This window comes from Microcaecilia unicolor, chromosome 2 (assembly GCF_901765095.1).
Source record: "Microcaecilia unicolor chromosome 2, aMicUni1.1, whole genome shotgun sequence".
Lineage (NCBI taxonomy): Eukaryota > Metazoa > Chordata > Amphibia > Gymnophiona > Siphonopidae > Microcaecilia > Microcaecilia unicolor.
The window spans coordinates 386,938,764-387,082,942 of NC_044032.1; the positions used below are offsets into that span (position 1 = coordinate 386,938,764).

At 44.0% G+C, this 144,179-nt stretch overlaps 2 protein-coding genes across 2 annotated transcripts in view; both read left to right on the forward strand.

The window, feature by feature from the left end:
- The first annotated feature begins 4,363 nt into the window (after positions 1–4,363).
- On the forward strand, positions 4,364–75,549 carry HPSE (heparanase). The gene is made up of 12 exons (XM_030192483.1): positions 4,364–4,637; positions 10,513–10,658; positions 18,903–19,028; positions 19,670–19,843; positions 27,109–27,280; positions 33,796–33,843; positions 41,341–41,434; positions 44,051–44,157; positions 60,975–61,089; positions 63,489–63,616; positions 70,420–70,566; positions 74,892–75,549. Exons 1-12 carry the CDS (start codon positions 4,432–4,434, stop codon positions 75,049–75,051), a joined length of 1,623 nt encoding a protein of 540 aa, XP_030048343.1. The 5' UTR covers positions 4,364–4,431; the 3' UTR covers positions 75,052–75,549.
- A 19,654-nt stretch (positions 75,550–95,203) lies between these two features.
- COQ2 (coenzyme Q2, polyprenyltransferase) overlaps positions 95,204–144,179 on the forward strand; it is a 50,044-nt gene continuing 1,068 nt past the window's right edge. The window contains 8 exon segments of the mRNA XM_030192484.1: positions 95,204–95,349; positions 99,607–99,948; positions 107,238–107,404; positions 108,112–108,169; positions 108,172–108,232; positions 112,964–113,049; positions 124,684–124,817; positions 133,524–133,712. Coding sequence (XP_030048344.1) covers positions 99,618–99,948; positions 107,238–107,404; positions 108,112–108,169; positions 108,172–108,232; positions 112,964–113,049; positions 124,684–124,817; positions 133,524–133,712 — 1,026 coding nt within the window. The 5' untranslated portion in view covers positions 95,204–95,349; positions 99,607–99,617.

Consider the following 144,179-nt stretch of genomic DNA (forward strand, 5'->3'; position numbering starts at 1 on the left):
GAAGGATAACTTAATTCTTTCTTTCATATGTGTGGAATTGGGTTATGTTATATAAAAACTATGAAAATAATTTAAGTTGTCGCACTCTCTAGAAATCTCGTAAGTTGTTAAAATGGAAAACTTTAGATAATTATTTATCTAGCAAATAACTTTCAGAGGTCAGCACTATGTTAACCGAGACTATTTACACTTTTATCCTAGATATTCATTCACCAAATTCATGCTTTCCCTGTAGTACTTTGTTGTACTGTTCTTGTTACTATTATACATATTGTATTTTGTATTTACTATAATACTCAATAAAATATTTTTTTAAGTATTGTAGCTGGTAGAAACAGCCATTAAAAACTCTATATTTTGTGCTCATTTTTCTACACTATTTTATATAATACTGATGCCCCAGCCTACTTGAAAACCCTGCTCATCTCTTTCGCTCCTCTTGGGTTTCTCTCCCTCTACTTTACATCTCATCATCTCTCATGAAACCACCTCTAGTTACCTTGGCCCCAAGCTTTGGAACGTGCTTTTCTCTTCCCTCGGATCTGCTCTTTCCCTTCCATTATTCAAAGCCCCTCTCAAAATTCACCTGTTCTCATTGGAGCCGACTCTGTGGGTGCTGTGGGTGCTTGAGCACCCCCAATATTGAGAAAATTCATTGAATCTAGCCAGGGAAGGGTTATTTCCTTTGGGCTTAGCAGCCCCGTTAATTTCAAAAAGTTGGCTCCTATGCCTGTTCTCCTTAGCTTTTGACCTCCACCCCTCCTAGGCTCCCTTCCACTCCATCCCACTATCCACTCTATCCCCCATTATACTGCCTTTTTCTTTCTCTACCCTTGCTTTTGGACTCTCCCCTCAGCTCTACCCTTTCCCTCCTTCCTAACTCTCCTGAGTTCTCACCTTTTTCTTTCTCTTTTGCCTCCGACCTGTCTTCCTTTCAGGTTTTCCTCCTTTCCGCTCTATTAACTCTCTTTCTCAGTCATTAGTGTTATTTTATCTGTTTTTGTAAACCACTTAGTTGCCTCTTTGGATCTATTTGTGGTATATCAAGTTTGAGAATAAATTAAAAAATAATTAAAAATAAATTCACCTGGGAGGAAATAATGTGGATGACTGGACTGGAAAGAGACTCACTGACACTATTAAGGACGATTTTAGGTTCATATTCTCTTGATACTCCTCTTCCAGGGTGATTTGGTCTGATATAATTCCCAGGCTTGCTCGCCTGTCAGGGAAGAAGTGGACTCGTGGTCTGGCAAAAATCAGCAGGTAGGTTGGAGTCTGCCTGTTGGCCTGGGGGGGGGGGGGGGGAGGGGGAGTGGCAGCCAGCTCAGATATGATTGGATTAGCACATGGTGTACAAAATAAATCCACGTGTGCAGAGAACTTCAGAGAATCCCACGGAGTTACTCGAGAAGAGAAGAAGAGTGGGAAATAAGACCACGGTTTCCAGAGACTGGAAAGCACCCAATCTTGAGTAAAAACAGTGTTTATTAAAAATCAAAACGACTCAACACTACTGTGTAAGGCAATTAGTCTTATCACTTAACAGCGTTTACATACAACGGTCCTTATAAAGACCATCTTAGCCAATCCTTGTGACTCAAGATTTTATTCTTTGACATTTGGACACAGACTCCTGATGCAGGCCTTCCGGCCGAAACACAACGTTGTGTTGAGTCATTTTGATTTTCAACAAACACTGTTTTTACTCAAGATTGAATGCGTTCCAGTCTCTGGAAACCGTGGTCTTATTTTCCACTTTTCTTCTCTTCCCTTAGCACATGGTGTGCCAGACTGTTGGGAAGGGATAAAATTAATTTATCTGATTTAGGAGTGGATCTTTTTCTCAATGATGTGCAGGAATTTATTGAGTGCTATTGCCTCAGTGAGGAGCTGTAGGCAGCAGTTTTGTGACCTTTTGAGGGTTGGACAGTCTTTGATTCATGTCAAAGGCCCCTATGGTGGACAGCCGAGCTACAGAGGTTGTAGCTTATGGGTGATGAGTCATAACAGTAAGCAAGTGACAAGACAAATTTATCAGGGTGGGTCGCAAGACCTGGTTAATGGTTATGAACATGCCTGCATCAGGGCTGTTGCTGTCAAGACTGAGCTGTGAGAACTGAGATCAGCGGCGATGGATCGGTGATGGACTTGCTACATAGCTCAAAGACGAGTAGCCATGGGGTGGGATAGTTCATGACATTTTAACCGTAGCTCGGGGTATTACTGTTCAGATTTAAGGTTGCTAATTTAAGCGTTGCGAAAAAACAAAGCCGTGGCCTACTGTTTACTTCCAATTTGTATGTTGTTGAATTATTTTAACCAGGGTTGGGGCTGTTGGCATGTATGTGTTGAAAGGGATAAAAACATGTTAAATAAGGAATTAAAATGATAAAGAGATAGGAGGGGGTGCTGATATGGACGTCACTGGTAAGGCAGTCCCAGCTCCAATGGTTAGAGACAAGCCCAAAAGCCTGTTTTGAAGGGTCCAATTAACCTTGGGCCAGGTCACTTACCAAGACTGCAGGTGTGGGTCACCTGGAGTGGTTCCGGGTGGGTTGTGCTTGCATAGGAGGTGGGTGCACTTCCATGGTGGGTCAGGGGATTGATCTCTTTAAATCCAAACTGTTTTTTTCCTGCTGGACCCTCAGGACCCTGTTGGGCAAATGCTCTTAAGGGGTGGATTGCTGGCTGAGTATTTACGGTAGCCCCTTTGAGGATCAGGGTTTTTCCTGCTTCTTGGAAGTGGCTTACCCTCCCACCTTCCCTATTTTTGTTAGGTTATGGGCCAGGATCCTGAGAGGCTGGAAGGCTATGTGGTAGTGAGTGGCTAGGGCTGTCGCAGAGACGGACACTCAAGCTACAGGGGGTTGTGGCTCAAGGGGATGAGTCATAACAATAAGCAACTGACAAGATTGAATTATCAGGGTGGGTTGCAAGACCCTGTTAATGGGCATGGAGGCCCATGCCCACATCAGGGCTCTTGCTGTCAATGCAGAGCTGAGAGAACTGAGCCACCTATCCCCCCTTCAGTCCATCCAGAACTCTGCCGCACGTCTTATCTTCTGCCCTGACCGATATACTCATATCACCCCTCTCCTCAAGTCACTTCACTGGCTTCCGATCAATTACCGCATACAGTTCAAGCTTCTCCTACTAACCTACAAATGCACTCGATCTGCAGCCCCTCCTTACCTCCTCATCTCCCCTTACGTCCCTACCCATAACCTCTGCTCTCAAGACAAATCCCTCCTTTCAGTACCCTTCTCCACCACCGCCAACTTCAGGCCGCCCGTTCTGCCTCGCCTCACCCCATGCCTGGAATAAACTCCCTGAGCCCATACGCCAGGCCCCCTCCCTACCCATCTTCAAATCATTGCTGAAAGCCCACCTCTTCAATGTCGCTTTCGGCACCTAACCACAACACCTGTACTCAGGAAATCTAGACTACCCCAACTTGACATTTCGTCCTTTAGATTGTAAGCTCTTCTGAGCAGGGACCGTCCTTAGTTATTAATTTGTACAGCGCTGCGTAACCCTAGTAGCGCTCTAGAAATGTTAAGTAGTAGTAGTAGTAGAACTGAGATCGGTGGTGATGAATCACGATGGACTTGTTACTTAGTTGACAAGGCGAGTAGCCATGTGATGGGGTGTTTCATAACATTTTAAGGGCCCTGTTTACTAAGACACACTAGCATTTTTAGCGTGCGCTAAATGCTAGAGATACTATGGGTGTCTTTAGCGTTTAGCATGTGCTAAAAATGCTAGCGCACCCTTAATGCTGCTTAGTAAACATGGCCCTATGTGTAGTTCAGGATATTACTACTCCGATTTAAGGTTGCCAATTTATGCGTTGTGAATAAACAAAGCTGCAGCCTCCTGTTTACTCCCAATTTGTGTGTTATTGAATTATTTTAAGTAGGGTTGGGGCTGTTGGCCTGCATATTTTGGAAGGGGTAAAATTGCGTTAAATAAGGAATGAAAATGGTAAAGAGATGGGGGGTGGGGGTGATAAGTATGTTGCTGGTAAGGTAGTCCCAACTTCAAAACCAAGCCTGATGCAAAGGTCTCTTTTCCTAGGACATCTTGGTAGCTCTGTAATTTATTATTGTATTCACAGTCACTAATTTCAGCTAGTAGCCACATATAGTGCAGGTCTCCTCCCTCTACCTGTGGCCACCCACGGGTCACATGATTGCAAGACAGAATTCCTTGCTAGAGAACAGTAAACACAAAACATGCACAGCTGCAATCTGACCGAAAGAGGGTTTTTTTTTTTTTACATAGGCATTCCAGGAAGTAATGTAAACTAAATTAAGCTCTAATTCATGTGGGACAGCGAGAAAGCGATCGCGTGAAACAGGTAGCTTATTCCTTGGGTTGAAGAGTGAGTCCTCGTCTAGGCGGCGAGGAAAAGGGAAAGGGGCTGTGATGATTGTTGCCTGGCAGAGCCGGGGGATGGGTGAGATTGCCCTGTTCTTATTACTTCTCAATGGCCGGATGTTGATGACAGGTGGCTCCTCTGCAGAACTGAAGGTCGAACTCCAGCAGGCAGGAGCCCAGCTCAACCCGCAGTTCCTCTCTGTAACCATCGATGCCAGTCTGGCTTCAGATCCCAAATACATGACCTTCCTAGGGTGAGTGCCTACCTTTCCCTCGGATTAGTCACAGTCATACAGTGCTATCACGTTACCTTAACACGGGGTCAAAAGAGAGGCTATTTCACTCTGCATGATAGTTTTTGAGTTACAACAGGGTTTTTTTCTTGCCCACGTCTAGCTCAAAAGCTTGAAATTTTAAACCTAAACTGCACCACCAGTGTATTTAACCCAAAGCAAATATACTTGGTAGTTTAAAGGTTCTATTTGTGCAGTTTTTACCTTATGAGGTTAGCTAACAAAACCTTTTGACCCACAGGAGAGGTGGAGGCATATTTTCAAAGCACTTAAAACTTACACAATATAGTTAAGTAGTGACTTACAATAAAAGTTTTCTTTGGTGCAGAAGCTTCCTAGTTTATTGCAAAGACTGCTAGTGGTGACTTCAGAGTTCTTAGAAAACCTTGGTTAAGAGAATCATTTTGGGACCACTTAGAATCTAAAGTTTGATAAACTATAATCAAGAAAGGGGGAAATTATCAACTTAGGCTATTGTGGGGGGTTATTTTTCACACAGAATCTGGTTGCATAAAATGGGTCACTGTGCTAAAATAGCTAAATAACTAAAAGAGCAGGTTGGGGAGGCGGGGCTAGTGGTTGAGAGGTGGGGCTAGTACTGGGCAGACTTCTGTGGTCTGTGCCTTGAAAATGGCAGATACAAATCAAGGTCAGGTATACACAAAAAGTAGCACATATGAGTTTATCTTGTTGGGCAGACCTGATGGACCGTGCAGGTCTTTTTCTGCTGTCATCTACTATGTAACCTGACTTAACAGTAACCCATGTTGATAACTCCCCCCTCCCTAAAGACATTTATACCTTATCCATTAAGCTGAAATGAAAATTGTATTTGAATCTTTTTAATATCTTTGCAGGGCTGGTGCAAGAACCTCAGGTGCCCTAGGTGAACCTTCATTCTTGTGCCATCTCTTCCTACCCACGCCCTTACCTCCACCACTGCCGCAGCATGTGCCAAGGAGTCATGGCAGCATCGATGGCCATGAAAGAGAACAGAAGCTGGCAGTGAGCTTCTGAACTCCTGTGCACTATGCTCTGAATGGCCAGCTACATAAGAACAGAACATAAGAGTAGCCATACTGGGTCAGACCAATGGTCCATCTAGCCCAGTATCCTGTTTTCCAAACAGTGGTCAAGCCAGGTCACAAGTACCTGGCAGAAACCCAAATCGTGGCAACACTCCATACTACAACTCCCAGGGTAAGCAGTTGCTTCCCATGTAGGTTTCAATAGCAGACTATGGATTTTCCTCCAGGAATTTGTCCAAACCTTTTTTAAACCCAGATATGCTAACTGCTGTTACCACATCCTCCGGCAAAGAGTTCCAGAGCTTAACTATTCGTTAAGTGAATAAATATTTCCTCCTATTTGTTTTAAAAGTATTTCCATGTAACTTCCTCGAGTGTCCCCTAGTCTTTGTACTTTTGGAAAGAGTAAAAAATCGATTTACTTCTACTCATTCTACACCACTCAGGATTTTGTAGACCTCAATCATATCTCCCCCTCATCCGTCTCTTTTCCAAGCTGAAGAGCCCTAACCTCTTTAGCCTTTCCTCATATGAGAGGAGTTCCATCCCCTCTATCATTTTGGTCGCTCTTCTTTGAACCTTTTCTAATTCCGCTATATCTTTTTTGAGATACGGCGACCAGAACTGAATGCAATACTCATGTTGCAGACACACCATGGAGCAATACAAAGGCATTATAGTGTTTTCGGTCTTATTCACCATCCCTTTCCTAATAATTCCTAGCATCCTATTTGCTTTTTTGGCCGCTGCCGCATACTGAGCAGAAGATTTCAGTGTATTATCTATTATTTATTACATTTGTACCCCATGCTTTCGCACACGTAGCAGGCTCAATGCGGCTTACATAGTAACAGAGTTACAAAGTCTTTAAGAAGATTATACAAATTGTAGTAAACGTAATAATAAAGGGGTAAACTGATGAGTAAATTGAGCATAGGAGGGATTGAGTATAGAAGGAAATGAACGTTAGGAGGTAGGCGTAGGGAGGATGGAAAAGATAGGGGGTGGCATATGGGCATGGGAGACGTTGATTAATATATATGCCCCGAATGTAGGGCAGGGGGAAGTTTTTGATTCTGTGAGGGAGGATCTTTCTCATTTTGTTGCTGGAGAGGTAGTTCTTGGTGGAGACTTCAATTTAACACCAGCTGCCTTAGACCATTTCAAAGGGGATGGGGGACTGCTCTAGCTCATAGAGAGAGCGAAAGATACATACCTGTAGTCAGTGGTGTGCTGGAGCCGGCTTGCACCGGCTCGCAAGAGCCGGTTGTCAACTTTGCTCAGCTCTTGCGAGCCGGTTGTTGAATTGCGTGAGCCGGCTCTCTTCCTCCCTCCCAATCCGGTCCCTTACGTCAGCGACTTCACGAATTCTTCGGGGTCGCTGCAAGCGCTGACTCTCCCACGCTGGCGCTGCAGGTTCGCATTTTAAAAATGGCCGCCGAGACTTCTGCTGAAGTCTTGGAGGCCGCCCTTGTAAGTCTCGGCGGCCATTTTGAATCAGGTAGTGGGTTTTCGGGGGGATTTGGGGGGCTCAGCACACAAGGTAAGGGAGCTATGTACCTGGGAGCTTGGATTTGGTAATTTCTGAGATGGGCATCCTTGGTTTCCATTATCACCGAAAATCAGAAATGACCAAGTCTAGGGACGACCATCTCTAAGGATGACTTAAATTTCAAGATTTGGGTGTCCCCGACCGTATTATCGAAACGAAAGATGGACGCCCATCTTATTTCGATAATATGGGTTTCCCCGCCCCTTCGCCAGGACGTTTTGCAAAACCTGGGCATCCCTTTCGATTATGAACTTCTATGATTCGGATTATTCTTTCCAATGTGCATCACCTTGCATTTGTCCACATTAAATTTCATCTGCCATTTGGACGCCCAGTCTTCCAATTTCCTAAGGTCTTCCTGCAATATTACAGAGTCTGCATGTTTTTTAACAACCTTGAATAGTTTTGTGTCGTCTGCAAATTTGATCACCTCACTCGTCGTTCCGATTTCCATAACATTTATAAATATGTTAAATAGTACCGGTCCCAGTAAAGATCCTTGTGACACTCCACTGTTCACCCCCCTCCATTGAGAGAAATGACCACTTAACCCTACCTCTTCTGCCCTGCCAATTCAGGCATCCTGTTTGCATGGAGGCAGCACCTGGCTGGACATTGTCTGAGGGTGACTGGGCATGTTCAGTGGCACATATTTAGATACTGCTGCTGAAAATGCCTGGCTAACGCCTAAGCCGAAATTGGCTAGATTGTGGGCATTCTGGTGGGGGGGGGGGGAGCGGAGTCAGTACTTAGCTGGTTAAGATAACCACATAAATAGGACCACATAAAACGCAGTCCTATCTTTATGTTTCAACAATTTTTATTGATGATTCAGCTAAACAAACAATTACCACCTTCAATATACAATGCAAGGCTACTTTGTAAACTAAGTCATCTAAGTGTAAACAAATCAGTGCTTACATCATCAAGTATATTTAAACCATGACCCCCCTCACCCCCACACCCAATCCCTTCCCTCCCTCTCTTGTTGTGTTTTAACTATGTTTTAATTAATGTTACTCTTAGAATGTACCTCTTATCCCGTACAGCTAAAAAAAAAGGGGGGGGGGGGAGACAACGGAGGAAGGGGCGAGGAGGGGGGCCCACATGGCCAGCATTTTTACGAATGTGTTTTCTTGTTCTGATTTCCTCTTCCGCTTGCAACGAAGCATCCCCACCCTGCCCCTCCAGTCCTTAAATAGAGTTCAGAAGCAGACTCCCGGCCCTGTGCGGAAGGGACTCAACATAAACGCCCCTCACAGCTTGAAATAACTTTAATCGTTTAGGTATATGCTTAGCATATTGACACTCCAAAAGCATCAAGGCATGCAATCTATTTCTCCATGTCCAAAACGATGGTGCTTCATCTCCCACCCAAACCCCTAAAATCACTTTCTTCCCCAAAATTCCTGCTTTCCTAACAAGTAAAGTATACGATCTATTGCGTATATGGAATTCTTCATATTTATCTAACAGCACTGCCACCGGGGAGAATGGTATTTCACAGCCTAACAATCTCCCTAGATAACCAAACACCGCCTTCCAAAAAACCTGGGTCGTTTGGCATTCTCACAATGAGTGAAAAAAGGAATTCGATCCCTGTTTACATTTCTGACACACCGGTGCCTCTACCGCCCCTATCTTAAATAAGCGATCCTGAACATAGTCCTATCTTTAAGCATTTCTTCTTAGCCAGTTAAGTGCCGAATATTGCACTCAACCAGCTAAGTTTTATCTGGCCACATATGTCCAGATATTCAATGCCGGCACTCAGACATGGTACGACATTGAATATCTGGGTATAAAACCATTGGCAGTCAACAAAATATTGACCACTACTGCCTGAATATCAACCCCTCAGAATGCAATACACAGGGGTTCAGAGCAGAGGCGTAGCTAGGTGGGTCATCAGGGGAGCAACTGCTCCCCCAAATGGACTCCCACCAGCGTCTATTTTTCACACGACCTGTCGCATGAAAAATAAGAGCCAGCACAATTGGCAGGCTGCTGTTCGCTCCCCCCAATTCCTCAACCTGGTTACGCTTTTGTTTTAAAGGCCCACTGTCCAGCTGCAGCTGATCAAGACTTGTGAGAGGGGGGCAGGGGGCAAGATTCCTTGGGCCTGGCCTCCAAGGGGGGGCCCAGTGCCAGCAAGGCTTTCAGAGGCAGGCAGAAAGTTCTGTTCCCTCGGTCTGTCTCTCTCCTGCTCTTGTGTTGGGACCCAGGTGATTATGTTAACGCAATAACCTGGGTTCCGGCTCACAGGAGCAGGAGAATGACAGACCGAGGGAGGAGTAGATGCTAGGTAAGGGGGGCAGCAAGGGTGGTCCGAATGGGTGGGCATCATTAGCAGCCCGGGTAGGGGGGCAGTGGCCCGAGTGGGAGGGGCAGACAACGGTGACCCGAGTGTGGGGGGGGGGGGGGGAGATCTGGTGGCAGCAGCCTGAGTGGGGGGGGGGGCAGCGGCAGTACTTTCTGCCACCCAGCCCCCACCCCCACAAGTTTAGCATTGTAGGCAACTGGCTAGTTTATCCAATGGTAGTATCAACCCCAAGTAATAGTTGAAAGTCAAAATGCAAACACATCTCCTTCCTTGTACAAACCCCCTTTCAAACAATTACTGCAAAATTTGGGGGACCCCGAAAGGGCACACACATATTTATGCATGTATACCCATGTACAATTCTATAGTACTCAGATCCCATGTGCAAACCATACTTTACATGCAGAAAATGTTTTATAAAATTACTCTCTAAGTGGTAAAGAGGAAAAGAATTTGGATTTAGCTCATGCCCTTCTCAGAATTTCAAGGGAGTTAGGTACAGTAGACAGTTTCCTGAGTCTGGAAGGATAATCTACAAATAGGAGAAAGAACAGTAAAATAATTGAAGTGACAGATTCCTTCCAGAAAGGACAGTAACAGGATGGAAGAGGTAGCAAGGAGCACAGGAAGTTATTGGGGCTGATAATCTGCCTCCTTATCTATGAGTTTGAGGGTTTGCTGCTGCTGTGGTAGCCTGATAAAGACCACAGCTACAGTTTACAATTGTTGACTTGTGAGGAATGTCAGAATCCTTTAAGTGCTTTGCAATCTAATGGAAAAGGGATTCAAGAATGTGGGGAGGTTTTGTTTATTTGTTTGTTTTTCACTTGAAATCAACCATCTGTAGTTCTGAATCTTGAAATAAGTCCTCACAGTTAAAAGCATAGTCATAGCTAACCAATTTGTCCTATTTCATGGTGCTCTCATTCCCAGCTCTCCAAAACTGCGGACTTTAGCTAAAGGTTTGTCTCCTGCCTATCTGAGATTTGGCGGCACCAAAACGGACTTCTTGCTTTTCGATCCAAACACAGAGCCCTCCTTAGAAGAGAAACTGTATTGGGAATCGCAGACCAGTCCAGGTGATAATATATTTGCATGTTATATGTGAAATGTGGACTGTTTAAACATAATCTAGGTTTTTGTGTGGTGGGATAAATAAATTAAGATGCCAGGAATCCTGCTTTATTAATATCATGGTACTTGATATACTGCATTCCATTAAACTTATCAATTCAGTTTACAATATAAAATAAATCAGAACACACAGGCATTATTTATTTATTTATTAGGATTTCTTAACCGCCTGTGTGATGAGATTCACCCAAGGCGGTGTATAGCAGGTACAGTTTAGCATAAAACTAACAGTTTTGTTAACAGCATAGCAATAGTAAAATAACCAAGAAAATCATAAATACAATAAATGAGGTAAACTTGAAAACAGTAAATTGAAACCTAATAATAGAACTACTGTGAAACAGTATCAAAAATATACACATTTAACAGCACTGGAATTCAAATACCAGAGATATAATACAATGTTAGCATAATACTAATGATACACCAGGTGAAAGCTTGGTTCTTCAACCAGGCCTTTAATAGAAGAAGTAACTAAAGTGTTAGTCTCACTCACACACACACACACAGAGTGACTCAGGCTGCACATACTGCAGCAGGACATGTTTATCCACTCCTACCCTAGCTGTGCAACTTTCTCTAAATCAGTCACCTACTTTTTAACTCTTCCTACTGTCTTACCTATCTATGTGTTACATCTTTGCTTTATCCTTCACTATCAATTATAATGTTCTATTACATATTGTGTTGACATTGTAAGTAGTATACTCTGCTATACTTCGTATTGTTATTTGAATATTTTTACTGCTGTAAATGCCTATTGCTCATGTTAGATCTATTCTTACTGTACACCACCTTGAGTGAATTCCTTCAAAAAGGCGGTAAATAAATCCTAATAAAAATATATATTATAAAGGCACATGAATGTCTATATGTCTTTATAAAATAGTAGGGGTAAACCGGCAAAAGTCACAGCTATTAAAGCAGCCCCACACGCAGTGTCCATAAAGAGAAGATTCATGGGTGTAATAATTTCATTTACTTTAAATCAATTACAAGTCTCCTGTGTTGTATACTCTGCATTTCATGTACCTCTTCTCACACTGTCACGTTTGGCAAGTCAGCTGACCACATTGTTGTAAAAGGAAACGTAGTGGTGGTGTTTTCCTGCACTACAGAGAGGGGTTGCCTTCCATGCATTGGCTGTGTTTTACGCAATACATTTAACACAGCAGGAAACACAGAGCTGGTGAAATAAAGCCACAGGACCTCACTTGCAACTTTTATTTTTAGGACGGGAAGTCATGTGAATCTCTTCCTCATTACACTGCATGTGGGGCTGCCTTGCTAGCCCTTGCTGAAAAGCAGCACGTCCTGCTTGATTTCCAATGTCACCAGAGAGCAGCTGGGCTGTGAGATGCAGCTTCATCATACATTTGCACACTTAAATCACTGTAAACGTAGTCAGTCATCTTACAGACTGCTGGTATATCTTCTGCTATTAAATGTTTGATAACAAAAACTAAATGGATCTAGAAAAGTACCTTTTAAATGGAATTATATCAGAACTTTAACACATTCATTTTGCAAAAGGAGTTATGTATTTACCGGCAGCCAGTAAGGAAATAATTTTATGAACCATAGGCTTGCATAAAACACTCTTACAAAATTAGGTCCCACCTAAAAGAGCATGTAGTGCAAGCTAGTGCATATTTCTCCAGTGGGCATCTTAGAAGTGGACAATTCAAGCTCCTCTTGTTGACCTATAAGTGCTTTCACTCTGCAGCCCCTCACTACCTCTCCACCCTCATCTCTCCCTACACTCCTTCCCTAGAACTCCGTTCACTAGGCAAATCTCTCCTAATTGCACCCTTCTCCTCCATTGCTAACTCCAGACTCTGTTCCTTCTATCTCGCCGCACCTTATGCCTGGAATAGGCTTCCTGAGCCATTACGTCTAGCTCCATCCCTGGCTGCCTTCAAATCCGAGCTAAAGGCCTACCTGTTTGATGCTGCTTTCGACTCCTGACTTGTAACTTTTATCTTATCCTTATGTAGGGTTAACATTTTTTGTCCTCATAAAAAGAGGACACTTGCCCCGCCCCTTTCGCATATTCACCTCCTCCCCCAATCACCTTGTCTCTCCCCTGTCATCTCCACTCCCCCCCGTCACCTCCCCTCCCCTTACTCTACTATCCTGGTGGTCTAGAGGTACCTCTTCGGGGCAGGAAAGAGCCCCCTCTTTCCTGCCCGGAGCACTGCTGCCAGCTGCCCTGCATCCTGTGGTGAGTCCAGCTCTCGGCGTTTCAAAATGGCCACCGAGAGTTGCAGTCTCACGAGGCTGCGTCAACTCTCGGCGGCCATTTTGAAACGCCGAGAGCCGGACTCACAGACAGTATGCAGGGCAGCTAGCAGCAGCGCTCCAGGCAGGAAAGAGGGGGCTCTTTCCTGCCCCGAAGACGAAGCGGTACCTGTAGACCACCAGGGATAGTAGAGTAAGAGGAGGGGAGTCCCGCGCCCACCCCCGCCAGCCAGCCCGTTTGTCCAGAAATCCGGACAAACGGGCAGGCTGGCCAAATCCGTCCGGATGCCCGGACAGGTCCTCAAAAAGAGGACATGTCCGGGTAAATCCGGACGTGTGGTAACCCTATCCTTATGTGTCCTTCTGTCTGTCCTTCCCTTATCCTTTTTGGTCCTGTCAATTTGTCCTGATTTAGATTGTAAGCTCTTTTGAGCAGGGACTGTCTTCTTCATGTTCAATTGTAAAGCGCTGCGTACAACTGGTAGCGCTATAGAAGTGATTTATAGTAGTAGTAGTAGTTTGGGCAGAGTGTGGGCGTAGAGCACATGTTCTGCCCCCATTTGCTTGGAGGTAGGTAAAAGGGTTATATAATAGGACTATAAGTCCCTGTAGTCTTTTAGTTCCCTGTAATAGGCTCTCTCAGAGCACATGTCCAGCTTCCTGTGTCTTATGGGGCTCTTTTTATTGGCTTGTCTTGATCTCTAAGCAGTGCTTTTTTTGTAGAAAAAAAGGTGCCGGTACTCATTGTGGGCGGGGTCACCACACATGGCACCGCCCCTATTACAGCCACACCCACATTAGCCACACCCCTTATACCAGCCATAGCGCATATAAACAGACATCATTGAAAATATTATACTAGTATAGGAGAAAAAATAATGTGATTTTTTTTCATTATAAATAATTTCTGTAAGCTGTTACAGCTCCAGTATACCCAGTGCAAAATAAGACAAATTCCAAATACTAAAATGAAAATAAAATGATTTTTTTCTACCTTTGTTGTCTGGTGACTTTGTTTTTCTATCCATATTGGTCCCAGTCTCTGATTCTGCTGCTCTCTATCTGTTCTCTTAACTCCGTTTCCAGGGCTTCCTTTCCATTTATTTCTTTACTTTCCTCCTTTCTTCTTCTTTTGTTGCCCTGCATCCATAAGTAAAAGGTGGGTCCTCCTCCATGGAATTGACTAGAGGAGGTATAACATGGATCCAGCTTTTGCCTATTTTCTCAATCCATGTGCAGTTTTTCTCCTCTCTTCCCTTTCCCTCATCTCCATCCATGCGCATCTTCTTTTTTCTTTCCTCCCCTCTATTCATGTCCAGCACTTCTCCTCTCTCTTTCCCTCCATCCATGTCCAGCATTTCTCATCTCTCTTCCCTCCTCTGTATCCATATAAAGCAATAATTCTCTCTCCCCTCTCCTCCATCCAAGTCAGCATTTCTCCTCTCTCCTAGCCAACTCCTCCATCCAACCATGTCCAGCAATTCTCCTCTATCTCCTGCTCTCCTCTCCATCCATTTCTAGCATTTCTCCTCTCTCCCCTCCATGTCCAGCAATTCTCTCTTCCCTGTCCTCCCCTCCCCGTCCAGCGATTCTCCTCTCTCCCCTCCATGTCCAGAAATTCTCTCTTCCCTGTCCTCCCCTCCCCATCCAGCGATTCTCCTCTCTCCCCTCCATGTCCAGAAATTCTATCTTCCCTGCCCTCCCCTCCATGTCCAGCAATTATCTCATCCCTGCCCTCCCATCAATGTCCAGCAATTCTCTCTCCCCTGCCCTTCCCTCCCATCCCATGTCCAGCAATTCTCTCTTCCCTGCCCTTCCCATGTCCAGCAATTCTCTCTCCCTTGCCCTTCCCTCCCATCCCATTTCCAGCAATTCTCTCTCCCCTGCCCTTCCCTCCCATCCCATTGATTTCCAGCAATTCTCTCTCCCTGCCCTTCCCATGTCCAGCAATTCTCTCTCCCCTGCCCTTCCCTCCCATCCCATGTCCAGCAATTCTCTTTTCCCTGCCCTTCCCATGTCCAGCAATTCTCTCTCCCTTGCCCTTCCCTCCCATCCCATGTCCAGCAATTCTCTCTCCCCTGCCCTTCCCTCCCATCCCATTGATTTCCAGCAATTCTCTCTCCCCTGCCCTTCCCTCCCATCCCATGTCCAGCAATTCTCTCTCCCCTGCCCTTCCCATGTCCAGCAATTCTCTCTCCCCTACCCTTCCCATGTCCAGCAATTCTCTCTCCCCTGCCCTTCCCTCCCATCCCATTGATTTCCAGCAATTCTCTCTCCCCTGCCCTCCCCTCCCATTACTTCCAGCGATTCTCCGCCTCTTTCCTGCCCTCCCATCGACGTGCAGCGATTTTTCCGTCCCTCCCCTGCCCTCACCTCTCCCATATCCAGCGATTCTTCGTCCCTCAGCGTCCTCCTTCACTGCCTGCCAGCCAGCGTCGGACTCAGAAGCGAACGGTGCAGGCAGCGATTGGCTGGCAGCGTCGTAGCTTCCCTCTGCATGTCCCGCCTACAACTTCCTGTTTACGCATAGGCGGGACTTGCAGAGGGAAGCAACGACGCTGCCAGCCAATCGCTGCCTGCACCGTTCGCTTCTGAGTCCGACTGGCTGGCAGGCAGTGAAGGAGGACGCTGAGGGACGAAGAATCGCTGGATATGAGAGAGGTGAGGGCAGGGGAGGGACGGAAAAATCGCTGCACATCGATGGGAGGGCATGAGAGAGGCGGAGAATCGCTGGAAGTAATGGGAGGGGAGGGGAGGAGGAGAAAAAGGTGCCGGTACGCCGTACCATTGCGTACCGGCACAAAAAAAGCACTGTCTCTAAGCATACTGGGCAAGTCGCTCCCCCTCCCTCTTCTCTCTCTGTTGGATCTGTGAAAATTAGTCTGCAGCATGTTTCTTCTGTGAACTGAAACTCCCTATGCTGTGTTCTTGCTACATGATCCCTTCAACCCATAGAATAGGCTCCATGTGGTAATGTGATGGCAGGTGTGGTTTTAATCAGGTACAAACTTAATCGTACATACAGGGTTACAAGCAAAAAGGAAAAGAGTTGATTCATAATGTGTCCCCTGTTACTTCACAGGCTTTAGGCCCAGATGCATCAGCCTTTCGTAAAAAAATGTAAAACGTAAAAGTCCTTCACAAATTTTAAAAAACGAAGAATGCACCAAAAAAACAAGTCTTTAATGTTTGGTACGGTATTGTAAAGTACCATGCATTAAAGATACATTAAATTGGTGTAATCCCCGTCGGTAATCGGCCCCTAAAGCATGCGCAGATAAGCCAAGCGTTATGCTGGCTGCTCTGCGCATGCCACAAACGTCAAAACAAACAAACAAACAAAAAAAAAAACAACACAAACACGTGGCTCCCCGCTTTCCCCTACATACAATATAAAATCTTAACAAACATCAAAAAAGGATTGGGAGGGGGCAAAGGTGCTCATCAGGAGCATCCTGTATGGACGGCCTTGCCCCCCCCCCCCCCCCCCCCGTCCGAGGTTGCCGCTGCTCCCCGCTTTTCCCTGTATGAAAAAAAACCTCAAAATACAAATCAAACCTTTTGCAGCGCCGGGCCCCCCTCCCTTCCTGTCTCTCTCTTCTCCTCCTCCCACCACTGCTCTGCCTCCCGCCATCCTCCGCCCCCATGCCCCGCCCCCCTGAGGTAATCGCCACCGCTCCCCCCTCCTCCTTAGCGGGCCCGCGCAGCGCCTCTCACCTCTGTGTGAAGGCGCTGCACGAGCAGAAAGAACAACTGATGCCTCCAGTCTTCGCGTCTCTCCTTTCCTCTTGGACCCGCCCTTGTCTGACGTAAGTAACCTACGTCAGACGGGGGCGGGCCCAGGAGGAAAGGAGAGACGCGAAGACTGGAGGCATCAGCTGTTCTTTCTGCCCGTGCAGCGCCTTCACACAGAGGTGAGAGGCGCTGCGCGGGCCGATGAGGAGGAAGGACCAGTGGAGGGGGGAGAGGCACGGGGGCGGAGGATGGCGGGAGGCGGAGCAGTGGTGGGAGAAGGAGAAGAGAGAGACAGGAAGGGAGGGGGGCCCGGCGCTGCAAAAGGTTTGATTTGTATTTTGAGGGTTTTTTTCATACAGGGAGAAGCGGGGAGCAGCGGCGATCGCGGGCGGGGGGGGGGGGGGCAAGGTCATCCATACAGGACGCTCCTGATGAGCGCCTTTGCCCCCTCCTGATCCTTTTTTTTTTTTTTTCAGTTTTAGATTGAAGCAGGAGATTGAAGCAATTCGCTCATCTGCATTCTGTTTTCGTTTTCTGCTACTGTCATCGGAAAATGGCCTTTAATGCATGCCACGGTTCAAAAATTCTTTGTTAAAGGGTCGTTAAAGTTTAGTGCATCTGGGCCTTAGTCCAGCTCAAATACAGTCTCTTTATTTCTCTCTGGTTCTTCACATATTACTGTCATCACTCTCTCTTTAGGGTTGGCTCCCAGCCTAGCCCAATATAGTGCCAATTAACACCTTCCTGGGTTCCCTCTGGATATACATCGAATGCAAGTACTTTCTGCATACAATTCCAGGTTATCTCCTACTTTAGTAATCTTCACACACCCACTCTGAAGAGTTAAGCTTGAGCCACAGTGCGTCCTTGATCCTCTCCTCAGGTACTACAGCTGAGCTTAGAAAGGAGTTCTCTGCACTCAGGGCCTCACTATCCTGATCTGCCAGAGAGCTTTTGACCTCAGCCTGGTCTGAGCCCCGCCCCTCTGACTCAGCCTCAGCAGACTAGCGCCACCTGTTGTAAGGTGACTAAGCTGCACCAGTGAAGGAGAGTTTCTAAGAAAATCCTGCATTGTACCACCCACTCCCTCGCATTCCAGCTAGGTCGTTCTTAGCGCCTAAAAATAGACTCTGCTTTATAGAATTGTCTTCCAGATATATAACTCCTGTAGACAAAAGTCCCTCTACAGCTCCAGCATTATATATTAGGGCAGAGTGAGGGTGGGAACAAAGTGGCTGAAGGGCAATGGTGTGTTGGAGTTGTCTTGCACCAACTCGCAAGAGCCGTTTGTAACTTTTTTTCAGAATTTTGGGAGCCGGTTGTTAAAGTAGCATGGGGGAGGGGGAGAGAAAGGAATGCATTGCCCCCTTAGTCTACCCCTCCTGCCCCCCCCCCCAATTGCAGGTCTGGCTATGCCCGGAGAGAGATTCTGTTGTTAAAAATTTTCCAACACACCACTGGTGAAGGGCTACCGGTAGCAGGTGAATATCACTACTGTATGTACAGTGGCTGGAAGTCAACGTATTACATGCATATTCAATGCTGCTGAATACACATTTATTTTTAAATGCCACAGTTGATGATTAAAACAAGGTGCTGCTTGTCACCACTGAATATGACTGATTATTAGGGTGAGAACATAAAAATAGCCATACTGGGTCAGGCCAATGGTCCATCTAGCCCAGTATTTTGCTTCCAACAGTGGCCAATACAGATCACAAGTACCTGATGGAAACCGAAATGGTAGCAACATTCCATGTTACCAATCCCAGGACAAGCAGTGGCTTCCCCAGGTCTATCTCAATTCTACGTCACTTTATGGAGCAGTGCCAAAACTGATCCCAGGCAATGAAGAACTGTGGATAAAGTGACCTGCATATTATATCTTCTTATCTTAATATTCCATTTAATCTGCATTTTAAAGTATGAGCATGCTGCTTGAAACCATTGTGCTAAGGGCCCTGTTTACTAAGCCGTGCTGTAGGCAAGCTAACTTTTTAGCGTGCGCTAACAGTAAAGACACCCATTATATTCCTATGGGTGCCTCTAGCATTAGCGAGCGCAAAAAAAGCGATCGCAGCTTAGTAAACAGGGCCCTTAGAGTCTTAGGGTTGTCAACAAAATAGTCAATTGACTTGTCTTCAGATTACTTTGGATGATGTTGAACTGCTGATCTCTGTTTTTTTTTCCCCCTTGGCTTATTTATCCTGTAGGTCTGTGTGAAAAGAGATATCTTCCCCTTGCTGTGGAGAAGAACTTGAAGACTCAGTGGCCCTTTCAGGAGCAGCAAATACTCAAGGATCAATTGCAGAAAAAATTTAAGAATACTACTATTTCAAGTAAGATATCCATACAAATCAAACTGGAATTGTTTTTATGTTCCTAACTAAAATTGCTGGATGTTGTAATCATTCTAGCACCCCAGGTTTTTTTTATTTGGATTTTGCTCACACCTTTTTCAGTAGTGGCTCAAGGTGAGTTACATTCAGGTACACTGGGTATTTCTCTGTCCCTGGAGGGATCACAATCTAATTTTGTACCTGAGATAATAGATGGCTAAGTGATTTGTCCAAGATCACAAGGAGCAGCAGTAGGACTCGAACCAACCACCTCGGGTTATCAAGAGTGCTCTAAACACTAGACTACTTCTCCACTCCAGGTTGATTAGTAGCTTCCAGATCTCTGGTTCCATATTTTACATATACAAAGTGTTAATTTTGTGGTTATACTGCTTTGTGTATAGGTACGCATATGCACACACGGCTTTGAATTTGACTCTGAAGTACTTCAGAATATTACGCCTCGCCTCAACTCAAATCAGGTCACATGACGTTCTGCAAGGAAACACCATGATTGGTTGCATTAATGGCATATTGCCCTATTCCATAACATTTCTGCCTTACTGATGTTTCAGTACCAGGAAAATTCCCTTTCTCCCGTCAAGCATGTAACCAGCATTCTATTCTGATTCATTTTCCAGGAAGCACAGTGGACTTGCTGTACAGTTTTGCAAATTGTTCTGGTCTGTCTCTGATTTTTGGCCTGAATGCTTTACTCCGGAAGGGGAACTCCCAGTGGGACAGTTCAAATGCTAAATTACTGTTAAATTATTGTGCTTCAAAGCAATACAACTTATCTTGGGAGCTAGGCAACGGTGAGTACACTAAAAAAGGTTCCAGTGAATGTAATGCTTGCGAAGGAGTCAAAGCATACTGTTTATCTATAGCTGTAGCCAGTGGTAAATTTTTAACACTGGGCTCTCTCTCTGGGTGTAGCTAGCCCTGCAATTTTGGGGAGGGGCAGTGGTAGACTGGGAGGGGGGTCAACACATACCCCCCCCCCCCCATGCAGGTGCGATAGGCATACCTTTGCTGGTAGGAATGCTGAGCCTCACCAGCCAAATAAAGGAAATGCCAACACTCCCAAAGCCCCCTTTGACCTCTCCCAAATAGTTCCACCATTCCAGCATCTTCCTCCCTTCTCCCTTCTAGCCCAGCACCTGCTCCCTCTTTCTCCCCTCCCCACTCTTGTAACTTGACATCTCCCTGTCCCATCCACTCCCCCCCCCCCCCAGCATCTTCCTGTCCCTTCTCTCTTCCCTCCTGCCCCATCCCCTGTGGTCCATCATTTCTCCCTATCTTCTCTCCCGCCAGTTGTCCAGCATCTTTCCCTCACTCCCTTCTGTCCCTGGATCCAACATCTTCCTCTTTCTCCCTGCTCTCTCCTGTGTATATCTCTTCCTCCCTCTCCTGCACCCCCATGTCCAATCTCTCTTCCCTCCTTTTTCGAAAATGACTACATTTGCTATTTGGATTTGGGATGTTTAGCGCAAAACATCCAAATCTGACTTAAGACTTCATATCGAAAATACCCTTCTTTATTGCTGTTGCCTTTTTGTGATTCTGATGCACAGTACATTGAACACTTTATGCATCATTTAAGTATACACTGGTCCTTTTTGTAGGAAGCATTTGAATTTGCAATACAGCACCATTAGTTAAGGTTATATCACATTTTCCTTGGGTAGATCATGTCCTATATGTTTGTATTTCAAGTGTGACTTTTTTGTCTACTGTTCTACACTCACTGACTTTTACATTTTTTATAGTTATCACCGTGCATTCGCACAACTTTGTCACACACGAAGCACAACTCAAAATACTATTGTTTACATAATTGTGATCCATTTTGGTGGGATATAATGATGGCATATTTCCTTTTTTCTCTAAGGTAGCCAGACACACACTGTAATTGTCGAATAGTATTGTTTATCTTCACTTAGTCTTCTATTATTGTTTCACTCATTTTAGCTTTTAGTTCTGTATTATCTTTCCTCCTTCATGGCTTATTCTGCTCACATACAACTTACTATGTTTATTTTCCTTTACACCTCTGTTACACGTCACAGCAGTTCAGTTTGGGTGCCACATCGGGCATTTAAACTTCACTTGCATGTGCAGCCATTCTAATTTGCATACGAAATGTTGCCGGATTTCTCCCGCAGCAGGAACATGGTTGATTGTCTCACTTTCTGCTTTTTTTGTCAAGTGCCAGGTAACCTTTACTTTTCATGTTTTGGAATTTAGTGGTCACAATATTTAAAGGTTCTGTTTTCTCTGACTTTAGTTGCTTTTATCACTATTCACCTTCACGGTTCTGTTTGGTTAGTTTCTCTTCACTATACATTTTCTCGCCTCGATTCATTTATATTTTAATTAGAGAGGTGTGGTAGCCGTGTTAGTCCACTCTTAAAGGTGCTTTGATGTCCCCATTCATACCCCCACCCTCCCACTCTGTCAGACAGTCAAAGTAATGCTGATATTTCTGGTGTGGAGAGGTAGATCTGGGAGTCATCAGCGTAAAGATGATATTGAAAACCATGGGATGAGATCAGAGTACCAAGGAAAGAAGTATAGATGGAGAAAAGAAGAGGTCCCAAGACAGATCTCTGAGGTACACCAACTGACAGTGGGATAGAAGTAGAGGAGGATCCACTAGAGTATACACTAAAGGTATGCTGGGAGAGATAAGAAGAAAACCAGGAAAGAACAGAGCCCTGAAATCCAATTGAGGACAGCGTATCAAGGAGTAGGCTGTGAGTGTCAAAAGCAGCAGATAGATCGAGAAGGATGAGGATAGAATAGAGACCTTTGGATTTGGCTAGGAACAGATCATTGGAGACTTTAGCAAGCACTGTTTCAGTTGAATGAAGGGGGCGAAAGCCAGATTGAAGTGGATTAAGAATAGCTTGAGAGGAAAGAAAGTCAAGGCAACGGCGGTGAACAGCACGTTCAAGTATCTTGGATAGGAAAGGGAGGAGGGAGATGGGAGATTTGACTCATGGTTATGTCGAGTCTGTTAGACGATCGGTTTTGCTTACAAGAGTTAAGGTTCCATTTTTTTATCTTTTGGAATCCTCACTTTCTTTGTTTGTTACTAAAATAGTTTACCTCACACACATTTTCTCTTTCCTAAGCCCATCTCCCCCCACACATTCTCTGTCCCTGTTCCCCACCTCCTACCCCAGCACTTTCTCCTCCACTTCCAATCCAGCTACTTCTAATCCCCATCCCCACCAGTCAGCCTTCACTGTCCTGTCTCCACTTCCAACTTCTGCAACCTGGCTCTAGTTGTTTAATCCTCCTATATTTGTTCCATAGATTTCTTGGCAGTTCCACCTCTGGGACCACTATTCTGTTTTCTTCTGGAACAACATGGTTCTCAGCAAGTCTGAGCTACCAAATCTCCTACACCGCTCTCTGTCTTACGAGAACAGTGAAGGAGTTTGGGCAACATGTGGTTCAAACTTAGAGAGAGATGAATTTTGGAGGCAGCAACAGAATAACTGATATGGATGCGGTGTCGTTAAAGGGTAAAGGGTCATGGATTTGACTCATGGGGAGAAAGAAAGAGTCAGAGGGCCACACTTGGGATAGAAGGCCTTGCAATGAATAACTGCTGTAGGAGCTGATGAGACAATGTTTACAGGAGGTACATGTCCAGCTCCTGGTGAAGATGTAGCTTTTAGGGGGGGCTACAAGTTCCAGCAGTAGAGGGATCCTAGCCCAGAATCCAGAATTGAAACTGATTAGAATCCTGTGCCTAATGTAACCTGGACACACAAGAGATCCAGTGAGGATAAACTCTGGAAGGAGAGGGTCTTGTGAGACTGTAAATCTCACAGAGGCTGGGAGAAGGAAAACACTGGAAAAGCCTTCAGTTGTGCTATGAGATTATGATTTGGAATGGAATTGAACTTTACATGCTGAATCTGATCCCAAAAGCTCAGCATAGCTTTTTGTGAATTGTGCTCCTTGAATTGTCCCTGTGGAGCAACTTGGAAATATTTTTTTTTCCTGTGTATTAGTCATACTAGTTGGAACCACACTTGTGGAGGGGTTGCAGTTGTTTCAGGGTCCTGACTACACTAAAATCACATATCAGAGAGCAGGACCAGTGTTGGGGGGAGGGGGGAATTCTGGGTCAGCATGTCTTTTTTCCACCTCATCCCACATCTCCCTCACCTTCCTGATCTATCTTTAAAATGCATTTTTCTTCGCAGGGGGTTGTTGGCGCAACAGTGTTTCTGATATGTTGCCTGTGGCCTCCTCAACACTTTCCCTTGGCCAAGGTCCACCCAGGTGGACACAGGAAATTCCTTCGGGGGGGGGGGGGGCAGATCATGACAGAAGAAAAGTGCTGAGGATGCCGCAGGCAGCATATCGGAATTGCTGCTGAGCTGGCAACACCCCTGCGAAGGAAAATGCATTTTAAATTTAGACCGGGAAGATGAGGGAGACCTGGGGCAGTGGTGGAGAGAAGAGGAAGACATGCCAGTCTATAGGGGCCCTTTGGAGCAGCTGTTTTTGATGTAGATTGTGGGTAGGGGATTCAAAGAGGGGAAAATGCTGGACCAGGGGTAGGGGGGAGGTGAAGGGGAAGAACTGATGAGCCTGGAAACAGAGGAGAGGGAGAGAGATGGTGGACAATGGGATGGAGGGAAGGAAGAGAAAGGGATAGAAGTTGGGGAGAGGGTATGGAGGGAGGAGAGAGAGAGATACTGGATGGGACGGCAGTTGGGAAGAAAAAGGGAGATATTGTGGACCTGGGAGTGTAGGGGAGGGAGGGCGAGAGAGATGCTGGATAGAAGGGCAGTTGGGAAGAGCAAAGGAGAGTTGCTGGACCTGGGGGTGGCGAGGAAGGGAGAGATGCTGGAGGGCAATCTAGAAGAAAGAGAGAAAAACTGGACCTGCAGATGGGCATGAGGGAGGGAGGGAGGGAGGGAAGAGAGAGGAAGAAATGTTGGGTCTGGAGTGGAAGGGAGGGAGAGATGCTGAACAATGGGATGGAGGGAGGAAACAGATACTACATCAAGGAAGAGGGAAGAAGAACAGAAAAGAGAGGGAGTAATGTTGGACCATGGGGGTGGGGCGAGATGGACCTATGGGAGGGGGCAGCAGTAGGGAAGAGAGGTAGTGGAGGGAAAGGGACAGGGAGATGTCAGGCAGTGAGAGTGGGGTGGGCTACAAGAGTAGACAGAGGGAGAGGAGATTCTGGAAATGGTGGAACCATGTGGGAGAGGTCAAAATGGGGGTGGTAAAAAGATGAGTGAGAGGAAAATAGTGAGTACAGAGGTAGAGGTAGAAATGTGGTAATGGAGAGTAGATGGAAGGAAATAGGAGGCTGGGAAAGGAAGGAAATGGGAGAACTATGGACCGAGAAAAGAACGGAAAATTGATAAGCAGCTGAAAATTTAAAAAGGAGAAAGGTGAGGAGAGAGGGTAAAATTTGAGTAGAGGCAGAAAAGAAAAAAAAAGGGAGGAAATAACTGAAAGGGAAACATCAATATGTTAGAGACAGGTGTAGTGAAGGAATGGAGCAAGAGAGAAGAGAGGGGAAAACAAAAATGGACAGCAGACACTGGAAAGAGAATTAGCAGAAGACAAAAAAGAAATCAGAAAAGAGAACCTGGGACCAAGAAGATGGAAAAACAAAATGTCTAGAAAACAAAGGTAAAAAAAAAAAAGTTGTATTTGAATTTATTAATTGAAATATGTTAGCTTTGGGATATGTGCATCATAGATGTTTTTGTATTCTATTCAGTGGTGTAGCCAGATGACTGATTTAGGGGAGGGGGCTTGAGCCCAAAATGGTTGGGCACCAAATTTTCTTCCCTCCCAAATGCAAAATATGAATAGCTGAGCTGTTGGGGATCCCCAAGCCCCACCAACTGAAGACCTCCTTCAGCGGTGTGCTGGTAAATTGTTAACAGGGGGCTCTCTCTCGCCAGCAAAGTAAAAGAGAATTCAGTAGGGGCCCAAGCCCACATTTTGGGATCCATTTGTTAAAGTAGCCATGGAGAACCGGCTCCCAAAATTCTTAAAAACTTAACAAACGGCTCTCGAGAGCCTGCTCCAGCACACCACTGGACCTCCTCCTCTGATCCAGCAGCCAGAAATCTTCAAGTTCTGCAGCTAGTGGCAGTATCCCTGAGCTGCCACTGGCACCCCCCCCCCCACCCCCACCACCAAGCATGTTCAATTTTCATGCATGTGTGAAAGCTGAGCAGGGGTGGGGGTCAGCAACAGCTCTGAAATATTGCTGATTGCTGGACCTGAGGAGGGGGAGGAGGTGGTTGTCAGCTGGTGAGGCTTAGGGATCCCCACCAGCCACAGCAAGGGAGATGTTAATTTTGAGGGCCTAAACCCACAGTGGGGGGTCCAGCTCTCCTCCTGTCATGGTTATGTCACTGATTGTGTTCAGTACAAAATAAAGTGCATTTCTGTTTTTATTTTTCCAGTGTTGCAGTACTTGCCGAGTTTAAGTTCTTGGGTTGCCGGTTCAGTTTTGGTGGTCTTATTTCTGTTTCTAATTTGAGATCCCTTGCTCTGTATTTGGTGAAGGGCTGTCTGTGTTTTGTGTGTGAAGAAGTCATTTAAAGTTGTTTTATGTGTGTTAGTAATGGCGGGTGGGGAGATCAAGAGAGGGAGCAGGTAGGAGAGGGGATGGAGTGGGGGGCTCCCTTCTCAATTTCTGCCCTGGGTCCCTGTTTGTCTAACACCAGTCCTGTCAGAGAGAATATGGTCACCTGGCCATTGAGTGCTTTCAGCCATAGTGTACTGTACCATCTGACCAACCACTCTGAAAATCGCTGCTTTAGATGATCAGAAACTGTCTCCCTCAACAATTGCTTACATAGCATATATTACAGTGTTGCCTCTGTGGCATCTGATTATTTTACTGCAGCTGCTCAGAACTGACTGCATTGCAAAAGACTCACTACAGATGCCCTTACCAGGGCCATCATACTACCTGTGGCACTGCCCTACCAACTAAGAGACCACCCTACTTGTGCTAGACTGTTGGCTTGACCTGACTTGATAGTGTTGCCTGGCTGTGCCTCCAACTGTAACATAGCCAGATCAGGAAGCAACGATATATATCATAGAAAAATTTCTTTACTTTTTCAAAGTGAATGATGATTCTTTAAACAAAGTAGGTGTATATAAAATGAGTACTTAAAGTTCTCACCACAGGTTTAATGTATTTTGGGTTCCAAAGGCATCTCTATCTGTCAGCAGCCTTAGACACACTGAAACCCAGGGCAAAGACAGGACTGGGCCCATCCAATGCTGAGTGTTCTGAAGCTCTGCCTCAGTGACATCACTCAGTTTCACCCAGGGGGGGCCCTTTGGTGCTGGGATCCTGTGTACCTGCTCTGCTCAGTGATCCACATTAGCACTGGCTGGTGTCTCAAAGAGCCATGCTATACTCTTGTAATCGTAATGTTTACAAAGTAATTCCCTTTAGACACCCACATTGCTTGAACCTACCATGCTATGGGTCTTAAGGTTGGTAGCAAACTATTACTTAACTGTTTTCTTACAATTACTTGGGAAGAAATTGAACCACAGATCAGGTCATCCGGTCTGTTTCCTAATCCATCCTTCCCTTCTGTATAGGAATGTTCAGTTTTATCATTTCTCATTTATTTCATTCGTGCTAGACTGCTTCATTTGCGATACAAGTCAAAGCAGTTCACAAAATGAATATAAGCGGAAAAAACTCCATAATGGTAACAGAGAAGCAGATAAAACACAAGTTATGTATTCATACTCTGAGACAGAGATCTCTGTCTCTCTGTCTCCAATGGTGGGCCTTTCAAAAAGAACCAAGACTTTTTCATACTTTATTTCAGAAAACCAAGAACTAATGCAAAACTAGAGTTTCTCATCTTTAGCCTCTCTTCTTCCTTCCCTTCCAGGATCCCAGAATAGATGTATTCTTTGGTCAGGATTCTGGTAATTACTCACTGTTAACAGTACTTTGTGGCTTACAATCAGTTTCCACATTTCACATTGTAAATCAGTGCAAGTGCTTTCACTGCAGACTTTTTATAGTTCTTGCTGTTCATTTTAGAGCCCAACAGTTTCAGGAAGAAAGCAGGCATCTACATTGATGGTAGCCAGCTTGGCCAAGACTTTGTTCAACTTCATAAGCTTCTGAGCAGCTACAGTATCTTTAGATCTTCTGGCCTCTATGGTCCCGATGTTGGGCAACCTCGAAAGAAAACTCAAAAGCTTCTACAGAGGTAAAACAATTTTTCCATTTCCAAAATAGTTCTGGATGTACTCCATCACATTGGCCAGTTCAGTGTCCAAGGTCCACAGTAGATGTCTAGTTTTCTGGCGTCAGCTCGTGTTTTACACACGTGCTGAGGCCTCCTTTTACCACAGCTGGTAAAAGGGAAGTCTCGCTTTCCTACAGGAAATGGCCAGGTGGCAAGCAAAGCAATTGCCGTGCGGCCATTTCGGTGAGGGAGAGACACCTTACCTCCACCCATTGAGGTGGCAGTAAGGGCTCTCACGTTAACCCGTTGGTAACCGAGCTGCACTGGAAATGACGGCGTGCTAGGGCTGGGAAGTACCACCGGGCTGCTGCGGTAGCCCGGCGGTACTTAATCCCGCATTGGGCTTACTACCGCTTAGTAAAAGGAGTCCTGAGACTTTTAGGGTAAAAATCATTTGTATCTGGCCATTCGTAGATGGGAGATAAAAATTGGTGATCTTTTCTAAATTACTGGAAAATGAAGTTATTTATATAGTTATGTATTTATGTGGCTTTAGCGTACACCCTTTTCAGTAGTAGTTCAAGGTGAGTTACATTGTGTTACAGTAGTTATTTGCCTGTCTCCGAAGAGCTTATAATATAAGGGGCAGTTCTTTAGCAGGGCCCTTCCCATTAGGTGTCCTGAGCACCATTACTATAATGGCTTTGAGCACCAAGATGCTATGCTAGAATGCCAGCACGTCAGCATTGGCGCGCTTAAGATAGATGGGAACTTTTATGCCAGATCAATGGCAGGCACAAATGGGTGTACTTAAGAGTTCCACGCTATCCCCTGGTTTCTATATAGCACATTTTAAGCTCCGCTTGCAAATCCGGTCGTATTCTGGATTTGCACGCACAACTTAATTAGTTAACAAGCCAGTCAGTGCTGATAATTGCCAATTAACAAGCAACTATTGACACTAATTGGCATTAATTAGAATTTACATGCACAACTGTGTAAAAGGTCTGTTTACGAAGCAGCGCTAGTGGCTGTCCATGCGCTAGGGCCGACACGGTCCATTCGCTTTGAATAGGCCGTGTCGGCACTAGCGCATGGACAGCCGCTAGAGCTGCTTAGTAAACCGGAGTGTAAGTGTATTCTGTAACATGATGCCCATAAATTCTAAGTTTCATAGTTGAAAAAGGGGCGTGGCCATGGGTGTGGAATGGACAGGTCATGGGCACTTCACAAATCTATGCGTGTTGTTATAGAGTACACCCGGACCACTCCTAATTTAGGCATCAGCATTTACACCAAGTTTGGCATAACTGCCCACAACTAAATTTAGTCGCGAGGACGGACGCTCGGCATATTCTGTAATCCGTGCAGAAATTTAGGCCTACTCTACAAAGTATAGAATATGCCTAGGCGTATTTTTTTTTTCCATGCAGATTTTTCAGGTGTCATATATAGAATGTAGGCCTATGCACATAACTAATAGTTATGCATGTAAATTGGAGACATGCTTCACCCATGTGTATGTTACATGCTAAACCACTTACACGCTACCTGATAGAATAGTGTGTAGCGCACTTATGCATGAAAGTACCACTGTTTTGTGCCCTTACATGTGAAAGATGTGTATGACTACACACACCTAGTTATAGAATTGTCCTTTAAGTCTTTGCCTAACGAAATGGAGGGTTAGGTGACTTAACCAAGATCACAAGGAGCAGCAGCGGGATTTGAACCAGGCTTCCTTGGATCACAGCCCAGTGCTCTAACCACCAGGCAACTGAGTAAAAGAGAAAAAGGTGAACGTGGGGTTTATTTTGTAAATGTTCCTACAGGTTACATTACAACTTGAAATCAAGGAGTCTTATATTCAGAACAGGCTCTTGCCCAATTAAATCACAATGAGTGGGCCGTCGCTAGATTTTCAGCAACACTTAAGCGCATAGTGCTACTGAAAATCTAGTGTGACCCCCGTGGCACTTGCCAGAAGTTGGGGAGGAGCCAAGAGTTATGTGGACACCAGTGATATTCACTGCCGATGCCTGCATAATTAAACGGGCATGTAGGACCAAGTCAAAGGCAGTTTCAAACTTTGCCTGGGTAGCTATGCAAGTACAGTACTGAACACTGGCTGATGGTGGACACTCTTTTATGTTAGTATTATTTGATTGGCAGTCAGCCCAGATATTCAATGCCAGGCCATTTCCGGTGATCGGTATTGAATAGCCGGGGTTTTTTCACCAGCTTAAACTGACCCGGCTAAGTTAATATTCAGTGCTGGTCGGTTACGTTTATAGCAGCCAAGGATAGGACTGCTATTCATGCGGTCTGGTTTGGCCGCTAAACTTAGCCAGTGAAGTGCTGAATATTCACAGCTAGTCAGTTATATTGCTCGATATATCTGGTTAGCCATTAAGTGCTAATATTCAACAGAGATAACCAGCTATTAACCATCCAATAGCCATTCCTGCTGGTTAAATAGTGCTGAATATCAGTGGATTCATTTCTTTTAGGGTTGTACATTTAATGCATTAATAACGCAATTAACGCATTAAATGTTTAACTTGCATTAACATTTTTCACATGAGTTAACTCGGCACTTGGCCAAGTCTCTCTCCCTTTTTTTTCCTTCTGGAACCTTACCTCTCCGATGCTCCAGCAGCTGCCTCCTCTGTGCACTCCAAGCCTCTCTCTGTAACAGAAAGTTCTGTCAGAAGGGGTAGAACTTCTGCTACAGAGGCTTCAGGCGAGTGAGGCAGGGAGAAGGAGCTGCTTGTCCTTGTGCCGCGCCTTGAGAAGCCGCTGCGGGGTGAGACCCTGAGACAGAAAGAGAGAGAAAGATGCAGATGGTTGGGTGGGGGGGAGAGGAAAAGAGAAAGTGAGAGTGTGATGTGGGGTGGGGTGGGGGAGGGGGACCATGGTGGGAAAAAGATGGAAAAGAGAAAGTGATAGAGAGAGAGAGAGAGAGAGAGAGAGTGATGTGTGGGGAGGGGGATCGCGGCAGGAAAAAGAGAACATGAGAGAGAGAGTGATGCTAGGGAGGAGAGGGACTGCGGTGGGAAATAAGTACATAAGTATTGCCATACTGGGACAAACCAAAGGTCCATCAAGCCCAGCATCCTGTTTCCAATGGTGGCCAATCCAGGTCACGAATACCTGGCAAGATCCCAAAAAAGTACAAAACATTTTATGCTGCTTATCCCAGAAATAAGCAGTGGAGTTTCCCCAAGTCCATTTTTATAATCGTCTATGGACTTTTTCCTTTAGGAAGCCGTCCAAACCTTTCTTAAACCCCGCTAAGCTAACCACTTTTACCACATTCTCTGGCAACAAATTACAGAGTTTAATTACACGTTGAGTGAAGAAAATATTTCTCCAATTCATTTTAAATTTACTATTTTGTAGCTTCATCAAATGCCCTCTAGTCCCAGTATTTTTGGAAAGAGTAAACAGACGCTTCACGTCTACCCTTTCCACTCCACTCATTATTTCATAAACCTCTATCATATCTCCCCTCAGCTCTCTATTCTCCAAGCTGGAGCCCTAGCCACATAAGTACATAAGCACTGCCACGCTGGGAAAAGACCAAAGGTCCATCAAGCCCAGCAATCTGTCTCCGACAGCGGCCAATCCAGGCCCCAAGAACCTGGCAAAAACCCAAAATTTCATAACGATCAATGGACTTTTCCTTCAGGAATCTGTCCAGACCCCCTTTAAACTCAGCAAGGCCAGCTGCCGTCACTACCTTCTCCGGCAATGAGTTCCAGAGTCTAACCACACGCTGAGTAAAGAAAAACTTTCTCCAATTTGTTTTAAACCTACCACATTCTAATTTCATCTTGTGTCCCCTAGTTCTATTATTGTTAGAAAGCGTAAACAAACGCTTCACATCTGTCCGCTCTACCCCACTCATTATTTTGTAGACCTCTATCATATCACCCCTCAGCCACCTTTTCTCCAGGCTAAAGAGTCCTAGCCGTCTTAACCTCTCCTCATAAGGTAGTCGTCCCATCCCTTTTATCATTTTCGTCGCCCTTCTCTGCACCTTCTCCAATTCCTTTATATCTTTTTTGAGATGAGGCGACCAGAGCTGAACACAATACTCCAGGTGCGGTCGCACCATGGAGCGATATAATGGTATTATAACATCTTCATGCTTGTTTTCCATCCCTTTTCTAATAATACTCAACATTCTGTTCGCCTTCTTAGCCGCCGTCCCATCCCCTTTATCATTTTTGTCATCCTTCTCTGCACCTTTTCTAATTCCACTATATCTTTTGTTGAGATGCGGTGACCAGAATTGAACACAATATTCGAGGTGTGGTCGCACCATGGAGCGATACAGAGGCATTATAACATCCTCATTTTTGTTTTCCATTCCTTTCCTAATAATACCTAACATTCTATTTGCTTTCTTAGCCACCGCAGCACACTGAGAAGAAGGTTTCAACGTATCATCAACAACGACACCTAGATCCCTTTCTTGGTCAGTGACTCCGAATGTGGAACCTTGCATTACGTAGCTATAATTCGGGTTCCTCTTTCCCACATGCATCACTTTGCAGTTGCTCACATTAAACGTCATCTGCCATTTAGATGCCCAGTCTTGTAAGGTCGTCTTGTAATTTTTCACAATCCTCTCGTGAGAGAGAGTGAGACCCTGGGGCAAAAAGAGAGAAAAAGATGTGGACCATGTGGGGAAGGGTGGACCATGGCGGGGAAAAGAGAAACTGAGAGATAGATTATGATGTGGGGGGGAGGGGAAGAAGGGGACTGCAGCGGTACAAAGAGGAGAAGAGAGAGAGAGAGAGAGAGATGCAAGGGGGGATGTTAGAGGGACAGATGCTGGAAATAATAGATGGAAGAATTAAAGAAGGAAGATGGTAGCCATAGAAGGGAAGGGAGGAAAAGTGAAAAAATGGTTTTCATGGATGGAGGGAAGGGGGGAGATGTAGCCCATGGAGGAGTGGGAGATGGGAGGAGATGGAGCCATAGGAGGGGAAGGGAAGAGATGATGCCCATGGAGGGGAGGGAGATGGGAGGAGATGATGCCAGGGGAAGGGAAGGGAGGAGATGGTGCTTATGGAGTGGAGGGAGATGATAAGAGATGGTGCCTGCCTCCTCTGACAGAACTTCCTGTTACAAAGAGAGGCATAGTACCAGGTGAGAAGCAGAGTTTGTTCACTGCAGCAGTCAAGGTTGAGGGCTGTGAGGAGCAGGGAGAAGAAATGCACAGAGCAGAGGGGGCTGCTGGAGTGCTGGGGGGAAAAAGAAAGAGAGAAAGAAAAATGCAGACCGAGGGGGGGGGGGGGGGGAGCTTGGGCATTAGTGGGACAGATGCTAGAAATAGGGGATGGAAGAATCAAAAAACAGAGATGGTGGCCATAGAAGGGAGGGGAGGAAAAAGAGAAGCGAAAAAAATATGATCATGGAGGGCAGGAGAGGGGAGGGGAAGATGATTATAAAAATAAAAATCACCAGACAACAAAGGTTAAAAAAAATATTGTATTTTTTAGTAGGGCTGCACAATTAACGCATATGTAGCTGTGTTGTTGGAAGGAGTGTGACTAAGATCAGGTTGTATGGGGGCATCTCCCATCATCACTCGGAGCTGTCGACCCCAGTCAAAGCTGGATTGTGTGATTAATCACGCAATTAAAATTTTAATCAATGCACAGCCCTAGTTTCTTTTCATTTTCATCAGCCCTTTATTCTACTATCATACTGTGGCAGGTCTAATGTTCAGTTTTAGCAGGGTTTTATCTCAGGATATGATTTGTTCACCTATCTAGGAATGACAGATTGAGAGAGTTAAATTAAACTGACAGGCCTGGATCAGTCCCCCTATTCAACCCTGTGATTTTTAATTCCAAATACAACACTGCTGCATTTTCTGTCTAACTGTATGTATATTGGCAGTGCTGTATAAATGATCCTAAAGGAATAGTTGGAGGACGTATTCTTGAACTCATGAATTGTAAGCGCTGCAGTTGCAGCTTTCATAATCTGATTATTAGATGAGTGTACAGTGTGAAATAAATCACTGTGAGAGTGCGCCCAAAAGTGGCCTGTGCTGGTGTAGGTGCATGTTTTGAACACGCGCAGGTCCATTTCCTAAGCAGGCCTGGAAAAAAGGGGGTTTTCTAATGTGCCGGAAAATGGACGTGCGGCAAAATGAAAACCAGCGCGCATCCATATTCGGCCTGAGACCTTAACACTGCCCATTGACTTAGTGCTAAGGTCTCACACGCTAACTGGGCGGTAAGCGTGCAGCGTGCGCCGACTGCCAATTACCGCTGGGCAGGGGCCCCACAGTAGAAAATAGAGAATATTTTCTACCGCGTATTTTAGGCGCACGCCAAAAATGAAATTACCACCCGGAGCACGTGGTAGCACCAATTTGACGTGCGTTGAACGCACATAAGCGCCTACACACCTTTGTAAAAGGGCCCCTGTGTGCGTCCCCACCCAGCATTCAGTGATTCTAGAACATGAGGCAATACAATGAAACAACCACACTAACTCTCTCTTCCTTGCAGTTTCCTTAAAGCAGGAGGAAACGCCATCAGTTCTGTTACTTGGCACCAGTAAGTATCTGGCTCTTATATAGATTATGAGCCCAGGATTTAAAAAGTACATGAGCTCTGTTTTTAGCCAAACTTAGCTTAGATTTTCAGCTGAAAATTCATCTTAATTTAGGAGCTTAAAAGTTATTCTTAAAAATGTAATCCTGCCGTTCATCTACTTAGATTTATGAGCCTAATTTATGAGGCTGGTCCTGAAAATCAGTGCTAAATTCCTAATTTCTTTTCCCTGCCCTAAATCCACCCCTATTGACATCCACGTTTTATGCTTCTAAATTTAGGAGTTTAGTGAAATTTTGAGTATGAGTTTTAGGCACTCTGTCCTAGACATTTTTCAAACAGCCAATTCAGGAGCATAACTCTCAAAGTTAGAAGCATAAATCCTTTGAATATTAGGCTCTACCCCCCCCCCCTTAATTCTATAAAAGTAGCCATAAATTGTGTATGCAAATTTGGGTGTGCAGTGCACCCAATTTGCATGCACAAGTTAACTGAATAATGAGCTAATTAGTGTCAATAATTGACTTTTTAACAATTATTGGCACTAATTGAAATCGATTAACATGTAAACACATAAGTTTAGGTGTGTGATCTGCACCTACATTTTACTTGTATCCTGGAAAAGGGGGCACAGAAATAGGAGGATCATGGTTATTTTGGGGCAAATGGGTGTGGCTTTGAGTTACACATGGAATTATAGAATAAGGGCATTTTGCGCGTAAATTTAGGCAGGGCATTTGCACCATGTTTTCATTGGTACAAATGGACGCGCCTAAATTTATACACGACCCCTGCACTTAAGCGCTATTTTATAAACTGCCCCTAACTTTAAGCACAGCTTATAGAATAGCTCTTAAGCAGGTTTTTTGGCACCGATTGTTTTAAGCATGATTTATAGAATTCTCCCCTATATATGCATTAGCCATATTTATAAATATTTCTGTTTAGATGGGAAAAATCTTTTCAGAGTTAGCCCTTATGTGCCTTATTATTACAATTAATCTTTTGACATGACTGGACTCTGGGCAAGTCACTTAAACCTCTATTGCCCCAGGTACAAATAAGTACCTGTATATACAATGTAAACCGCTTTGAATGTAGTTGCAAAAACCACAGAAAGGCAGTATATCAAGTCCCATTTCCCTTCCCTTTCCTCTTGAGAATGCATTTCACTGTTTTCTTGTATGCAGCAGTCACTAACTACACACAGGGCTATGATCTAGAAAATGGGATCTGTTCTTTTTTAATGTGGTGCTGTGCTTGTGGAATCTTGAGTTCTGAAGTTAGTGCATGCATGAAATCCATGGGGCTACATCACTGGTGCTTCTCAGAGTCATATTCCTGGAATGACATTTAGAAGTTCCCATAGTGCAGTTACGTTGGAATCCATGGCAAGTACCGTATGCAAAAAAATATTGTAAGCAGAACGGAGGTTTTAAGGGAAGCACTGTCTCCAAAATTGTCTCTTTATTGAATTTTATGTTGAGAAATCATTTATATTGATGACCAGTATAATACAAACCACAAGTAACAAAGCAGTTGACTGTCATCAGGAAAAATATTTGAATAGAACTTTCCCCCACCCCAACCCAAATACCACCTATTCAAAACTTTAATCCAGTATCAGGAGGCCTGTGTTCTTATGACCTTCTGAAAATTGCAGAATAAAAACAAAACAAAACAGAGATTCAGTGTCCACATTAGGATCCCAAAGGCCTCTCAAAGAGAGTTTAATACTCTGCTACGTGCTCTAGGCGATAAGGATTGTATATATTTATCCCACATCAATAAGGATTACACTTTTACACTTAAAGGATGCCCTAGCCACATTTCTTTCCAAAATCATCAAGGTATGGAACTTATTACACCACACCCAATATGAGGGTGTATGTGAAACTGTCCAAACCCCCAAGATAATCTTTTTACCAACAATCCCTGCTTTCCTAATGAGTTAACAGTCTCCTCTGTCCTGCAGCGCAAAAGTCTTAGTGATCCAAACGAAATCCCACTGTACAAGCCGGTATAGGGATTGTAATATCTTCTCCAAGTACACTATTATTGCATTCCAGAAGGATTTTACTCAGGGGCATGTACAGCACGCATGAAACAGGAAGTTTATGTCCAAATTACATTTTTGGCAAAAGAGATGAGTCTGCTCTCCCCATTTTAAACAGTTGTTCCTGAGTAAGAATGATGCAATAAACCAAACTGGCATTCTCTTCTGCGTTTATAGTGAAACTCGGGATTCTTGCAATTAAAACTAGAAAAATCAATCGAAGAACATAACTTAAGAACACAGGAATAGCTATACTGGGTCAGACCATTGGTCCAGTATCCTGTTTCCAACAGTGGCCAATCCAGGTTACAAGCACCCAGCGCGTTTTTTCTAGAGAAAAAGGTGCCGGTACTCAAATGCCAGGGCACCCTTCAGGGGTGGGATGATCATTGAGGGACCCACCCCACAATAGCCAGGCCCCCTGCAAACAGTCACAGCATCTTTGACAAGGCAGAATTTGTATGTAGAGCCTGAGCTCTTTCATTAAAATATGAGGACCATGGGTCAATTGTAGCAGGCAAAGTACCCCCAAGTACCCCCTCAAAAAAAGCCCTGCAAGTACCTGACAAGATCCCAGAACAGTAAACTTGACTGGTAAAGTAAATTTGAGCACTTTGAAGAAGGCAGCTTTAGCAATTTAATTACAGAACCTTCCCTGATGCAGAGTCGAAACATGGCCCATGTCGGTCGGTCTGTCCTTTACCAGTCAAGTTCAAGATCAGTTGATTTTCTGAAATGATAAAGTTTTCACCAATACTAATTTTGACTTTAAGTATAGTTGCAATCTTAGCACTTAGTTTGGAGTCAGTGAAGAGTAAGGCCAGTCACAAGCAGTAGCTCATGTGAAAGGGCTCCTATGGTTCGATTGAATTTGAGCTTTGGAATATAAATTGGATGCCAGCATTGGGATGTTTTATATTCGTGCTTCAATGTTAAGCACAGAAATACCTGGTAGTATTGTCCAAAGGAAAGTAAATACTTGGATTCCTTTACAGAATGGACTCCTATCAGATAGCCTGTTATAGGATGACCCTGTATGTGACGGAAAAAGTATGTTTCTGATTTCATTTGCTTTATTTCCTCCATTGCGTCCTCTGAAGCTGAGTTGTGGCACATGTTTAAATTGAACAATGTATTGGCTGAAGAGAGAATGAATGTTTTGGGGGTCTTGTCCCTTTGTTCCAGCTGACAGCATAGTGGAAGCATAGTGGAAGCCTATGTATTTTACTTCCTGCAGCCAGTTCCAGACATTACTGATGTCCATAAAGGGCTAAAGGAGGGCTGTGTACACTGTAATGAAGCTGACACTCCTCTGACTGAGGACTGGACTTGCTCAAGGGGGAGGGGGGTTTATTCAGTTACCTGAGATGCATTTGTTAAACAAGGAGTCCAGTTATACTTATTTGCCAGACTCAGTGAATTCATTTTTGACTGAAGATGTTGCTACATTCAGGGTTTTTTTTTTTTACTAAGGCTCGCTTAGGTTTTTAGCGCACACTAAAAATAGGCGCATGTTAAGCATTAGAGACACCAATGTATTCCTTTGGGCGTCTCTAACGTTTAGCGTGCGTCTATTTTTATGTTTAATTCTGTTTATTAGTGGTAACACAACTTATACAATGTTCCAACACGAACATAAAGCGAAACTGTATCATAACATCATCTCTAACTGCGTCACCAAACATTTTATTTTCTCCCCCCCCCCCCCCAAATTAACTCCCCGTCCCCTCCCTTCCTCCCTCCTTCCCAGAAGAACAGGCAAGCATTCAAACATTTAAAAGTCTGCTCCTAACTCCAGGTGACAACGATTTCCAGAAGGGGTTCCAACAGTCCTGGAATTCTACACCTCTTTCCGAGTTCCAGTCCTGTATATCCAGCCTTTCAAGTCTCATCAGTACAATCAACTTGACACGCCATTGTTGAATTCCCGGACACTGCCCGGTTGTCCACCCTGCCAGGAGCGATTGCAGTACTCCCCGCTCCCCCCGTTTTCTATTTCTGTTGATGGCTCTCTCATTCTCCCTGTCTCCTCAGCTCGAAACCTTGGGGTCATCTTTGACTCTTCTCTCTCCTTCTCTGCTCATATCCAGCAGACCGCCAAGACCTGTCGTTTCTTTCTTTACAACATCCGTAAAATCCGCCCCTTTCTTTCCGAGCACTCTACCAAAACCCTCATCCACACCCTTGTCACCTCTCGTTTAGACTACTGCAATCTGCTTCTTGCTGGCCTCCCACTTAGTCACCTCTCCCTCTCCAGTCGGTTCAAAACTCTGCTGCCCGTCTCATCTTCCGCCAGGGTCGCTTTACTCATACTACCCCTCTCCTCAAGACCCTTCACTGGCTCCCTATCCGTTTTCGCATCCTGTTCAAACTTCTTCTACTAACCTATAAATGTATTCACTCTGCTGCTCCCCAGTATCTCTCCACACTCGTCCTTCCCTACACCCCTTCCCGTGCACTCCGCTCCATGGATAAATCCTTCTTATCTGTTCCCTTCTCCACTACTGCCAACTCCAGACTTCGCGCCTTCTGTCTCGCTGCACCCTACGCCTGGAATAAACTTCCTGAGCCCCTACGTCTTGCCCCATCCTTGGCCACCTTTAAATCTAGACTGCTTTTGACTCGTAACCACTTGTAACCACTCGCCTCCACCTACCCTCCTCTCTTCCTTCCCGTTCACATTAATTGATTTGATTTGCTTACTTTATTTATTTTTTGTCTATTAGATTGTAAGCTCTTTGAGCAGGGACTGTCTTTCTTCTATGTTTGTGCAGCGCTGCGTATGCCTTGTAGCGCTATAGAAATGCTAAATAGTAGTAGTAGTAGTAGTAGTACTGTTAAAGTCACCTTATTGGCAAATGATTTATAGCCTCTAGGCGCTGGTAGCCCTAGGCGGGGTCTGCCAAACAGTAATAATACATCATAGTACCACCTTGATCCCCACCAAGTAGAGACCTGCAACAGTACCTCCCTCCACAACTTCTCCACTCTCCTACATCCCCAGAACATGTGTCCAATCAGTACGCCCTCCGCACCACATCTTGGGCACTCTCCCCAGTAGGAGGTCCCCATGTGGAATGCTCTACGCGGTGAAATGTACATTCGGAGCGCAAATTTATACCATGTCTCCCAGTGTTCAGTGAACCTGGACCTCTTACGAATGCCCAGAATAAAGGATTTAAGGTGTTCTACTACAATAGGAGTTCCAAGGTTTATGGTCCAGGCCTCCGCCAATTTTTTATAATCCAATTCTGAGGCTGAGTCTTTCATATGTCTGTGGTAGAAGGTCAGTGGCACTCGTTGTTGTGCCTCAAAGGAGAATGCCGTCGATAGTTCCTCTCTGACATCTTCAGTCAGGTCCGTCCAAGGAAGACCCCGAATATAATGTGCCAGTTGATAATAATGCCAATAGTCTTTGTTGGGAATATTGTACTCCCTTTGTAGCTCCGTAAAGGGTTTAATTTTTCCTTCATCGGTCACTGCCTGTAGTAAATATTTGAGTCCCTGTCTCTCCCAGCGTTCAAATGTTGGGTACAAATTACCCGCTGGAAACCTCGGATTGCCACATATAGGTAAGAATGGTGTTACCCTTGGCGAGAAATGATGTAGGCGGCACACCCAGCGCCATGTGGCCCGCGCTGCTGGCATTATGCCTGACTGGTGTAGTTCCACAGGGGTCTCCCTATCCGGCAAGTGTAGGAGGCATCCCAAGTCCGCAACCGGGGACATCCGCCTCTCCAGGGGGGTGTTTGAAAAATCTGAGGTTCGTCTATGCCAGTCATTGATGTGCCGCATTCCGCAGGCGACAGTCACGTGTCGTAAGCTAATGAGGCCCACCCCCCCATATTCCACTGGGGTGCACATCATCATTAATGGGAGCCGTGGCTTCCTCCCTCTCCACAGAAATTTATTTAAAAGTCTGTTCTGTTGTCGTTCATCCGTTTTGGAAAGGTAAAGAGGCACTGTTTGAAAGACATATAGCCATTTTGGGATAATAAACATATTATACAGTGCCACTCGCCCAAATAGGGATATTGGGAGGTTCTCCCACGCCTCCAGCTTCGACTTAGTATCTGACATTAAAACAGTCACATTAAGTTCATGCAGCTTCTTCAAGTCTGCTGGTATTTGTATCCCCAAATATTTGAGGGAATCTTCTGCCCACCTGAGAGGGAAAGGTCCACGCCAGGCGCTCCTTACCGAAGGCATCAGTGGGAGTGCCCAGGATTTGTCATAGTTCAAGCGTGCGTCTATTTTTAGTGCACGCTAAAAACGTAAGCACGCCTTAGTAAAAAAAAATCCTTAGATTTTAAGGGGTCTTTTACTAAGGCATGTTGGCGTTTTTAGTGCATGCTAAAAAATAGCGCTCAACGCTAGAGATGCCAATGTATTCCTATGGGTGTCTTTAGCGTTTAGTGCATGTCTGTGTTTAGTGTGCACTAAAAATGCCAGCACACCTTTGTAAAAGACCCCCTAAGTGAACTGAGCTCTAAAACATTTATTAATTTAGATTTTGCTCACACCTTTTTCAGTGGTAGCTCAAGGTGAGTTACATTCAGATACTCTGGATATTTCTCTGTCCCAGGAGGGCTCACAATCTAAGTTTGTACCTGAGGCAATGGAGGGTTAAGTGACTTGCCCAAGATCACAAGGAGCAGCAGTGGGATTTGAACTGGCCACCTCTGGATTGCAGGACTGGTGCTCTAACCACTAGGCCACTCCCCCAGTCTGCTAATGTGCATTGCTGTTTTAGACATCACTTATCAGACAGAAGAAATAAAAAGAAAGGGTGAACAAGTAAACCTGGCATTCCTACCAAGCTAAGGGGGCCTTTAATCAAAGTGTGGTAAAAAGTGGCCTTAGCTCCCTTATTCAGGTCATTCCCACATGCTAAGGCCATTTTTACTACAGGGGTAAAATGGCCAATTTGTCTGTTTACCCTATTAATGGCCATGTGCTAATTTTCCCATTACTGTGTGGCCATTAGCGCATGAGTCCCTACTGCCATCCGTTATGTAAGCAGTAAGGGCTCACGCAGTAAAGTATGCTGTAGTTGGTTAGCGAGTGGCAATGTAGCTGCGCTGATTAGTGCAGAACACGCCCACTCATTGCCCCCAGCGCTAAAAAAAACAAATTTCTATCACATATTAATAAACACATTTTTTATTTTTTAGTGCATGGGCAGCGCTTGCACATCTAAAAGTTACTGTGGGACGCCTCGCAGTAAGCCATCTGTTGCTGCAGCAAGCATGCGTTAGTACTTAACCACAGCTTAGAAAAGGACTCTTAAAACTTTTAACTTATCAAGTTCTTGATAAAATCTGAGCTTAATATACTGGACACCCTCTGCTAGATTAGAGAGCAAGACATAATTACTCTTTTTTTGAACGGTGTCTGTGGGTTTTGTTTTGTTTTTTAAATTTTTTGTTGTTGTTGTTTTCCAGTTATTACGTGAATGGAAGAACTGCTTCTGAAAAGGATTTCCTGAATCCCATTGTGTTGGATGGTTTGATACTGATGATAAAAAACGTTTTTCAGGTGCTGTATCTTCTGAAAAACCAGGGGGCCGATGCTCAAAAATGTAACGCTGGCGTTAGATGCAATTTGCGCCGGACTAGCCTGCATGTTAATGTGTGCAGAATGATCAGAGGGCTCTAGCATGGTCGCAAATTGTAATTAAATGTATTCAAAGGGATGTTGACGAGGTCATTTGGTATTCCTTACCGATGCTTGGAGAACCATGGGCGTAGACTGGGGGGGGGCAATGCCCCCCCAAACGACGACGAGGCGCCACCGCGCCAGTAGTTAAAAAAAAACAAGCAGGCACGCGCTCCTCTCCGTCCGCTTGGCTTCCCTGCCCTCTCTGTCTGCGTCCCGCCTTCCTCTGACGTCATTTCCTTTCGGGCGGGACGCAGACAGAGAGGGCAGGGAAGCCAAGCGGACGGAGAGGAGCGTGTCCGTCTACCCTTCTCTCTTCCTCCCTCCCTCCGGCGCAGGCAGCAGTCTTTTCCAGCGTTCCTGGCAGCGGTAGCATTGTACACGCTGCCTTTGGTTCTGCCCCGAAGCCTTCTCTTCAAGTTCCTGTTCCCGCATAGGTGGGAACAGGAACTTGAAGAGAAGGCTTCCGGGGCAGACCGAAGGCAGCGTGTACAACGCTACCGCTGCCAGGAACGCTGAAAAAGACTGCTGCCTGCTCCGGAGGGAGGGAGGAAGAGAGGGGATAGGCGGAGTCACAATCTTGGACCTCGTGCGGGGGGGGGGGAAGGGCAGCAGATGGAAGATGGATGGGACTGGGAGGGGTGGGGAGCAGAGGGAAGGAGCAAGAGATGGATGGGACTGGGAGCGTTGGGAGCAGAGGGAAGGACCAGGAGATGGATTGGGCTGGGAGGGGTGGGGAGCAGAGGGAAGGACCAGGAGATGGATGGGATTGGGACAGGTCAGGCACAGCAGAGGGAAGGAGCAGAAGATGGATGGGACGGAGGGATGATGAGCAGAGGGAAGGAACAGAAGATGGATGGGAGGGGTGGGGAGCAAAGGGAAGGAGCAAGAGATGGATGGGACTCGGAGGGTGGGGAGCAGAGGGAAGCCTACTGGAAAGAAGACATTGCATAAAACAGAAGACACTGGGACCAAAGCGAATAGAAAAACTAAATGATCAGACAACAAAGGTAGATACAAGTATTTTATTCAGAATTTATTAATTGAACTATGTCAGCTTTTTGAAATGTGCATCTGTGATATTTTGCCTGTAAATTTCAATTCCTTCCTCCATATTAGCATATTTATTTGCATATGTATATATGCAAATGAATATGCTAATAAGCTCCGCCCATACGCTAATATGTTCCGCCCATCCTTTGCCCCCCCAAATGAAACAGTCAAACTACGCCTATGTCGGAGAACATTGCAGAAAGAAATGCTGCTCTTAACTCTGGAAACTTACCACCAGCTTGGGGATGGCATTCAAGGTTTTGAAGAGAGGATTTCTTCAGAATTTCTCACTTTAAACTGCTGGTTTTTGTCTTCTTTTAGAAGCAGAAGGAAGCTTGTGCAACCTATAAAGGTTGATAGTGAGAAATAAATGTGTGTGAGTTCGAGCAAAACTGAACGTGCAAGCACACATTGATGCCTGTTTTTCTACGCTTACATAAGAGCCTCTGCAGTGAAAAAATTTTTTTGAGACGCTTGTATTTTTAAAGGCATAGAAGAACAACAGTGCAGATGTATGCTATGCTTCCACATCCAGTCTGCTTGCACTTCCTGTCTTGCCTGGGCATGTGTACAAGAACTGTGATTACCATAAAACTGTTATGCACATGCACCAGGCACATTCCTTCCCCTTGCTTTCAGTTTCATAGCACACACATAATTTGCTTTGAGCATTTGAGAACTGGGTTTTTGCACTGTTCTTGCACTAGGGGCTTTGCACTGTTGGCTTTAACGCTGGACCTTTGAGCATTGGGACCCTGGATTGCACTTTTGCTGCTAGACAGATTAAACCTGGGAGAGATACTGGGAAGGGGAAGAAAGGATTCTTTAAAGCAGTTTACTGCTATTTCAGTATCACAGTCTAAACTGCCATACTCCCCTAGCAAGGCTGGACAAAAGCTTTGAAATCTTTTGTTATCCCTAGTGACACTCCAGGTCTTTGCAGAGTAGGTCATGGAGCGCCTTGCTGCCCCATGGCTGCTCCATGATTAGTAGTTAGAGGAGACCTGGATTCAGCACATACAGGAAGGAGCCCCAGAATTATTGTAAAAATAAAGTTTAATAATATGCACACTTTTTGTTCTCACCGGAGTCTGCAAACGGGTAATATGTAAGCCACATTGAGCCTACAAATAGGTGGGAAAATGTGGGATACAAATGTAATAAATAAAGAAAACAGGAAACGGTAATGAAAGCTGTATACCTGCGTGTGTGTGTGTTATAGCCTAGGTGATATTTTGTTTTTCAGTCCTCCAGGCTGAAAAGCACCTTTTAAATGTCTTAAGATTAATTCTGCAGCACAGTAAATACTAGCAAATCCTGGGTGGCAGATCCAAATATTTTATGTGGCCAGTCGATAGGTAACTGCTGTACGGTTTGCATATCTGTGATGTAGTCCAGGGCCCACATTGAGCTCATTGTCCTCCTATGCTTCATGTTATTTAGATTGTGAATGAAACTGTGCCCAACAGAAAGGTCTGGCTGGGAGAAACTAGCTCGGCCTACGGAGGAGGGTCACCCGGACTGTCCAACACCTATATCGATGGCTTTATGTAAGTAGTTCCTCGCATGTGTCATTTTACAGGACTTTACATTTGAATTGCAGTCATAGTGATTGGAAGAGTAGCATGAAGGAGTAGCCCAATGGTTAGAGCAGTGGGCTCAGAATGAGGGAAGTCAGGGTCCAAGCACACTGTTGCTTATGTGACCCAGAGCAAATTACTTCTTCTATTGTGTCAGGTACTGAGGGCCTCTTCTACTAACATGCATGCATTATGCAAATGGAGAACAATTTTAAGAACATACGAATAGCCGTACTGGGTTAGACCATTGGTCTATTTAGCCCAGTATCCTGCTTTCAACAGTGGCCAATCCAGGTCACAAGAACCTGGCAGAAACCCAATTAGTAGCACTATTCCATGCTACCAATCCCAGGGCAAGCAGTGGCTTCTCCATGTTTGTCTCAATAGCAGACTATGGTCTTTTCCTCCAGGAATTTGTCCAAATCTTTTTTAAAACCAGATACACTAACTGCTGTTACCACGTCCTCCGGCAGCGAGTTCCAGAGCTTAACTATTTGTTGAGTGAAAAAATATTTCCTCCTCTTTGTTTTAAAAGTATTTTCATGTAATTTCATTGAGTGTCCCCTGGTCTTTATACTTTTTGAAAAAGTGAAAAATCAGTTCACTTCCACCTGTTCTGCATCACTCAGGATTATATAGACCTGAATCATATCCCCCCTCAGCTGTTTCTTTTCTAAGCTGAAGAGCTCTAACTTCATATTCTATAACATGTCCATTTCAAGCCTGTTTATTTATTTAGCACATTTATACCCCACTTTTTTCCACATTGTGCAGACTCAAAGTGGCTTACAATGTACTGATTAGCCTGTCGCCAGACCAGCGGTAAAGAAAAGTTGGTGGCCACTTTTGTTTATAGAAAACTAGTGCAAATGGCCGAAAACACGTGTACATTTAAGATACGAGCATTTATACCAGCCCAATAAGTGGTGTAAGGCCTGCGCCTGCATGGTACTCTTCCACTAGTTGGTGTTTTAGTAGCTTAGTGGTTAGAGCACCAGTCTTGACATCCAGAGGTGGCTGCTGCTCCTTGTGATCTTGGACAAGTCACTTAACCCTCCATTGCCTCAGGTACAAAATTACCAGGGACAGAGAAATACCCAGTTTACATGAATGTAACTCACTACTGAAAAAGGTGTGAGCAAACTCCAAATACATAATAAATAAATGAAAGGCCACTTACGTGTGTCAGCAACTAAAATACTGCCATTTAAATGCCTTCTTGTCAGCTGCAACTGGGTGGGTCTTTATAGAATTATCCCTTAATGCTTGTGAATTTGAGTTAACCAGTTAATGCACACTAACAGTTATATTTAACACATGTCATTAAATGAGGCTCTTAGATTGTAAGCTGTCTGGAGTGGGGAGATTCCTACTGTATCTGAATGTAATTTGCTTTGAAAGTGGGTTTAGAAATACAAATAACTAAAAAAAAATAAAAATTAAAAGGGCTTGAGATGATCTCTTTTGCAGAACTCAGTTAATTTACAGATCTCTCTTTTGAGCTCACAATAAAAGTGTCGGGTTCGCGAGGCAGAACCGGAATTCGTGAGCCCTTGGACCACTGCCAAGGAGCAGCAGAGGCAGGCAAGACCACCCTGGAACCGGATACAAGGAAGAGCAGGACTGGAACTCTGGACTGGAGTAGCAACTGAGGCAGGCAACTGAGGCAGAATAGGAACAGCTTCACCTGCGCTTGACCACAGTTCTTCAGGAGTTGAGCCCCTGAGTGCAGGTGGCCGGCAGGACTTGCAGGACAGGGCAGGAACTGAAGGCCCAGAGGACCCCCCCCCCCACTGGGTCTAGGGTACACGAGGGAGGCTTGGCTAGGTACTAGACTAGGACTGAAGGCTGCTACGCAGCCACTAGGCAAGAACACAAGACAGACTAAGCAGACAGGGTAAACGCAAAGGCTAGGCAGAAGCAGGGGCTCAGATATGCATACAAACTTGGCAGAAGCAGGGGTCAGGACATGCAGACAAGCTTGGCAGAAATGGGGTTCAGGATATACAGGCAAGCTTGGCAGAAATGGGGTTCAGGATATACAGGCAAGCTTGGCAGAAGCAGGGTTCAGGATCAACCCACAAGCTGGGCAGAAACAGGGTATGGAATAAACACATAAGCTGGGCAGAAGCAGGATTCAGGATATACACACAAGCTGGGCAGAAGCAGGCTTCAGGATATACATACAAGCTAGATAGAAGCAGGACTCAGGATAAAGACATACGCTGGTCAGAAGCAGGATTCAGGATTTACATACAAGCTGGGCAGAAGCAAACAGTAGAATAAACCAGAAACTAGCAAAGTCTTTGGGCAGGCGGCAGACAGTACAATAAACCAGGGATATCAGAGTCTTGGGCAGGCAGCAGTAGAATTAACCAGGAACTAGCAGATTCTTTGGGCATGCAGCAGACAATAGAATAACCAGGGAAAACAAGAGTCTTCGAGCAGGCAGTGGACAGGAGAATCAACCAGGAACTAGCAGAGTCTTTGGGGCAGGCAGCAGGCAATAGAATAAACCAGGAATAGCAGGCTAAAGGCTGAAGCTACAGCCGCTCCAAACACAGCCAGGGAAGTAACCCCAGGCTGAAGCTTCAGTAGCTCCAAACACGGACAGGGAACAGACAAAAGCTGAAGCTTCAAACACTGAGTAAAGCACCAGAAGGACTAGCAAGAGCCCAGAACAGGAAGAGTGAAAGCCCAAAGCAAGGCTATGTAGTAGCGCAACAGTACACTGACTAACCTGACGACCTTTTGGCAATGCAAAGGCCCTGAAAGCAAGTACAGCACTTATAAAGGCTCTCACTGATGATGTCACCGACTGCAGGACAGAAGCAGGAAACACACTGACACCAAGGAGAGGCTTGGAACACATAGGAAGTGAGCACACAGGAAGGACAGACAGGAGCCATTTTGGAAGCTGGCATAGCACAGGCAGAAGGCATCTTAGATGCTGGCTCCCCAGAGAGGCATAGCCCACACAGGTGCCATCTAGTGAAGTAATCAGCACACAAGGCAGAGACAGAACTAACACAGAAGCAAACAGAGGCCACCAGAAGGGTAAGTCTGAGGTGGTCACGGCCACAGACGTGACAAAAAGAGAGTGCAGAGATGTCACACTGGGGAGTTTGAACTGTCCAATATTCATTTATAGAATCCAAAAAATTCTCTCAAAATATCATATAGTGTGTGTAAATAATAGAGAAATAATTACATATGAAAAAACAATAATAATTATGTATGTTGGGTCCTCAGCGTGGAATTTGAAAGATAGGGAAGAGCATTGTCTCTTTTTCCTAGCATACAGGCAAGTGGAATTAATATTCACAAACTGGCTGAAACTTCACACCATCATCAGACACAACTGTGTGTAAAATAAGTGCAGCAAAACATAAACAGTGCATAAAAGTGAATAAAGTGTATATATATCTATATCTATATATATATCTATATATACACATGGTAAACCATACTATACTACTAAGATTACTAGATAAGTTCGGGATTGGTGGTAGCATACTAAGCTGGATCAAAGGTTTCCTAACCACAAGAACATATCAAGTAAAATCAAACTCAAACATATCATCACTGTGGAAAGCATACTGCGGAGTACCACAAGGATCACTACTATCACCAATCCTCTTCAACGTAATGATGACCCCTCTCTCTAGCCAAGACCCTATCCAACCAAGGCCTTAACCCTTTCATCTATGCAGACGATGTCACAATACACATTCCTTGCAAAGCTAATCTGACAGAAATCACCAGTGAAATCAAGATCAGTTTAAACATCATGGACTCTTGGGTAAATGCATTTCAACTAAAACTCAAAAAAGAAAAAACACACTCTCTCGTCTCATCCCAACACAGCGTGGACAACCCCACAATTATCAACACCCCAGACTACACCCTCCCTATCTCAGACAGCCTGAAAATCCTTGGCGTTACAATGGACTGCAACTTAACACTAGAGAACCAAATGACATCCACAACAAAGAAAATGTTTCACTCAATGTGGAAACTCAAACGCGTGAAACAATACTTTCCGAGGGAAACATTTCACAACCTGATACAATCAATGGTACTAAGCCATGTAGACTACTGCAATGGAATTTATGTGGGATGTAAAGAACAAACCTTAAAGAAACTTCAGACCACTCAGAACACGGCAGCCAGACTTATCTTCGGAAAAACCCGATTTGATAGCGCAAAACCCCTCTGTGAAAAACTACACTGGCTCTCAATCAAAGAACGCATTGCTTTCAAAATCTGCACACTGGTTCACAAAATTATCTACGGTGAAACCCCGGGATACCTGACAGACTTGATTGACCTACCAACGAGAAACACATCCGAATCAACACGAACATACCTAAACCTGCACTACCCAAGCTGCAAAGGACTCAAATACAAATCAACTTGTGCATCCAGTTTTTCCTACATAAGCACACAATTGTGGAATGCATTACTAAAAGCCTTGAAAACTACGTACGACCACCTACACTTCCAGAGAACATTAAAGACTTATCTGTTTAAAAAGGCATACCCTACCAACCCAACATAGATGCCTGATCTCTGCAACACAACTAAACTAAAGCGAATGCTACATACCTGTAGAAGGTATTCTCCGAGGACAGCAGGCTGATTGTTCTCACTGATGGGTGACGTCCACGGCAGCCCCCTCCAATCGGAAACTTCACTAGCAAAGGCCTTTGCTAGCCCTCGCGCGCCAATGCGCACTGCGCATGCGCGGCCGTCTTCCCGCCCGAACCGGCTCGTGTTCGTCAGTCTCGTATGTAGCAAGACAAAGACAAGGGAAGAAACAACTCCAAAGGGGAGGAGGGCGGGTTTGTGAGAACAATCAGCCTGCTGTCCTCGGAGAATACCTTCTACAGGTATGTAGCATTCGCTTTCTCCAAGGACAAGCAGGCTGCTTGTTCTCACTGATGGGGTATCCCTAGCCCCCAGGCTCACTCAAAACAACAAACATGGTCAATTGGGCCTCGCAACGGCGAGGACATAACTGAGATTGACCTACCAACTTATCCAACTAACTGAGAGTGTAGCCTGGAACAGAATAAACATGGGCCTAGAGGGGTGGAGTTGGATTCTAAACCCCGAACAGATTCTGAAGCACTGACTGCCCGAACCGACTGTCGCGTCGGGTATCCTGCTGCAGGCAGTAATGAGATGTGAATGTGTGGACAGATGACCACGTCGCAGCCTTGCAAATCTCTTCAATAGTGGCTGACTTCAAGTGGGCCACTGACGCTGCCATGGCTCTAACACTATGAGCCGTGACATGACCCTCAAGAGCCAGCCCAGCCTGGGCGTAAGTGAAGGAAATGCAATCTGCTAGCCAATTTGAAATGGTGCATTTCCCCACAGCCACTCCCCTCCTGTTGGGATCAAAAGAAACAAACAATTGGGCGGACTGTCTGTTGGGCTGTGTCCGCTCCAGATAGAAGGCCAATTCTCTTTTGCAGTCCAATGTGTGCAGCTGACGTTCAGCAGGGCAGGAATGCGGACGGGGAAAGAATGTTGGCAAGACAATTGACTGGTTCAGATGGAACTCTGACACTACCTTTGGCAAGAACTTAGGGTGAGTGCGGAGGACTACTCTATTATGATGAAATCTGGTGTAAGGGGCCTGGGCTACCAGGGCCTGAAGCTCACTGACTCTACGAGCTGAAGTAACTGCCACCAAGAAAATGACCTTCCAGGTCAAGTACTTCAGATGGCAGGAGTTCAGTGGCTCAAAAGGAGGTTTCATCAGCTGGGTGAGAACGACACTGAGATCCCATGACACTGTAGGAGGTTTGACGGGGGGCTTTGACAAAAGCAAACATCTCATGAAGCGAACAACTAAAGGCTGTCCTGAGATCGGCTTACCTTTCACACGGTAATGGTATGCACTGATTGCGCTAAGGTGAACCCTTACCGAGTTGGTCTTGAGACCAGACTCAGACAAGTGCAGAAGGTATTCAAGCAGGGTCTGTGTAGGACAGGAGCGAGGATCTAAGGCCTTGCTGTCACACCAGACGGCAAGCAAGACACGGGAGACACCCTCCGACGGACCCAAAGAGGCAAAGTCTACGCTCTCAACATCCAGGCCGTGAGAGCCAGAGACCGGAGGTTGGGATGCAGAAGCGCCCCTTCGTCCTGTGTGATGAGGGTCGGAAAACACTCCAATCTCCACGGTTCTTCGGAGGACAACTCCAGAAGGAGAGGGAACCAGATCTGACGTGGCCAAAAAGGAGCAATCAGAATCATGGTGCCTCGGTCTTGCTTGAGTTTCAACAAAGTCTTCCTCACCAGAGGTATGGGAGGATAAGCATACAGCAGGCCATTCCCCCAATCCAGGAGGAAGGCATCCGATGCCAGTCTGCCGTGGGCCTGAAGTCTGGAACAGAACTGAGGGACCTTGTGGTTGGCTTGAGATGCGAAGAGATCTACCAAGGGGGTGCCCCACACTTGGAAGATCCGGCACACTACTCTGGAGTTGAGCGACCACTCGTGAGGTTGCATAATCCTGCTCAACCTGTCGGCCAAACTGTTGTTTACGCCTGCCAGATATGTGGCTTGGAGAAACATGCCATGACGGCGAGCCCACAGCCACATGCTGACGGCTTCCTGACACAGGGGGCGAGATCCGGTGCCCCCCTGCTTGTTGATGTAATACATGGCAACCTGGTTGTCTGTCTGAATTTGGATAATTTGGTGGGACAGCCGATCTCTGAAAGCCTTCAGAGCGTTCCAGACCGCTCGCAACTCCAGGAGATTGATCTGTAGACCTTGTTCCTGGAGGGACCAGCTTCCCTGGGTGTGAAGCCCATCGACATGAGCTCCCCACCCCAGGAGAGACACATCCGTAGTCAGCACTTTTTGTGGCTGAGGAATTTGGAAAGGGCGTCCCAGAGTCAAATTGGACCAAATCGTCCACTAGTACAGGGATTTGAGAAAACTCGTGGACAGGTGGATCACGTCCTCTAGATCCCCAGCAGCCTGAAACCACTGGGAAGCTAGGGTCCATTGAGCAGATCGCATGTGAAGACGAGCCATGGGAGTCACATGAACTGTGGAGGCCATGTGGCCAAGCAATCTCAACATCTGCCGAGCTGTGATCTGCTGGGACGCTCATACCCGGGAGACGAGGGACAGCAGGTTGTTGGCCCTTGTCTCCGGAAGATAGGCACGAGCCATCCGAGAATCCAGCAGAGCTCCTATGAATTCGAGTCTCTGTACTGGGAGAAGATGGGACTTTGGGTAATTTTATCACAAACCCCAGTAGCTCCAGGAATCGAATAGTCATCTGCATGGACTGTAGAGCTCCTGCCTCGGAAGTGTTCTTCACCAGCCAATCGTCGAGATAAGGGAACACGTGCACTCCCAGCCTGCGAAGCGCTGCTGCTACTACAGCCAGGCACTTCGTGAACACCCTGGGCGCAGAGGCGAGCCCAAAGGGTAGCACACAGTACTGAAAGTGACGTGTGCCCAGCTGAAATTGCAGATACTGCCTGTGAGCTGGCAATATCGGGATGTGCGTGTAGGCGTCCTTCAAGTCCAGAGAGCATAGCCAATCGTTTTGCTGAATCATGGGAAGAAGGGTGCCCAGGGAAAGCATCCTGAACTTTTCTTTGACCAGATATTTGTTCAGGGCCCTTAGGTCTAGGATGGGACGCATCCCCCCTGTTTTCTTTTCCACAAGGAAGTACCTGGAATAGAATCCCAGTCCTTCTTGCCTGGATGGCACGAGCTCGACCGCATTGGCGCTGAGAAGGGCGGAGAGTTCCTCTGCAAGTACCTGCTTGTGCTGGAAGCTGTAGGACTGAGCTCCTGGTGATCAATTTGGAGGTTTGGAGGCCAAATTGAGGGTGTATCCTTGCCGGACTATTTGAAGAACCCAACGGTCGGAGGTTATAAGAGGCCACCTTTGGTGAAAAACTTTCAACCTCCCCCCGACCGGTAGATCGCCCGGCACGGATACGTTGATGTCGGCTATGCTCTGCTGGAGCCAGTCAAAAGCTCATCCCCTGCTTTTGCTGGGGTGCCGTAGGGCCTTGCTGAGGCGCACGCTGCTGACGAGAGCGAGCGCGCTGGGGCTTAGCCTGGGCCGCAGGCTAGCGAGAGGGAGGATTGTACCTATGCTTACCAGAAGAGTAGGGAACAGCCCTCCTTCCCCCATAAAAACATCTACCTGAGGAGGTAGATGCTGAAGGCTGCCGGCGGGAGAATTTGTCGAAAGCGGTATCCCGCTGGTGGAGCTGTTCTACCACCTGTTCGACTTTTTCTCCAAAAATGTTGTCCGCTCGGCAAGGGGAGTCCGCAATCCGCTGCTGGATCCTATTCTCCAGGTCGGAGGCACGCAGCCATGAGAGTCTGCGCATCACCACACCTTGGAGCAGCGGCCCTGGACGCAACATCAAAGGTATCATATACCCCTCTGGCCAGGAATTTTCTGCACGCCTTCAGCTGCCTGACCACCTCCTGAAACGGCTTGGCTTGCTCAGGAGGGAGCTTGTCCACCAAGCCCGCCAACTGCTGCACATTGTTCCGCATATGGATGCTCATGTAGAGCTGGTAGGACTGAATCTTGGCCACGAGCATAGAGGAATGATAGGCCTTCCTCCCAAAGGAGTCTAAGGTTCTGGAGTCTTTGCCCGGGGGCGCCGAAGCATGCTCTCTAGAACTCTTAGCCTTCTTTAGGGCCAGATCCACCACACCAGAGTCGTGAGGCAACTGAGTGCGCATCAGCTCTGGGTCCCCATGGATCCGATACTGGGATTCGATCTTCTTGGGAATGTGGAGATTAGTTAGTGGCTTGGTCCAGTTCACCAGCAATGTCTTTTTTAGGACATGATGCATGGGTACTGTGGATGCTTCCTTAGGTGGAGAAGGATAGTCCAAGAGCTCAAACATTTCAGCCCTGGGCTCATCCTCCACAACCACCGGGAAGGGGATGGCCGTAGACAGGGGAGGGAGTGGGATCAGAAGGAAGGCCATCAGACTCCTCGTCAGAGAAATATCTGATGTCCTCCTCCTCCTCCCACGAGGCCTCACCATCAGTATCAGACACAAGTTCACGAACCTGCGTCTGAAGCCGTGCTCGACTCCGTGGAAACACGGCCACGGTAGGAGCGTCGAGAGGTGGACTCCCTCGCCAGCACTGGCGAAGCTCCCTCCGCCGACGTCGGGGAGTCTGCCTGGGAGGCGGCCGTAGCCGGTACCGCAAGCGGTACCGATATCGGAGACCTCACCTCGGGCAAGGGGCCAGCCGTCGCCTCACTCGACGGTACCGGTGGCGCAAGCACCCCCGGTACCGGAGGAGAAGGGAGCAACAGCTCTCCCAGAATCTCTGGAAGAATGGCCCGGAGACTCTCGTGCAGAGCGGCTGTGGAGAAAGACTGAGAAGCCGATGCAGGTGTCGAGGTCAGAGTCTGTTCCGGGCGTGGAAGCGGTTCCGGGCTGTCCAAGGGGGAGCGCATCGACACCTCCTGAACAGAGGGTGAGCGGTCCTCCCGGTGCCGATGCCTACTGGGTGCCGACTGCCTCGGCGACCCAGAGCTCTCGGTACCGAGACGGGAAGGAGACCGGTGACAATGTTTCTTTGACTTCTTCAAGCGAAGCATGTCACCGGAGCTTCCCGGTACCGACGAGGAGGACGTAGAATCCAACCGTCGCTTCCTTGGGTCTGAGGCCGAAGAAGGTCGATCTCGGGGGGGGGGGGGGCTGTACCGCAGGAGCCCTCAGGGCAGGGGGAGACCCACCCGAAGGCTCACCGCCACCAGCAGGGGAATGGACAGCCCTCACCTGCACTCCAGACGAAGCACCACCGTCTGACGACATCAGCAATAGCGGAGGTCCCGGTACCACCGACGTTGACGCAGCCTTTCGATGTCTCGGTACCGACGATGCAGGAGGTAGAAGCCTCGATGCAGTCGATGCCGATGCCGAGGTCGAAGACTTCGATGCTGTCGACGTCGATGCACTCGATGCGTCCCGTGCTGTTGTCATCGAAGAGCCTGAGAACAACGCGTTCCACTGGGCCAATCTCGCTACCTGAGTCCTCTTTTTCAAAAGAGCACAAAGACTGCAGGCCTGTGGGCGGTGCCCAGCCCCCAGACACTGAAGACACGAAGCGTGCCTATCAGTGAGCAAGATTACCCAGGCGCACTGGGTGCACTTCTTGAAGCCGCTGGAAGACTTCGATGACATGGGCGAAAAATCACGCCGGCGAAATCAAAATTCGCGATGATGACGAAAGGCACCAAAAAGAAGGGAGAAAAAACCCGTACCGAGGCCAAATAGGCCGGTCCCGAAAGCGAAAGGAAACTTACGCGGGGAAAAGCTGGAAACACGGGAAAGGGGTAAAGACCGGATCGGTCTCTTCTTTTTTTTTTTTTTTTTAGCGAAAATCGCGAAGACGCGCGAGGTCAACTTGAGGGGCATGAAAGGGTGGCAAAACACGACCGTCCCGAGCGCGGACAAAAGAAGACTGACGAATACGAGCCGGTTCGGGCGGGAAGACGGCCGCGCATGCGCGGTGCGCATCGGCGCGCGAGGGCTAGCAAAGGCCTTTGCTAGTGAAGTTTCTGATTGGAGGGGGCTGCCGTAGACGTCACCCATCAGTGAGAACAAGCAGCCTGCTTGTCCTCGGAGAAAATACGGAATGGACAAAACACAGTTCTTCCGTTGTACGATGACCTTATGTGGCTGTACCACATGAACTTTATCTTATATCAACATCACTCTGTATTTGTTAACACTGGAGTCTGCAAACATATCTCCGGCACTATGTAAGCCACATTGAGCCAGCAAATTGGTGGGAAAATGTGGGATACAAATATATATATATCAGTCGCCATTTTGAGGAGCACTGCGGTCCTTATCAAGCTATCTAGTGGCTATTTTGAGGTTGGGTTCCTGATGAAGGGACAATTTCCGAAACTGAGCTACTTTATAGATATTATTTTTTAATAAATTTTGACTTTTCATGGATTATATACTACTTGTGAACTGTTCATGGACTGCTCTAACTAGTGACTGTAAGTTTGATAGTGCCCACTATAGTTTGTGTAGATAATAGAGACATTGATATATATATATATTAGTAAAAAAGGCCCGTTTCTGACACAAATGAAACGGGCGCTAGCAAGGTTTTCCTCGGAGTGTGTATGTTTGAGAGAGTGTATGTGAGAGTGACTGTTTGTGAGAGAGTGAATGTGCGAGTGTGTGTGTGTGTGAGAGAGAGAGAGTGAGTCTGGGTGTGAGTGTGTCTATGAGAGAGAGTGTGTGTGTGAGAATGAGAGTGTGTGCAAGTGCGTATGTGAGACAGTGTGAGAGAGAGAGTGTGTTTCATACAGATACAGTGTGTGTGTGAGAGAGAGAGTGTGTGTGTGAGACACAGACTTTCTGTGAGACTGAGTGTACGAGACCAAGAGAGTGTGTGAGTGACTGTGTGACACATAGAGAGTGAATGTGATACAGTGTGAGACATAGAGTGTATGAGAGACTGTGTGAGAGAAAGACATTGACTGTGAGAGAGAGTGTGTGTGTGACAGAGATACCTCCCCCCCTCTCTGGTGTCAGGCCCCCCTCCCTCCCTCTCTCTGGTGTCAGGCCCCCCCTCTCTCTCTGGTGTCTGAGCGTTACTGTGCAGGATGCTGAGCTCTGGTTGTGCTTCAAGGAACTGACCAATCCTATTTAATAGAATGCACCTCCAACATTCTGAAGCCGAGAAACCTCGTGTGGTTGGTCACTTCTGCTTGTGATGAACCCGGAAGTACGTGATGTCAATTCAGGAGATGGATACAGAGAGCAGGAATGCCTCAGTCATGCAGTCAGCTTCAGAATGTTGGAGTTGTGTTTTATTATATAGGATATATATATCAATGTCTCTATATATATATTGTAAAGTGTATCCTCTTTTCTCAGCGGTTGCAGCTCTCCACAGCCTGAAGAACACCTTCCAGTACTGCTCCTTTTTCCCTCAGAACACTGAAGCTTTTTATTGCCTAGTCCTTCCCTCAGTTGTGGCACCAAAACACAAAACAAAGCACAGTTATCATTCACCTTTCTCAATCCGGTTAGTTTCCCAGTCCAGGCTTCCACAGCTGCTTCCTCTCCCTCCCTCCTGGGGAAGAGTAGCAGCAAATAATAATAAAAAAAACAAGAAAAAAATACCCTGTTCAGTGTAGCGGGATTTTCCCCAAAACACAGTTCACTTTTAGCCAAGCTTTACCCCACTGCTCAGTTTAGCCAGGCTTTCAAAACACAGTTCAGTTCTAGCCAAGCTTGCAAAACACAGCTCAGTTTAGCCAGGCATTCAAAACACAGTTCAATCCTAGCCAAGCTTCAAAAAACATAGCTCAGTCCAGCTAGGCTTTCAAAACACAGTTCAATTTTAGGCCAAGCTTTCAAAACACAGCTCAGTTTAGCCAGGCTTTCAAAACACAGCTCAGCTTAGCCAAGCTTCACAAACATCCAGTAATGGCTTTGCGCGGGCTCAAAGCCTAGGGTCCCACCTTCTTGGTCAGTCATACTCCTACCTGACCTCCTCCCGCTTGACCCGACTTGGCCCCACTACTTCCTTGGCTTTCGCTGAGCCAGAGCTGAAAAGTCCATCGGCTCTTCCAGGGTGTTCTCCGGTTCAGTCACCTCCATAGGGCAAGGCTCACTCTCTGCCTCTCTCTCCTCAGGAGCCCAATCCATATTCTCCTCGCCCCGCCCTTCTCCCAGCTGCTCACCCTTTCTTTCATTAAAGCTCTTTGGTGGTTCTTCTTTCTCCACCCACCTGTTCCACCACCTCTTCCACCAGGTTGGAGAATCAGCCTTATTCCTTCCCCTGCGGCCCTCCTCTGGAGACTCCTGGGAATGCACATAGTTTCTCTTATCCCCGGTCTCCCTTGGGGCATGCTGGGAGTTGTAGTTCTTTATTTCTAGTTTTTTCCTGGGGAATGCCTGCCTATAACGGGGGTATTCTGGCCTATCCCAGGGTTCCTTTGGGGCCTGTCCTACATACTCTTTACAATATTCACACACACTCACACACATATATATATATATATATATATATATATATGAATATTAATTCTGTTTGGCTGTATGTTAGGGAAGAGCAATGTCTCTATTTCCTAGCTTTGAACTGAGGACCCAACATACACAATTATCGTTTTTCATATGTAATTATTTCTCTATTATTTGCACACACTATCCAGCTTATAATCGAACGAGAATAATGCCCAAGTTCCGACCTAAATCGGGAGATGGGCGTTCTTCTCACAAAAACAAATAAAGCGGTATAATCGAAAGCCGAACTTTGGACGCTTTCAACTGCACTCCGTCGCGGATGCGGACAAAGTTGACGGGGGCGTATCGAAGGCGTGTCGAAGGCGGAACTGGGGCGTGGTTATCGGGCGAACAGAGATGGGCGCCCTTCGCCGATAATGGAACAGTTTTGAGCTAGAATTTAGGACACTTTTCCTGGACCCTGTTTTTTGACGAATAAGGCCCCCAAAAGTGCCCTAAATGACCAGATGACCCCCAGAGGGAGTCGGGGATGACCTCCCCTGACTCCCCCAGTGGTCACTAACCCCCTCCCACCACAACAAATGATGTTTCACAACTTTTTACTTTCACCCTCAAATGTCATACCCTCCTCCCAAGCAGCAGTATGCAGGTCCCTGGAGCAGTTGTTAGGGGGTGCAGTGGACGTCAGGCAGGTGGACCCAGGCCCATCCCCCCCCCTACCTGTTACAATTGTGCTGCTTAATGCTACTAGTCGTCCAACCCCCCCAAACCCACTGTACCCACATGTAGGTGCCCCCCTTCACCTCTTAGGGCTATAGTAATGATGTAGACTTGTGGGCAGTGGGTTTTGAGGGGGATTTGGGGGGCTCAACACCCAAGGGAAGGGTGCTATGCACCTGGGAGCTCTTTTACCTTTTATTTGGTTTTTGTAAAAGTGCCCCCTAGGGTGCCCGGTTGGTGTCCTGGCATGTGAGGGGGACCAGTGCACTATGAATCCTGGCCCCACCCACGAACAAATGCCTTGGATTTATTCGTTTTTGAGCTGGGCGATTTCATATTCCATTATCGCTGAAAAGCAAAAACGCCCAGCTCACACCTTGACGAATAAAACATGGGCGTCTTTTTCTTTTAAAAAATACGATCCGCCCCGCCCCTTCACGGACCCGTTCTCGGAGATAAACGCCCATGGAGATAGGCGTTTCTGTTCCATTATGCCCCTCCATATGATCTCTTTGAGAGCATTTTTTGGATTCTATATTTGGTCTTACTTTCCTGAGGGTTCTTAGATATTGCCAATACAGTTTACTCCATTTAAGTTCATGTCGGATAAGCGCATGCTCTGTTTAACTGCATGCCATACTTCAGTCTCGTTTTTGGCACCATCAATTTCTATGGGGATAAACTTCGGTTTAGCGCACCATTGATAAGTGCAAGATTCGCTTATATGCATGGTTTAAGACCGCTCCTCTGCAGGAAAGACTCCGCATAAGTGCGCGCACGGAATATGGAAGCTGATTGGCGCGTGACAAAGGGGCGGTAAATTTGAAATCTCGTTGGTTAACTGCCACAGGCAGAATAAGCAAAAGAATGTTGTTAGAGTGTACACTGGAGTCGTCGTCACGCAACTGTAAGACTTTTACACTGGCTGAACGAATAGAAGTTCTTCAAAAATTAGAAAACAAATAAAGTCAAGCATCGGTTGCTAAAGAATATTGTGTCAATCCCAGTCAAATTTCATGTATCTTGAAGCAAAAAGACCAGCTTCTGGAAGACTGGCAAAACAATACAAATCCACACTGGAAACGAAAACGGGCGGGAAAAGCTGAGGATGTAGAAGATGCTCTTCTTCGGTGGTTTTCTCAAGTCAGGAGCAGACAGTTTCCTGTCAGAGGTCCACTGCTTATGGAGAAAGCTAATCAGCTAGCTGAAAGTCTTAGACTAACTGAATTCAGAATCACTGTTGGATGGTTGGAAAGATGGAAGGAGAGGAAGAACATAACATTCAAGAAACAGCATGGTGAAAAACAAGACGCTGATGACTTTGGTACTGAAAATTGGGTTGTTTCAGTTCTTCCTACCATCTTGAACGAGTTTGCACCTCGTGACATTTTCAATGCTGATGAAAATGGACTCTACTGGCAAGCGATTCCTGATGGAACACTTGCATTTAAATAAGCCGAAACTACAGGAAGTAAAACGTTGAAGGACCGACTGATGATCCTCCTTTGCTGCAATATGGATGGGAGTGAGAAGTTGAAACCCCTCGTCGTTGGAAAGAGCAAACAGCCCCATTGCTTCCAGAATGTTAAGCGACTACCCGTGCCATACGAGGCTAACGCAAATTCATGGATTATTTCCGATCTGACAAAGAAGGGCAACCTTCGAAAGCTAATCAAGAAATGGATTAAGTTATGTCCAATAAAAAATGTATTATCTTATTTTCTTTTCCATGTTTTATTTTGTTTGATTTCTATTGATAACCTTAAGAGTGGACTAACACGGCTACCACACCTCTCTACTATGGATGACTGGGGAAATTTGGAAGCAGTGGCTAAAGAAGTTAGACACTAGAATGCGGGCACAAAAGCGTCAGATTTTGTTGCTTTGTGATAATTGTGCTGCACAGAGTGATGATGTCAGGCTGTCTAACGTCAAGGTGGTCTTCCTGACACCAAACACTACCTCTCTGATCCAACCTATGGATCAGGGCATAATAGCCAATTTCAAACAACATTATCGGGCTCTTGTGCTACGTCGTCTGATGAGCGTTATGGTTGACCAGACTGGCAAGGATAAACGTGCTGTTGAACTGGCTCATAATCTATCACTGTTGGATTCCCTACATATGCAGAAAGAAGCCTGGAATCATGTTACACAGGCAACCATTGTGAACTGCTACAAGCGGGCAAGCTTTGTTAAGGATGTGGAGAGGGACGAAACAGATGCAGCTGTTGCAAACGCGTCAGATGAACAGGCTATTGACATCCCAGCCGGTGTTACTGAAGAGGAGTTTCATCACTACGTAGCTGTTGATTACGATCTACAAACAGCTGATGACAGCACTGATGTCCAGATATGTGCCTACACGCAGGCAACGGCTGATGATGAAACAGATGATGAAATGAGCAGTGAGGCACATGCTGACGAAATTCAACAACCTCCTGTCACTTTTGCAAGAGTGCTGGAGAATCTCAACACCATGCGGGCCTATCTGAAGGCCACTGGATGTCAGTGCTATGACAGTTTTTACCGTCTGGCAGACGTAGTCTGTGGAACTCACAGACACAAGAGTGTACAGAGGACTATGACTGATTACTTCAAGTAAGCCTAACGTCAGTTAACGGAGACTGTATACTGTACGTATAATAAGTAAATAAGTACTTCAGGAATAGAGGAGCTGTCTAAGGGTTAGTACAGTGGTTTAAGAACCACGGGACTTTGGTTCAGTTCCCGCTGCAGCTCCTTGTGACCCTGGTCAAGTAACTTAACCCTCCATTGCCCCATGTACAAAAACCTAGATTGTGAGCCCAGCAGGGACAGAGAAAGTACCTGCATATAATAATAAAAAATGTAAACTGCTTTAGTTATACCACACAAATGTGGTATATCAAATCCATGACCTTTTTACCTTTACTCTTTTACTCCTGCCCCTGCATCTTGTATCTCTCCTTGCATACTGTGCTGAGATTATGGGGTGAGGCAATGGTGCTGTGTCTGCATATGTTTCTCTTTATACTTCTGTGGCTTGTTCTTTATAACAGGTGGTTGGATAAGCTTGGACTATCAGCCACACTGGGAATTGACATAGTGATGAGACAAACCTTCTTTGGAACTGGAGCTTATAATCTAGTGGATGCCAATCTGGAACCCCTACCTGTGAGTATAAAAAACTGTAATAATCAGTGCTTTGATTGGGGGGGGGGGGGGGGGGTCTTCTACAAAAACATTTCACTTCTCCATGCTAGGTGGCAGGAGGTTAGATTCCCTATGTAACAGGGGGATGATCAGAAGCAAACGTTGGCGCTAGAGGCTCTTAGTGACATACTAGCGCCAGCGTTTGCTACCGCCCCATGATCAGAGCCCTCGAGCACGTGAAACAATGCGCTCGAGGGCTCTGAACGCAACTAGCATGCAAATGCGTGAAAAACAGAGCTAAACATATTCATCCCCAATGATCAGCGACCAGTGCACCAAAGATTGGGTTACTGGCTGCGGCAAACCCTACGCCAGCTCCAAGCTGGCGTTAGGGTTTGCAGATCATTGAGGAGGAATGGTGAGCCCTGTCCAGCATGCATTTACATGCTGGCAGGCCCCCATTCCCCCCAACAAAGCAAACTTGGAGCCCTCCAGCAACAGGGGGCTGGAGGTCCGGCGGACCTCCAGTCCCCCTGACAATCCCCCCCCCTCCCATGTTCAGGGAGGGCTGGAGATCCAGTGGGTCTCCAGCCCCCCTAACCCCCCCAGCAAAGGGTCCCTGGTGGTCCAGTGATCAATCCACCCTCCCTCCCTACCTACCTACCCCTCTATTTTGTGGGTTGGATACACTGGGCAGGGCTGGGCACCACCATTTTGCTGGGTCAAAGGAAGAGGAAGGAGGCAAGCTACCTCCCTCCTCCAACCCACAAGGTAGGGGGTAGGTGGGTAGGGAGGGAGAGAGGGAGGGGGTGCGAATTGATCACTGGACCACCAGGGACCCTTTGCTGGGGGGTTAGGGGGGCTGGAGACCCACCGGATCTCCAGCCTTCCCTGAACCTGGGGGGGGGATCATCGTGGCGGGTACCGGCGGTCCAGCGGACCTCCAGCCCCCGTCACTGGGGGGGGGGGGGGTTGGTTGATTGGTCACTCAATAGGCCACCAGGGACTGTTTGTTGAGGGGAGTTTGGGGGGGGCTGGAGACCCACTGGATCTCCAGCCCTCCCTGAACCTGGGGGGAGGGGGATCGGGGGGACCAGAGGTCTGCTGGACCTCCAGCCCCCGTTGCTTGGGGCAAGGGTAGTCGGGGCCTGGTGGTCCCGTGGACCTCCAGCCCCTGTGTTTGACAGGTTTGACCTGTCAAACAAGTGCGGGAGGATTGTGCTGAGTGCATGCTCAGGCACAATTCTCCTGCACTTTTGCCCCATGATCAGAGATAATTGCGTGCTTAAATTTGCTTGCAATTATCTCTGATCATAGGTCCAATAATGCCCCGCTTTGTTCCAGCTCTATTTTTGGAGCGCTGTTTGGAACAGCGCGGAGTTTTGATCATCTGAGTATAAGTGATTCCCACAAGTGGAGAAGTGGCCTAGTGGTTAGGGTGGTGGACTTTGGTCCTGGGGAACTGAAGAACTGAGTTCGATTCCCGGCACAGGCAGCTCCTTGTGACTCTGGGCAAGTCACTTAACCCTCCATTGCCTGCCGCATTGAGCCTGCCATGAGTGGGAAAGCGCGGGGTACAAATGTAACAAAAATAAAAAAAATACAAAGCAAATGGCTTTAGGCCCCTGTGAGGCCTTGGGGTTTGAAAGGAAAACCTCCAAGTGTGATCACACCTGCAGAAATAATGGTCCTCCCTACACTCCTTAAAATCTCACTCATTCAAAAAACAAAGAGGAATTCAGACATTAATCATCCCACTGCAGTTCCAAGCCTCAGGAACAAACAAATTAAGCTGCATTAATGTAAGTTAAATGCATAGTAGATAAGACCTTTTGAGAATAACAGGGCTTGTGTTATTGAACATTTGTTAGCACAGTTTAGGTAGAGCTTTATTGTTAGATTCAGTCTGCATCTTTTGCATTGGAACTATTGCCACATCCTTCTTTGAATATAAACCTCAGCTACAGGATGTGCTATGGGGTAATTCTATAATCGAGAGCCTCCATTTAGGGGCCTGGAGGATGGGTGGTGAGAGCCTATTCTGTAGCAGTATGTGTTCTAGAACACTAGCATAACCTGGTGTCGGTGTGCCTTACATTTACACCCCCCCCCCCCCCCACAGTTACACCAGCCTTAGACCTGACATAATGATGGGTATCTAAATCCAGCAGGGACGGGTGTGACTTAACAGTGTTCAGTAAATTGGGTGTGTAAATGGGAGCCCCGCCCATTGCCTACCCTATGCCCCGCCCATGTGTACACCCCTTTCATTTGCACCCTATGCCACAGAGTGGCATTTAGGCACCCTGCTAGCACTTTCGCAAGCAAGTGTAAATATTGTGTAAATTACTTGCAGATGCCCAGTCATATAATTGCCATGCACGTGCTTATGTAACACACCAAATTTTTATTTCATGCAGGACTACTGGCTGTCTCTGATCTACAAGAAGCTGGTTGGTTCTAAGGTACTGAAAGCTACCATTTCCAGCACAGATGGTACAGATGACAAGAAACTTCGTGCCTACCTCCACTGTACAAACAGCAACCAGTAAGCACTTGAAAGCATTGTTTTAAGCTATCCAATAATAAAGCCAGCTGAGATAAAATACAGCCACACATGTGTACAGCACTGTACTGTAGTGCTGTACACATTTATGGATAGAAACAGTGCTTTTTAGAAGGTATTTAAGAGAGGAGTGTTCTAATGTTTTAGAACAATGAGCTGGGAAACCAGGATTCAAGATATACTTCCCTCACTGATACTCATTATGACCTAAGGGAAATCACTTTATCACCTGTTGCCTTATATACTTGCGTAAATTGTAAGCTGTAGAGGCTGGAACCTGCTGTACCTGAATTACTAATACTAAATTATTAAATCCAAACTGTAGGATTGGGTAAATATGGGTTGCAGATTACTAAAATACAGCATATTTTCTCAAGAGGTTCATTTCATACAGTTTCAAGACAGGGAAAATTACACGATAATGTTGTAAATGGAGAATCTTGTACTAAGAAAAGCTCATTATCCCTTTGCCTGACAATGCTGAAAGAAGTATGACAGAAGCTGATAAAATATTCACATATTGCTTTACGAGTAAAAACATGACTGAGTGACAACATGCATAGGAGCCAACTTTTCAAAGTTATTGGGGGTGCTAAGCCTAATGGAAATAACCCCTCCCTGGACACATACAAGGAATTTTCTCAATATTGGGGGTGCTTAAGCACCCACGGCACCCACAGAGTCGGCTCCTATGACAACATGGAAACATCTTGGAAGCAATTTAGAAAACTGAAATGAAGATTTAAAAACTGGAAGATTCTAGCTATGCCTTCTATTCAGTCTTTTCCACCTCGAATACACTTCATTACCTGTACACACATGTGTGCATACCTATAGAAAGATGATGATCCCTAGCATAGTGGAAGAAGGCCATGCTTTTTAATTCACGTCACACTAGGAGGGTTGATCTTCCTTTCTTTGGATGACACAGCTTTGGTTCAGTAATAGTTCAGGATAAGTTACTTTAAGGTACAGTTGATATTTTCCTGTCCCGAGATGGCTCGCAATTTAAATTTGTACCTGAGGCAATGGACAGTGATACAGTGGTGTATTTAAACCAGATGCATCAGTGGTGTATGCACCCCCCCTGTCAGACTTGCCCCCCTCCCCACCTTAAAATCCTCCGAACTTTAGTTTTCACCTGGGCAGCGGCAACGGCACTCATAGGCTGCCTGCAGCCTGCTCTGGAATATCCTCCATGAACGTCCCACCTCTTCACAAAACAGGAAGTTGCATCAGAAGAGGTGGGACGGTTCAGGGAGAATGTCCCGGATCAGGCCACAGGCATCCTATGAGTGCCGCTACTGCTGCCCAGGTGAAGACTAAAGCCGGAAGGATTTTAAGATACGGGGGAGAGGGGTGATGGTGATGCAGGGGGGAGATGCACCCCCTGTAAAACGTTCCTGGCTACACTACTGCAATGATGTGACTTGCCTATGATCACAAGGCGTGACAGTGGGATTTGACTTCCCTGGTTCTTAGCCTGCTGCTCTAACCTCTTTCACTGACACTCCTTGGGCAAGTCACTTCTCCCTCAATTGCCTCAAGTCCAAACTTAGATTGTGCAGTCATTCACACCAGCTGTGGGGCTTGTTTAAGTGCTTGTGCCTTAAGGGTTAGGTTTAATAAATGGCACCTAAAAAAACCACAACGTTTAAGCAGTATTCTATAAGATGCGCCTAAAGTTAGGTGCAGTTTATAGAATACCGCTTAAGAGCCGGGGTCGTGCATAAATTTAGGCTTGTCCGTTTGCACCAACGAAAATGTGGTGCAAGTGCCCACATCTTAAATTTAGATGCGGAGACCCCTTATTCTATAATAGTGTGGCTGGAATCCATACCCTACACTCCGCCTGAAATGCCCATGACCTTCCCATTTTCACGCCCCCTTTTCTAGGATGTGTGTAAATTTTAGGCACAGATCACACACCTAAAATTACATGCATATATGTTAATTGATTTCAATTAACACAATTGCTTGTTAAAAAGTCAATTATTGGTGCTAATTTAATTCAATTAAAATGTGTGCACTCTTCTAGGCAAAGTATAGTATAGCTTAAACAGCCAGCATAAACCATCTCCAAGCAGAAGCTTCACCAGTAGACTCTCAGGCCTAGATGCACAAAACTCTAACGACCCTTTAACGACAAAATTTGCCACCGTTGCATGCATTATAGGCCTTTTTCTGAAGCCGCTAGCAGATAACAAAAACGGAATGCAAACCAGAAACTACCATTGAAATGCACTAACCATACCGACGATTCTAACGAATCATTTAACGTGAGAAATTTAGCGAGATCTCAGACCTGTCACTCAGGCCTGAGCTGTCATCTCCCTGCTCCCTCCTGCACCTTAAAAATGCAAGCTGGCAAGTACAAAAAAAAGTTATATAAAACACAAACCGGTAGTTCCCCACTTCCCCCTGCACTAACCGAAACAAACAAAAAAATTCAAATGGATCGGGAGAGGGCAAAGGTGCTCGTCAGGAGCGTCCTGTATGGGCACCCTTGCCCCCCCCCCCCCCCCCCCCCCGAGATCGCCACTGTTCCTCGCTTCAGCCGGTTTTAATAAAAACAAATCTCCACATTTTCTCATCCCCGGTCCCCCTCCCTTCCTGTGTTTCCTGTCCCTTGCTCCAGGGCTCCACCTCCCGCCATCATCTACCTCCGCCCCATGCCCCGCCCCCCTGGGATCGTCGCTGCCGCTCCCACCCTCCACCGGACCCCCCCTCCGCATTACCGTCCCGTGCAGCGCCTGTCACCTGTATGTGGAGGCGCTGCACAGGATAAAACATCTGATTGACAATTGCTTCTCCCTTCTCCGACGTCAGTCTGTTGTTCCTGTGCCCGCCCTCCATTGACATAAGTTACCTACTTAGATAACTAACGTAGGTAACTTACGTCAATGGAGGGCGGGCCCAGGAACAACAGACTGATGTCGGAGGAGGGAGAAGCAATTGGCGATCAGATGTTTTATCCTGTGCAGCGCCTCCAAATACAGGTGACAGGCGCTGCTCGGGACGGTAATGCGGAGGGGGGGGGTCCAGTGGAGGGTGGGAGCGGTGGCGACAATCCCAGGGGGCGGGGCACAGGGCGGAGGCGGAGGATGGCGGGAGGTGGAGCCCTGGAGCAAAGGACAGGAGACACAGGAAGGGAGGGGGAGCGGGGATGAGAAAATTTGGAGATTTGTTTTTATTAAAACCGGCTGAAGCGGGGAACAGCGGCGATCTCGGGGGGGGGGGGCAAGGGCACCCATACAGGACGCTCCTGATGAGCGCCTTTGCCCCCTCCCGATCTATTTGGATTTTTTTTTTGTTTTGGTTAGTGCAGGGGGAAGTGGGGAGCCACGTGTTTGTGTTGTGGGTTTTTTTTTGGACGTTTGTGGCATGCGCAGAGCAGCCAGCATAACGCTTGGCTGCTCTGCGCATGATTTAGGGGCCCATTACCGACGGGGATTACGATTCATTGATACATTGTACTTCTCGATACCGCAACAAACATGTTTGACCTGTTTTTTTGGTGCATGCTTCGGTTTTTCAAAATCGTTAAGGACTTTAACGATTTAGATTTTTTTACGTTTGTTTGATGCATCTGGGCCTTAGTTCTTAAGCAAATCTTCTTTATTGTAGTACTCGGAATAAACAAAGAAAATCCAGTTTACAGTTCAGTTGCTTGTAAAAGTATTGTGGCTTTCTGTTAATAGAGTTTGTATCTAGCCACCTTAGAGGCAAAGAGATGGCCAGAACCTCATCCCAGCTGAGAGGGAAAGCTGTAACACTCAAGGAAAATAAGGGGAGAACTCAGAGAAAATACATGGGGAATGACTTGGGGTAAGTCTTTGGGAGATGACTTGGGAAATGATGAAAATTCTAGATGGAATTACAGTAGATTAAGGAGGGGTCAGCCCCTAGAACAGCTGCTGATCACAAAGGTATGCTGGGAAGACTGGGCTCTCTCACACAGCCCCCAGGGGGCCAGAGAGGGAGGGTTGGCCCTAGCTCAGACCTAATAGTCAATAGGGAAAGCTGACAAGGAGTCAATCACAGGAACTGGAAACTATAGGAAAAGCAGTTCTAATACACAGTGCTATCTATTACACAAACAATGCAATTAAATACAGATAAAACTCATATTAAATATACATCACAATATACTCTGTCTCCATGAATATGGGGGCAGAACAGTGTGCGTTTAATTTGGGTGCATGCCCAAATTTACATGTGCATCTCAAAGTGTGTTTTAGAGAATTAGGAGGTAAATGTAAACGTTTTTAGACACTCGGGCTAGTATTCCATATAGAAAAATAGGCACCTACTTATTTTATTATAGAATAGGCTTAAAATACGTGCCATGTTGACACTTTTGGTAGGCACCTGGTTATAGCATTACCCTTAGAGTGCTTGATTATCACTGCTGAATGGATCATTTTAAGCACTGCCTCTGCTGCATCTCTAACTTGATTCATAATTATATGGATATCGGGCCATGTAACAACTTGAAGGGCCTGATATTAGCCATGTAACTTTCTGAAAATATATGGATGAGAAAGTTCTGAGTTTGCCACTTGCCAGCAAATACATTCCTTGCTTGTCCATGTATTTTCAGAAAATTACCTGGGGGCAGTCAGTGTTAAATATCCGAATATATGCAGCTGTCCGACCAGCACATCATCAGGTAAGTGCCGATATTCAGCCCTTCACTGCATAAGTTAAATCAGACAAAGATTGGACTGCTATTCATGCAGTCCAATATGCCTGGTTAAGGTCTGAATATTGGCACCTGTCTTGGTTAAGTACGGACTCCGCCCTGGACTGCCTGTACAGTAGCCGGTTTCAGCTGTAGTGGTTAGAGGGGATATTTAGTGGCCCTGGATTCTATAAAGAGCGCTTAGAGATCTACGCCGAAATCCAAGCGTATTCTGTAACAACGTGTGTAACTTAATTGGCTTAATAAGCCAATTAGCATTAACAGCATTTAAGAAGCAATAATGAGCACTAATTGGCAATAATTTCAATTTACGTGCACAAGTCACTAAACATATTCTGTAACTCAGTGTGCCTAACTTCTAACACGTGCAGGCAAAAGGGGGCATGGTTATGGGCGGGGAAATGGGCGTTTCATGGGCCTTCTGACATTTACACGCATAATTATAAAATATGGCCCAGTGTGCCTAAATCTACGTGCTGGGATTTACGTCATGTTTTTCTTGGTGTAAATGGATGCACGTAGTTTTAGATGCTGAGATATCAACTATCCATATTCTATATATGCCTAAATCTAGGCGCCACTTATAGAATACGCTTAGGCAGAAATGTTTTTTGCATGGATTTTTTAGGTGCCATATATGGAATCCAGTCAGTGTGAGTAAACCAGGCAAGGGCCTCTCATACCCAATTAACTCACTATCGGGGGCATTTTCGAAAGAGAAGGGAGATGGGCGTTCTCTCAGGGTCGCCCAAATGGGCATAATCAAAAGCCGATTTTGGGCGTCCTCAACTGCAGTCCGTTGCGGGGATGACCAAAGTTCACAGGGGCATGTCAGAAGCATAGCGAAGGCGGGACTGGGGCGTGCTTAAGAGATGGGCGTCCTCGGCTGATAATGGAAAAAAGAAGGGCGTCCCTGATGAGCATTTGGTTGACTTTACTTGGTCCAGTTTGTTTTCATGACCAGGCCTCAAAAAGGTGCCCAAACTGACCAGATGACCACCGGAGGGAATCAGGGATGACCTCCACTTACTCCCTAAAAAAAAACTTAAAATTTTTTTTTTGACAGCCTCAAATGTCATACCCAGCTTCATGACAGCAGTATGCAGGTCCCTGAAGCAGTTTTAGTGGGTGCAGTGCAATTCAGGCAGGTGGACACAGGCCCATCCCCTACCCTACCTGTTCCACTTGTGCTGGTAAATGTGAGCCCTTCAAAACCCACCCGAATCCCACTGTACCCACATGTAGGTGCCCCCTTCACCCCTTAGGGCTATGGTAGTGATGTACAGTTGTGGGTAGTGGGTTTTGGGGAGGGGGTTGGGGTTGGGGTCTCAGCACCGAAGGTAAGGGAGCTGTGCACCTGGGAGCAATTTCTGAAGTCCACTGCAGTGCCCCCTAGGGTGCCCGATTGGTGTCCTGGCATGTGAGGGGGACCAGTGCACTACGAATGCTGGCTCCTCCCACGACCAAATGGCTTGGATTTGGTCGTTTTTGAGATGGGCGTCCTCGGTTTCCATTATCGCCGAAAACCGGGGACGACCATCTCTAAGGACAACCATCTCTAAGGTCGACCTAAATGTTGAGATTTGGGCGTCCCCGACCGTATTATCGAAACGAAAGATGGACGCCCATCTTGTTTCGATAATAGCTGTTTCCCCGTCCCTTCGCCGGGACGTCCTTAGAGATGGGCACCCTTAGAGATGGTCATCCCCATTCGATTATGCCCTCTCTAACTATCAACCCCTTGGATAATATCAAGCCATTTAAATCATTGCCCAATATTATCTGTATATAATTATGCATCAAGTTAGAGGCGGGGCAGAGGTAGTGCTTAAAATAATTTATTTAGCAGTGATATTTTTGCACTGAGAGGGTCATACTGTAACAGGGTGCTGAACGTTTGGAGATGGCATGCTATGAGGGGGCATAAATTTGTTTATATACTATGTTTAGTTTTGTAATGAATTTATCTTGTTGTACATCGCTTTGCGATACTCAGTAAAGTGAGTAAGAAATGCAGTAAATGAAGTGAAATGTGAACTCTGCCATCATTAATAGACTTTTTTTCTTTCTTCCTTTTCAGCCCAAAATACAGTGCAGGAGATATCACTTTGTTTGTTTTAAACTTGTATAATGGCACCAGGAATTTTCAGCTCCCCTCCTCTTTATCCAGCAAGTATGTGGATGAATATTTGCTGCGGCCTGCTGGGAATGCCAGCTTACTCTCCAGGTGACCTACACATCCCATTATAATTTAGTAGTATCAAAGGCCAGGCTGTGTTACTGAAAATAGTAATGATTGTTAGCAAGAGTCTTCAAAAGAGAAAGTGGCACAGTATTCAGCTGTCAAACTGAGCAACATTAGTGCTGTGAGAAATGCCAGAGCAGCAGACTGAGAACCAGGAATTCCAGGGTTCAAATCCCACTACCACTCCTTAACATTCCATTGCCTCAGGTACAAATTTAGAGGTCCTTTTACTAAGGTGCTGTAACAGACTTAACCCAAAGGACCCCTTAGATTGTGGTAAAATACGAAGTTGCAGACCTTACAAAATAAAACGACAAGGCTGCTGTGTTATGCTAGAAGATGTGATAATGCCAATCGAGGAGAGAGGAATTTTTTTTAAGATTTGTAAAATAGTTTTTAAAATTTGTATGGAGAAGCTCTACTTTATATAAATAATTTATTAATATTTCCTTTGGTTCTTAATAATTTATGTTTGAGGAATCATTTTAGACTTAATTTTCCAAGTGGAATGGAGGTGTAATATACACAGATATTTAGTTATCAGGTAGCAAAATTATGGAATAGTCTACCTTATACCTTAAGAACGCAGATAAACTATAGGTCATTTTAAAAACAGCTTAAAGCTTTTCTTTCTCAAATCTATGTTTTGGGAAATGTAAAATGTAGAATTTGGGATTATAACTATTCTGTTTCCTAGGTATTCCTAGGGCCCGATATTCAAAGTGATTTAAGCTGGCAGGAAAGGCTTCTGCCCACTTAACTCACTCAGGGCTGCCCAACTGCTGATATTCAGTGACATTTAACTGGGCAGTACCACTGAATATCAGCTGTAACTGGCCATAAAAAAGGTGGGCTGGTCAGGGTCGGTACAGGAGGTGGTGGCAAGAAGCCAGCAGTTATATGGGTGCAGGCACTAATTATCGATAGTCACCCGCATAATTTTTATAAAAATTCCCCAAGTCTTCCGATTCCCCCCCACCCCCCCAGCAGCACCATAGGCTCTCCCCAGGCCTAACTCACAATACTGGTTGTCCAGTGAGGGGTGCTGGGGGCAGGAGTGAACCCCACTCACTCCTGCCTCTAGTGGCAGCTTCCACAAAATGACTGCTGTGACCTCTCGCCTACCAAGGCCAAGGGGTGGGATTCTGCAAGTCGTGGACGTAAGTTGTATGCAAATGTTTAGCCACACTGGTCAAATTGTATGTTTCAATGAATATGTCTAAATGAACAGCAGCTGACACAATCTCTACAAGGTATAAAGTTACACATGCTGTGTAACAAGTTTACCGAACCTCAGAAAACCATCACTAAAATTTGAAAATTTGTAATGAGAATGCTGAGAGCTATCAGTATAGAAGGTCACATTTCTGGGAGTGGCACAGTGAGCTAAAATAATAAAACTTGCCCTGTTTTAGGCAAATCATTCATGCTCAGGAAACATCATTAGCTTCCCTCAGGGGCATAGCCAGACTTCGGCGGGAGGGGGCTCCAGAGTCCGAGGTGAGGGGGCACATTTTAGCCCCCTCCCCCATTGCCGCCCCCCCCCCCCCCCCGTCGCCACCACCACCACCAACTGTGACCCCCCCCCCCCGCTGCCGACCCTCTCGATCCCCCCTCCCGCCGCCGCCTACCTTTACTGGCGGGGGACTCCAACCCCTGCCACCTGAGAACTTGCAGGACGTCAGACTCAGAAACAGAACGAAGCCTTGCGCTGGAAGAAGAGGACCTTGGCTGGCAGGGATTGGGGTCCCCTGCCAGCAAAGGTAGGTGACGGTTTACAGCGGGCTGGCGGCGGGAGGGGGGGTCGAGAGGGTTGTCGGCAGGGGGGCCCAGGGCCAAATCTACGGGGGCCCAGGCCCCTGTGGCTCCACATAGCTACACCACTGGCTTCCCTAATCTATTATGTGTAAAATGATGACTGTGTAGAAATTAATCTCCGTTTACAAAGCCGTGCTAGCGGCTTACCACGCAGCAATGCCAACACAGCCCATACAAAGTGAATGGGCTGTGTTGGCATTAGCACACCACCAGCCACTAGCATGGCTTAATAAACAGGGAGGGGGGGAGGCAAATGTTTTAAATTGCCCATTCATACAAATAATACTGTGTGGTATTGAAGTCTGCAAATTTCTTCCCATAGAACATATGGTTCACAAGGTCATGAAATATATGCAAAAACCTCATGAAAATGTATTAAAACATTTCCAAAACTTATCTGTAAAGGATGATGCAAGCAGTTGTATGTTTAGAGAAAAAAGGGTGAAGCGTTTGAAGACAAAACATCTTGCCAGCCTTTAAGCATGGAGGTGAATCTGTTGTACTTTGGAGTTGTATGGCAGCCACTGGCACAGAAAATGTTTTGCAGATGGATTGAAGAATGGATTCAACTAATTATTAGAATACTAGTAAAACAGGCCCGTTTCTGACACAAATGAAACGAGCGCTAGCAAGGTTTTCCTCGGAGTGTGTATGTTTGAGAGAGAGAGAGAAAGTGTGTGTGAGAGATAGAGTGTGTGTGTGAGTGAGAGAGAGACAGAGAGAGAATGTGTGAGAGAGAGACAGAGAGAGAATGTGTGAGAGACAGAGTGTATGTGTGTGTGAGTGTGTGAGAGAGAGATAGAGTGTGTGAGAGAGAGTGTATGTGAGAGACAGAGAGTGAGTGTGTGTGTGGGGGGCTCCGAGTTCCATGACCCCCTCCTTCCCTCCCTCCCTCTCCCCCCCTCCGAGTTCCAGGCCCCCCTTCCGTCCGAGGTCCCTCCTCCCCCTCCGAGTTCTTGGCCCCCCCTTCCCTCCGAGTTCCATGCCCCCATCCCTCTCCTCCCCAGCGTGTTCCATGCCACCCTTTCCTCAGAGTGTGTTTGAGAGAGAGTGTGTGGGTGAGAGATGGAGTGTGTATGTGAGAGAGAATGAGTGAGAGAGAGAGACAGACAGACAGACAGACAGACAGAGTGTGTGTGTGAGTCTGTGTGTCAGAGAGAGTGTATGTGAGAGACAGAGAGTGAGTGTGTGTGTGAGAAAGTGAAGCCTTCAAGCCTTGAAGCATTCGTGGCTCTGTAAGGCTCCATCTCCTCAATTGACGACACGTAGTTCTGGAACGTTGCAGGAATGCTTCAAGGTTTGAAGGCTTCACTTTCTCGGCTTCAGAACGTTGGAGGTGCGTTTTATTATATAGGATTAGAGAAGCTCATATCCCACAGTTAATGAAGAAATTGAATCTGAAACAAAGCTTGATATTTTGGCAAGACAACAATCTGAAACATACTTCCAAATAAACCATGAGGTTTTATTAGGAAAGGTGAAGATTTTGGAATGGCTTCACAGTTCCCCAGTCTTGAATATTATTGAAAATCCTTGAGGAAATATCAAACACAGAGTGCATGCAAGGAGACCAAAAATATTTCTGAGCTAGAAGAGTGGGAAAAAATTCCAAAAGCAAGACTAGAAAGGCTGTCGACTGGCTATAGGAAACATTCAGAAGCTGTTATTTCTGCTATTGGAGATGCTACACAGTACTGATTGGGAAGGGGTCCAAAGTTTTGCCTTTGCCATATTCATGTTTTTATCATCTTCAGTTTGACCGGGTGTGCCTAAACCATTGCACAACCAGCAAATAAATAAATAACAGATTAACCAATTCCTAGAAATACAAACCAGGGGCATAGCCAGCATTTGATTTTAGAGGGGGGGGGGCAGGGGAGGACTGGGAGGCCAATGCATTTCCTCTCTTCCTCCCCCCCCCCCCCCCCCCCCGGCTGCCGAACTGAGCATATGCAAGGAATGCCTATATTGGTAGCTGGAAGGGAAGCCATACTATGGCACTGGCTCTCATCAGCTAACAGGGGTTTGGGTATCTCCAGTTGTGGAGGAGGCCTGAACCAAACGAGGAGAGGCCCAGGCCCCATAGGTCCCCCATGGCTATCCCACTGCTACAAACACATCAAAATAACCATACAAAGCTAGGACTCAAAACAGTTTTGACCACATGATGTGGTAGATGACAGGTACAGAGGCGGGAAGAAGAGGAAGCCAAGGGGAGACAATGGAGTGCCTAGTGCCCACCCACATTAATAGTTGCCTCCCCCTCCAAACAAAATCATGTCTGTCTATGCCACTGACTCCAAGTTAGATAAAAATAGTTTGTCTTTATTCCAAACTATGTGTCTTAAAACGTTTGAGTGATGCCCTGATAAGAAGAACACATGAGAAATGATTGCTCTTCTGCTCTCACTTCAGCAGCTTGGAATTCAAATTCTACCCAATAAAACAGTTGTTTAACCAGTCATTCCCTTGTTTTTTTCTCTTCAAAGATCTGTTCAGCTGAATGGCCGTGCCTTGAAGATGGTGGATGATGAAACTTTGCCAACCATAGCTGAGAAATCCTTGAGTCCGAGGAGCTTTCTCAAGCTGCCGGCGTTTTCTTATGGATTTTTTGTGATAAGAGATGCCAAAGCCACAGCTTGTATCTAACGAGTCAGAGCTACAAAACCGCAATTTATGAAGAAAGATGAACTGCAGCCACCTGGTCGTAAGACTGTTTGTTTTTAGGCTGCACTTTAAGAAGAGAAGAGAATTTAAATACTAAGGAGCTCAACACTTCCTATAAGGCCATTCTTTACATTTAAATAGGTTTTCTAACACATTTCCAGTTATAATACAGTTCCTACTTGTTCCATGGACAGAGGGACTGGTATGGATTGCCTTTCTATGTTCCTCATTGTAAATTTATGGGCAGAAATGTGCCATTTCTAGCTACCATAACTTTGCTATGCCAGTATTGACAAGGCAGTAATGGAGACTGCTCACTTAGCAAAGAAAAAGCTAACAAGCTAATTACAGCCTTCCTTTTCCATTGCATGTCATTTTATGATATGTGAAGGAGTATTTTTGATATAATGTCTAAGTCCAACTTTGGACATTTTGCTGAAAACATCCAAAAATCAAGTGGTGAACGTGGCCATTTTCACACCTGAAATACATCTATCTTTTTGTTTTGGAAATGGCCATTTCCTAGACGTTTTTGGATGTTTTGTGCTTATTGCATTTTTATTTTGTTACCATTTTAGAAAAAAAGTCACATCTTTGGGGGGGGGGGGGGGTCAGTGACTACTGGGGGAGAGTAAGGGGTATCATTCCTTAATCCCTCCAGTGGCCATCTGGTCATTTAGGGCACCTTTTTATGGCTTAGGTGTGATTGAAACATGTCCAGAACAAAATGTCCTACTTTTAGCCATGGACGTTTTTGCTTTGTTCCGTTATTGCAGAAAAATGTCCAAGTTGTTGGAATGCCCAAATCCCACCCCTGACACACCCCCTTGTGATTTGGACGCACTGTAGAGAAACTGCATAGAAAAGCTCTTTAAAATGTGATTCAAAAATAGCGATTTGGACTTTTCTTGCAAGAAAAATGACCATCCGCCATTCTATGCCGCTTTTTTTATGTTTTTCTGTTTTGAAAATGAGCCCCCTTAATACCACGTAGCCATGGTCTCACAGAAGATATTGGTCCAAAATATCAACAACTCTAGAAAAATGCATTTCATTTTAAGTTATAAAATATTTTATGACAAGGCGCCTAGGTGATCGAGGCACGTGCCTCTTTTATAAAGGCACAACAGAACAAATACGGTCAGACTTCAGGTGACCTGAGCTGAATCAACAGCCCTGATGCAGTGCAACCCTGCACCTCGAAACACGGTCGTGTTTTCGCTTGTATGAGTATGATATGGCGTTCTTACACTAATTTGAATTAAACCATTAAGATGATGCAATTTCTGTGATGATTATCGATGGACTTCAGTAGGGGCCCAACGGAGCAGCACTAAAATGTGGCCTGTGATAATCCCAACACGGGTCTTACCCACACGCTGTGGCCACTTTTAGCACTGCTGGTAAAAGGCAGATTTTTTTGTTTTCCCAATAATGGCCATGCATTAATTTCCCCATTAGTGCATGAGCCCTTACCGCTAATCCTTGGCACGCAGCAATGCCCACACACTAACCGTTTAGCATAGCCACGCCCACTCTCCACCCCTAAACAAGCCCCCAGCTCTAAAAAAAAATAAACTTTATTTTTTAGCATGTGGGTAGCGTGTGTCAATCCTGAAATTATCCCAGGATGCCTGAGCACGCCCCTCGGTAGTGCATTTTATCCTGCAGTAAGCACGCGTTAGTGCTTACCGCAGCTTTGTTAAAAGACCCCTAATACTGCTAAGTTATTTTTCATAAAATATTTTTTGAACACTTTGAATATTTTCATCTTAGACCATAGTATGGTATGGATGGACTTGGGCAGTCTAAGGGGTAAACGGGAAGCAGGATGGCGAATGAACCCCACACTTTATTTAGACCCGGATTTTAAATCTTTCTTACAGTGGGGGAAATAAGTATTTGATCCCTTGCTGATTTTGTAAGTTTGCCCACTGACAAAGACATGAGCAGCCCATAATTGAAGGGTAGGTTATTGGTAACAGTGAGAGATAGCACATCACAAATTAAATCCGGAAAATCACATTGTGGAAAGTATATGAATTTATTTGCATTCTGCAGAGGGAAATAAGTATTTGATCCCCCACCAACCAGTAAGAGATCTGGCCCCTACAGACCAGGTAGATGCTCCAAATCAACTCGTTACCTGCATGACAGACAGCTGTCGGCAATGGTCACCTGTATGAAAGACACCTGTCCACAGACTCAGTGAATCAGTCAGACTCTAACCTCTACAAAATGGCCAAGAGCAAGGAGCTGTCTAAGGATGTCAGGGACAAGATCATACACCTGCACAAGGCTGGAATGGGCTACAAAACCATCAGTAAGACGCTGGGCGAGAAGGAGACAACTGTTGGTGCCATAGTAAGAAAATGGAAGAAGTACAAAATGACTGTCAATCGACAAAGATCTGGGGCTCCACGCAAAATCTCACCTCGTGGGGTATCCTTGATCATGAGGAAGGTTAGAAATCAGCCTACAACTACAAGGGGGGAACTTGTCAATGATCTCAAGGCAGCTGGGACCACTGTCACCACGAAAACCATTGGTAACACATTACGACATAACGGATTGCAATCCTGCAGTGCCCGCAAGGTCCCCCTGCTCCGGAAGGCACATGTGACGGCCCGTCTGAAGTTTGCCAGTGAACACCTGGATGATGCCGAGAGTGATTGGGAGAAGGTGCTGTGGTCAGATGAGACAAAAATTGAGCTCTTTGGCATGAACTCAACTCGCTGTGTTTGGAGGAAGAGAAATGCTGCCTATGACCCAAAGAACACCGTCCCCACTGTCAAGCATGGAGGTGGAAATGTTATGTTTTGGGGGTGTTTCTCTGCTAAGGGCACAGGACTACTTCACCGCATCAATGGGAGAATGGATGGGGCCATGTACCGTACAATTCTGAGTGACAACCTCCTTCCCTCCGCCAGGGCCTTAAAAATGGGTCGTGGCTGGGTCTTCCAGCACGACAATGACCCAAAACATACAGCCAAGGCAACAAAGGAGTGGCTCAGGAAGAAGCACATTAGGGTCATGGAGTGGCCTAGCCAGTCACCAGACCTTAATCCCATTGAAAACTTATGGAGGGAGCTGAAGCTGCGAGTTGCCAAGCGACAGCCCAGAACTCTTAATGATTTAGAGATGATCTGCAAAGAGGAGTGGACCAAAATTCCTCCTGACATGTGTGCAAACCTCATCATCAACTACAGAAGACGTCTGACCGCTGTGCTTGCCAACAAAGGTTTTGCCACCAAGTATTAGGTCTTGTTTGCCAGAGGGATTAAATACTTATTTCCCTCTGCAGAATGCAAATAAATTCATATACTTTCCACAATGTGATTTTCCGGATTTAATTTGTGATGTGCTATCTCTCACTGTTACCAATAACCTACCCTTCAATTATGGGCTGCTCATGTCTTTGTCAGTGGGCAAACTTACAAAATCAGCAAGGGATCAAATACTTATTTCCCCCACTGTAATAGAAGAGTGGCAGCACTGTCTGGAGGATAACAACCCACAAGACACGAGTCCAGTAGTGTTCTGGGAAGCAGGAAAGGCAGTCATGAGGGGCAAAATTATAGAATATACATCATGAATGAGGAAAACACGGGATGGGGAGCTGTTTTCTCTGATGAAGCAACTACAAGATACTACGGTGGCATTGTTAAAGGAAGGTAAAGAGGTGAAGGATAAATTTCTAGACTTGAAAAATAGCATCAATGCCATTTTACACCAGAGGACCCTGAGAGATATTCAATTATATAAATACAAATTACACAGATGGGGTAATAAGGCGGGGAGATTATTAGCGAGCTTAGTCCGAAATAGACCCGCGAAGCAAGTGATCTGACGTGTGAACAACAGGTCAGGGAAAATGTGTGAAGTGGAAAGGGATATCCAGGCAGCTTTTGTAGACTTCTATAGAGCATTGTACGATTCGGGGCAATGCGATGCAGGGGAACGCATAACATTTTTTTTTTTTAATTTTTTATTTATTCAGTTTAACATTTCATTTATGTCATATACATAAATTGGAATTTAAAGAAATATACAATATTGAAAAAAAAGAAACAATCAGGTTAAAAAAAATATACATTTGTTTGTCCACATTAATGATCCAAGAACTAGGAACTCAAATTTAAAACAAGATAACTGAGGCGGTTTCCCACCCCAGTCTACTCGAATTCAAAAAGAAAAAAACTTTTACAACAGGAAAGACAAGAAATCAAGTCGGAGCAGCCGATATAGCATTCAATCCAGACAACCAGCAGACTACTCTTTATTCACTATAAATTCTAAAAGTTTTCCCGGCTCAAAGAAAATATAATTAGTGGATTGAAAAGAAATATAGCATTTACAAGGAAATTTAAGTATAAAGGTCCCACCTAATTGTAAGACCCTTGCTTTTAACGCATAACATTTTTTAAAGATCTTTGTCTCCCATCGCTGGCCCCAGAGCAGCTGGAGGTAATAAATGCGCCCATCAAGGGGGAGGAAATTCAAGTGATGATTAAGTAAGTTTCTTAATCAACTGGCGAAAGCACCTGGGCCAGATGGCTTAGGGCCCGAATTTTATAAGATCTTGGGGACACACATGATAGGCCCATTTAGTGAGGTATGACAAGCTCTGCTTACACCGGGACAGGGTGTGGGAGATCTAACTCATGCTACTATAGTGGTACTTCCAAAGCCTGGGAAAGATAAGGAACAGTTAGGGTCGTACAGACCGATTTCCTTGTTAAATCAAGACGTCAAGATGTTTGCGAGCATCCTGGCCTCTAGATTGGGAAGGGTTCTCCCATCTTTGGTACATGGGGACCAAACTGGGTTCGTTCCGGGTAGATATGCCTCCACAAATATTCTGAGGGCTATGAGTGCGATGCAGGCGAGGGGGGGGTAAGCCGCGGGACAAAATTATTGCAAGCCTTGACGCAGAGAAGGCGTTTGATAAGATACTGTGGGATCATCTGTTCTGTATTCTTCCACAATTTGGTATATATGGGGAATTTTTGATGGGCGTGCGAGCATTGTATAGTAAACCTACGGCTCAAATACTAATAAATGGTGAACTATCTAGTAAATTTTGTCCTCTGTCCCCAATGTTATTTGTGCTAGCGCTTGAGCCATTGGCTTGTTAAGGGAATAAGGGTGGGAAAGCAGGAATACAAAGTTAATCTCTTTGCTGACGCTATGTTGATATTCCTAGGCCAAGCATCGCGGGGACTTCCCCAGCTTATTGAGTTAATTCAACAATTCGGGCTGTTCGCAGGCCTTAAGATCAATTTCGACAAGTCAGAGGCAATGGTGCTTTCCTCCAATTGCGAGTGTAGATGAATGCCAAATTTTCCCTTGTCCTGGTCGGCAGGACCCCTGAAATATTTAGGAGTATATCTGTATTTGAACTCTTCCTTGCAATACAAGAAAAATGTTAGTGACAAACTGGAAACAATTCGGGGGTTCTGTGCTAAATGGAAGGATTATCCCATTTCTTTTCTGGGTAGAGTGGCCCTGGTGAAGATGGTGCTGTTCCCTAAGGTACTGTATCCAATACAGATGAAGCCAATATGGATAAAAAGCAAAGATGAAAGATGATTCCGGGGTATGATTTTTTCTTTCATATGGGGCAATCGTAGGGCGCGTATAGGATACAATAAGTTGGTAAGGGATAGGAACGAAGGAGGGGTAAAGCTGCCGGACCTTAGACTCTAAAATGTGGCAGCCATATTAAGATGGATCCATGAAATACACATGGGGAGGCGGGTGTTTGCACCAGCAGATCTCTGGGAATATGAAGCTGAGCCATTTTCGATTTTCTCGGTCTTACACAATGATGGATTAAAAGTCCCACTGTCCTCGCTCTTGCGCCCGTTAAAAATAGTGTGGCAATGGTGGCAGGGGAGAGTGGGGGGGGGGGGGGGGCTGAAGGAGCATCCCCATTTTTGGAGATACGGAATAACCCTAGGTTCCCAGCGGGGCAGGGAAGCACCTCTGCACTTAAAAAATGGGAACATGGGGGATGTCGCTATATAGGCCAGTTGAGTGACGCAGGAGAGGGAGGGTTTCCAACCTTTGAGAGGTGTCAGGCTCAATGGAAGTTGCCTCAACATTCTTTTTTCTCGCACTTACAGCTAAAGCACTACATGCACTCTTTGAGGCATAAGGACGGGAAGTATCCGATATTCACTAGGCTAGATCACAGTTTTATGCAACTCCCCATGGAGCAGAATAGATTGTCATATTGGTATAAAATAGGCCTGGTTTGGAGACCGACGCCATTCTTTGCTCAGTTGGCACAACAGTGGAGTTCTCTTATGGGAAAGGAGATATCAGAGAAGGTGCTCGCCAGGTCTTTTTATATGGCCTTTAAAATAACCCCCAACGTTGGGCTTCATGAAATTCAATTTAAAATTTTACATTTGGCATATGTCACTCGTAGCAAAGGTAAGATGCTGGGTCTTTGGGACTCGGACGACTGTGCTAAATGTAAAGGGGGTAAAGGAACCATGGTACATCACTTTTTAGAATGCTGGGTACTCCGGGACTTCTGGAAGGGAGTATTGGGGAAGTTGGAGGGGGCTCTTCGGGTCCAAGTGGAATGGACCTATGATATATTACTGTTAGGTTCGGATGCTGAACTGCTAGAACAAGGGCTATCTGCACACCAATGCAAATTCACCCTCTTGGCTTTAGTGTTAGCAAAAAGGGTTCTACTGCAATGTTGGATAGACAAAGGCCCACCCCCCTTAGCTAAATGGCAGGCAGGCATGGCACAGATGGCGGAATGGGAGAGCGGGGACCTGAAGCTGCCCTGCAAGAAAGACACCTTCCCAATGTCTTGGGAGGAAAGTGTTGATCATAAGAAATAAAGGCCTGTGCACCAGTTCAGAGGGGGGGGGGGGGGAGGAGGGGAGGATTAACAAGGGGAATACATGGGATAGGGGATAAAAGAAAAAAGATGGGGAAACGCCACGTGCGAGAGACAGGAGACGTGGTTGTAAACTTGGTAAAGCTAAGGAAGCTAAAGGGAAGTCTTGCTATTAAGCGATGTGTATGACTATATAAGAATGTAAGTACATCGAACAAACCTTGCAAGCATTTTGTGTTTCTGATTTATGTAATGTATGTTTCTCCATTTAATAAACATATTTAAAAAAAAAAAGAGCTGTGTAATGCTGAAATGTTATAATTTGTTGTAAAACTGTGTTTTTCAGTTGTTTTGTGGAGTTTGTGTTAGTGCAGGGGCTTGTGTCAGGCTATGACATACTAAAAATTCTAAACTGTATTTTGAGGCAGTTGGGAGGTAGGTTTAGTGCTGAACGGACCTGTGTTGTTGGTCTCTGGTCAGCTGAGAGAAAAAAATCCGTTTTAAAAATGGATTAAGTGAATTTTAGGAGTTTGAGTATTGTGAGTGTGACTGAGTTTAATTAATTTAAGAAGCCTCATGGGCCTTTTAGGCTTCTAGAGGTGTGTCTGAGAGCTGTAGTGAAAAGCTCCTGTTTTAAAAGAAAAATAATTTAATATATCAAACATTATTATTAATAGTTTGATTATCTGATGTGGCTTAACCTACCTATAACATGTCACACTGAGAATTCATGTCAAATGTATAATCTGGTGTGTACGTTTAGACGTCATGCTGAAGTGGGTTCTGTGAGAAACAATTGCAGTGGCGTTCCTAGGGGGGCGGACACCCGGGGTGGCGCCCTGCCCCCCCGGGTACAGCGCGCCCCCCCCCCCGATGCAGCGTGGACCCCCCCGGTGAAAGAGCCTCCCCGGGTGCATGCCGCTGGGGGGGGTGCCGCAGCACCCACCTGCTGTGCGTTTACTAACTTTGCTCGTTCGCTGCAGCTCCCTCTGCCCCGGAACAGGAAGTAACCTGTTCCCGGGCAGAGGGAGCTGCAGCGAACAAGAGAAGTTAGCGAACTCTCGCAGCAGGTGCGCGCCGCGGCACCCCCAGCGGCGTGCACCCGGGGCGGACCGCCCCCACCGCCCCCCACCCTTGGTACGCCACTGAACAATTGATTGATAAATCTCTACAGATGCTCAGAATAAATTACTTTGAAAAAGAAAAGCAATTAAATTGACTTAAATATATATTGGAATTTAGTGCTGCTGTGTGCTGTTCTGTTTCAGAGGACTTTGAAGTCTCTGAGCTTTGTTTCAAAATCTCAGTAGTTTTATAATTGAAAGAGAATTATATTGAGATTTAAAATCCTTTTGAAAAGTTATTTGTGGGTGGGATAGCATAGGGTTAAATAATTATACATTCTTTTATGGGGAAAGCTAGATAGGGAAGTAATCTAAGAATTATTAAGCAAGTTTCTTTGACTAAATTAGTTAGGGTTCAGGTTTTTTTTTCCCCCTTTAAGTTCTTAAAGATTAGCGTAGTAGGTACCCCCGGACCTAGTTCTTGGTTCCAGTTATCATCTCATCTAAGGTACACAATGATAAAAGAAAGAACAAGACCAGAAAAATACAAGAAAGCTTGAAGAAACAGCTAAGTTATTTAATTCAGCTACACAAGTATATAGAGAACTGAGACACAAGAGACTTGCTAAAAAAAGAAAATATTTAATACTTACCTGCTCAATCGATGAGGAACCTGAAAAATAAATAAAACATAAAGAAACAATTCCTAAAAATTAGAGTAATTTAGAGCAAACTATTAATGTTAAATCGGTGTTAAAATACAAATTTTGTTTATTCAAAGATGATACTTATCTGATAGGTCTTCTGTAAGTGTTTAGGAAATCAATGATTTGGTAGTCTATAGAAGAACAAAAACATTGTTAAATATGGTAAAAATTTAATGTTAAATTAACAGTTTTAAATAAATTTATTTTACTTTTAAGGTAAAACATCTGCTTAATTGAGTTACTTATTTTAGATTTATTCCCCTCCTATTTTTGAAATAGGACAGCGAGGCTAGTGACAATATTTGGTCTCTTACCTCCGTTTTGATGAAGTATATTTGAGGTATAAATCTGGGTATAGTAGGATATACCATCCTTGAAGGTGGGGTCACATAAAGAATAACCATAATCTACAGACGGTGAAGTGTGGAGACATTTTTTCTTCACAAGCAAGCAAGTACCCCACCCCTTCCTCCCTTCGTCTAGCCTGGTAAGTGAAAGACAATGAGTCATGGAGTGGAGGAGTGGCCTAGTGGTTAGGGTGGTGGACTTTGGTCCTGAGGAACTGAGTTCGATTCCCACTTCAGGCACAGGCAGCTCCTTGTGACTCTGGGCAAGTCACTTAACCCTCCATTGCCCCATGTAAGCCGCATTAAGTCTGTCATGAGTGGGAAAGCACAGGGTACAAATGTAACCAAAAAAAAAATTCACTGTTTTCAATAAGTGTGTTCAAAAAGGCTAATTGGAGACTTTTAGGCTGCAGAACTAATTACCATGTAAAGGGGGCAAGGCACCTGAAGGAGGAGAGAGACAAGATTCTGTAGCCACAGGAAAGGAGAATTGGATCCTGACTCTTTTGAAGTGAGATAAAGATTCTTTTACTGGGGATGTGTTTATTTAACAAAAGGACTGAAATGTATCTTTTAAGGCAATGCAATATATTTTTTTATGTACCTTTTGGCAATTGTAATAAACAAATTACATATCCTATATGATGTATTCCTGACAAAAAAAAACAAAACAGTTCTTTGTACCTTGGGCTGAGAAACCCTATATAAATGCCTGGTCTGAAAGGCAGGGGGGTTGCTGAAAATCTTCCTCAGTTTGTCTCAGCAGATTAAGGAATATGCAATCATTTCCATGGCAATTCCTTTTTGTTTATGTTCCCTCACTACCCTTATTACCTTAATATCCAAATTCAAACAAGTAATAGCAATTGGTAACCATATCCTCCTGCAATTCGACTTATCCAGTGCCTTTGACATGGTTGATCATACCATCCTATCTAAACTTTTGGACAAACTTGGAATAGGTGGCAACATCATTAACTGGATAAAAAGCTTCATCACTACAAGATCCTATCAAATTAAAGGGCCTACAAACATGCCATCTCCATGGCTATCGGAATGCGGAGTGCCACAGGGATCTCCGCTTTCTCCAATACGTTTTAACCTTATGATGATTCCTCTGGCCAGATCACTAGCCAAATATGGCCATAATCCCTTCATTTACGCTGACGACGTCACCATATTCATCCCTTTTAAATCCAACCTATCTGAAGACCCATCTCTTTAATAAAGCATACCACAACGATCAACCAATGTGAATATGCACAACTCGCCTATATATGTTTAGAACTGTTTCTCAATTATCTGCTTGTATACTATAACTTTGTTTAATTATCATCATGATGACCAAGACTTTGTAATACTAAATGTTTATTTACTAACATTCTTCCACTACTCATGATGTATTGTAAGCCACTTTGAGCCTGCAAAGAGGTGGGATAAGGTGGGATACAAATGCAATAAATAAATAAATCTCTGATAAAATAAACACAGGTATGACCACTCTAACCTCTTGGGTCGATGCTTTTAAGATGAAATTAAATAAAGAGAAAACACAGTGTTTAGTCCTCTCATCTCAACACTCTCCACGCCTCCCAACTACTCTTGGCACTCCAGAGGTTAAACTTCCCATATCAGACAACTTGAAAATCCTTGGAGTAACGATTGATAGCCATTTATCATTTCAAAACCATGCTAAATTCATCAACAAAAAGATGTTCAACATAATGCGGATTTTGAAACGAGTGAAATCATATCTTCCCTTGGACACCTTTCGGAACCTAGTACAATCTACTGTACTCACACACGCAGATTACTGCAACAGTGTTTTTTTAGGTTGTAAGTCCCTAATATTGAAAAAGCTCCAGACAACCCAAAACACGGCAGCCAGACTTATTTTCGGCAGGTCAAGATTCGATAGTGCAACACCTCTTCGAAAGAAGCTTCACTGGCTCCCCATCAGAGAAAGAATTAATTTTAAAGTTCATACAATGATTTACAAGATATTACATGGAGAAGCCCCTACCTACATGAATAACCTTATCGACCTCCCAACCAGAAACGGTTTGACGTCTTCCCGTACTTACCTTAATCTATACCTTCCCAACTGCAAAGGTACTAAGTACAAATCCTTCTACGCATCCAATTTTTCCTTTTTGGGTAGCCAGCTTTGGAACGCTCTACCAAGATCCATCCAAACAATCAACAACCTTTTGCCCTTCAGAAAAGCATTGAAGACCCATCTCTTTAAGAAAGCCTACCCTAACGATTCAACTTAACTAAAGCCTGCCCACATGATTCTGACCGATTATGTTATACATTGACCATGTTTCCCATTATCCTTATTGCTATCCCATATCTATTCCTTTCCATCTTCCTACACCTACCTCCTAACGCTCATTTTTTTCTGCACCCTATTCCTCCTACCTCCTAATCACTCATTTCCTTCTGCACCCAATTCCTCCTATGTTCAATTTACTTATCCGTTAACCCTATTAATATTACGTTTACTACAAATTGTATATCCTTCTTATGACTTTGTAATTCTTTATATTGTTACTATGTAAGCCGCATTGAGCCTGCCATGTGTGGGAAAGCGTGGGGTGCAAATGTAATGTAATAATAATAAAATACCCTGTTTCTTATCTGCTGCTCCTAATTTTCTATTATTTCTTATTTTTCATGTTCTTGGGTAAGAATAAACTTTGGTAATGTGAGAAGCTTCTTTTGTTTATAGTTGTTTTTGGTACTTATCAGGACGGTGGTCCTAAGAAATCAGTTGGGGAATTTGTATGGGTGAGGTGTTGGTTTTGGTTCTGAGGCCCAGCACCAGCAGGCCCAAACATTATCCTGTTCCAAGAGGGAGTCATTTTGCCCAGTCTGTTTTAAATCACTTGTCTTTTTACCACCTCCCCAAATTAGTACTCACCAGCCACCTGCAATTTAGAAAGATAAAAGACTAGGAAGGCCATGTGTATGAGAAAAGCAATTCTTTTATTAGTTACCAATATACAGATACAAATTAGTATTTTCTCATTTGGGAAAGCAGCACTGTTACATAGAAATGTAATCTGTGACTGTCTCTTCCAATGTACTGCTCTAGTACAGCTGCTTTTATACCTTTTATGTTAAGCAATGCTTCACATTACTTTAGCACATCTTCCTCAGAGATCATTCTGTTCTCTGTTCTCATCATCTATTTTCCCTTAAGTTGCTAAATCATATTCTCTTGTTTATACTAATTTCTTTCCCAAGCCTGCTTGCCATAAGGGTATCATAATAGATCATAAATTCCTGAGTTTACACAGGCTTATGTTCTTTAATAAATTACAGGCTTCTCAATCTCTGATAGATTCCAGAGTTGCACCGGCTTGTTAGCCTCTGCCCTTTTTGACCTGTGCTCATGATTCTGCAAGTCCTGGTTTAGAATGTACATGTCAAAGCAGTGTGGATTTGCAGTCCCAAATACTGTCCATTAAAATCAATGCTGTGAGTCCATAATGCATAATGATAGATTATTGGAAATCCAGGACTGGCCTTGTATTTCCCTCTTGGAACTGGGTAAAATGGCAACTCTGCCCATCCGTTATGCGATTTGATTTCCATTCCCCCTTTTCCAGTCCCCAGGTCTCCCCTCACACTCTCTCCCTTTCCTCCAGCTCCCAGGCCTCACCTCATACTTTTTATGAGGCTGATACAGAAAGCTACCACAGGCAGAAGCATGCAGTTAGCAAGAAGTCTGTATACACATTACTGGTCACACGACAAAGAAAGGAGTTCAATGCAGAAGTTAACTCATGTGGTAAACATCAGTGCACAGCATATTAAAATGTACGGGAATGAGACTATTATCTATTCTGTCCCAATGTAGGGAACTGCTGCAGAAGACTTTTAAGGTGAGTACAACATCAGCCTTATTTTCGAAAGTGATGGGTGCCCAGATTTCGACCCAAATCGGGAGATAGGCGCCCATCTCGCAAAGGCACCCAAATCGGTATAATCGAAAGCGATTTTGGGCGTCTTCAACTGCACTCCGTCGCAGGAACGAACAAAGTTGACGGGGACGTGTCGGAGGCGCAGTGAAGGTGGGACTGGGGTGTGTTTATCGGCCGAGGAGAGATGGATGCCTTCGGCCGATAATTGAAAAAAGAAAGGCGTTTTTAGCGCGAATTTGGGTCATTTTTTTGGACCCTTTTTTTTCATGAACAAGTCCCAAAAAAGTGCCCTAAATGACCAGATGACCACCGGAGGGAATCGGGGATGACCACCCCTGACTCCCCCAGTGGTCACTAACCCCCTCCCATCATAAAAAAACAACTTTAACAACTTTTTTCCAGCCTGTATGCCAGCCTCAAATGCCATACCCAGCTCCATAACAGCAGTATGCAGTAGCAGTTGTTAGTGGGTGCAGTGGACTTCACCCAGGTGGACCCAGGCCCATCCCCCCTACCTGTTACTTGTGGTGGTAAATGGGAGCCCTCCAAACCGCCCCCAAAACCCACTACCCACATGTAGGTGCCCCCCTTCAGCCATAAGGACTATGGTAGTGGTGTAGAGTTGTGGGCAGTAGGTTTTGGGGGGATCTGAGGGGCTCAGCACCCAAGGGATGGGAGCTATGGACTTGGGAGGTATTTTACTTTTTTTTTTTTTTTTTACAAGTGCCCCCCTAGGGTGCCCGGTTGGTGTCCTGGCATGTGAGGGGAACCAGTGCATTATGAATCCTGGCCCTTCCCACGACCCAATGCCTTGGATTTGTTCGTTTTTGAGCTGGGCGCCTTCGGTTTCCATTATCGCTGAAAAACGAAACCGCCCAGCTCAAATCTGCACAAATCTGATGCATTTGCCGGGCACCATCCGTATTATCGAAAAAAAAGATGGGCGGCCATTTTTTTTGACAATACGGTCTGTCCCTCCCCTTCACGTACCCGTTCTCGGACATAGATGCCCATGGAGATGGGCATTCGCGTTCGATTATGCCCCTCCATGGGAACCTAAATGCCAGGTCAGAGTTACCTTGCCCATCTGCAGAAGTTACATTGGGGGTGGGGCAGAAAAGCTTATGGCCCCTCCCCTCCCTAGATGACTGCCTGATCTTCTGACCTTCTACCCACCAACCCTGCTGATCCCCCCCCCCCAAAAAAAAATAGAAAATCTAGTCCTGTCTAATAGACCTCCTAATTTCCCTCCAAAAATAGCCCTGGTGTTTAGTGGCATCCTTTACCCCTCTGAAATGACCTTCTGATCCCCTCAACCCCCAAAAAGTAGGTATTCCTTCTAATGGCATCCCAAAACCCCAGCAGCTCACCCCTGGCACCCCAGACCCCTTCTGCAGCATGCCTTGAACTTGAAGAAGAGGCAGGAATGATGTCCACTCACTCCTGGTTATGTACTAGCTTTGAAAATGGCAGTGACTGAATTTTCCCCTTAGTTGGCAGACTGATCATGTGGTGTGTCCCAGGATGCACCTCATGGGATCAAGTACTGCCGTCTTCAAAGGCAGCAGTGTCGGCAAGAGAGATTGAGAATCACTTCTTGAAGGTATGCTTGGGGGGGGGGGGAGGGATGCCACTAGACACTAGGGATATTCTTTGGGGTCAAGGAGAGATCCACTAGAGAGCAGGGCAGTTTGGGGAGTGGGGTAGATTGGGGAGGGGGGGGGTCAGAAGGATCAGGGTCATCTTGGGGTGGGATAGGGGAGCAGGGGATTTTATTTTGGGGATGCATATGGAGGTGATCCTTCACACGGCAGCAGTTTTTTTTTTTTACAAAATGTCTCCCTTTCCTGTCAGTGCAAGAGCCAATCACTGTTCACATACTGACAGGAAAGGAGATGTTTAACAATAAGCTGCAGATTACTGCCGCAGTGTGCACTATTTTTTCTAACTGCACATTTTTAAATGTAGCAGTAATCTGCATGATCATCAATTGCTACATCTCAGTGGTACATTTTTGTGGAAAGCTTACTTAGAAGCTGTACGCTCAGCATGACCCTTCCTGCCTTTTCATCAGCTCCAAGGTTCTCTCTTTCAGCTCCCAGGTTTCCTCTATGCTTTCTCCTCCAGCCCCAGCCTCAAAGCCTTCTGCCTTTTCCTCCAGCTCCCAGACCTCCCCTCATACTCTCTCCTTCAGCCCCAAATTCTCTCCCCCTCACATTCTCCTTCATTTTTCTCTACTACTACTACTTATCATTTCTATAGCACTACTAAACATACGCAGCGCTTTACACTTGAACATGGAGCATGAAGAGCCAGTCCCTACTTGGCAGAGCTTAAAATCTAATCAGGACAGACAAACGGGACAAATAAGGGAAATACTTAAAGTGGAAATTATAAAACAGACATGGGTACTGAACAAGTGACTATGGGTTAGAAGTTAAAAGCAGACTCAAAAAGGTGGGCTTTTAGCCTAGATTTGAAGACGGCCAGAGATGGAGCTTGATGTACTGACTCAGGAAGTCTATTCCAGGCATATGGTGCAGCAAGATAAAAGGAACAGAGTCTGGAGTTCACGTGGAGGAGAAGGGTGCAGATAAGAAAGATTTATCCAGTGTGCAGATAAGAGAGATTTACCCAGTGAACGTTGTTCCTGGGGTGGAGTGTAGGGAGAGATAAGGATGGAGAGGTGCTGAGGAGCTGCAGATTGAATTCACTTGTAAGTCAATAAAAGGAGTTTGAACTGTATGTGGAAACGGATAGGGAGCCAATGAAGTGACTTGAGGAGAGGGCTAATATGAGCATAGCAAGACTGGCAGAATATAAGCCATGCAGCAGAACTTTGAACAGATTGAAGGGGAGAGAGGTGGCTTAGTGGGAGACCTGTGAGAAGCAAGTTGCAGTAGTCTAAGCGAGAGGCGATAAGAGTTTTGGTAGTGTGCTCAGAAAGGAAGGGATGAATTTAGATGATATTATAGAGAAATAAACAACAGGTTTCTTTCTTTCATCTCCAGCTATTCTTGATCCATTTCAATCTGGCTTTTGCCCTCTTCACTCAACTGAAACAGCCCTTACTTCTTCCCTTGGTGCTCTGATCTCATCCCATGGTTTTCAGTATCACCTTTACGCTGATGACTCCCAGATCTACCTCCCTACACCTGAAATCTTAGCAGGAATCCAGGCCCAAGTATCAGCCTGCCTGTCTGACATTGCTGCTGGATGTCTCACCGCCATCTGAAACTAAACATGACCAAGACTGAACATCTTCTCTTTCCCCCTAAACCCACCTCTCTTCGTCCCCCATTCTCTGTCTCTGTGGATAGCACTCTCATCCTCTGTCTCATCAGCTCGAAACCTTGGTGTTATCTTTGACTACTCTCTCTCTCTCTTTCTCTGCACATATCCAACAGACTGCTAAAACTTCTCTTATTGACTTACAAGTGCATTCACTCTGCAGCTCCTCAGTACCTCTCCATTCTTATCTCTCCCTACACTCCTCCCTGGGAATTCCATTCATTGGGTAAATCTCTCTTATCTGTGCCCTTCTCTTCCACTGCCAACTCCAGACTCCGTTCCTTTTATCTTGCTGCACCATATGACTAGAATAGACTTCCTGAGCCAGTACGTCAAGCTCCATCTCTGACCGTCTTCAAATCTAGGCTAAAAGCCCACCTTTTTGATGCTGCTTTTAACTCCTATTCACTTGTATAGTACCCTTGTATGTTTTATCTTTCCCACCTTAATTCCCTTATCCCTTATTTTTCCTGCTTATCCTGTACTGTAAGTTCTTTCGAGCAGGGACTGTCTCTTCATGTTCAAGCGTACAGCACTGTGTACATAGGAGCCAACTTTTCAAAATTATTGGGGGTGCTAAGTCCAATGGAAATAACCCTTCCCTGGACACATCCAAGGAATTTTCTTAATATTGGGGTTGCTCAAGCACTCACAGCACCCACAGAGTCGGCTCCAATGACTGTGTACATCTAGTGGAACAATAGAAATGAAAAGTAGTAGTAGTAATACTAGGGAGGAGGTTAGGAGGGAATGAATTTATTTTACTTTACTACAGTACAGTCTTGATTATCCGACCTTCGCTAATCCGACCATTCGGCATATACAACAGACGCCCGTGTCTCTTTCCATTTGCTGGCATAGCACTGAGGGAAGTTTCGTACCTGAGACAATTTGTTTCATACCTGGGACCCTACTTTTACAGCAAAACAGCACCGTTGTGACCCAGGACCCTGCTTTTACAGCCTTTATGCTTTTTTCTTTTTGATGGGTTACCACTGTTTTCTGTATTAACTGAATTCTCACTTATCTGACAACGGGTCGGTCCTGTTTATGTCAGATAATCAAGACTTTACTGTATTATTTGATTGTTCGCCTCTCCCAAAGAAGTTTTGAGGCAAATTACAATGAAAATTGTGATTTCTATTTTATCCAAAACAGGCGAGAGAACCTAAACGTCAGTAAAAAAAAAAACCCCAAAAAACAGGCTTTAGATTTTCTTTTAAATGATCCATAACAAAGTAAGGGCCCTGCTAAGGTGCATTAGCATTTTTAATGCTCCTACAATTAGCGCGTGCGCTGTGGTGACTATAGGGATATTGTAGGCGTGTACACAGTTAACGCACGTACATGGTTAACTTGCATTAAAAATGTTAACGTGCCTATTACGATGCTTAGTAAACAGGGCCCTGTCTCAAGCAGAATATTATTCCAATTAGGACAAAGACACCCCTGAGTCCAGAAGTTGGCAGAAAACTGGCATTTACAGTGAAAATTTGGGCTGGACCCAGGTAAGAGGAGAGATGCTGGTCAAAGGGGTTGGAGAGAGAAGGAGGAGTTAGTGAGAGATTAGGGAAGGAGAGGACTAGCATGAGGAAACAGATGGAAAGCTGTAGGTAGACGGAAGGGATTTTGTTCATAGTGGTTTACATTCAGGTACAATAGATATCTTTCTGTCCACAGAGGGCTTACATTCTAACCCTCCTTGTTTACTAAGCTGTGCGCTAATGCCAGTACAGTACATTCACTTCTAATGTGCTGGATCGGCAGCCACTAGTGTAGCTTAGTAATTCAGGGGGGTAAGTTTGTACTTGAGGCAATGGAGAGTTAAGGGGCTTTTTAACAAACAGTGGAAAAAATGGCCTTAGGCGGATCATTCCCAATTGCTAAGGCCATTTTTATGCTGGGGTAAAATGACTGATTTTTCTATTTTCCTTATTAATGGCCACATGCTAATTTTGCTATTAGTGCATGACTATTAGTGTGCGAGCCCCTACTGCCACCCATTATGTAGGCAGTAAGGGCTCATGCGAGTGGCAATGTACTTGTGCTGATTAGCACAGAACATGCCTACTTTCTGCTTCCAGCGCTAAAAAATAAATTGTATTTTTTTGCACAGGGGTAGCACATGCAGATGCCAAAATTACCACAGGACATGTCAGCATGCCTTGTGGTAAGACATTTTTTTGCTGTGGTAAGCACACTTTAGTGCCTACTGCAGCTTTGTAAAAGGGCTCCTAAATGATTTGCTTGTGACCTTAAAGAGCTGGAATTGGATTTAAATCCAACTTTCCTAGTTCTCAATCCATTGATCTAACCCAGCGGTTCCCAAACTGTATGCTGCAGCAAACTCTCAGGGGTGCTGCAGCGCATCGCTTCCTGCTTTCTCCTCCCGCAGATCCGGTATCTGCCGCTTCCTGCTTCTTCCCCCGCCACAGTGCTTGCAGCTTACATTTTCGGGCATAAGCGATTCACACAGAAAATGTAAGCTGTAAGCACTGCAGCGGCAGCGGGAGAAGAAAGAAACGATAGCGACAGTGGCGTAGCCAAGGGTGGGCCCAGGCCCACCCACTTTGGGCTCAGGCCCACACAGTAGCAGCACACCTATGATATGTCTGGCAGGGATCCCCAAGCCCCACCAGCCGAAAATTCCCAACAACTGTCCTTCCTGCATACCAGCCTTCCCTCTAATGTATTCCCGCCTATGCAGAAACAGGAAGTTGCATCAGAGGGAAGGCTATGGGGCCAACATAAGCAGTGTGCATTAGTTGCTGCTCGCTTCCAGTGAAAATCTGCTATTTAAAAGGTATAGGGGGAGGGGGATGTTTGAGAGACCATATGGCATGCAGGCGAGAGAGGGAGAGACCAAATCACTTGTAGGACAGGGCGGAGTTCTTCTGCCCACCCATCTTGGGCCCAGGCCCACCCAAAATTGGGTGTCTGGCTACGCCCCTGGATAGCGATCCTGGACCTGCAGGAAGGAAGGTGGGAGCGATGCTGGATTTGGGGAAGGTGTGCTGGTGTGAGAGGAGGGGGCTGCAGGGAAAAGGAGACCTATGTGGTGGGGGGCTGGGGGGGGGGGCTGTGAACTGAAAAAGTTTGGGAACCCCAGATCTAACCATTAGATTGCTCTGCTATTCCATTGCAGTGAAAGAAGGATGACTTAGGACTGGTAAGGAGGGTGATTAAAATCTGGACACAGAAGCAGGAAAATGAATGGAAGAAAGCTGAAAGGGGGAAAAAAATCTGTTTTAGAAATGGATGTAGGGGAGGAAGTGAATACAGGAGAGAGAAATTACTAATGGCAGTTGACCCTGGAAACAAAGTTAATGGAAGACAGAGGAAAGCATAAACCAGAACAAGCAACACTATTAGAAAAATTAAAAGGCAAGGTAAGCAGAGCAAATTTTTTTCCAGTTTACTGATGAAATATGCCAGTTTTTTTAAATGATAAATAGTAGTAGTGTTTCTGGTGTTAGATATGAGCCTCAGAGGAATTTGGGAGGGGACTGTTTCTCCAGCTTTAACAAGACAGTTGCCTTGGGAGGCAATGCATCTCGTTCTGTTTCTCTGGTACCGCACTGCATTCTGTATCCCAAATGTTGAACTAGTGTCCCCCAGCGCACCAAGGATTACAGTCACCTCCTGCCCCGATTTCATTGAGAACACAGGTACAGGGCTTTCCCCCCCCCCCCCCTCTTTTAGCTCTCCTTGGCACACTCCATGTGATCAACAATTCATCTGTTCTCCGAAGGTTTACCCCTCTCCTCTGTCATACACACTAGCAGCTCTCTCATTTTGTTTTAAACTTCTGAGTGACGGTCGGTGCCGGTGTTTCACTTAAACGTGTCCCCCCTACTACACTTTAGCAGGGAACTAAGTGTCTAGTTCCTGGTTGCTGTACGGTTCTTTAATAAAGTGGCAGCGGATGTCTAGCACAAGATTTAATGACAGGTACTGGTTTGCTGCTGCAGGACAGAACAAGAAGGGAAAGAAAGAGGAAAGGTGCCTAAGATTCCTTTCACTCCCGTTTTTCCTGAAATAACCAGTATGCAAACATTTTCTATCTGTGCCGAGGTAAGAGGAAAAACAAAATACATTACTCCCTCACAGAGATCTTTGTCCTATAGCTCTTTTTACCACCCTCTAACAAAATCCAGCATTATAGACCAAAACCAGTTTTATGACATCAACCCTCAGTGCATATGTCAGTGCTTGTCCCTCTGGATTGGAAAGGAGGAGAGCAGGTCATACTACAAGACCTGAGATATTGCGCCCTCAAACTTAAGGTATGGGTGCATAATTTTTAAGAATTTCCAGTTGATTAAACTGCTTTATGCTTGGTTACTGCAGAGGAGCATGGACTAAATGGATAACATGAGGAAGGACTTAGTGAAGCTAGAGGAGTGGTCTGGAATTTGGCAGCTAAAATGTAATGCTAAAAAATGCAGAGTCTTGCATTTGGGCTGCTAAAACCAGAAGGAATAATACAATTTAGGGGGTGAAGAACTTTTGTGCACGAAAGAGGAGCAGGACTTGGATGTGATCACATGCAATCATCTTAAGGTGGCTAAACAGGTAAAAAAAAAAAAAAAAAAAGGTCACAGCAAAAGCTAGAAAGATGCTTGGATAAATAGGAGGAGGAATGGCCAGTAGGAAAAAGGAGATGATGATGCCTCTGTATAAGACTCTGGTGAGACCTCATTTAGAATATTGTGTACAATCCTGGAGACTGCACCTTCAAAATTATATAAACAGGATGGAGTCGGTCTAGAGGACGGGCTGCTAAAATGGTTAGTGGTCTTTGTCATAAAGCATATGGGGACAGTCAAAGATCTCAAATATGTATACTTTGGAAGAAAGGCAGGAGAAGGGAGATGTGATAGAGACACTTAAATATCTATGTGGTATAAATGCACAGGAGACAAGTCTCTTTCAGTTGAAAGGAAGCTCTGGAATGAGGGGGCATAGGATGAAGGTGAAAAGGGATAGACTCGGAAGTAACCTGAGGAAATACTTCTTCATGGAAGGGGTGGTGAATTCATGGATCGGCCTCCCAGGAGAAGTGGTGGAGACAAAAACAGTATCTGAATACAAGAGAACTTGGTCCAAGTACATAGGGTCTCAAAGAAAGTGCTTGGGAGAGTAGATGGCATGGATGGGCAGACTGGATAGGCCATATGGTCTTTTTCTGTCTAAATTTTTCTGCATTTCTATATATGGAGGCTCTGGATATTTCCTTGAGCTACTTGATTCACTGCATACTCAAGTTAAAGCCACAGATTCCTGCTAGTTTGTTTCAGGTGACAGAGAGTGGGTTATATGAGTGGGTTATATGGGAACGGCGGAGGTGGTCCCTCTTCACAAGAGTGGTGATAGGGAACAAGCTGGAAACTACAGGCCGGTAAGCCTCACTTCGATTATTGGAAAAGTAATGGAAGCGATGCTGAAGGAAAGGATAGTGAATTTCCTGGAAGCCAATAAGTTGCAAGATCCGAGACAACCTGGTTTTACCAAAGGGAAATTGTGCCAAACGAATCTCATTGAATTCTTTGATTGGGTGACAGGAGAATTGAATCAGGGACAAGCTATGGATGTAATCTACTTAGATTTCAGCAAAGGTTTTGACACGGTTCCCCATAGGAGGCTCTTAAATAAACTGGATGAGCTGAAGATAGGACCTGAAGTGGTGAACTGGATTAGGAACTGGTTGACAGACAGAAGCCAGAGGGTGGTGGTGAATGGAATTCGCTCGGAGGAGGGAAAAGTGAGTAGTGGTGTGCCTCAGGGATCGGTGCTGGGACCGATTCTGTTCAATATATTTGTGAGTGACATTACCGAAGGGTTAGAAGGTAAAGTTTGCCTATTTGCGGATGATACTAAGACCTGTAACAGAGTGGACACCCGGGAGGGAGTGGACAACATGAAAAAGGATCTGAGGAAGCTAGAAGAGTGGTCTAAGGTTTGGCAATTAAAATTCAATGCGAAGAAATGCAAAGTGATGTACTTAGGGAATAGAAATCCTCGGGAGACGTATGTGTTAGGCAGGGAGAATCTGATAGGTACGGACGGGGAGAGGGATCTTGGGGTGATAGTATCTGAGGATCTGAAGGCGACGAAACAGTGTGACAAGGCGGTGGCCATAGCTAGAAGGTTGTTAGGCTGTATACAGAGAGGTGTGACCAACAGAAGAAAGGGGGTGTTGATGGCCGTGTATAAGTCATTGGTGAGGCCCCACCTGGAGTATTGTGTTCAGTTTTGGAGGCCGTACCTTGCGAAGGATGTAAAAAGAATTGAAGCGGTGCAAAGAAAAGCTACGAGAATGGTATGGGATTTGCGTTACAAGACGTATGAGGAGAGACTTGATGACCTGAACATGTATACTCTGGAAGAAAGGAGAAACAGGGGTGATATGATACAGACGTTCAGATATTTGAAAGTATTAATCCGCAAATGAACCTTTTCCGGAGGTGCGAAGGCGGTGAATGAGAGGACATGAAATGAGATTGAAGGGGGGCAGACTCAAGAAAAATGTCAGGAAGTATTTTTTCACGGAGAGAGTAGTGGATGCTTGGAATGCCCTCCTGCAGGAGGTGGTGGAAATGAAAATGGTAACAGAATTCAAACATGCGTGGGATAAACATAAAGGAATCCTGTTCAGAAGGAATAGATCTAAGGAGCTTAGCCGAGATTGGGTGGCAGAGCGGTGGCGGGAGGCGGGGATAGTGCTGGGCAGACTACACGGTCTGTGCCCTGAAAAGGACAGGTACAAATCAAAGTAAGGTATACAAAAAAAGTAGCACATATGAGTTTATCTTGTTGGGCAGACTGGATGGACCGTGCAGGTCTTTTTCTGCCGTCATCTACTATGTTACTCCTTTGCTTTTGCTTACTGATTCTAGTGGGAGTGGATTCCACTGACCTAAAGATTACTTCACAAAATAAACAGAAAACACCATATTCTGTTATGCAAATATGTTCCTTCAAAAAAAAGGAAGGAAAAAGCCTCAGAACCCTGTCCTGAGCATAAACTTTGCTTCTTGAATAAATAGGGTAGTAACTTCAAAGGATAAAAAAACTTCCTTCATAATACTTAAATATATACTTTAGTGTTCACTTATAAACAAATATGCAAACCCTTATAGCATTCTTTTTTTTATGTACAGTATATGAGAAAAAGTTTTTTTCAAAAAGACTTATCTGACCTGAGACTGGATGAACCATGCAGGTCTTTATCTGCTGTCACTTAAAGATGGCATGGTGCGTCCTGTACTTTGATGGGGAATTTCAATTGCAGTTGGGAACCTAAGAGGGAGATGACTCATGATTTTATCTATTTTTAGTTTGTGAGGTTTTTAAAAATAATTTATTGATGTCATTTTGTTTATTGAGTTTTTATTGTAGTTCTATTATGTATTTAATTTTGTAAGCTGCCCAAGAGTGGTACATTGCAGTCCTATAAATTTGTAAGTAAATAAATAAAATGATGTAGAAGCACGGTAGCTTTCCTGGGGGCTTATTCTCATTTTGTGACTGTGGGAAGAATGCTTAGTAAATAGGACCATTGGTGTGGGAAAATACAGAGGAAGGGACAAGCCTAGGACTGAGGCACACACTAGCACTGGGTTAGAGTGGACAGAGAGGAGTGGCCTAGTGGTTAGAGTGGTGGACTTTGGTCCTGGGGACCTGGGTTCGATTCCCACTGCAGGCACAGGCAGCTCCTTGTGACTGGGCAAGTCACTTTACCCTCCATTGCCCCAGGTACAAATAAGTACCTGTATATAATATGTAAGCCGCATTGAGCCTGCCATGAGTGGAAAGCGCGGGGTACAAATGTAAATAAAATAAATACCATTAATGAAACATTCAGCTGTAACATAGTAATTGACTGCTGATAGATCAGTGGGTTCATCTATTCTGCCCATTAAGGGGGCTGGTGTTGTACCTGCTGTGCTCTTGTTTGGAGTTGTATCTGCTGCTCCTTGCCTTTAACTTGTGATTACCAGATAGTTTTCTAATGTTCCTATGATTGATTCAGCCTATCACCAGAGAGTTTTTATGAGGCTGAGAGGAGAAGATACGCTTTTTTTCTGTATGGACTACAGCTGGAAAGAAGCTTCTTAACGTTTAAAAAATCTTTTCCTAATGGTGACTGGCAGTCTCCAGAGAAAGTTCTTCCTGTTGAGCAACTATTCAGAAAAAATGAAAAATGCATTTTTACCTGTGAAAGGCCCATTTGAAAAATACACAGAAAAAAAGAAACAGCCTAGAAATTGTTTTTTTCTCTAGCTCCGGGTTCTTCTCTCATGGTGATTTTTCCTTTCTTCTACCTAGAAAACAAGACCATGTGTATGAGAGGCCCTGGGGTTCTTCTGCTGCGGCTGTCCAGTTTCAGATTCCATGTTCAATCCTGCACCTGCTGCATTCATGGAGGTTTCCATAATACAACCCAAGGAAGTGACTATGGGACAAAGCCTCTCGTCTATAGTAGGACGGAACCTGTGTGCAGTGCCCGTCACCTAATTAAACCCCAGCGTTGCATCTTACAAAGCTCTCATCAGAATTATGTGACAAGGAGCAGAAGGCCTCTCAGCCTGTCAGTAGCTGAACTTGTGCAATCTATGCCGAAATCCGTGCAGCCTTACCTTCGACTCATGAGACTTGATAAGCCAATTGGTTGGTAGATCTGTAAATAGGAGCTTGACCCCAGCAGTTGACTTTTGTAGTCTGTGGTTATATAATTCTTTCTCCCTACCAGGAATAGACTGAGAGTCCTTAGCGGGTTCAGAATTATTTTCATTAGAAAAGGGACAAACAGAAAAGCAAATGAAGCACAGTTTAGGAACAAATTGTTGACAATATAAGCAGTAATTTATTTAAACCCACTATTTACACAGCTGAATAAAAACTGAAGGAGAAAATATACCAGGAACAGAAGGCAGAGCTGCAGTGGCACAGGGTAGAAAATTCCCCACTAAAATCCACTTATAGGTAGCTACAAAGAAACAGCCTCTTCCACAGGAGGGCAAATTTGAGAGGTTTGGCATCTACTTGTTAAACTGAGAAAACAGTAAAAGCAGCCAGAAGTGCAGGAACTTATTTCTTACATACAGCAACCCTAGTTAGGGGTAGGCAGGGTGTTAACCTCTTCCGGCTGGTGATGCCTCTAGCTCAGAGGTTAGAAACATAGAAGCATGACAGCAGATAAGAGCCAAATGTCCCATCCCAATCTGCCCATCCTCAGTAACCACTAACTCCTCCTTTTCCAAAGGGATCCCATGTACCTGTCCCATGATTTTTTAAATTCTGACACAGTCTTTGTCTACAAGACCTCCACCGGGAGGCCATTCCATGCATCCACCACCCTTTCTGTGAAAGAATATTTTCTTAGATTCCTCCTAAGCCTATTTCCTCTTAACGTCATCCCATGCCCTCTCATTCCAGAGTTTTCCTTCAGTTGAAAAAGGTTTTCCTCCTGTATATTCATTTATTTAGTTAGTTAGTTTGGGTACATTTATACCCCACATCCCACAAGAGCGGGCTCAATGTGGCTTACAATATTACAAAAGGATACAATTCAGGGTGGGCACAGTTTCAAGAAATCAAAGGGAGGGGGTAAAAAACATGAGGATAAGACAAGGGTGCATGACGAAGTTGGTACAATCGGCGGGCAGGCGGGGTTCAGTCGAGGAAGGTTAGGACTAGTATGGCAGTATTAACGCCACTGAGGTATTTAAACGCCTCTATCATAATCCCTGTCTCCCGCCTCTCTTCCATCGTATACATGTTGAGGTTCATAAGCCTGTCCTTATATGTTTTATGACGGAGACCGCTTACCAATTTAGTAGCCGCCCTCTGGACCAACTCCATCCTTACATATTTCTGTAGCTGCAGTCTCCAGAATTGCATGCAGTACTCCAAATGGGGGCCTCACCAGAGACTTATACAAGGACACTATTATCTCCTTTTTCCTGCTGGTCATCCCTCTCCTTATGCACTCAAGCATCCTTCTGGCTTTGACCGTCGCCTTTTCTCCTGTTTGACCACTTTAAGATCGTCAGGTACAATCACCCCAAGTCTCGTTCTTCTTCCTTTCACAGAAGCACTTCACCACCTATATTGTACCATTCCCTTGGATTCTGGGTTCTCATCCCAGCCTTTGGGACACACAAAGCCAGTCAGATTTTCAGGATATCCACAATGAATATGCATGAGTTAGATTTGCTTGTAATGGAGGCAGTGCATGCAAATTTATTTCATGCATATTCATTGTGGATATCTTGAAAACCAGACTGGCTTGATGTGTCTCGAGTTGAGAACCCCTGTCTTAGCTTCGTCCTCTGTAATCGTGCTAGAAAATCAGTACTTGGAGTAGCAAAGATGCAAAACTTGTTATTTTAGAGGGAACATTTAAAATACTGATGCTCAGAAAACTTATCAAAAATTGCTGACATCTGCCAGCTAAAAATGCATACATTCTTTTGGCTATCTATAGGAGGCATTCCTGGGACTGTAACACATGTATATGACACTTTCACAAGTATGCGTGCTATATTACACATCTCAGCTGCCTGACAATAAAGCAGGTGCAAAGTACATAGCGGCTTTTAGCACATGCACTTGAGTGCCCCTGAGTGGCCACGCCCAGTCTGCTGTCTGTGCTTTATCCGTTATCTCTCACATCCTTGATAACAGGATATATCCTTGATAGATATGTCTGCTCCTAACAGAAAAGAAATGGATCAGCAAGATTGAATCAGGCATACTGCTGAGGTGATGTCATCCAGTGGCACAGGGATGGAACAGCTTTCCCAGAGCTCAAAACAAGGTAAAGTTCTGAGCACGTGTGGGCATCCCTCAGTCTCTTCGGTTTTATGCTTTTCAGTCTGCGGAACTGACGTTGAAACAAAGCTCTCCCAACTTTTCATAGAGGAGCATTCTCATCTTCATTTGAATTATTTTTATCACCGTTTTTGTTTTAGTTCTTTTCTTTTTCACTAGAAGTTATTTTTTGTTCAGTTATACAGTGGGACCGTAACGCAGGCCAAGACAGGCTTCAAACCCTGCCCAGTCTGTGGAAGACAGCCAGTAAATGACACCTTCAGGCTTTTTGTCATTTGTTTGGGCTCTGCTCATCAACAGGAGGTTATGAACATGGACATCTCAAAGCCAGTTGAAATAATTCTTCTATTATTTCAACTGGCTTTGAGATTTGATGAGGCAGGAAGGCACTCTTAAAAGTGACAAAATCTTCCCTTGCAGAGGTCAGCTGACTCTACGCAGTCCTGCGGGTCCTCCTCTCTTGATGTTGCCTCCAACTCCCTCATTCAGTGACTTCAAAAGTCCTGTCATGATGAAAGGACAGTGGTATAACTCTTCAGAGAGGGCACCAGTCTGGCAGATATGTCTGTTGGCACAGGTCTGAGCAGGAGGAACCTTGTAAGCTGCACACTTCAAAAGTGGTCACAAAGTGTTCCTCTCAGAAATAAGACCATAATCCCAATGCTCAGTACCGTTATCTGTTGCATAAGATGCTACCTCACAGACTTGACACAGACAAAAATGTGATGCAGTCTGCTGCAGACCCTTCTTGGCTCATAGTGGAGCATTCTGTCCTACCGTCTTTTCTGTGCACTTCCAGCATGAAACTTGCACAGATATCATCATCCTCTCTTATACGTTCGCAAGACTGCAATATAGCTGTGCCAGAAATGTAAAAAATTCAGTCTTTGATGAAAACGATGCCAACTGCATCACCAGTTCTGTTACTGTGGCGATGGCTCCTACTTATCAGTTTCCTTGTCTCTACCAGAACAGCCTCAGGCATTTTTTCAGAAAATGTTTGACGACTTTGTAAGGGGCTAGTGCAAAGATATTCTAGGCCTCTGATTTTTCAGGTACAACCAGAAAATGTCCCCATTGGTAAATTTTGGGATTTCTGGTTAGAACTGAAAACACGAAAATTGTGTTGACTCTGGCGATCTGATAGCAGCATCCAGGAGAGTCCACAGAGCGCGAGAACTCAACACGTCCCACACCAGAACTCAAATAAAAAGAAGAGGTGGTGGATTGACCATGGGTACCAGAGACTGGAGAGATCCGGTCTTAAGTAAAAAAACGTTTATTGATAAAAAAAAAAAAAACTCAACACAACGTTGTGTTTTGACCGCTGGGCCTGCATCAGGAGTCTGTATAAATAGAGAAACATCAAATGTCCTGATGTGGTGAGATACAGAATGGTCTAAAAAAAGAACTTTTGGTTATGAACGAACGTACCAGTTAAAATGAAACTAAGCGATTGTCTTTTTTAAGACCATTCTATATCTCGCCACATCAGGACATTTGATATTTCTCTATTTTATACAGACTCCTGATGCAGGCCTAGCAGCCAAAACACAACGCTGTGTCGAGTCTTTTATCAATAAATGTTTTTTTACTTAAGATCAGATCTCTCCAGTCTCTGGTCCCCCACCTCTTCTTTTTATTTGATCTGATAGCAGCAGTCAGATATTGTCACTGAAGTGAGAACTGTGTATGTCCTTTCTTTCTGGCTGCCATCTCTAAAAGAAGCAAAGAGCTTCTTTTCATCATGTGGCCCTTAGTAGGTTTGAGGTGCATGGCACAGAAACTCCTGCATTGATTTGGCTGTCTCAAGTTCCAGCACTGTGCAGTTAAAACCAAAGAACCTCCTGGTGAAGACAGCTGAGGAGCTTCTGTTTCTCATTTAGCATCCTCAGAGAAGCTACCTACAAAGCATTTAAAATAATTGGGCTGTTCACTATGGAAGGGAAGGACAGTAAGAGAGAACAGTGGAATACCACAGTGCAAGTGTTTAAGAGGCCATGCTTGTTGTAGATTTAGACGTTGTGAACAATAGAGCACAAGCCACTGCAGTTTGCAGGATAAGATTAATAATATGAAAAAAAGTGACTGGGTACTGAAAGGGGCTGGGTATTTGGGATAAAAACAGGGTGAAGATGATCTGGCAGAAGAACAGAACAGGCCAGTGTCCCTGGAAAATATATAAAGGAATATCTTTAGAGCCAGAGAGACATTTTCCGATGCCTTCAGAGAAAGAGAAACTGCCAGAGAGAGGGCAGAGGGGGGGATGAAAGTGAGGACAGGGTGGGGAGTATGTCGCTGCTGGGGGTCTATTAGTCTCTCCTCTTTCCTATTGTATTGTGAGTCACAGGAGGGACACTTTTTTTTTTACCTGCTTCTCCTCATTCTCAGAATGTGCTAGAAGAATGCAGAGATCTGCCATACATTTGCAGGTATTTCTCTCATGAACCTGCCATTTGCTTTGATGGAATCCTCATCTCTGAAGGAACATACATTTTCTAGTCTGTTGCTTTGGCTAGAATTGGTGAATTTCACACCTTGGTTATATGTGAGTCTTATACAAAGTTTATTTATAATTAGGGCTTTTGATTTTAGATTTTAACTGACAACACCCTGCTACTTATCGGATAGACACTGGGAAACCTCTACTTCCTTCTAATGCTTTCTCCTCTTGCCTGCCACAGATTTAGCATTCTATTTTTATGTCTTACTGCACAAATCTGTATTTTATGCCACTTGAAAAGATACCAAGCAATGGCATTAGTACCATAAAAGCACATACATTAACTGGAAAGTAGGCACCTTAATTTACAAGTTTTAAACACCTAAGAGAAGCCCTAATTATAATAAGTTAGTCCTGCAAACCAGTTTGAAGTTTTGCTGCCAAAAGTAGTCACACAATTTCACATTGATGAGGAAACAATACAACCTACCTTCCATCTTAAACCTTATAAACCCCACTGTGAGAAAACCCTGCATATTCAGACTGTAAATGGGCTCTGGCTTACTATCATACAAGATGATTTCTGTAATTTGTAATATAGGCTGAAGTGGATATCGCTAATCATAATCAAACATACTAATCCTCTTCCCACTATGACTATTGCATATACTTGTAGATTTCAAAACCAATATTACTAAGGAGGGAAAAGCCTCGAGGGACAACTCCTGTATAGTATGGCAGTACAGCCGTCTGTACAAAGGAGTATCACTGTCTAATAGGCATAAAACCTCCGTCCCCCATATAGTAGCTATTCTCAAGTTCAATTGCTGTACTTTGTAGTTTTAACTTTTTTTGTTTAACTTAGCATGATAATAATGTAACTTATCTATGTACGCCGCTTCATCTTATCCAGACCGCCACGGCCGACTATGGCCAGAGTTTCGGGTATCTATCCTTCCTCAGGGTCCGTAGCCAGCACTTTTCACTCTCCCCATATCCGGTCCTACAGCATACCTTCTGGCCTGGCACTGTTGGATGATGTCACCCCAGTTCTGTGTCTGATTAATCCTGCTGTTATAGGTAAGCAGCTTTGCTAAATGAGGTTCTCCTGAAGACTTCTGATGGGAAGTCTACAGAGATTTGTAGCTGTGGCCCATGAAAAGAACTTGTTGCAAGCTCAACAAAGCTCCCTGTGGACCCCGATTAACCTCAAGGCAGAACAGTCAGCAACTACAAATCCCAAGGTACCTGTTTGCAAAATACTATGTGAAAGCAGGTGTTGTGTCCACAGCAGATACTGCTCCATGGAGCACATGCAGACAGAAATAGAACCTTTCCCTTCCCCCACCAGGGTACAGAAACAAACCATAAGATCGGGCATGGTCTGATACTCGGGTTTGGGGAGGCACTACACTGAGGGAGTGACATAAAAAAAAAAACTTTGGGGTGGAGCTTGGCAGATTCTTTCTGCTTGGACCATCATTTGTCTGTGGAGAAACTACTTGGTGGTTTTCCTCTATTTTATAAGCATCCACCTAGCCCAGCCTTTGCACTGTCAGTCCATAGCCTAGCTTCACAGACCACAACTCACTCTAGAACCTGGTAAATGTGGATCAAGTTTGGCCTGTAGGTTGAGCTGTACCTGTTGTCGCACTCCCTCCTTAGCACCACCAGCCAGCCAGAAGCCAGGTCCAGGAACTAACCTTGAGTCTGCTACATGGCAAAACTGCTACACCATGAGGCATATTTTCAAAGCACTTTGGGAGGCTAAGTTCCATAGGTTTCTATGGAACTTTGGGAGGCTAAGTGCTTTGAAAATGAGCCTCTATATTTTTTAAGGTGATTTCCCAGGAATATCTGAGAATTTAATTTTGGAAAGCAGGAAAATACTTCCAGATTTTGATGTTGAGAATGTTGCATGGGATGGGCATCTAGGAAATGGAAACTGTAGTAGCTGTAGCAGTTTAGGCCAATTTGCTTCTCAAGCTCTCCCCCCAAATTGTACCACACTGTGATGCCTACATGAGTCTCAGAGATGACATGTCAGTTTGCTAATCATCTGGTTTGTTGGGGGAAGGGCAAGTCTGTCAGTGAGGGGTTGACTTGAAGGAGAGTTTAAGTGCAAAGAATAATCTTATTCCTCTTCCCTCTTTTTTCCCCTGTCTGCACTTTTCCCTTTTTCATTCTCTTTCTTGCTTTCCTCTCACTCCCTTCGTTGCCTGTTTTGGATTTCAGTAGTGCATTATGTGCCCTTCCCAGCAGGATGGGGTCTAACAGCTGCCTTGCTGTTCCATTCCTGCAGGCAGGATGGGGTCCACTGCCTGGATCACTTTCCCTTTCCATATGGGTGATGACCTGGACTCTGCCTTATTCCCCGGACTTCTCCCCTGCTCTTGCAAGTGTTTTCCCCTTCTCTGCAGGAGAGCTGGGGAACTGGTGGCAGGTATAGGAGCCCTAGATACCTCTGCTAATTCACCCAGGAAAGGGGAGTATATGTGTAATGGAAAAGGTTCCTAATATTCGAGTGTATACAAAAGACCTAGCAGGGTAACCTGTTCTCGGTCTTCTCTTGGTGCTGTTGCAAACGTTTGATTTTCTGAACTTACACTTCTTACAGTATGTAGTGACATGACAGGGAACCCTTTGTTCCCTTCTGCTTTTTTTTTTTTTTTTTTTGCAGGGACCTGGCTGTTGTACTTGCCTTGCACCTGGAGCATTGGCTTAGCAGCAGATGGGGGCTGCTTGCCAGACCTGACTATGCTGGCACTCTTTGGCATGGGGGCGATTTTTATGCGGGGTGCAGGATGCACCATCAATGACATGTGGGATCGGGACTTTGATAGGAAGGTAAGAGGAGCCACTTGACCTGATTTGTACATGTTCTCTCCCCCCACCCCCACACTTTCTCTTAAAAAGGGGTTCTGTATGTTCCAGTGACTTGGAAGGTACAGGAGAAATTTAATCAAATTGCATGAGTTTATTTTTCATGCATTGCTAAAGCTTTTTTTTTTTTTTTAAGTAAATCATTCATTGTAAACATATGTAGCATGGAGCCCTCAAATGGAAGAAAAATTAGAGCTTCTTTGCTTATTGAGACGATAATTTGAAAGCCGTTTGCATGATTAAAAAGCAGTGCTTTACCCACAGATTTTTTAAGAATCTATATGCAGATAAAAGTATGTTTTTAGTGTCATTTCATGCATCCTTTTCCTGCTGTGGGCTGGGGAAAAAAATATCTGCAGGTACTTTTGCTGGGGTGACTTTCACCAATGTGTGTATTTATAAAATTATTCTATGAGGGTTATATAATTGTGCAATAAAGGAGTTGGCGGTTATTAAATTATGTACTTTGAGTTTTCGATTACAATTTGGCCAGTCTGCAAATTATGTCTCATTTGCTGTTACTGTTAGAACGGAGCGATAGATTTCTAAGTGAGCTTGCCAATATCTCTGTGTCTGCTGATACCTGCTAGGACACTGGGCAGGCTATGTTAATGCATATATTTAACGGTGTTGGTATAGGATCTTTTTTTTTTTGTTGTTCCCCTACTTAGGTTGAAAGGACAGCGAGCCGACCAATAGCTGTTGGAGATATTTCCTATTTCCAGTCTCTTGTTTTCTTGGGGGACAGCTGAGTTTGGCTCTCTGCATACTTCTGTGCCTCAATTACTATAGGTAGGACACACCGTCATTCTGCTGCATGCCATTGAGCCATGTACAAACTGGACTTCCTTCTGAAATTCATGTTGCTCTTGTCTTGAAGTGGTAAATGTCACATGATAGTATTTAAAAAAAAATAAGATGTCAGACCATTATACCTAGTGCTTTGGAAACACAAAAAATGTAGCAAAATGAAACATTCAAACACATATTTAAAATATAGTAGTGAGATTTAGGTTCGGAGTTTATTTATTTATTTTTCACATTTATATCCTGCTTTGATCAAAGTGGGTCACAATCAAACATACACAATTTTAAAATTATATAAAACAAATCGAACAATATTTAGTCCACAATCAATAAAATTCATGCCTTCAAGAAAGCCTTCATAAAACAGTGGGCTTCAGAAATGTCTTAAATTGCTGAGTATTAATACAAAGTCTCAAATGTCCTGGTAGCTTATCCCACAATATAGGTCCTGCAACAGAAAATCCATGTGTACAAGTCTCAGCATAATGGTATGCTGTCACTAATGGAAGGCATGACTGCTTTGCAGTTGGTATTAGATTTACTACTCCCCTTTTCCAAATCTGAACTGAAGACAGCTTAATTTCAGGTACATAAGTTATTTCCCTGTCCAAGCAGGTTCACGATCTAAGTTGAACCCAAAGGGGTAGAAGGTGATATGACTCGTCCAAGGTCACAGTGTCACTCGGAGGAATGGGATGTGGCCTCTGGTTTCTGTAACTGTGGCCATTTCTGTAACTTTTAGGCTGCTCCTGTGTTCCATATTTATTTATTTATTTATTTTATTTTTAGATTTTGCTCACACCTTTTTCAGTAGTAGTTCCAAGGTGAGTTACGATCAGGTACACGGGGTATTTCTCTGTCCCTGCAGGGCTCACAATCAAATTTTGTACCTAAGGCAATGGAGGGTTAAGTTGCTTGCCCAAGATCACAAGGAGCAGCAGTGGGATTTGAACCGGCTACCTCTGGATGTTGACTGGTGCTCTAACCACTAGGCTACTCCCTCCATTCCATTTTCACACACATTTACCAGAATATGTGTGCATTTATTATGTTATATATTCCTGTATATGTATTATTAATGCCCAATTGGAATAATTACATAAGACTATGGTTGACCATTTTCTTAGAGATCTCTACAGGTAATTAGATATTTACGTATAGGGGAAAGTGTTTTCAAGGGGCTGTACATGTGCTTTCCACAATATGTTTGCTTCCCTTTAGGGAAAATTGGCAAGGATCTTATTTTGAAATCCCTGCATCTTCTTGAAACCATAGCCAACATTTCTTCTCTGTAGTTAATATTGGTTCTGAAAATTAATTGGCCTCACATTACTTCAGCACAGTATACATTAGATGTAATCCCCTGGTAAATTGGATTTGAGAATTTCCGCAGGGGATTACTAGACCTGGTGTAGAACTCTCCAGATTCACTGAGAGGTGGGGGGGGGAGGGAGAGAGAGAACAGCATGAGTGGAAGGGTGAAGAGCCAAAACCAGAGGAGATTTAGGAAAGAATAAGTGACAATGGGTGTCATAGCTGGGGTGGAGTTGGCAGGTTATAAAAGTGATAGGATTAGTGAGCACATGATCTTTGGTTGCCTTCCAGGACTACTACTACTACTATTTAACATTTCTAAAGCGCTACCAGGGTTGCGCAGCGCTGTACAATTAACAAAGAAGGACAGTCCCTGCTCAAAGGAGCTTACAATCTAAAGGACCTGTGAGGAGATGGGGGTATTCTGATCAGGCCCATAACCTAAGGCTGAACCAAGGGCTAGTTGCTGTTAATAAAAGCAGTAAATGTGAGGAGTGCTCTGGGTGAATAGAAAGGGTTAAACCCCTTGGGAGCAGAACACGAACAGCCTGTTTGATGCTGGAGGCAGCTGCTCTTGGAAGTGCACCTTTGGAGGAAGGACAGACAGGGAAGTCTGGTCCTGAGTGGGTCTGGCAGCCGGGTAAAAGGCCAGCAGGACAACTTGCCACAGAAGAAACAGAAAGCCACAGCCTTAGATTGTCCTGCCAGAAGGGATGGGTATTTGAGGGCTGGTGGATACTGTAAATATGTAAATACCTTAAGATTTATAAAGAGACCGATTTAGTAGTTGGAACTTTACACCAAAAGTCTTGGATTCGCACAAAAACCTCTTTCAGCAAACTGAACTGTTTTGATTATAAAGGGAACTGTTGCAAGAAAAGTATGAAGTTTGGATATCTGCCTGTTGCAGCGTTCCAGTAAAGTTGTTGCATTCTGTTATAAACCTTGAATGGAGTGTTTCTTTGGCGTGCAAATCAAACCAATTTACTCACAGATTAATAACGAGAATAAGAAAAAGTGTGGCTTAAAACCCTGCGGCCTACTGGGATCAAGCCTGGCCCCAGCGTGCACCCAGCTCAGTGAAATAAAACTTTTGTTTGTTACCCTGGTTTGGGTATGCTGATGCCTGGAACTTTGTGGTGAAACCAGGATTACACAAATAACAAATGTTCTTTTGCACGAAGAGGGTGGTTGAAGCCAGGAATGCCTTCATGAGGGAGGGTGTAGAGACAAAAACGGTGACGGAATTCAAAACGGCATGGGATGAACACAGAGGATTGCTAATTAGAAAATGAAAGTTATTAAAAAACCTAAACTTAAATGGCTGCAAGTTTGGGGATGCGTCTCCGGCTGTGATGAACTAGGGCTGCTGCCGGGCAGACTTGTACGGTATATATAAAATAAACAAAAATTTGTTATTGCACAGATATTTTTATTTATTTGCTGCACTTGTATCCCACTTTTTCCCACCTATTTGCAGGCTCAATGTGGTTCACAAAATGTTATGGCAACATGTACACATTATAGGATAAGAATTTCAAAATGTGCATAAAGATAGGTACATAGAATATCAAAGCAATCATAATAACGGAATAATAATTTTACAATTATTACAAATAAGAGTGCATAAGTAAATCATATTGGATTGGAAGTGGATTGAAAGATCAACATAACATAACATAATGATATCAGGACAAGATATAATATTCAGTCGTGAAGATGTAATTAGGATGGACAGATAGGAGGATTCCTTAATAGTTGTGATTGGAATAATTAGGAAGTCAGATCGTCATAGAAAACATAACGCTACAGTGAAACAGTCATACTCACCAGCTCCAAGATGCTAATGTGCTTGGTTGAAACAACAGGTAACGCAGACTGCCTGTTCACCAGTTTTAGAATGACTGTTCTTCGATGTCTGTTTTTCCTGTCTAATTATTGGAGTTCTTTTTTTGATTCTTGTTTTTATGGACACCACTGTATTCTTGTGTAAGTCAAGTAATATAGCAAGTTAAACCATAGCCAAAGAAAAATGAATCTCAAGAATAATCGTCATAGATGTCCTGAAAGCCAAGACCTGTTGGTGGCACTCCAGGATCTATTTATTTAGTTAGTTTGATATACCCCCCCCCTCATTTATTTATTTATTACATTTGTACCCCGCTCTTTCCCACATACAGCAGGTCCAGTGCGGCTTACATAGTAAAAGAAAGCATCTAGATTTTCAGAAGGCGTTGGATAAGGTCCCTCATGAAAGACTACAGAGGAAATTATCAGTTCCATCCCCAAAGTGCATTACACCAAAGACCCACAACCATAATACCTATGAAGCCCTATTTTAGATGGCATGTAGAAATCAGAATTAACACATCCAGGTCAGGACACATATAGTTCTGCTAGTACTTCAGAACAGGATCTTCCGACTTAGAGCTTGGTCTGAAATACAAGCAGAAATGCGTTGAAAATATCAATAGAAATAAACAGATACTTAACACATGTTGTGAAGTACGAACTTATGTGTGTTAGGTATTAGCACGTACACATGTTGGCCATTTTGCAAAACTAAAAGTGTAAGTGCCACTTGTGACCCAGAGGCTGCAATAGTCCTGTAATATTGAATTGGAGGGGCCAATAAACAATGAAGGATTACAAAGGGTATCCTCCATTATTCCCTTCCGTACAGGGCCAGCCACTTTGAGCATTTTTGCAAGATATGTATTGGTGAAAGTAACTTGTAAATCCTGACATGCAGATTGTCTGACATAGCATCTGTATTCCCTTAGTGAAATAGGGACTATGCATGCAGATTTTTGTCCTGCCTAAACCCAGCCCCTTGAAATTTATCAGTTAAGCAGGATACTTATGTAAATACTGGCTTTCCAAAATTGGGTTTTACTCTTTTATGCAATCAGTATACACATGTGAATCACAAATAGGGCTCCTAAAATAAAGACCTTAATGAGAATCGCCCAAGAAATATCATTGTTGCCTTGTGGTATCACAAGCTTTCTCCATCAGTAATGAAACAGGAGTTAAAGCAGCACAGGTTTCTCAAAATGAAAGTAAAACCCTTCCAAAATAAAGAGATTAAATGCCAGAGACACAAACCAACAGTGCTGCTTCTCAGTTGCTGGGCTTCATACAATTGTACCTGGTGTGGGACTGCTTTCCCTTTTGCAGTGCTTTGGCAGGCTGCAGTGCATGTATGGTTGCTTGGTGTGTGTGCTTCAGTAGCACTGAACTTGAAATGATAAAAGGAAATGCTAGCTTTGTCCTTATGCAAAGCTGATGTTTACGTGATATTTATTTATTTGTTACATTTGTATCCCACATTTTCCCACCTATTTGTAGATATGTATGAAATGAGCAGATAGTTATTTTGGACCCTTTATGTCCCTGCAGCATTGCCCTTGGAGCGGCCTCCCTGTCTCTTGTGATCACATATCCCTTGATGAAGAGGATCACTTACTGGCCACAGTTTGTTTTGGGTGAGTCTGCTACTTTGGAGATGTTACTTGCACTGAGCTTTCCTGATTTCTCTAATAAAAACAAGACTAACCACCTTCACTACTTCCCCACCAAAAATGTTATAATCTGTTTCTTGCAGAAATTGCATCCAAGCATTTCTCTAATCTACTGAAGGGCTTTCCTTCCTGATATACTTTCATGAGGAAAATGTAAGCAGCCCTGCAGAAGAGGGAGAAGGAGGGGAGGTATCACAAGATGGTACCAGAAGGCTTCAAAATGTGACCAGTGATTTCTTCGCTCCCCATGGTTAGGACGATAACATTTTAGAAAAATCACTTTCTAAAATTCAGACATACAGCCTTATGAGGGAAATAGGAGCAAGTGTAGGGAAATATTCCTTTTAGCTTTTATTCTAAAATCTGGTGCATTTCAACCAGCCCATACACTAGCTTCAGCATGCGTTGCATCCACATCACTGCTTGACTTTTACTGTTTTTTGACTTATTATCACTATATCCCTGGATTTCATTAGCACTTTACCTTCTTGCTTTTAAAGCAAAACGGTGCCTGGACATTGAGCTTGCAAATAGGTGGGAAAATGTGGGATACAAATGCAATAAATAAATAAATGATGCCTACTTCTGTAGTACAGAAATTTGCTACACAGCAATGAAAAGGATAATTTCTCTACAGAGTCCTTTTTTATTGGACATAATTTAATACATTTCTTGATTAGCTTTTGAAGGTTGCCCTTCTTCGTCAGATCGGAAATAAGCAAATGAGGTAGCAGATAGTATATATGAGAGAAACATCAAAGCATTACTTTGACAGTCTGACAGAGTGGGAGGGTGGGGGTATGCATGGGGACATCAAAGCATTTCATTGATATTCTAACAGAATGGGTGTTGGTAGGTGAGAGGAGGGTAATAAACAGAGAAATACAGCTTTATGGTTTATAATGAGTTAGAAAACCCAGATCCTTATTAAGTCCTGTTTGTTGTGTTGAATATTTTGACACACAACAAACAGGACTTAATAAGGATCTGGGTTTTCTAACTCATTATAAAACATAAAGCTATATTTCTCTGTTTATTTCTCTGTTTATTACACTCCTCTCACCTACCAACACCCATTCTGTTAGAATATCAATGAAATGCTTTGATGTCCCCATGCATACCCCCACCCTCCCACTCTGTCAGACTGTCAAAGTAATGCTTTGATGTTTCTCTCATATATACTATCTGCTACCACATTTGCTTATTTCCGATCTGACGAAGAAGGGCAACCTTCGAAAGCTAATCAAGAAATGTATTAAGTTATATCCAATAAAAAAGATATCATCTTATTTTCTTTTCCATGTTTTATTTTGTTTGATTTCTATTGATAACCTTTAAGAGTGGACTAACACAGCTACCACACCTCTCTACAGAGTCCAAATCACAGAAAACAAGAGTAGGGAAGGGACGTAGGCCAACCAAGTCAATAGTGTAATCTAGAGGTGGGTTGCAACAAATTTATTGAGCAGATATCAAAGCACATACAGACTTGACACGGAGCCGTGTTTTGGCAACAGAATTGCCTGCTTCAGTGGTTGATATATCTAAAGAACATACAAACAAACAGAAAAAACAAATATAAGAAAAGGCTAGTAAAAGTATAAGTGTGAAAGACCACTTGGTTAAACATTTGTCTAAAAGAATGATACATATACAAAATTTAATGTAGAAAAATCATATATATATACAGTGGGGGAAATAAGTATTTGATCCCTTGCTGATTTTGTAAGTTTGCCCACTGACAAAGACATGAGCAGCCCATAATTGAAGGGTAGGTTATTGGTAACAGTGAGAGATAGCACATCACAAATTAAATCCGGAAAATCACATTGTGGAAAGTATATGAATTTATTTGCATTCTGCAGAGGGAAATAAGTATTTAATCCCTCTGGCAAACAAGACCTAATACTTGGTGGCAAAACCCTTGTTGGCAAGCACAGCGGTCAGACGTCTTCTGTAGTTGATGATGAGGTTTGCACACATGTCAGGAGGAATTTTGGTCCACTCCTCTTTGCAGATCATCTCTAAATCATTAAGAGTTCTGGGCTGTCGCTTGGCAACTCGCATCTTCAGCTCCCTCCATAAGTTTTCAATGGGATTAAGGTCTGGTGACTGGCTAGGCCACTCCATGACCCTAATGTGCTTCTTCCTGAGCCACTCCTTTGTTGCCTTGGCTGTATGTTTTGGGTCATTGTCGTGCTGGAAGACCCAGCCACGACCCATTTTTAAGGCCCTGGCGGAGGGAAGGAGGTTGTCACTCAGAATTGTACGGTACATGGCCCCATCCATTCTCCCATTGATGCGGTGAAGTAGTCCTGTGCCCTTAGCAGAGAAACACCCCCCAAAACATAACATTTCCACCTCCATGCTTGACAGTGGGGACGGTGTTCTTTGGGTCATAGGCAGCATTTCTCTTCCTCCAAACACGGCGAGTTGAGTTCATGCCAAAGAGCTCAATTTTTGTCTCATCTGACCACAGCACCTTCTCCCAATCACTCTCGGCATCATCCAGGTGTTCACTGGCAAACTTCAGACGGGCCGTCACATGTGCCTTCCGGAGCAGGGGGACCTTGCGGGCACTGCAGGATTGCAATCCGTTATGTCGTAATGTGTTACCAATGGTTTTCGTGGTGACAGTGGTCCCAGCTGCCTTGAGATCATTGACAAGTTCCCCCCTTGTAGTTGTAGGCTGATTTCTAACCTTCCTCATGATCAAGGATACCCCACGAGGTGAGATTTTGCGTGGAGCCCCAGATCTTTGTCGATTGACAGTCATTTTGTACTTCTTCCATTTTTTTACTATGGCACCAACAGTTGTCTCCTTCTCGCCCAGCGTCTTACTGATGGTTTTGTAGCCCATTCCAGCCTTGTGCAGGTGTATGATCTTGTCCCTGACATCCTTAGACAGCTCCTTGCTCTTGGCCATTTTGTAGAGGTTAGAGTCTGACTGATTCACTGAGTCTGTGGACAGGTGTCTTTCATACAGGTGACCATTGCCGACAGCTGTCTGTCATGCAGGTAACGAGTTGATTTGGAGCATCTACCTGGTCTGTAGGGGCCAGATCTCTTACTGGTTGGTGGGGGATCAAATACTTATTTCCCTCTGCAGAATGCAAATAAATTCATATACTTTCCACAATGTGATTTTCCGGATTTAATTTGTGATGTGCTATCTCTCACTGTTACCAATAACCTACCCTTCAATTATGGGCTGCTCATGTCTTTGTCAGTGGGCAAACTTACAAAATCAGCAAGGGATCAAATACTTATTTCCCCCACTGTATATATATATATTGTATTAAAAAGAGAGGCACAGAAAGTAAGTGTACTGATTTATCTGTAAGGATCATAAGATAAACATGAATAAAAATAGGCACAGCCGATACGTTAGATAATCAAGACCCATAAAAAGTGTGCACCATCACTAATAAAAATATATTGAAGTATATAAAATAAAAATCAAACCTGATTCTCATGAACACTGATAAAACAAAATACCACATAAACAAAAATGTTGATTGATAACAGAAACCTATCCATACAACACAGGAGCCAACCCTGATAAATAAGGATACTGACCTGATATTGAATATCTGTATTGTATATAAATGTTAAAGTTTTAAGAGCAAACGCTGAGCTGTAAAATTAAAAAAAAAATATATATATATATATATATATAAGCTGTGCTAGTTATAATCATATCAAGCTAGACAGCATACATATTGCAGACTGACAGAAGAAACTAATGAATGAATACATTGTCCAGTAATTTAATATCTGTAGAATATGTAAATAATGAAGCTTTAAAAAGAACTGTGAAATAAAAAATACAAATTGTAAGTTATAAAAAAGTGAACAATCTTGAGCTAGACAGAATTAATACTGGGAGGGAACCACTTGGAAAGAACTGCTGGAACAATGTCTATGCAGATGCAAACCCACATGGGCCAAAGAAAGTGTGTGTATGAGGGGTAACGAAAAGGGGAAGATCCCACTGTGAACACGTCCTAATACGGGAAACTATATACGTGTGTACTACACCAAAGTACCGTGCATATTTAAATTTCCACAATTTAGAGACAGCCTATATAACTGGGAACTGCACAAAATATGTTAGTAAGTATGAAAATATTAATTTTGCATCACTTCAACCAATAAAAAATCTGTATGAAAAGACTGAGAGGGTTTTTATGTATGACTGAAATAAAACCGAAAGCTCCCCAGGGTGAAGTAGCACCCAAACGGGTTACATAAGTACATAAGTATTGCCATACTGGGAAAGACCAAAGGTCCATCAAGCCCAGCATCCTGTTTCCAACAGTGGCCAATCCAGGTCACAAATACCTGGCAAGATCCCAAAAAAGTACAAAACATTTTATATTGCTTATCTCAGAAATAGTGGATTTTCTCCAGATCCATTTAATAATGGTCTATGGACTTTTCCTTTAAGAAGCTGACCAAATCTTTTTCAAACTCCGCTAAGCTAACTGCCCCTACTACATTCTCTGGCAACGAATTCCAGAGTTGAATTACACGTTGAGTGAAGAAACATTTTCTCCGATTCGTTTTAAATTTACTACATTGTAGCTTCATCACATGCCCCTAGTCCTAGTATTTTTGGAAAGTGTAAACAGACGCTTCACATCTACCCGTTCAGTTCCACTCATTATTTTATAGACCTCTATCACATCTCCCCTCAGTCACCTTTTCTCCAAGCTGAAGAGCCCTGGCTGCTTTAGCATTTCCTCATAGGGAAGTCATCCCATCCCCTTTATCATTTTTGTCCCTCTTCTCTGTACCTTTTCTAATTTCACTATATCTTTTTTGAGATGCAGCGACCAGAATTGAACACAATATTTGAGGTCGCACCATGGAGCAATACAAAGGCATTATAACGTCCTCATTTTTGTTTTCCATTCCTTTCCTAATAATACCTAACATTCTATTTGCTTTCTTAGCCGCAGCAGCACACTGAGCAGAAGGTTTCAACGTATTATCAACGACGACAACTAGATCCCTTTCTTTGTCTGTGACTCCTAAGGTGGAACCTTGCATGATGTAGCTATAATTCGGGTTCCTCTTTCCCACATGCATCACTCTGCATTTGCTCTCATTAAAGGTCATCTGCCATTTAGACGCCCAGTCTCGTAAGGTCCTCTTGTAATTTGTCACAATCCTCCTGCGATTTAACGACTTTAGGAATTGAAAGAATACCAAATAAAAAATGTGAAAATGGAAAGCAGTTTACCTTTTTAATGAGCCAAACTACTGACACAAAATACGCACTGCAAAGTACAGGAAGGGTTATGCACACAGAATGTATAGTTAAAAAAAACAGCTACACGAGTGAAGAAAATTTTTCTCCGATTCGTTTTAAATTTACTACATTGTACCTTCATCGCATGCCCCCTAGTCCTAGTATTTTTGGAAAGTGTGAACAGATGCTTCACATCTACCCGTTCAACTCCACTCATTATTTTATAGACCTCTATCCAGGGGTGTGCTGGTAAATTTTTAACAACGGGCTCTCTTTCTCTCTCTCTGGGCATAGCCATCCCTGCAATTTGGGGGACCGGGGTATGGGTGGACTGGGGGGACAACACATGCCCCTCTCTCTCCACCTCATATAGGCATGCTATGGACTGCCACCACACCCCACTGCTTGTTTCTGGCTCTGAGCAGCAAGTTGGGACTTCTTGCACATGCAGGAGAAGTCCCAGCCTGCTGCTCAGAGCTGGAAATCAGGAGCGGGGAGCAGCAGCAGTCTATTCACTTGGCTGGCTAAGCTCAGCATCCCCACCAGCAAAGTAAAAGAGAATTGAGGTGGGGGCCCGAGCCCACATTTTGGGAGCCAGTGGTTAAAGTAGCCATGGAGGGCCTACTTTAACAACCGGCTCCCAAAATTCTTCAAAATTTAACAAACGGCTCTCGCGAGCCCGTGAGAGCCTGCTCCAGCACACCACTGCTTCTATCATGTCTCCCCTCAGCCACCTTTTCTTCAAGCTGAAGAGCCCTATCCGCTTTAGCATTTCCTCATAGGGAAGTCGTCCCATCCCCTTTATCATTTTCGTCACCCTTCTCTGCACCTTTTCTAATTCCACTATATGTTTTTTGAGATGCGGCGACCAGAATTAAATACAATATTCGAGTATTTCCTGACATCATTTCTGAGTCTACCACCCTGCAACCTCAGTTCATGACCTCTAGTTCAAACCACAAATCAACAATCTATGGCGAAAAGCATTCTACAAGCTCAAACAGCTAAGACTGATCAGAGCCTACTTCGACCAACCCTCCTTCGCCTTACTCATCCAAACACTTATTCTCTCCCATACAGACTACTGTAATGCTCTATCAATAGGCCTATCAATAAAGTTGATGTCCAAACTCCAACTCATACAGAACATATCAGCATGTATGATCTTCAAACTGCGAAAAATTGACAGAATTACATCCTACATGACACGACTACACTAGCTTCCTATTCAGAATAGAATCCTGCCTTCTCTTCTAAATCATATATGGATCAACCTCGGAAATGCTGATCAATATCTTTAAAGTCTTCATGTTTGGTCAATCCACAAGGTTACGACACCACCTGATACTCTGTTCCCTAAGTGCGTAAAAGACTCGATTCTTCAAATTCTTCAATGTTCTATTTTTGTTCAGGCTATTCCTCAATGGAACTCTCTGCCCACCAGCATTCGCCTAGAAAACTCTTACTTTACTTTACCTTTAGAAAAAAACTGAAAACCTTCCTTTTTGACAACTAACGGCCTAAGCGAATCTGGAATCTATTCCTCATGTTTTCGAGTCACTTATGATAAGGTCCTTGTGCCAATCACTTGCAATGTCTGTCAAATATACTATAAAATATGTAGCTATCAAAGATAGTTTACTGTGAACTATTATGAACCATTTTAGGGGATATGGCAGTATACAAACATTATTTTGATATTGAACCTTTAATTATGCCATTGTTGTGAATCATGATTATGTGATTTTATATGATTTTTTTGTTTGTTTATTGTTTGAAATGTCTGTTTTTTTGCAAAGTTATTTTTATTAAGTATGAGTTTGTTCCTCACAAAATGTTTATGATAATTCAGGTTATAAATAAAGTTGATGATGATGATTATTTAAAAGCCTGTCCTAACTTTATCCAGGTAGCTCTCTGAGTACGTGGATAAATATGGCAGCTGCATTAGGCCCAGGTATTCAGGTCCGGTGTCAGGGTACAGCCCGGCACTGAATATTCAGGTATAAAAAGCACATGGTGACAGACACTTAGAAAAAGTACTGACTGTTGCTGGCTGAGTATTGCTCCCATAATGCCTTGTTTTAAGGGTTACACCATGCAATAACCTTAAAAATATTAACGCTGGGCACTTCTGGTGGAGCTGTCGGCCAAGATGGCCGCTGCAAAGTGAGCTCCACAAAACCCCAACTGAGGACCCCAGACTCAAGGGACCCAGACCCTCTCCCACAGTGTGAGCTTTGCCCCTCTGGCCACCTTCAGTCATCTGGCACAGAAAGTGCTGCCCGGAAACTTTGTTGGGAGCCGCTGGTGACGGACACATCTGATTCCCCCCTCCCCCGTTAGGAATCGTGAGCGGGTTCCACCGGAGGAGAGAGTGGTTGGGAGAGGCGGCCGGCCGCTTAGCGGCTCAGAAACACATGGCGGGTGGAAACTGCTTGCCATTGTAGGAAGGAAGCTGAGGCTGCGGTGATGAAAGGAGCAGCAGGATCGAAGGTGGAGGAAGCTGGAGCGACGCCGCCGAGGCGAAACGGGTACTTACCCGACCCAGGGACTGATTTGGGTCTTGGGGGATTGTATAAGCAGAGCAGGAGGAGCGACAGTAACAACACCTTCAGCAGTTTCAGTCTTGTGCCACCGCTTTGCTTTAGCGGCAGAGAGTGCCGTCTGGAGCCTCAGAGGTGAACAGAACACAGCGTTGCTGGGTCCTTCATTTGGCTGGCTGGCTGCCTGGTGCTTTTAGCTAGGCTGCCCCTTCACCTGCATGCTGCTCTGAAGGAAAGTAAAGTAACAAGGACAGGCGAAAATCCCCCCCCCCCCCTTTTTTTTCCCCTTCTTCTCTCTCTCTGACTGCTGCCTCTCCCATCTTGGTGGCATCTGTAAACTTTAGATTGTTCAGCGGCTCAACAGGCTATTGTTACAGCTTAGTATTTCCGCATGGCAGCCCGCGGATCCAAAAAAGAAGCGGAGAAAACCCGTGGCGGAGGATTAAAGATGGCAGAGAAGAATGCCCCTCCATCACCTAAGGTGGGTTCCGCTTGGGCCTCAGAAATTGTTACAGAGGTCCGAATGGCCGTGGAAGAAGCCATGAGTAACCAATCACAACAAATTATTGATAAATTAGACGGAATGGACCATCGGTTTACTACTTTTACTAAAGATCTTCAGGATGTCCAACAGAGACTAGGAGAAATAGAAACCTTGACTCAAGAATCTTCATTGCATATCAAACGCCTTCGGGATACCGTAGCTTCTCTGGAAAACAAGGTCGACGATCTGTAAAATCGCTGTCGCAGGAACAATTTGAGACTGGTTGGATTACCGGAATCGATACAAGACGCAGAGCTGAGGGGATTTCTGGAGTCTTGGCTCTCCAGGGTCTTGCAAACTCAAAGCACAGCAGGCCCTCTACAGATAGAGCGCGCTCATTGGTTAGGGCCCAAAAGGGCACTCAAAGATCGTCCCAGAGTTGCCATCCTTCGATTACTCCATTATCAGCACAAGATGGAAATAATGTCAGCTCTCAGAAGTGGTAAAACCCTGGAGTAGGAAGGCAATAAGATCTTGTGTTTTCAGGACTACGCCACTAAAGTCTCTCTTCAATGCAATTTTCTCCGATTTGTGGACGCTTACATAAATTACAAATACGTTTCAGTTTATTATATCTGCCTAAGCTGCGGATCCAACACAATGGAACTTTACAATTCTATGATACTACTACTACTAGTGCTAATAGCATTTATATAGCGCTACCAGACACATGCAGCGCTGAACACTTGACATAGAGAGACAGTCCCTGCTCAAGGAGCTTACAGTCTAGGTAAGACAGGCAAGGGAATTACAGGGTAGAGAGGAACAGGGAGGAGGAGAGCAAATGAGTAGTGGTTAGGAGCCAAAGGCAGTAGTGAAAAGGTGAGCTTTCAGCATAGTTTTAAAAACAGGTAAAGAAGGAGCTAGACGTATGGGTTCGGGAAGACAGTTCCAGGCATAAGGTGCCACAAGACAAAAGGAACGAAGTCTGGAGTTAGCAGTGGAGGAGAAGGGGGACAACGAGAGATTTGTTGAGAGAGCGGAGTTCACGAGGAGGAATGTAGGGAGAGATGAGAGAGGAGAGGTAGTGAGGGGTCATAGAGTGGATGCATTTAAAGGTCAGCAAGAGGAGTTTGAACTGTATATGGAAGCGGATAGGGAGCCAATGAAGTGACTTGAGGAGTGGGCTAGTGTGGGCATAACGATTCTGGTGGAAAATAAGCCGAGCTGCAGAATTCTGGACAGATTGGAGAGGAGAAAGATGATTAAGTGGAAGACCAGTGAGAAGTAAATTGCAATAGTCTAGGCGAGAAGTAACAAGGGTGTGAATAAGGGTTTTGGTGGCGAATTTTGCTAATGTTGAAGATAAAAAAGCGACAGGTTTTGGCGATTTGTTGAATATGAGCAGAGAAGGAGAGAGAGGAGTCTAAGATGACACCAAGGTTACGAGCCGAGGAGACAAGGAGGATATGAGAGCCATTAAGAGAGCCATTAACAGAGATAGAGAATGGGGGAAGAGGGTAGGAGGGTTTAAGGGGAAAAATGAGAAGTTCAGTTTTAGCCATATTTAATTTGAGATGGCGTTGAGACATCCAGGCAGCAATGTCAGACAAGCAGGCAGAGATTTTGTCCTGGATTAAGGTTGAGATTTAAGGGGTGTAGATGTAAATCTGAGAGTCATCAGCATAATGATGGTAATAAAAACCATCTTTATGCTGATGACCATCTGATACTGTGGAAGTGGCCCAGGCTTTTGTTGACCAGCTGGCGCGAGAAGGACCGAGTACATCCAAATAACTTTTGTTTTTTATTTGTAAGAAGTCTTTATTCAGTAATCTAATAAAACAACATACAATATTCGTCACATTGCTCATATACTTGTGCAATAAAATCTAAACAATATCAGTTCCAGGCAGTGTAACTTACTACCATAATACTGCAGTCAAAAATAAACTGTATAAACTTCAACATTTTATGTAAAGGTTTTTTTTTCTTTCCCCCTTACCCCCACCTATCTCCTCCCTCCCCCTCCTCCCCATGAAATGTTCATCCATCTGTCTCAAAATTTATGTCGTTGTTTACCAATAAAAAGATTTAAACATAAAAACGTGAGGAAGATTCTAGCAACACTAGAGGCGGTGTCTGGTCAAGACATTCCTTCCATGCTGATCAGTTTTGATGCTGAAAAGGCGTTTGACAGAGTGGTATGGGATTTTTTATTTGGGGTTGTGGACGCCTATGGAATATGCGGGTTTTTTCAGGAGGTGATTCGTGCGTTATATTTTCTTCCTCATGCTCAGGTGTGGGTCAATGGACTGCTGTCCTCCCCTTTCTCCATATACCGGGGTACTAGACAGGGTTGTCCGCTGTCACCTCTCTTGTTTGTTCTTACTTTGGACTCCCTGATTAGAGAAATCTAGAGGACACCAGATATACATGGTGTTCAGTTGGGCACAGATACCTTTAAAATAGCAGCATTCGCTGATGATTTACTAGCTCATGTGATTAGTCCCTGGGTCTCAGTAGGGGCCCTTCTAGAATGTATGGCAGAGTTCGGGGATTTCTTGGGCTTTAATCTAAACCTCGAGAAATCTGAAGCACTGCAGAGGGCAGCGGGCCCAGGCGTGGGCTTGCAGGGTCAATTTCCGTTGAAATGGGCTGGTGAGTCTTTTCAATATCTTGGGGTGCGGTTTTCCTGGAGGAAAAGTTCATAGTCTGCTATTGAAACAGACATGGGAAGCAACTGCTTGCCCTGGGATTTGTAGTATGGAGTGTTGCCACGATTTGGGTTTCTGCCAGCTACTTGTGACCTGGCTTGGCCACTGTTTGGAAAACAGAATACTGAGCTAGATGGACCATTGATCTGACCCAGTATGGCTACTCTTATGTTCTTATGTTCAGTTTAACATAAAACTTTTGTTAACAGCATAACAATAGTAAAAATGACCAAATATAAATACAGTAAATGAGGTAAACTTTAGAACAGAAAATTAAAATCTAATAATAGGACTAACATGAAACAGTATCAAAAATAAATACATTTAACAGCACTGAAATTCAAATGATAGAGATATAATGCAATGTCAGCACAATAGTATTAAAATATCTAATTACGCATTAGAATATTCAAATAACATAGATATTTTTTCATGGCTTAGTGCATTCTGTGTTCATTATGTTGCTTTTCTTCAGTATTGAGCATGCATGTTAAATGTTTGCTGTTGTTAACCTGTTAAGATTAGCTGCTCCTGGTGTTGCACTGCATACATGTAACAGTATTTTTTTCCCCTCTGTTATTCCTGTGCACACAGGGCTGACTTTTAACTGGGGAGCCTTACTTGGCTGGTCTGCCGTTAAGGGCTCTTGTGACTGGTCTGTGTGCCTGCCTTTGTATTTCTCCGGTGTGATGTGGACATTGATATACGACACAATCTACGCACACCAGGTAGTGTGATATGTGCATGAACAGAACCAATGATTATGTTGAGACTGGTTTTCTGTGCAGGTAAACAGACGTTTTCATTTTTGTCTGGTTTTATTATTTGTGTCCCCTACTTAGAAAAAAAATGAAGAGCTGAGGAATGGAGAAAATTGGCAATATGCTGCTGCTTAGCCTCTGCTCACTCTTTTGGAGCTAAGGCAGGAAGGGCCAGTTTTCTGATTCTTTCTGAGGGTTGGAGGGCAGCTGGGAATATTACAGAAAGAAACTGGAATGCTGCAGAGCAAACTTCAGTAGACTGAAAGGAAAAAATAGAAATATATACATAAAATAAGTCTGCATTTTATTTGTACATTTTTCTTTCTTTTAGATTATTGTGCTTCATTTTGAGATACAAACAATCATTTCAGATTTCTACAATGAATATGCATGAGATGTATACAGTGAGGGCAGTGAATGCAGATAGATCTCATACATATTCATTGATACCACAAACTGAGCTAAATGCTCAATGATTAGTCAGATATAATTCAATATTCCGAACATTTGACTAATGTTTGTTTACCTTCATATCACATATCAACTAACACATACATGCAATACCAATTGTATAAACTGAACAAATTATTTTTTGAATCTCGCACAGAATTAGAGAAAAAACTAGATGAATTTTTAAAAAGTTTTTCAGTTGAAGTATTTGATAATCAATATAAAGAACATAATGTAATAATTGAACAGTACAAAAGTGAGATCAGGCAACAAAAAATAATAAAATATAAATGAGATGGGGCTGATTATGTAAAGGGATATGTGTATCCCTGGATGGATTGCTCCAGGAAAACACGCAGGAATAAAAGATACAAAAATGTAACGTTTTTAAATTTGTCTAGCGATTCATCTGGAGATGAAATTAATAATGGTCCAAACAGAGAGGGAGAACAAGCCAGCGATAAGGTGGTTCAGGCAAGGTTCCTAATAAAGCGCAATCGTCTTTAGAAGTCCCTTTAGCGGGTCGGACCCACAGAGGCAAGAAAACATAAGTGCAGTTATAAATTTATCATCTAAAACATTAACTCAGGACCATATATCAGTACTGTCATTAGGATTGTCCTTTGTTCCTACAGCATTTTATGCTTTTGAAGTGCGTTTGTATTTACAAAAATTTTTTCGCAAAATAAAATTGTGAAGCTACTTTAATGAATCAGAGACTAATTTAAATACCGATCAAGGTTCCATGGATTAAGGAACCACGTTTTCATCTCGGTACAAAGTACCTTCAGTTTGGGTTCCCCCTGGATTTAATGATCCGATAGTGGAAACCTTTCAAAAATTGGTCTTAAAGGATTTGGAAAATATAGAGCAGCAGCAGATATGCAGTCAACACAATTTAACTAGGACACAGAGAAAGGCTTTGAATGATTTGAGAAATGATTCCATTATAATAATCTCCCTGGCATTATAAAGGGGGTGGGGTTGTAATTCAGGATCATGATCAATATATAGGTGAAGCGTATAAAACCTTTTATCAGCGGCTTCAAGGCAACCCCACACCAGAATATTCTCTACTGGTATCAAATAAGTACATAAGAACATAAGCACCGCCATACTGGGAAAAGACCAGGGGTCCATGAAGCCCAGCATCCTGTCTCTGACAGCGGCCAATCCAGGCTTCAAGAACCCGGCAACCCTTCCCCCCCCCCAAAAAAAAATAATGGTCAATGGACTTTTCCCTCAGGAATCTGTCCAAACCCCTTTTAAATTCCGTAAGGCCAGCTGCTGTCACTATATTGTCCGGCAATGAGTTCCAGAGTCAAACTACACGCTGAGTAAAGAAAAACTTTCTCCTATTTGTTTTAAATCTACCATATTCTAGCTTCATCTTGTGTCCCCTGGTTTTGTTGTTGTTTGAAATATGCTACAAGCAGCTAATGAACAAGGGATTATTATAGCTAAGGAATATAAATACTTGTTTAGAAAAAATCCAAGTATTCCTTGTATATATTTTACACCAAAAATTCACAAGTCCTTAGACAACCCTCTGGGGCGTCCAATTGTGTCGGGCATAGGATCTTTATTCAAGCCTTTATCACAATTTTTGGATTTTTATTTACAGCCTGAAGTATTTAAAATTAAATCGTATGTGAAAGATTCTAATGATACCTTAGATCTTTTATCAGCATTGAGAATAGCTTAAGAACAGCCTATCATTATGGTAACACTAGGCATGGTATCTTTATATGCCAGTATCCTGCAGAAATTATGTCTTCAAATTATCAAACAAGTTCTATTAACACAGGATTTATCTGCAGCTAAGATCCAGTTATTATTACAAATAGAATCTATAGTAATAGAGAAGAATTACTTTGTACTTTGTATTTTTGAATCAGTACTATTTGCAGATTAGAGGAGTCGCTATGGGGGCTACAGTAGCCCCCACGGCGGCGTGCCTCTATATGGGAGAGTTTGAAACAAAGTATGGTTTATAATTCACAGTATGTTGAAAAAATTGTTACATGGAAAAGATATATTGATGACGTGCTGCTAGTATGGTCAGGTACAAATGAAGAATTAGATTTATTTCTAAAAGACTTGAATGGTAGTGACCCTATTATCAAATTTACAATGCAGGCGTCTGGACAAAATGCACAGTTTTTAGACATAAATATCATGTATGATCAAAATACATTTGTTACCAGTATATATCGTAAGTCTACAGACAGAAATACCATTCTACATTTTAAAAGCCATCACCCTCGCCAACTGAAAGAAAGCATCCCTATTGGGCAATTTATGCGGATAAAAAGATTGTGTTCAGATGAGACTCACTTTGTGCAGCAGGCACAAGATCTAACAAATAGATTCCAACAGCAAGGGTATCCAGGTCGAACAATACGTTCAGCCTATAAGCGAGCTAGATATACGCAACGATGCTTGTTAATGCAGAGAAATAAAAATAGTAATCAAAATAGCTATATAAATTGTGTATTACCATATTATAAACAAACACAAATGATTCAGAGAATCATCATGAAACATTGGCCAATATTAGCCCTAAATGAAAATTTAACGGAAAAGCCTAGGTTCTCCTGTACGAGGGAGAGAAATATGGGGGAGTTGTTATCTAAAAAATCGTTTAATGAAGTGGTGAACAGTGAAGAAATTGGAGGGCATGGGCAGTGCCATAAATGTGTATACTGTAAATTTGCAATATGCACAAATCAAATTTGGGTAGACAATATTCAAAAGCAGTTTTATTTGAAGGGTAAAACAGATCGTAACATACAGACTGTTGTCTATGGGATTTGTTGCCCTTGTCAACTGTGGTATATTGGGGAAACCACACGTAAGATAAAGATGCGCATTGCTCAGCATTTAAGTAACATATGGTTACAGAAACGCGATACACCTCTAGTGAATCACTGATTATTGCACCAACATTCCATTCAAGATTTATAATTTGTAGTTCTTTTTCATGTTCATAAGGGAAGGGGTGGCGTTGAAAGACAGCTGATACGTAAGGAACAAAGGTTGATCTATAGTTGGAATACCGTTGAGCCCAATGGGCTCAATAAAGAAATTGATTGGTCCTTGGTAATGTCCATATAAAAGGAGGGTGTGTCAAACTATACCCCATGTATGACAGGAAATTATGTTAACATACCGGAAGCTGGAGCTTTTCGCAGTGTGCCTAACATGAATTCGAGGTTGATTAAGGTATGTGTATAACATTGAATTCTTGTAAAATATTGATGAGATTTGTAAGTTTGGTAACTTCCATGTATTGCCTATTGTATAAGGGCTCCTGAAGAAGTGAACTAGGAAACACGGCCAGTGTTGGAACCAGAAATGAAACAGATGGTTGATAATAAGAACTTAGAGAAATCTGTGCGACATCTGATACTGTACTTTATTCTAAAAGATTGGTGACACCTTTCCGACATGGGACTTATAAGCTGTAAGGCAGTGCGATTAAGATGGTTGCAAGTGGAGCTACAAGATACAAGCTGCAAATAGACCACGGACGTTAAGGATTGTTAGAAGTTTAGCAGCTGCAACTTGTTAAAGGACATTAGTTTCTTTTTTTTTTTTTTTTTTAATTTCTTTATTATATTTTAACATGTTAAATACATCTCCACATATTTGCAACGCTCACCATATGTGTAACATATTTATCTCTTCTTCTATAACAATATTTGCAAATAAACTCTTAACAATCCTTCCCCCCTTCCTCCCCCCCTCCCCTTTCTTAATGTGGTGATTTACATGTTTCTTTCATCTGTTCATAAGGTTGCCAAATTTGTTGAAACCTATGTAATTGGCCTTTTCTCAATGCGGTCAGTTTCGCCATCTGATGCAGATAATCAAGTTTATGCTTTACTACTTGAATATGTGGTACCTCTATCTGCTTCCATGCCCTTGCCACTGTCATTTTGGCTGCTGCAAAAATCTGGCTAGCCATTTTATGTTGGTGTATCTTACATCTTCCCGGCCGGAAGTGCAAAAGACAGTATTCCGCCTGATTTGGATATTCTATCTTTGTGATTTGGTATACCATTGCTCGAATTTGAGTCCAAAATGCCTGTATCTTGGGACATTCCCACCATATATGCATAAATGTACCTCTATTACCACATTCCCTCCAGCAGTTCGGTGATATCTTATGGTATATTTTTTGCAGTCTATCCGGTGTATAGTACCACCAGTACCATATTTTATAACCATTCTCAGCCACTGACTGAGTGATAGAGGCCTTCAATAAATATCTAAGTCCCCTCATCCAGCATTCTCTTGTAAAGGTTTGTTGTAAGGCCCCCTCCCACCTTCTCATATAGTGATCTTGAGGGTTGGACATTTTTAATAGTGCCTTATATATTCGTGACACTCCCCCTTTGCCCCCTCCTCCCTTAATTGCCCTTTCTAACCCTGTTTCTGTAAGTTCCAGCTCTTCCCCTGCCCGTCTTTTTATATAGTTCCGCAGGCTATGATAATATGCCATATCCCTTTCTTCCAACTCATATTCCTCTTTTAATTCTTCAAAATTTTTAATTTCTCCATTGTTCCATATCTGGCCTAACATGTATAATCCCTTGCGGGCCCAATTTTTATATACACTATCTGATTCTCCTAACGGAAACCCCGGAGCCCCACATATAGCCATTTGTAAAAAATATCTCCTCTCCGGAAACACTTTTCGTCGTATCCGTAACCATGTCTCCAGTAAGAGGCCAATCCCCACCGGCACCCTTTTAGTTAGAGACATAATTTCAGTCCCCTTCCTCCAAAGTATATCTCCTATATAGCGGGTACTCAACCATGAACGTTCCCAATGTAGCCATTTTTTATTATTTCTAGGAGTCCATTCCGCTAATACTCTTAGTTGGGCTGCCTGATAATATAGGTGGAAATTTGGTACTCCCATTCCCCCTTCCACGGGCAGCTGGAACATCATATCCCTATTTACCCTGGGGGGTCGCTTCCTCCAGATGTACGCAAACATTTTCCTATTTAGTTGTTGGAAGAACTTTTGTGGGATAGGTATTGGGATGGCCATGAACAGGTATAATATCTTTGGTAAGAGTATCATTTTTATAGCATGGATTCTTCCCAGCCATGATATAGTAAGTCCTTCCCATCTGTCCACTTCCTCAAACAGTTCTTTGATTTTTTTGGGATAATTTGCTTGATATAATCCCCCTATTTCCGGTGTAATCTGTATCCCTAGATAGCGAATTGACTTATTTGCCCATGTGAACGGAAACTTATCTGTTATCTCTTGTATTTCCCTAGGTGATGCCGAGAGATTTAATATTTCTGATTTATTTATGTTAATTTTAAATCCTGAGACCCTTCCATAGTTTGTCATCACCTCCATTACCTCTTGTATTGATTGTGATGGATGGGTTAATGTCAGGAGAACGTCATCGGCAAAAAGCATTATTTTATGTTCCCTTTGCCCCCGTACTACTCCCCTTATATCTTTGTGTGTCCGTATTATCCTCGCTAGTGGTTCGATTGATATTGCGAATAATAATGGGGAAATTGCACATCCTTGCCTTGTTCCTCTGTGCAGCTCTAGTATGTTAGTATGTGTCCCATTTATCTTTAATACCGCCATCGGTTTCGTGTATAATAGGCGCAGCCATGTCATAAATCGTCCCTCTATACCTATCTGACGTATTACTGTAAATAGAAACTCCCAATCTACATGATCAAATGCCTTTTCAGCATCGACTGAGAATATTATTGTTGGTGTTTTTTCATCCTGTATTTGTTGTATGATATGTAACAGTGTCCTAGTATTATCATGTGTTTGACGACCCCTAATGAAGCCAGTCTGGTCTTCATGTATTAATCGTGGCATTACCTCCTGTAGGCGGCGTGCCATTATTTTAGTAAAAATCTTATAGTCCGTGTTCAGGAGAGATATTGGCCGGTAGGAGCCACACTGTAGCGGGTCTTTACCTGGCTTTAGGAGTATGGTCACTTCAGCCATCCTCCATGAGTATGGCAGCTCCTGTGCCTCCTCGAAGGCAGCAATAGCTTTCAGTAGTACTGGGGCTAGTATTTTTGCAAACCTTTTATAAAATCTAGAAGGGAAGCCATCCGGCCCGGGGGATTTGTTGTTTGGCAAATCTGCTATTGCTTCTTCTATCTCTTCTAATGTTATGGCCTTTGACAGCGCTTCCTGCTCCCTTCCCGTGACTCTAATCATCTCCAGGTCCCGCACGTATTGTTCCATGTCCTCCCTTGATATATCTTGTTCTGCTTGATATAGCTGATTATAGAAACCCCAAAATACCCCTGCCATTTCCTCTGTTTGTGTTATTAGCTCCCCTGAGGGGCTGTGTATGCCCTGTATATAATTGCGCTGTGCCTGCTTTTTAAGCTTATTAGCCAGTAATCTGCTTGTTTTATTTCCAAATTCATAGTACTCCTGCTGTACTTGTTCTAACTGTCCGGCTATATCCGCCAGTTGTATTTCATTGTTGAGCTTTAAGTTGGCGTATTTCTTCTGTTTTTTTACTATCTGTTGGGTCTTTCTTATGCATGTTCTCTAGTTTCGTTATTTGTTTCCGTAAATTGGTTTCTGCCTCCGCTTTTTTCTTATTGATATATGCTTGCTTCGCTATACATTGGCCCCTAATAACTACTTTCAGGCCCTCCCATAAACTTGTCGGTTTAACCTCTTCAGTATCATTGAACTGTATGTATTCTCTTATATTGTTTTCTATTTCTAGGACACTCTGTGGGTCCATCAAAAGTGTTTTATTTAGGCGCCATCTTCTCTTCTTTGTCTTCCCTCCCTCTCCCATCACCTCCAATAGCACCATCGAGTGATCAGACCAGCTACATTGTTCTATCTCCACTAATTTGATATCATTTCTCATCCCTCTGCCTCCTAGCCAGTAATCAATTCGTGAATAGGTATTATGTTTGGGAGAGAAAAAGGAGTAATCTCTCTCTGTCCCGTGTCTCTCTCTCCATATGTCTACTAGGTCCCATCGGGCCATCCACCTTATGAGGGCTTTCCTATCTGTTTTTGCATATTCTACCCTCCCTCCTGAGTTGTCCAATTTAGGATCTATCGTGAGATTAAGATCACCTCCCACCAACAATTCTCCTTGTATATTTTCCTGTATCACCTTTTCCACTGTATCTAAAAATTCTCTCAACATTAGTTTCTTTTTCTCTTGTGCCTGATGAGGTGATTAAGATAAGAGTATCATTCATGTCATTTTAATAATTTATGTAATAAGAATTCACAAGTTTGTAATAAACAGTACAATTGGTATTGCATGTATGTGTTAGTTGATATGTGATATGAAGGTAAACAAACATTAGTCAGATGTTAGGAATACATATTCATTGTGGAAATCCTGAAAACCAGAATGGGTTTGTGTCCATTGATGACCAGGCTTGGAGACCCCTGACATAAACAATTTAAAAATCAAACGATAGTGGTAAAGAACCAGTTGGTGAGCCAGTTAATCTTTATCTGCCACCATTTACTGTATTACTAGTGTTACTAGAATCTAGTAGGCATATTTTCAAAGCACTTACACTTTGTAAGTCTAAGTGCTTTGAAAATACGCCTCTGTGTAACTTTGTAACTCGAAGTGCTTTGAAGCTCCCCATAAACACCTTCATTCTATATATTACATGTGCAAATTTGGGCATGAACCTAATTTGCACATGCAATTTAATTGACAAATGAGCCAATTAGTGCCAATTAACAGTGCTAATTGGCACCAGTTTAAATTTAGGCGCCAGGATCTACACATAAATTTTATGCACAGATCCAAAGAGGGGGGCGCAGCTGTTGAAGGAGCATGGGCGAACAAGGGCATTGCTTAAATTTGCAAGCAGTGTTACAGAAAGAATAAGGAAGATCCTTGCCTAATTTAGGTGCGAGAATTTACACCAGGGTTCAGTTGGCATAAGTCCTCACGCCCAACATTGGGCACAGTAAACAGCGCCCAACTCTGAGCACTGTTTGTAGAATAACACTTAATGCTAGTTTTTATCAGTGCTGATTTTTCAGCACCGTGTACAGAATTTGGTCCAAAGTACCCATTCAGTAGTAAAGGTCAAATTTCCAAAGTCAGAGCTTGGTAATGTTGTTTTGTGAGAGATTTCTACTAACACCATGTGTCCTTTTGGAGCTTTTTTGGTTTGCAGTAGCATTGTTTTATGTGCCTTCTCTTCTCACAGGACAAGAGAGATGATGTGATTGTGGGGGTGAAATCAACTGCCCTACGGCTCAATGAGCAGACCAAGCCATGGCTCAGTGGCTTCAGTGCTGCCATGCTGTCGGGGCTGGTGGTGACCGGGCTGAACTGTGAGCAGACACTCCCCTACTACACTGCTGTAGCCATCATAGGAGCCCACCTGTTTTATCAGGTTTGCCGCTTTCTGATTTCCTTGATAGGCTGTTCTACATGGTTTTAAGAGTTGATTGGACTTGTTTAATTTTTGCCCAGCAGTTTTCTATTGCTTCTCAGGGCATCTAGCTATTCTAGACCCTGCTGTAAGTGGGCTACAATGCCATGAGCCACTGTTCACAGCCATCATATGTTTTGTTTCCCTCTCATTCTTCTATTTTTTATACTCCCTTCGAGCTATCTCTTCCTCTGAGAGGTCAATACATGTGTACTTAGATGTGTGGTGACTCCCTGACAAGGGCTGATGGGTTAGTGTGCAGCTAAGCCATTGGATCAGTCATCTTGGCTTTATCAGAGGGGGAGGCCATGTCAGGAGAAGTTGCATCAGTTGGGTGACAAGCAGGCTCATTTTTGAAAGAGAAGGACGTCCATCTTTCGACACAAATCGGAAGATGGGCGTCCTCACAGGGTCGACCAAATTGGCATAATTGAAAGCCGATTTTGGGTGTCCCCAACTGCTTTCCGTCACGGGGACGACCAAAGTTCACGGGGGCGTGTCGGAGGCGTAGCGAAGACTGGACTTAGGCGTGCTTAACACATGGGCGTCCTTGACGAGCACTTAGACAACTTTACCTGGTCCTGTTTTTCTTATGACCAAGCCACAAAAAGGTGCCCGAACTGACCAGATGACCACTGGAGAGAATCGGGGATGACCTCCCCTTACTCCCCCAGTGGTCACTAACCCCCTCCCACCCTCAAAAAAACTCTTTAAAAATATTTTGTGCCAGCCTCAAATGTCATACTCAGGTCCATTACAGCAGTATGCAGGTCCCTGGAGCAGTTTTAGTGGGTGCAGTGCACTTTAGGCAGGCGGACCCAGGCCCATCCCCCTCCCTACCTGTTACATTTGTGGAGGAAACAGCGAGCCCTCCAAAACCTACCACAAACCCACTGTACCCACATCTAGGTGCCCCCCTTCACCCGTAAGGGCTATGGTAGTGGTGTACAGTTGTGGGTTTAGGGGGGCTCAGCACACAAGGGTAAGGGAGCTATGTACCTGGGAGCAATTTATGAAGTCCACTGCAGTGCCCCCTAGGGTGCCCGGTTGGTGTCCTGGCATGTCAGGGGGACCAGTGTACTACGAATGCTGGGTCCTCCCATGACCAAAGGGCTTGCATTTGTTCATTTCTGAAATGGGCATCCTTGGTTTCGATTATCGCCGAAAATCAGAAACGACCAAGTCTAGGGACGACCATCTTTAAGGACGACCTAAATTTCAAGATTTGGGCATCCCCGACTGTATTATCGAAACGAAAGATGGACGTCCATCTTGTTTTGATAATACGGGTTTCCCCGCCCCTCCACTGGGACGTTTTGCGAGGACGTCCTCAGCAAAACTTGGGCGTCCCTTTCGATTATGCCCCTCCAAGAGGCTCATTTTCAAAGACTTACAAAGTTCCATAGGTTACTATGGAACTTTGTAAGTCTAAGTACTTTGCAAATATGCCTCTATGTGAATCACTGGATGTGATTTACTTGGATTTCAATAAAGCTTCCGTATAGGGACCAAATTGTAAAGGTGTGGGTCCTCTGTACAGGCTTGTAAAGTTCTGACTGTAGAATTATAAAAAGATTGACACTTAATATAGAAAGCAGAGTAGTGAATGCTTAAACGTTTACCAGACTTGTATACCCTGAGGGGGTCTTTTACTAAAGATTAGCTCGAGTTATCTGCATCAGGGCCCATTTTATTCATATGGGCCCTGCTGCAGATAACTCGAGCTAATCTTTAGTAAAAGACCCCCTGAGAAAGATAAATACATAAATACTAAATTATTAGACCTTCCACAAGGAGGTTAAAGCTTGGCTGTTTTAGAACTCCATGAGGTTCTGTAGATGTGAAATTAATATTTTTGTTCTATTCCTAAAGTGATGTAAACCACTCTGAGCAGCCCGGTTGGCTGGGAAGGCAGTAAATAACTCTTTTAAATGAATACATGAATAAATGAAGGTGTTGCATGCTCTATCTTTACAAGGCTGGACTATAGCAATAACTCTCAGCTCTCCAGAAATATATCTGCTGCACTGCATTTCACTTTTGCAGAATATTGATGCTTGCTTCATTGTTAGCATAGGCCAGTGGTTCCCAAACCTGGTCCTGGAGGTACCACAGCCAGTCAGGTTTTCAGGATATCCACAGTGAATATTCATGAGACAGATTTGCATGCACTGTCTCCACTGCATGCAAATCTCTCTCATGAATATTCATGAAAACCTGACTTTCTGGGGTGCCTCCAGGACCAGTTTTGGGAACCACTGGCATAGGCTATAGGGGAGGGCGGGGCACAGAGGAGAAGCAGAGGTACACTCCAACGTACTATAGCTCACAAACAACAACCAGAGACACACTCCAACGTGGTGCACATCACATGACACGAAAAAGAACACTAACTGCTGAGGAGCAGGCTGAAGGTGAACGGAAAAGAGCTGAAGCACAATGAAAAAGGCGTGTAGCTCTGAGTGAAGACAAAAAGGTACATCGAAGTCAACAAGCCACTGCAAGGAAAAGGTCCAGGATGCAAAAGATGACTGATGAGGAAAGTGCAAGTAACAGACAAAGAAACGCCGATTTAGAAAGGCACAGAATTGCTCAAATGACGGATGAACAAAGACAAACACACAGAACAAGGCACAGTGCTACACAATGCAAAAGATTTCAAGAAATGACAGATGAACAAAGAGCAACAAATAGAAAAAGGAGAGCATATTTAGAACGGGAAAGAATTAAACAAATGACAGAGAAAGAGAGACGAACAACCAGACAAAGACGAACGGATTTAGAACGCCAAGGACTTGCACAAATGACAGACAAGCAACGAAGAACGACTACACAAAATAGAACAGATTTGGAACGGAAAAGAGTTGCAAATCTGCAACAAAAGAAAAAACCCTGTGACACAGCACAAAATAAAGCAAGAAGAACGGATACAGTGACAGCACAGAACAGAACTGCAACCACAGGACTTGCAATAACAGACTGTCTCAATGAGAACGAAACTCAATACTATAGTTGTGGTCCAATGAACGCAGTCTGTATATTTTGCAATGCCAAACATTTTCACAATGAAACACCTTCTGACAACCTATTTACACAATGCTGTAGTAAGGGCAAAGTACAACTTCCAGGAATTAGGTACAATGAATTAATACAACAGCTTCTCTCCAGGGAACATCAGTATTCTAAGAATTTTTTTTTTACAAAACATTAGGTCCATCAATAGTTCCTTAGCTTTTGCCTCCATGGGAGCTAAAATTGCACCACCACCCGGATATGGTCCTTATTGTTTTCAAATTAATGGTACTATTTACCATAGCACAGCAGCACTACATCCTCCAAATGACAATCAAAGACAATTTGCTCAATTATATATTCTTGATCCTGATGAAGCAACCGTTCAGAGACTATGAATCTCCCCATTTGCACACATCAACCATACATTAATGAGACAATTAAGTGATTTTATGGCACGGGAAAATCCATTTACAGATACATGCAAGATGCTATACGAAATAGAAAATGGATGCATATCTGAAGCTCAATGACAAAGAATAGAACCTCCAACAGTTTCAATGGCCATTGTTCAAGATCACAAAAACGATCCAAGATGATACAATACCCCTAGAGCCAATGAGGTGGCTTTCATTTTTCAAAATACAGATGCGGAACCTCCCTTACATAAAGATCTGATAATACACTGTCAAAACAAACCAAACGAAGAAAACAAAACTGAGATAATCAGTGTGTTGGACCCCAATCTAGAACCAATGGTATATCCATTACTCTTTCCATATGGAGATCAGAGCTGGGGGATAGATATTCCTTTGTCTAAACAACCAAAATCTATAATGCACCTCTGTTGCAAATCAAACATCCCAAGAGTGAGTAAGAGTTACGCAAATGCAGTACTATGGGTACCGTTTTGCAATAAGAGACGAATTCAATCCTTTTCTTAGTGCAGGAAAACTAACGCAATAATATTTTGTTGATGCATATGTTAAAACAGAGGCAAACAGACTAAATTACATTTGACAAAATCAAAAACTGTTAAGAGTTGAAAAATACTCTGGGTTAATGGACCACCTTGCAAGTGAAGCTGCAAATGGAGGATTTACACCTGGCCAGGCATTTATTTTACCATCATCATTTGCCGGCAGCCCAAGAAATATGCATCAAAATTATCAGGATGCAGTTGCAATAGTTCGCAAATATGGCAAGCCAGATCTGTTCATTACTATGACCTGCAACCCAAGATGGGAAGAAATTACTCAAAATCTAAAAAAAGGTCAGGCACCAGAGTTTCAACCTGACTTACTGGCAAGGGTGTTTCATTTAAAACTAAAGAGTTACTACACGATTTATGCAAACAACACATACTTGGTGTCCCTCTTGCAAAAAGTCATGTCATTCAATTTCAAAAGCGCAGTTTACCTCACACTCGTATATTAATTATCCTGAAAGAGGAACACAAGCCGAAAAGAAAGGAAATAATTGACAAAATCGTATGCGCTGAAATTCCAGAAATAAACAACTTTCCACGTCTCCATTCAACAGTTGCAAAACAATATGATACATGGCTCATGCAGTGACCATAACTTAAATTCTCCCTGCATGGTTTACGGGAAGTGCTCCAAATAGTTTCCAAAACCATTCCAAAATGAAACTATTGAGAACTGTGACAGATATCCTAAATACCATAGAAGGAATAACGGCGTGGGTACATTATTAAATGGAAAATTCATTAATAACACTTGGGTAGTCCCTTATAACCCTTTCTTACTTTTAAAGTAGAATTACCATATAAATGTGGAAGTATGTGCATCTATTAAAAGTACCTCTTAAATATGTCTATAAAGGACACGATTGTGCCAATGTGGTTACTATAGAGCACCAAACTTTACAACCTGATGAAATTAAAACGTTTACTGACTCTAGATGTGTTAGTGCTCCCAAAGCTGCATGGCAATTAAACGGCTTTGAAATGCATCACCAATCACATAATGTCCAGAGATTGGAAGTACACTTACCAGATCAACAAAGCATTGTTTTTCAACCTCACGAAGTTGAGGCTGCAATACAAAGAGCCAGAACAAGGGACACCACTTTAACAGCGTGGTTTAAACTTAATACAGAAGAGAATCCTCCAAAGACCATTTTGTACATAGATGTACTATACTTCGACAAAAGAGAACGAAAGTGGAAACGTAGAAAAGCAGGACATGACAAAACAATTGGGAGAATGTATGCAGTTAATTTTTCAGCAGACCCTGAGCGTTACTGTTTAAGGCTAATTCTACTACACCAACCAGGGGCTAAGTCATTAAAAAAAACCATTTTGTGCAATGGAGAGAGCTGAGCAAAACAGTATACATGAACAACTTTCAGGCTGCACACCCCTAGTAATTATTACTTATTTTACTATATACATATAAATCTTTACTTACAGCAATGAAAATCACACACACAAAGTATTTTTTGTGGAATCTGAAATAATAGTTACCAGCAGTAAAAATCAAACACACAAAATAATTGTTACCAGCAATGAAAATGACAAAGTGTTTCATTGTGAAATCTAAACGAATGAGTTTATCTTGTTGGGCAGACTGGATGGACCATGCAGGTCTTTATCTGCCATCATTTACTATGTTACTATACAGTCTGCTGAAATTTCTTATCAGGTTATCTTTGTGTTAAAGGTTACTGAGTTTGTATGCACTGTGTTTTGCCCTCCTTTTTAAATTATAAAGTGTGGAGGGGAAGGGTGGGGGGAGGTATTGATAGGGGAAGGAGGGTAAAGAAGCATAAGTTAAATTCAAAACTTTATTGTGATTTTTATTTAACAAGCAAACTGTAAACATCTTGATTATTCTGAGAACGAATGGGGGGGGGGGGAGGGAGGGGAGGGGAAAAATGTTAAAACATTGATGATAACAGTTACTGATGGATGTATACAAGCATGATATATTATTGACAATGTCAAATGTTTGACTCGATGGCAAAGTTTACAATGTTGAATCATCAATAAAAACGGTTAAAACATAAATTATAAAGTGTACCTTTGCGTTCTGCTCAAGTTGGAGGGATGTTGTGATGGGGGTGTAATGGGAATTTAGAGCTGATATTTTTCCTTCATTGTCCCAATTACAGGGGTCTAATTTGTGACAGGAGGGTGTGGGTGGGGCAGGTGGTGGGGATAGGGAGATTAGGGATTGGGGTATAAGAGTTGTTAGACTGGGTGACCTGGGAGGGTGGATGGGGGTTAGCTAAGGTGAATGGCTGGACCCAAGCTGTTGGGGGTTGAGAGAGTACAAGCAATGGGAGGTCTGAAAAAGTAGTACATGATGATCCAGCATCAAGTTTATGTCCCTGTGGATGTTTGAGGCTTGAATTTGCCTCACAAGAGACAACTTTACTTTAAGGAGGCTGAAAGAATTCATATGTCAATTAGCTTCACCGAGGAGACCCATCTATTACCAGGACAGAACAAATAGACAGATGAACAAATGTTTACAGAAATTAGGAAGCTGGCAAATTGGGCAACACTATAATAATGGGTGATTTCAATTACCCAATATTGACTGGATAAATGTTACATCAGGGAGTACCATTGAGATAAAATTTCTAGATGTAATAAATGACTGCTTCTTGGAGCAACTGGTCCAGAAAACAACAAGAGGGGGAGCCATTTTGGATCTGGTTTTGGTGGTGTGTAGGGCATAGTGTGGGAAGTAGTGGTGTTGAGTCCCCTGGGAAACAGTAATCATAACATGATCAAGTATGAGCTACTATCTGGGATGAACTCACAAAGGAAATCTACTATAGCTGCATTTAATTTTCGAAAGGGCGACTATAATAAAATGAGGAAAATGGTTAAAAAGAATCGGCTGCAAAGGTTAGGACACTAAATCAGGAGTGGACATTATTCAAAAATACCATCTTGGAAGCCCAGACCAGATGCAAAGGTAGAAAGAAGAGAAAATGACAGCTAGCATGGTTAAAAGGTGAAGTGAAAAATGCTATTACAGCCAAAAGATTGTCCTTCAAAGAATGGAAAAAGGAACCAAATGAAGAAAATAAATCGCAACATAAGCACTGGCAAGTCATATGCAAAGCATTAATAAAGAAAGCAAAAAGAATATGAAGAGAAACTTGCTGCAGAGGCTAAAATTCACAGTAACAACTTTTTCAGGTACATCAGAAGCAGAAAGCCTGTGAGGGAATCCGTGGGACTGTTAGATCACAAAGGAGCAAAAAGGGCACTCAGGGAGGACAAGACCATAACAGAGAAACTGATTGAATTCTTTGCTTTGGTCTTTACGGAAGAAGATGTAAGAGATCTGCCTGTACCGGAAATAGTTTTCAAGGCTGATGATGTGGAAGAACTGAAAGAAATCTCGGTGAAGATGTACTGAACCAAATTGACAAATTAAAGAGTAAATCACCTGGACCGGATGACATATATCTAAGGGTACTCAAAGAACTCAATAATGAAATTGCTGATCTGCTGTTAGTAATATGTAACCTGTTGTTAAAATCATCCATAGTACCTGAAGATTGGAGGGTGGTCAATGTGACGCCGATTTTTTAAAAAGGTTCTAGGGGTGATCTGGGAAATTACAGACTGGTAAGCCTGACATCAGTGCCGAGCAAAATAGTGGAAACCATTATAAAGAATAAAATTAAGGAACACATAGACAAACATAGTTTAATAGGACAGAGTCAGCGTGGGTTCAGCCAAGGGAAGTCTTGACTCACCAATTTGCCTCATTTCTTTGAAGACGTGAATAAACATGTGGATAATGGTGAGCTAGTTGATGTAATTTATCTAGATTTTCAGAAAGCTTTTGACAAAGTTCCTCATGATAGACTTCTGAAAAATTTACATGGGATAGGAGGCAATGTTTATTTTTATTTATTTTATTTATTTGTTACATTTGTATCCCACATTTTCCCACCTATTTGTAGGCTCAATGTGGCTTACATAGTACCGGAGTGGCGTTTGCAGACTCCGGTGTAAACAAATACAAAGTGATATTGTGGTAAGATAAAGTTCATATGGCACAGCCACATTAGGGAATCGTACAACGGAACATAACATAGTAACATAACATAGTAGATGACGGCAGAAAAAGACCTGAATGGTCCATCCAGTCTGCCCAACAAGATAAACTCATATGTGTATACCTTACCTTGATTTGTACCTGCCTTTTTCAGGGCACAGACCGTACAAGTCTGCCCAGCAGTATTTCCCGCCTCCCATCACTGGCTCCGGCACAGACTGTATAAGTCTGCCCTCCACTATCCTCGCCTCCCAACCACCAACCTCTCTTCCCCCATCTGCTCCGCCACCCAATTTTGGCTAAGCTTCTGAGGATCCATTCCTACTGCACAGGATTCCTTTATGCATATCCCACACATGTTTGAATTCCGTTACCATTTTCATCTCCACCACCTCCCGCGGGAGGGCATTCCAAGCATCCACCACCCTCTCCGTGAAAAAATACTTCCTGACATCTTTTTTGAGTCTGTCCCCCTTCAATCTCATTTCATGTTCTCTCGTTCTACCGCCTCTCTGGGCCATGACAAGGAAAACAACTGTAACTGAATATACAGGAGATCACCTTGATTCTGTCTTGAAAAAACAGCTCATCCAGAGATGCCAAAACCAGTAAAAGTTGACATGAAGTTGTTTTTCTTGTCATCATCATTATATTTCAATAGTGAAGGATTATTGTGTAGCCCCTGAAGCAGCCCAGTTGGGCGAAACACGGCCTGTGTCGGGCTATTGTATACATATTTTAATTGGTTTTCATCAATAAAATATATTTTGGTTTTTCAACGATCTGCTTTGTATATATTTTCCAAGATGACAACTTGGCACAACTTTCTGTTCCGATGGGCCATTAAATCTCTGAGCTACCTAGAGGTCAATCTGACTTCAAGATGCTTTGTATCAAGCCAATTATCCTCCTTTGATAAAAACCCTGTGGGAAAAACTTGATAGGTGTCAGCAACATTTGAACATCTTATGATTAGGTAGGATTCAGACTGTAAAGTTGGTGGTGCTGCCTAAATTATTATATTTGTTTGATACTTTGCCTGTTCCCCTATCTAATACATTTTTTAGGCAACTACATAAGAAGATTTTTCAATACATATGGAGCAAAAAGCCTCCTAGGATGCAAAGAAAAATGCTCTTTCAGTGAAGGCAGCAGGGGGAATGGCGATGTCTAACTTTAGGTTTTATTATCAGGTGGCACAACTTAAATATTTGCCTAGCCGGTTGTGGGACCATCATAAGAGTTGGGTTCAGTTGGAGCAGTATTTGATTGGGGAGACTCCATTATGGGTGGTACCATGGCTTAGATCTATGGGTAATTTCCCGCACAGCAAATCTCATGATTAGTACTCATCCTGTGGCTCAAGGTTTGCCTTGAATTGTTGAAAGACAGGCTCTATTTTTCAGCAATTCCCATCTAATATGCTGTAGGTTTTACTCCAGGGCAATTGGATTCTATTTATAAAACCTGGGAGTAGAAGGGCTTCTGCACATTGGGTCAATTGGTGGAGGATGGCGAAGTAGTAGACTATAAGACTTGGAGGAAGAGTTTGGCCTTGAGCAGTGGGACCTTTTCTCCTACAGGCAAGTAGAGCCTGGTGGGAACTGCAGCTAGAGGAGACTTCCCTGGAAAGGGCAATTTTAGGAGTAGTGGTTAGGGGAGTATCACTAGATTTTATAGAGCACTGTTACAAATACTTATACCTATGAAGTATAGGGCCACCTGGGAATCTATATTAGGTATGCAATATGAGACTAAAGATTGGGAGAGGAGCCTTCAGAACCTCTTATGGGTGTTCATCGTGACTAATATGGTGGAAAATAGCTATAAGATGCTCTATCCTGGTGCTGTACGCCTGCTCGCCTCAAATCTGTATATGGCCATGGTAATGATCTATGTTGGTGGGAATGTGGGGGGCAGGGCACATTTTTGTATGTTTGGTGGTCATTTCCTAAGGCACAACATTTCTGGGACCAAATAATGGCTTTACTGACTGTGATTTTAGGAGTACCACTGAACATGCATATTGCTAGCTGACTTCTCAATACGGGGCCACAGGCTTTGCTGCCCCAAAGGCAGAGACTGATCCATCACGTTGTAAAAGTGAGTTGTTTGGTCATGGCCTTGGCGTGGAAGCAAAAAGATAACCCTGGATGGCCTGCAGTGTTGGCAAAACTTAATCATATCCAGTGTGTATTTCCTAGTAAAAAAAGGTGCCGGTACTCAAATGCTAGGCCACTCTTCGGGGTGGGGTAATCACTGAGGGACCCATCCCACAATAGCCAAGCCCCCTGCAACCGGTCACAGAATGTATGACAAGGCAGAATTGGTGTATAGAGCCTCAGCTCTTTCATTAAAACTTGGGGTC

Bases quoted from the DNA above. Each gene is read 5' to 3' on its own strand.
- HPSE (XM_030192483.1), top strand. From the start codon at position 4,432: ATGATTGTTGCCTGGCAGAGCCGGGGGATGGGTGAGATTGCCCTGTTC. The intron at 33,844-41,340 runs GTAAGTATCTGG...GTTGTTTTCCAG, and splicing joins AGTTCTGTTACTTGGCACCA to TTATTACGTGAATGGAAGAA. The intron at 44,158-60,974 runs GTAAGTAGTTCC...TCTTTATAACAG, and splicing joins ACCTATATCGATGGCTTTAT to GTGGTTGGATAAGCTTGGAC.